Source organism: Oncorhynchus mykiss, chromosome 12, assembly GCF_057628025.1.
Source record: "Oncorhynchus mykiss isolate SJ-2025 chromosome 12, ASM5762802v1, whole genome shotgun sequence".
In the NCBI taxonomy this organism is placed as follows: domain Eukaryota; kingdom Metazoa; phylum Chordata; class Actinopteri; order Salmoniformes; family Salmonidae; genus Oncorhynchus; species Oncorhynchus mykiss.
The window spans coordinates 84876129-84996128 of NC_143033.1; the positions used below are offsets into that span (position 1 = coordinate 84876129).

The 120000-nt window shown below is 43.7% G+C and overlaps 4 protein-coding genes across 7 annotated transcripts in view; 1 reads left to right on the forward strand and 3 right to left on the reverse strand.

Moving 5' to 3' along the window:
* LOC110539178 (E3 ubiquitin-protein ligase TRIM16-like) overlaps nucleotides 1-518 on the reverse strand; it is an 18768-nt gene extending 18250 nt beyond the window's left edge. The window contains exon 1 of the mRNA XM_021626138.3: nucleotides 208-518. Within this exon, the coding sequence (XP_021481813.3) occupies nucleotides 208-268 (61 nt within the window). The 5' untranslated portion in view covers nucleotides 269-518. The remainder of the gene's footprint in view (nucleotides 1-207) is intronic.
* A 7531-nt stretch (nucleotides 519-8049) lies between these two features.
* Nucleotides 8050-16788, reverse strand: LOC110538610 (ER membrane protein complex subunit 10). Of its 2 annotated transcripts, XM_021625535.3 has the most exons (8): nucleotides 16369-16788; nucleotides 13339-13405; nucleotides 13105-13217; nucleotides 12897-13007; nucleotides 12609-12793; nucleotides 12372-12462; nucleotides 8978-9078; nucleotides 8050-8337 (listed from the first exon to the last, which is right to left on the reverse strand). In XM_021625535.3, the coding sequence occupies exons 1-7, from the start codon at nucleotides 16462-16464 to the stop codon at nucleotides 8989-8991; spliced, it is 753 nt and encodes a 250-aa protein (XP_021481210.1). In that variant the 5' UTR covers nucleotides 16465-16788; the 3' UTR covers nucleotides 8050-8337; nucleotides 8978-8988. The 2 variants fall into 2 exon arrangements, with proteins under 2 accessions (XP_021481210.1, XP_021481209.1); XM_021625534.3 differs by lacking the exon at nucleotides 8978-9078 and having other exon boundaries at nucleotides 16369-16787.
* Nucleotides 16520-75401, forward strand: mybpc2a (myosin binding protein Ca). Of its 3 annotated transcripts, none has more exons than XM_036938711.2 (28): nucleotides 16520-16664; nucleotides 23624-23814; nucleotides 49242-49316; nucleotides 49471-49619; nucleotides 49773-49890; nucleotides 50130-50178; nucleotides 59497-59553; nucleotides 59636-59808; nucleotides 60027-60159; nucleotides 60416-60540; nucleotides 61756-61861; nucleotides 62013-62173; nucleotides 62312-62477; nucleotides 62765-62871; nucleotides 63000-63029; nucleotides 63151-63290; nucleotides 63483-63642; nucleotides 63919-64023; nucleotides 64213-64401; nucleotides 64520-64654; nucleotides 64794-64961; nucleotides 65121-65209; nucleotides 65484-65679; nucleotides 67952-68091; nucleotides 68317-68476; nucleotides 71322-71458; nucleotides 74005-74191; nucleotides 74965-75401. In XM_036938711.2, the coding sequence occupies exons 2-28, from the start codon at nucleotides 23793-23795 to the stop codon at nucleotides 75003-75005; spliced, it is 3318 nt and encodes a 1105-aa protein (XP_036794606.1). In that variant the 5' UTR covers nucleotides 16520-16664; nucleotides 23624-23792; the 3' UTR covers nucleotides 75006-75401. The 3 variants fall into 3 exon arrangements, 2 of the variants coding, with proteins under 2 accessions (XP_036794606.1, XP_090047635.1); XM_090191509.1 differs by lacking the exons at nucleotides 16520-16664; nucleotides 23624-23814 and adding exons at nucleotides 47871-48022; nucleotides 48370-48384; XR_016484810.1 differs by lacking the exons at nucleotides 16520-16664; nucleotides 23624-23814; nucleotides 71322-71458 and adding exons at nucleotides 47867-48022; nucleotides 48370-48384.
* A 34772-nt stretch (nucleotides 75402-110173) lies between these two features.
* The window catches only part of LOC110538611 (leucine-rich repeat-containing protein 4B), a 36792-nt gene continuing 26965 nt past the window's right edge, over nucleotides 110174-120000 (reverse strand). The window contains exons 3-4 of the mRNA XM_021625536.3: nucleotides 116636-117141; nucleotides 110174-114987 (exon numbers count right to left, since the gene is read on the reverse strand). Coding sequence (XP_021481211.1) covers nucleotides 113032-114987; nucleotides 116636-116881 — 2202 coding nt within the window. The 5' untranslated portion in view covers nucleotides 116882-117141 and the 3' untranslated portion in view covers nucleotides 110174-113031. The remainder of the gene's footprint in view (nucleotides 114988-116635; nucleotides 117142-120000) is intronic.

Sequence of the window (120000 nt, forward strand, 5' to 3'; positions counted from 1 at the left end):
GAGAATGTGAATATTAATTATGAATGCTAATTTCTGATAATTTATTGGCGAATCCAATAAAATTGTATATTAATGTAATACTGATTGAATGATTATTACATTTGCTTTAAAAATCTGTTCAACTGAGGAGGAGAGGGTTTTGGTCCGCTTTCAATTACATAATGTATTAACACATGCAAGCTTACAGAGTAGATCATGAACCCTTACCTGCTTTCTTTGGCACAGGCATGATTTTGTTACTGCTTGGAGCGTAGTTTGGCAATGGCATGGTACCCTATGGTCTTCAGCAGAGATAGTGGCTGATCCTCTCTCCATGAACACTTTTATTTCCTCAAGGAGAATGGGGAGGGGGTGGCGGGTCAGAACAGGACAGGAGGTGCCCAGGTTGGGAGATGAGGGGTGTCTGGTGAAGTTTAGTTGGATGTAAGGGGTTACCGAAGGGTTGGTCCTGTCATCTGAAACTTCTGCAAACCTAGTGAACCTTTCTAGAGCGCAAAAAAACACAAGCAAACACACACTGTACAGTATGTCACAAACACTATACTACTTTTACATACAGTACCAGTCAAAATGTTGGACACACCTACTCATTAAAGGGTTATTCTTAATTTGTACTATTTTCTACATTGTATAATAATAGTGAAGACATCAAAACTATAAAATAACACATATTGAATAATGTAGTAACCAAAAAAATCCAAATATATTTGAGATTTTAGACTCTTCAAAGTAGCCACCCTTTGCCTTGATGACAGCTTTGCACACTCTTGGCATTCTGGGGCGGCAGGGTAGCCTAGTGGTTAGAGCGTTGGACTAATTACCGAAAGGTTGCAAGTTCATATCCCTGAGCTGACAAGGTCTGTCGTTTTGCCCCTGAACAGGCAGTTAACCCACTGTTAACTAGGCTGTCATTGAAAATAAGAATTTGTTCTTAAATGACTTGCCTAGTAAAATAAAATTCTCTCAACCAGCTTCACTTGGAATGCTTTTCCAACAGTCTTTAAGGATTTCCCACATATGCTGAGCACTTGTTGGCTGCTGTTCCTTCACTCTACAGTCCAACTCATCCCAAACCATCCCAATTGGATGGAGGTTGGGTGATTGTGGAGGCCAGGTCATCTGATCCTTCTTAGTCAAATTGGTCAAATAACCCCTACATATAGACTCCACCATGCCCCATAAACTACATATAGACTCCACCATGCCCCATAGCCTACATATAGACTCCACCATGCCCCATAGCCTACATATAGACTCCACCATGCCCCATAGCCTACATATAGACTCCACCGTGCCCCATAGCCTACATATAGACTCCACCATGCCCCATAGCCTACATATAGACTCTACCGTGCCCCATAGCCTACATATAGACTCCACCATGTCCCATAGCCTACATATAGACTCCACCATGCCCCATAGCCTACATATAGACTCCACCATGCCCCATAGCCTACATATAGACTCCACCATGCCCCATAGCCTACATATAGACTCCACCATGCCCCATAAACTACATATAGACTCCACCATGCCCCATAGCCTACATATAGACTCCACCATGCCCCATAGCCTACATATAGACTCCACCATGCCCCATAGCCTACATATAGACTCCACCATGCCCCATAGCCTACATATAGACTCCACCGTGCCCCATAGCCTACATACAGACTCCACCATGCCCCATAGACTCCACCATGCCCCATAGCCTACATATAGACTCCACCATGTCCCATAGCCTACATATAGACTCCACCGTGCCCCATAGCCTACATACAGACTCCACCATGCCCCATAGACTCCACCATGCCCCATAGCCTACATATAGACTCCACCATGCCCCATAGCCTACATATAGACTCCACCATGCCCCATAGCCTACATATAGACTCCACCATGCCCCATAGCCTACATATAGACTCCACCATGCCCCATAGCCTACATATAGACTCCACCATGCCCCATTGCCTACATATAGACTCCACCATGCCCCATAGCCTACATATAGACTCCACCCTGCCCCATAGCCTACATATAGACTCCACCGTGCCCCATAGCCTACATATAGACTCCACCATGCCCCATAGCCTACATATAGACTCCACCATGCCCCATAGACTCCACCATGCCCCATAGCCTACATATAGACTCCACCGTGCCCCATAGCCTACATACAGACTCCACCATGCCCCATAGCCTACATATAGACTCCCGCATGCCCCATACACCAGTGCTAAAATGTGTGTTTGAGTATGACACAGTGAAATGGCTGTCGGTTCCTTTGGAGGTGTGTTTTGGGTCATTGTCCTGTAGAAAAACAAATGATAGTCCCACTAAGCCCAAACCAGATGGGATGGCGTATCGCTGCAGAATGCTGTGGTAGCCATGCTGGTTAAGTGTGAATTCTAAATAAATCACAGACAGTGTCAACATTAAAGCACCCCCACACCATCACACCTCCTCCTCCATGCTTTACGGTGGGAACCACACGTGGATATCATCTGCTCACCTACTCTGCGTCTCACAAAGACACAGCGGTTGGAGCCACAAATCTCAAATTTGGACTCATCAGACCAAAGGACAGATTTCCACTGGTCTAATGTCCATTGCTCATGTTTCTTGGCCCAAGCAAGTCTCTTCTTATTATTGGTGTCCTTTAGTTGTGGTTTCTTTGCAGCAATTCGACCATGAAGGCCTGATTCACACAGTCTCCTCTGAACAGTTGATGTTGAGATGTGTCTGTTACTTGAACTCTATGAAGCATTTATTTGGGCTGCAATCTGTGGCTGGTAACTCTAATGAACTTATAAATTAACTGAGCTAACTAGAAACCTTTTAATATATAAGTTTAAACATTATTTAAAAACTATTTAAATATAGTATATAGAAATGTTGTGGGACTATAGTAGATGAAGAATCAATATTTTTTTAGATTGAGTATTTATTGGGTCATTATGCTAGTGTATTACGTATGTTTGTAATAGTGTGTTATATGTGAAAGTGTGTTTGTATTATAAATTGTATTTTAATGTTAAGGACTCTTGGAAGATTAGTCCAAATGGGGACTAAAAGAGATCCTAATAAAATCAAATCAAATCTGCAGCAGAGGTAACTCTGGATCTTCCTTTCCTGTGGCGGTTCTCATGAGAGCCAGTTTAATCATAGCGCTTGATGGTTTTTGCAATTGCACTTGGAAATTTTCCGGATTGACTGACCTTCATGTCTTAAAGTAATGATGGACTGTCATTTCTCTCTGCTTATTTGAGCTGTTATTGCCATAATATGGACTCTGTCTTTTACCAAATAGGGCTATCTTCTGTTTACCACCCCTACCTTGTCACAACACAACTGATTGGCTCAAATGCATTAAGGAAGAAAGAAATTCCACAAATGAACTTTTAACCCGGCACACCTGTGAATTGAAATGCATTCCAGGTGAATACCTCATGAAGCTGATTGAGAGAATGCCAAGAGTGTGCAAAGCTGTCATCAAGGCAAAGGGTGGCTACATTGAATAATTTCAAATCTCAAATATATTTAGATTTTTTTAACACTTTTTTGGTTACTACATGATTATGTGTTATTTCACGTGTATTATTTCATAGTTTTGATTTCTTCACTATTATTCTACAATGTAGAAAATAGTTTTAAAAAAACTAAAAAACAACCTTGAATGAGTAGGTGTTCTAAACGTTTTGACCGGTAGTGTATATGTGTGAAATTTGTTTTGATTTAGAATGGACCAATATCATGGACCTCTCTCTCGAAACTGTGGTTCATTTTCATGCCAGCCAGGTAGGCTAATCTCCTGCTGTAAAGATAAGCAATGTGCTTAATATTAGGAAAGTTGAGAAATAAATATAGTAGGCCTAGCCTATAGAAAGGTGATGGAATATTGTGAATGTATAGTATGGAGCTAAATGCAGAGCTATTGAATGACGTTTACATTGCCCTTGCAGATACTGTATGATTATTGGGCTGCGGGCTTGTGTTGAAGTGTTCTAGCTTGTAATGTCAAAAGCCATGCTGTCGGCATCCTCAGATACTGCCTGGGAAGGTACACCTTACCTGCCTCCTATCTCCAAATCATTTCAAACAGGAGGATTTCTGTATTTCTGTAACAAAATAACTTCCTGGCAGGACACAGTGTTTCAATGGGTCACTGTGTTCGGGGACATTCAGCTATTAGAAGAGGCATTTTAATGAAGTGAAAGTGCCTGCTTCGTGCTGGCCACCAGAATACCAGATATGTGGAGTGTGTGGTATGCTAATAAACATCAGCATTCAACACCCACAGCGTAGGGCTGTCAGTGTGTGGACTTAAAGAGTATTACACTACGATATTTTAGCACCTCCAGGATTGCTAAGCATCATTATTATATGTCTATATATTTTAAAGCTAAGCAACGGACTAATACCACCACGGTATATTCCATACAGGAACATGTCCACTCACTGACTTATCTGATAGCTAGTGTTTTATTCCATTTGTTACGAGTTATGATAATGTTATAGTGGTATGGTGAAATGACTAAAATAATGGCACACTACGCATACTGTACCATATAGATTTAGAAGCATAATTGTATGTGGGACTGTAATGCTTTATATGCCTTTGCGATCATGTCCCTTTTTTGACGCCCTGTTAGGAGCCTGTTACCAGCTGATTGAAAAGCCATGTGCTTTCCTCCTCTCACATTTCTCATGGTGGCTTTTTTTCTATGTGTGCTTTTGGGTCAGTACGAACTTCGCAACCTTTCCAGCAACTCTGCTTACACTGGCAACCCAGGACCCGCAAATGCAATGAAGCTCGTACGTGAACTTTACCAAGCTTGTTAATGCTGAATTTAAGCAATGGCTAATACACTTCTTGTAAAAATGATTACATAGTTTGTTACATGTACTAATGTAATGTATAAGAATTGTTGTTCATGACTTATATATGATAACGTGTTCTCATAAATACACGGAGGCGGTTTTCGCGGCATAGGTTAAGCCTAGTCCTGGACTAAAAAGCACTTTCAATGGAGATTCACTGTCTGGGAAACCGCACCATGGTGTACCATGTATAAATGAGTTACAAACAGTTTACTAAGTAGGCCCTCGAAGGAATAGGACTTGGTAACCTACATTGTGCTTAAAGAGCAGGGGTACAGACAATGTAAACATTAACCAGCATTAAAGATATTAAAGATGTTTGCACTAAATATGATTTTCCCATTAGCTGTGTCAGAGCAACATAAACCCCATAATACTCCTTAATCACAGGATATCCCAAGCTGGGGGTCCCTGCCCACGCACAGTGTCATAGTTGGTTTCTTAGTGACAGGGAACCCAGAGATTTATGTGGAACCACCGGCATGCAGCCAGCAGCCCAATTGGTCTGTAAGATTTCTCTTTCTCTCTTCACCCTTCACTCACTCTATCCTCTACCTTCTTTCTCACCCCTTAATTTCTTATCCTTCGATTTTTCTATTATACCCCCTTTCCTCTATCCCATATGGCCATCCTCACTTTTCCAAATGTATTTTGTTTTCTCTTGCTTAGCTATCTGTGGCCTGTGATGTATGCTCTGTCCTTGACACCATACATCACTCCATAATGCTATGCAGAGCCTTATATATTGGTATATAGTTATATATTGGTAGGCCGTCATTGTAAATAAGAATTTGTTCTTCTAGAATGTGTTTCATCTAGAAACTACAGTATGGACTTGTTTATGCATTTTCTTAAATCCCTTTTTAAAGCTAAGCAACAAACTCATAAGATTCCATTCTTGAAGATTCCAACTCTCATGTGCACCAGTGTCATCTTCCCCCAGCTTCCTGGTAGACAGGCATTCATCAGACCTGGTGCTGATAGGCTCCTCTGGATGCAAACTGGACTCATGGGTAGATGTAACATAGTAAATGTAAATCCTGACACTCCAATTAGTATGATATGTTACGTTTCCTATGGTACGTATTCATTTGTGGATGTCCAACATCCATTTCGTATGATATGTTATGAATTACAATTCATATATGTTACAAATTGCAATTCGTACAATATGTAAAGCATTTGCTAAACTTATGACATGTTATGAATTCCAATTTGTTATGCATTATGTTAGCTAGGTGGCTAACGCTAACCTAATGTTAGCTAGTCTAGAAATTAGGGTTAGGAGTTAGGGTAAATTGTTAAGGTTAAGTGAAGGGTTAGCTAACATGCTAAGCAGTTGCAAAGTTTCTAATTAGCTAAAATGCTAAAGTTGTCCTTGATGAGAATCGAACACGAAACCTTTGGGTTGCTAGACGTTCACGGTATACGCCCGACTTTCGTTTTTGCCTTAAGTAATCCTCTGTCTTATGTAACCATGCCGAACATAACATATCATACTAATTTGAGTGTCCTGAATTTACATTTACTATGTTACATCTGGTCTGTGAGACCAGCCTGCTCGATGAGAGCTATTTGTGGAGAAAGTAAAAGGTGACCAACTATCTAATGCTGATGGACAGGCTGAACAAAACATCCGTGGTTAGTTTGAGAGAGATTGGAGAGATGCAATGACATATAGGTCAGGTGTATCATTCAAAGGTACAGGTATAACATTCAAAATCATATTTATTCAGATATATTCACACATTGTTATATTTGTATTTCATACTTCCATGGACCTGATGGCTGCAACTAGAAAGAAGACAGACATATTTGTCTGATATAACTTTCCCCACATTGCTTGAGTGTTTTCTACTGTCATATGCCTTCCCACCTGACACAGTGGCATATTTTTTAACTAACAAATTACTTTGTCGCCCTCTCCCTTCTTCCATTCAAGCTCTCCTTTTTCCTTCAGCTGTCCTCGTCACCTCATCCCTTCCTTTCTCAAGTTAACAGAGCGAGGTGGGAGGAACATGGGGATAAGGTTGAGGTTAAAGGTTTCAGGGCAGAGCCTAACATAATTCTGTGTTTGTAGGACCAAAGTGGTAGCTGGTGATGTGGGGGGGCAGAGGACACTAAAGCTCAACACTGAGCCTCTGAGAATAAGGGACTACACCTCACAGCTGTGTACATAGACTAAAAACAGACAAATGAACGTTGAGTCTGACTGACGAGGGGTGGCCATGTTGACACAGGGGTTCCAGAACATTCTGTCTCTAAAGCTATACTGCTGGCATTCTACAATCCCCCTAGCCTGACTCATTCTTATAAATATGAGGGAGAGGAGAAGTGTAATTGGAAGACAGAGAGTGAGAAGGGTAGAGACCAATTGGGAGATGGGTAGAGACCGAGAGGGGGAAGAGTGGTAGAGACAGAAGGAGAAGGGTTGAGTCAGAGGGAGAAGGGTTGTAGAGAGACAGTGGGATAAGGGTGGTAAAGACACTGAGACAGAGTGAAACTGTGGCTTAGAATTCAGCAAAAATTAGATGGGAGTAAAGGCAGTACCAGAGAGCCAGGCAGAGAATTGAATAGAAGATGGACAGCAGAAGGATTTTCACAAGGAGGGACAGAGTAACAGATCAGAGAAGAAATCTGAGGAGAGGGGTTGGACTTAACCAGTGACTCAATAGTGTCCTGGCAACACTGTATTATTGGACTGTGAAGCATGACTGCTTTGATGTGGTTTTATGTTCCCGCCAGTCAAGCTGTGCAATAAAATAGAGATTAATTGCAGGACAGGGTATGTGATCTGAATGACAGTTCTCTGACACTGCAATAGCTAAACACATAATAAAACACACCTTATTACACTGTCTACAGCTATTACAGAAAGTACTTTTAAGAATTACCACAAACAAAATGCTGCAAAGATTGAACATGTCACCATGGACACGAAAGTGACAATTTCCCTTTGTCATCCTCCATTGAATTGCGTTAACGTTGAACGAACCTTCAATAAGGCATCGTTCTGGATGGGCAGAGAAAGAGGACATCTAGTGGAGTAGAGAAGACTGAAAACAACTCCCATTTCCCTCTTTACTCAGCGTCCCCCACCCACCCCACTCTTGAATATGTTCCCAGCGGCATCATACCATCAATACCATAGTCAGACAGACACAGTTATCAGGTAGTAATAAATATTTTATTTTTCCCCATCAGTTCAATATTAAAAATGAAGTTCATGACATACGTTCTCAAGGTTAGCTCATCTGTCCATATTAGTTTATGTGTAACAGTGTATTGAATGGTGTGCATTTCTCTACAGAATTATTGACAAGTAGAAGAAACTGCTCCACATAAATCATGTTGGCATGGCGATCATCGGCCTCCTCCATTAGCTGCTCCACCCCCGGACTGATCCTGAGCTCCTGACATCATCAGGAAGAGAACGAGGGGAACAATGTACATCCACTGGAGAGAGGGAGGCAGAAGTTCATGTTATTATCAAATAATACAAGATGTTAATCTAACTCAGGGTAAGACTACAAGCTGTGATTAGTGATGCTTCTCCTGCACAACAGTCCCACAGTTTCATCCCGTTCAATGTTCACCTCACTCAGCAAACGAGAGAAGGACAAAGAGTGTCTGAGAGAGTGAGGTGAACAGTGAAGTGAGACATCTCAGGGTCAATGCCAATGACAAGTGTGTAAAAGGAGGCACAAAATGACTGGTGACTTTGGCTACTTAAACTGTGATAATCTAATCCACTTTAGCAACGAAGGTGTGTATGTTGTCCAATCATTTTACCAGAGTGCTTCAGCTTATTACTAATCAATGGGACACACCTGGATTAATTAAAGGTCTGCAGTGACACAAAAAAACCTGATCATTAGCACTGGATCATTAGCATTGACCTTGAATGACAAGGACAGGAGAGGAGGGACAAACAGGAAAAATGATTAGTGAAAAATGTTAGCGTTAATCAAATCAGTGAACAGTATAACACATATATACATAAGCTTGCCAGAAGCAGAAGAGACACGGAGCGCGGCACAGACATAGGCTGACAGCCCAGAGTGAGTTGCTGAATGAGCCAAAGTGAGAACAGTACTTGAGTGGGAATCAGCTCTGCTGCTCTTCGGCTCCCCCTGCTGAGGGTTGTGCCGAACTGCTGGCCATGAGGAAGATTGCACCTCCCAGAATCAAATACCACTGGAACACAGCACAGCATAGCACTAAGTCAACAAACGGCACAGCACAGCACTGAGTCAACAAATGACACAGTCACAATCAGCAACACAAACTCAGACAACAGCACTGATTAAATCAAACACAGCAATGGAAGCACAGCACATAAAACAACACAGCACAGAGCCCTATACTGTGAATGCGGTTTGAGCAGTTAGTGAGGTAACTTTGCTCAACGGAGTTAAACTCGGGATACTACCCTGCTGCCATTCGGGTTAACTCAGGGCTAACTCCCATTTATCCTGAATGAAGTGTCTGAGCTGCGAGTCGAGGACCAACGCAATCAGACTCCCTCCCTCTCGCAAAGATTGCGTCACCATCCCCTTCATTTGAGGAAGACGACTTTGTGTGTTAAAATACGTAGAGTTAGCGGCAGGCGGGCAACCAATATCAACCGTCGTAGTACGGATAAAGCCTGAGCTGGAATGTGAAGCTAACTGAAGCTAGCTAGTTAGAAAACCCAGAGTAGCTTCAAATCATAGCATACCCCTCAGGACAGGACATATCCGGATTGGCTAGGGTTAGACAAAACAAAGACACCTAACAACATGCACATATACACTGAGTATACCGAACTTAGGAACACCTTCCTAATATTCAGTTGCACCCCCCTCTTTGCCCTCAGAACAGCCTCAATTCATCGGGACATGGACTCTACAAGTAGGGCTGTTACAGTGATCGCATTACTGCCACACCAGCGATCACGAGTCATGATTACAGTCAAATTCCACGTGACCGTTTAGTCACGGTAATTAGGCTTCTCCAAGCTCTGATTCTGCTGCTGATCATTAGCAGCCTACAAAACTTGCTAACTGCCTGGTACTCAGCTCTCTACTGTCCCTCTAATCACTTTGACATCAATGCAAATGTAATCGAAAATCAACAGGAAAATGAACCACGTGAAAATCGTCCTCTATTCGCTATTTAAGTGCATAGATGACATGTATTTTTTCCCCCTGCCCGTTCCGACACGTGGATAATGGTATATTCTAAATCAAATACTAAATAATGTGTGTGAAATTTAGTTATGTAAAGACAAGAATAAATCAAGAAGTCTGATGGGTGACAATATTAGCCTATCACTTGTGAATGATGTGTTATCACTTGTGAATGATGCCCAGCTTGTGCAGTAAGGAAAGAAACAGCGCATGCCTTTTTTTGCGACTTTTTCAAATCATAGTCGCACACCTCATGTAGCCTAGTTGTGATACAAACCATATCAAAAGTGGCCACATAACTTCTGAAAATGATGCATATTAAATCAGCTTTACAACGGGTTCAGAGCCTAACTGGCATACATACGCAGCATGTGAGTCAAGTTTGGGGGAAGACAATTTTCACCATAAAAATACACCTTATAAATATATAAATAAAAGCATTACATGCATAATTGCATTTGCGGTCACCTTTGAGAATGATATTTTCCCACTAATGGACAGCTGCACTTTTAGCCTACTGCCATGTGCGCATTGCTGCAATTATAATGTTAAGAAATGCCTAATAGTTTAGCAACATTTTAAACTAAATGTTCTGATCTGTTGTGTCAGCTTCATTGCTTAAAAAATGTTTTTTTGATGCTAGTGGTGGTATTCATTTGAGATCTATCCCATCCCACAACTGTCCCAGACTATTTTGGGAATATTTATTTCTCGCACAGAATAGGTCCATTTTTGTACTATGGGGGATTGACAGTCTAGTGCTTTTGCTATTCGTTAGGCCTTCTCATCTTGTTGACTGTCGTAAAGTAAATGTGGACACTTCTAATATCTTCAATATGCGCCTCGGAATTGGATAAGGACGTGCGCAGTGTCGTCCCCAAAGTGTCTGTCTTCACTTGTAGCCTGTGAGAAAGACATGATCACGTGACGGAGAGCCATTTGAGTGAGAGGTGCTTTGGATCATGCAGCCGGGAGAAGGGAATTATAATTATTATATTCAGCCCAAGGGCACAACGACCACTGGTGGCAATGGCATGGATTTTTTAAGGAGCAATACGTCCACACAAAGGGGATGCCACCAGGAAATTCGAGGCATTATCAAGTGCTTGTCAAATTGTGAATGAGAGACTGAAGTGTACAATCTACGCAAGAAACAAAGCAGAGCTCATGCCTTTCATGCAACCTTTTTCAAATCATCATTAGTCGCATCATGCAGCCTTAGAATGTATTAAAAATCCAAACATATAGCCCAACATTTGTATCACAACTAAAGTTACACAAATATCTCTAAATTAAGAAGTACCTGTTTCTTTGTTAATTGCTCAACATAGAATAGCATGTGCGCACTCCCTCAAATCAAAATATCCTTTCTATTTTATTCAACCAATTGTATTCTTCATATTATAAAATAATATCAAATAATGCCACGGAATTCTAGCAAATCTTGTCTGCTGAATGAACTAGTGCAGCCCACAGCCGTATGGCATAGCCAGATCAGGGCCTAACACTCAGAGTATGCTGCCCTGTTCTGAAATAGACCACATTTTCTTCATGTCATGTTTCTTTAGACCTGTCTAAAATAAATAATGGATTTATTGTGAAGGTGTAGGCTATATTACATGGATTTATTACATTTTAAAATGTAGATGTTCCAAAGATCTCCATCAGTTGCTTGTAGGCTGTGTGTGGAAGACAGGAGATGCTAAATTTGTTTATGTTAATTACCGGTAAATTACCGTGAGATCGGCAGTTATTTGCTTGACAATCACCGGCTTATGAAATGTCATTACCGCCACAGCCCTATCTACAAGGTGTTGAAAGCGTTGATGTCCTTTGGGTGGTGGACCATTCTTGATACACACGGGAAAGTGTTGAGAGCGGACAAATCCAGCAGCGTTGCATTTCTTGACACAAACCGGTGCGCCTGGCACCTACATACCATGTTCAAAGGCACTTAAATCTTTTGTCTTGCCCATATACCCCTGAACGGCACACATACACAATCCATGTCTCAATTGTCTCAAGGCTTAAAAATCCTTCTTTAACCTGTCTCCTCCCTTCATCTACACTGATTGAAGTGGATTTAACAAGTGACAATAAGGGATCAAAGCTTTCACCTGGATTCGCCTGGTCAGTCTGTCATGGAAAGAGCAGGTGTTCCTAATATTTCGTACACTTAGTGTGTGTGTGTGTGTGTGTATATATATATATATAAATAATGGAACAGAGCAGCTCAAGACTGAACAGCAGAGCAGAGTTTAAAAGACTTGAAAAACCCACAGTACAGGACACAAACCACAGATGTCTATGCACACTTACATATTTGGCAAAGAAGGATTTCTGCTCCTGTGGCTTGCCTCTCTTTTCATGTTCTATGTCCATGCGCTCAATAAACAGAGCCGTCTCCGGCCTGGGGGAGAGGATGATGAAGGATATTGTTAGACAGAGAAAGGTTGAATTTGACCCAAAAGAGTTAGAAAATCAAATCAAATTAAGATTTGATAGAGCCAGAACCATATTTCTGTGACCAGAACATCAATAAGGACTATGACTCACTGGGGTGCATTGGTAGGCACTATGATGGTCAGCGTAGTGTTAAAGGCCTCCAGATCAACTTCGTCCTCCACCTCTGTCCCCCGACACGCGCCTGGAATGGTCACTATGGAAACGCCGATGAGGTAGCCTGAGACATCAGTGTGGAGGGTGATGACATCGCTGAGGTGGGACTCAACTAAAGAGCACTGAGGGAGACAGAGAAGAAACAGATATGTTTACAAAAGAAAATGCCAATGAGGTGTGTTGTCTTTTTAATTTCAGCTTGCTATGAGAGTGAGACACACATACCGCTCTGACGAACGCCGTCAGGTAGCCATCCATCTGGCGCTCTGTCTGCCTGTCTGTCAAAGACACTCTGGGCACTCGGATTTTGTACAGACCATCCACAGCAGCCACTTCCTGTGTCAGGGGGACAGGAGGGATACAGATTCAGAACAAAATCCTGACTGCTGACAGTAAACTCCAAACCACATCTGCCTCTATCTTCCTCTCCCACCTTCAGAGTGTTCCTGTCCTCCTCTGATAGCTGGCTCTGGGAGAGGGACACACTGGTCTCCCTCCCACCCCTTAACTGCAGAGCTCCACGCATACGGAACCGAGACACATCATCTGAAAGAAAGAAATGGTATAACAACACACGATGATCACCAAAATCGTGACCTTGATGTCTCCTTCATTTGGTAAATGGAACCTTGAAGAATAACATATCAGTTAGACAATACATACTCACCAACTTCAAAGGAATGCTCAAGAGGGACAGAGAATCCACTGAAGTCTGTGTCCAGCCCATCACCAGTCTGTGGAGAAGGAAATATATGCAGTTTTACTAGAAAGAATAGATTCCGACTCTTGCTTACAGGTACACTGTGGTTGGACAAACTTCCTGTTTAGATTAAGACACTGCGGAGCTGGAGCGAGATATGGCTTGGAAAACGTACCTCAATCCACAGAATTGTGTTGTACTAGGAATTGTCCAATTATCCCAAATGTTAGACCGAGAATTTATTTTTTAATGGCAGTGTCTGTCAGCCAATCAGCTCCTTTGTTGTCCCCCCCGACTAAAAGAAAATATTGGTTGACCAAGAGTTGTCTGTTCTTTCGACCAATCGATTGACACATCCTATGTGTTTCAAATATATGCACAGAGCCTGTCTGATGCTTTAAGCGAACTGTTTGATGAAATAGTTAAGACACAAATGACTAGAGGGAGTCCGACCGCAATTGATTTGATTGTGCTGCCTGGCTCAGATTTGCTGCTCTGTGTTACAAAAAAAAGAGACAGCGAATGACTGTGTGACTAGCACCCGTTGTCTCTCTCTCCTTCCTGCTGCAGAGACCACCACAGAACATCAGTGTGTATAGTGTTGTCTCTCTCTCCTCCCTGCTGCAGAGACCACCACAGAACATCAGTGTGTATAGTGTTGTCTCTCTCTCCTCCCTGCTGCAGAGACCACCACAGAACATCAGTGTGTATAGGGTTGTCTCTCTCTCCTCCCTGCTGCAGAGACCACCACAGAACATCAGTGTGTATAGTGTTGTCTCTCTCTCCTTCCTGCTGCAGAGATCACCACAGAACATCAGTGTGTATAGGGTTGTCTCTCTCTCCTCCCTGCTGCAGAGACCACCACAGAACATCAGTGTGTATAGTGTTGTCTCTCTCTCCTTCCTGCTGCAGAGACCACCACAGAACATCCGTGTGTATAGCACTGTCTGTGTTGCTGAAGCTGCAACATAATTACAGCCATTTCTGACTGAAAAGTTCTGTTACCGAAATTCCTCATTTGTTTAGGAAAAACTATCCCTATTCCCTCAACCTGTGCTCTCTTTATGTGACATATGTATGCTTCGCAATCATGTGACAAATAGGGACTGACCTATAGCATATCATAATCACATCAATAAATTGGTTATAACAAACTCTGTACACCTTAACACATGTGACAGCAAAATGAATGCAGAGGACATGACAAATAAAACAGTAAACGTTCCCCTTTACTGGTTGCGCAGGAGGTAAAGGGGAAGCCAGATGGGTGGAATAAATTTTGCTAGTTGTGGAAAATACTGGAGATCAAGAAAAAGATGGTATGGAGCAAGCGCTGCATGCATATTAGTCCTGTGTGTGCCAAACAGGTGCCATTAGACTACAATAGAATTTTCCTGACCGTTTCGAACAATGTATTGTTTACGCTAATTATTAATTAAATCATTGCTTGTTATTTTAAAATGCTTGATTCCATTGCTGTGTGATGACATGAACGGATAAATGATTGAGTGATGCAGTAGCCTATATAAGTATTGAAATATAGGCCTGAGTAAGTTTTGGTATTAAGACTAAACAGGATGCACTCTTTGGCCTAATGCTTGATGGTGGTTATACGAGGTTGCTATACTATGCCTACTCATGATAATGACATGACTTATTATTATAAGGATGATCATAATAATAATAGTAATAATAACAATATGAAGGAGATCAAGGAAAAAGGGTTATTATTATCATAAATATATTTTTTCGGTCAATTTGGAACAGTGCAAACACTAAATTATAAATAATGCCAGAGAGGCTGGTCTAATTTTTTTTTTAAAGTGTAAAGCCTTTATTACAGCATAGCAAAGATTAAAAACAGCAGAATTTGTGAAATTGTTGGTGCTCACAGAATCAGTAGGATATCAACTAAACACTCAAATAGGCAACAGAAGCAGGATCTGTCTTATATTTAACAGTGAGGCTATTGATTATAGACTTAATTAATTTGGCGTTTCCGCTCATCATTTTTCTAAGACAATTAAGGCAAGGGCTGTTATCTCCTCTAACTAGCTGCTGCCTCAGCCGCATTGTTCTCAACACCAATATGATGGTTTACTTTGATTAGCAGTCCTTCATTCTTCTCGGTGTAACAGTTGGGATAATGGGACATTTTGAAGTGTAACGCATTTTCTCATCCCCCGTGGTGTATTAACCTAAGCAAGAATCGAAACTATCCGACCCCAATGCAGATGTAAACAAGCGTAGGATCGGAATATATTCTGGCTAGTAGTTTTACTTACTGCATTGGCAGTTCCCAGGGCAGATCTGCACTATGGCCTGCAGAACTAATTTGATTGGCTTTTGAAAGTTGGGGGTAGAACATTTTTCAATAGAAGTGCTGCAGCAAGAAGGAGCAAAAAGTGCAGTAGGCTAACGTTAGATAGGGCCCCATTGGATGCTGTAATATAGATATATACCCTGGGAACACTTTACAATGAGCAGTTCAGATGTAAGATGACATTTCCACAAATTGGTCCTGCCATTCAAACATTGTGGTTTTGATCCGAATTCTTCTTGGCTTGATTTACAGTGCGTATGTGTTGAACACATCCGTACAATATTACAAATGACTACCATGGCGTGACAGAAATTGAGCACCACCACCAAGGCTGTCAAAACCACCTACCTAGATAACGTTAGCTAGCTAACTAACTAACTACGGCTTGCTAAACAACACAATATCAATCTAGCTAGCGTTACTCTAACGCTAATTTTGCTGCCTACTTAGCCATAGACGTGATAGACGTTGGTGAAAAAATTATCTGCACAGTACGTAACGCTGTATTTGATGCATATTGAACAGCTGTTTTGCATTCATGTGTTGTCTTCATTAACTCATTTGGCTAGTTAGCTAAGGTCGGACGGTTAGCAAGAGCTAACAGCAAGCACACTAGTTGTCTAAGTTAATGGAATTAGATATTGGCAAAGAAAAAAAAAAGTGGTTTGACATACCTTTCTGCCAGTGTTGCAACACGCAAAATCAGCACACAATATAAGTATTGTGGGAATAATTGACAGTAACAAAAACGACCGTGGAACTGAAGCCATTTTGTCGGACCGTGCGTCAAAGTAAACATGTAACTACAATGTTACGCGATGACGTAGTACACTGGAGAACGAGCACCGACCTATAGTAAACTGCAGGTGGCTATAGAGTAGCGTTGATAGCAAACTTCATGCAGGACTGTTGAAATGTCTAAAACAGAAGATTGAAAAACGAAAGGAAGGCCAACTCTTTGGTGACTCAGGTGTGAAACGCCAACCCTCACAATTCAATAATGCTTAGGCCTAAATGTCAGAAATGATGTATTGTAGCGACACGCACAGACATGTTAGGCTATTAGCTGGTTGTGTTGAACTTACCAGTACCCAGTGTTCGCGGGGTCCAACATGCCAATCAACCTGCTATATGCCAATCAAGGGAATGCCTGTAATGTTCTGATGCCGGGCTTCCTGGTGGTTGGCGGAGTGGCGTGGAGGGGGGTTGGGCAGGGGGATGGAGCATTGGAAGTTAAGACAAGGTTTAGCCATTGTTCTATCTCTTACGCCTGGCCTTCACAAGAGAAGGTCACGGTTGTTTTATAGATTGTCCTTCATTTATTTGGCGTGGGCTACGGCCAAACAGTTACTTGTGTGAAGTTAGGTTAATAACTCGTAAACTCAGTCCTCTGTCTGGACAATTGTTCCTCTATGATGTAGTCAGGTCATTAAAAAACAAATACGTTACAGTTCCTCAATGTAGGATGCAAGCATTTTTGTAAACATGTGGTTAGCGTGTATTTGAATACATTTTTTATTTTGTTTAAAAAAGTCGAATAAGATAGTACTTTATTAATCTCCCAAAGGGGAAATTTGATAAAACAATAAAACACACAGACGCTAAAAGCAGAACATCAAAACGAATATAAAAAACGAAGTGTTCTTGTGACTTATTGAAGAACACGTGATTAGTCTTGTTCAAAACATGAATGTGTTGAGCTCCCATTCTTTGCGTTTTAATTTCACTGTCTTAATATATTACCCTTCTTTTACTAAATAATTTATAGGCCTAGGGTTATCCATGAGAGTAATTATGTATATTATGGACTTCAAATATATTATTTGCTGTGACATAGAGAGTGAGTGCGAGCATAATAGTAAATCGGCTACACAGATACTCACATTGTCACACATTCAATACAAGCAAAAGGCCCAGGAGTGTAGTCATGTACCATCCTGTTTCACTTGAAACCTGTATATTTTACCTACCTTCCCAGGATTCCTGTTTCTGTCTGAATGTGTGAGCGTTCCTTATGGGACATGGCAACTCCCCTGCAATGTGATTCTCTCAAATTCTTGCTTTGAATCCATTCCCTCTCGTTGGGGCTGCCCATTACTCTCTGTCACCACTCTCAGACAATGGTACTGCCTCTCTGTACACCCCTCCATACTATTCTTAGGACAATCAGCACCATGTACACAGCATGTCCCCTCATGCGAAACTGTAGAATGACCTTCAAAAAGAATAATCTGGATGCATCACGAAACTAGAGCGAAATAAGATTTTCATGTAATTTAATCCACAGAGTAAGGATTGTTGACATATATTTGACATTTTTATCTTAAAGCATAATTGAGAAATAATTAATTGAATTTGGAATATTTTTGACATTTTGGCCTTACCCAGGCCTCCTTTAAGACTCCATATTGTTTAATCTGTAGCTGCTACAAAGCAACAATTGGTGTCAACAATCCTTCCAAATACCCTTCTATGGATTACATTTTGTGGAAATCTCTGAAATCGCCTTCTTTTGTTGTAGTTTGTGAGGAATCACCCATTAATATCTTATGAGCCCCTACTGAGAAGTTAAGAACCTTGGAAGATCAGAGTGGGTGCACCAGTTGGTGTATGGTCCTTAACTTGTATCTCAAATTAGAATTTTAGTGTTAAAAGAATCAAGTGTCAACCTCTACTATGGATCATTCAGTCCACTCGGGTCAGATCTATAGTAGCAGTTCAGGTCCATTCCATGAAATCCAAATAAAAATCCATTTAAATTACAGGTTGTAATTCAACAAAATAGAAAAAAATGCTAAGAGGGATGAATACTTTTGCAAGGCACTGTACGTTGTTATTCTGGCACCACTCAGCCAGGTCTCTGACCTCCTCCCTTTAGGCTGTCTCGTCGTTGTCGGTGATCAGGCCTACCACTGTTGTGTCGTCTGCAAACTTAATGATGGTGTTTGAGTCGTGCCTGGCCACACAGTCGTGGGTGAACAGGGAGTACAGAAGGGGACTGAGCACACACCCTTGAGGGACTCCAGTGTTCAGGATCAGCGTGGCGGATGTGTTGCTACCTACCCTCACCACCTGGGGGCGGCCCGTCAGGAAGTCCAGGATCCAGTTGCAGAGGGAGGTGTTTAGTCCCAGAATCCTTAGCTTAGTGATGAGCTTTGAGGGCACTATGGTGTTGAACGCTGAGCTGTAGTCCAGGTGGGAAAGGGCAGTGTGGAGTGTGGATCTGTTTGGGCGGTATGCAAATTTGTGTGTGTCTAGGGTTTCTGAGATAATGGTGATAATATGAGCCAATGCCAGCCTTTCAAAGCACTTCATGGCTACGGATGTGAGTGCTACGGGTCTGTGGTCATTTAGGCAGGTTACCTTAGTGTTCTTGGGCACAGGTACTATGGTGGTCTGCTTGAAACATGTTGGTATTACAGACTCAGTTAGGGACATGTTGAAAATGTCAGTGAAGAGACATGCTAGTTGGTTAGCAAATGCCAGGAGCACACGTCCTGGTAATCCGTCTGGCCCCACGGCCTTGTGAATGCTGACCTGTTTAAAGGTCTTACTCACGTCGGCAACGGAGAGCGTGATCCCACAGTCGTCCGGAACAGCTGATGCTGTCATGCATGCCTCAGTGTTGCTTGCCTTGAAGCGAGCATAGAAGTGATTTAGCTCATCTGGTAGGCTCGTGTAACTTGGCAGCTCGCGGCTGTGCTTCCCTTTGTAGTCTGTATTAGTTTGCAGGCCCTGCCACATAAGACAAGCGTCGGAGCCAGTGTTGTACGATTCGATCTTAGTCCTGTATTGGCGCTTTGCCTGTTTGATGGTTTGTCGGAAGGCATAGCATGATTTCTTATCAGCTTTCCTGGTTAGAGTCCCGAACCTTGAAAGCGGCAGCTCTACCCTTTAGCTCAGTGCGAATGTTGCCTGTAATCAATGGCTTCTGGTTGGGGTATGTGCGTATAGTCACTGTGGAGATAACGTCCTTGATCCACTTATTGATAAAGGCAGTGACTGATGTGGTGTACTCCTCAATGCCATCAAAAGAATCCCGGAACATATTCCAGTCTGTGCTAGCAAAACAGTCCTGTAGTTTAGCATCTGCTTCATCTGGCCGCTTTTTTATTGACCAAGTCACTGGTGCTTCCTGCTTACATTTTTGCTTATACACAGGATTCAGGAGGATAGAATTGTGGTCAGATTTGCCAAATGGAGGGCAAGGGAGAGCTTTGTATGCATCTCTGTGTGTGGAGAACAGGTGATCTAGAATTGTTTCCCTCTGGTTGCGCATTTAACATGCTGATAGAAATTAGGTAAAACTGATTTAAGTTTCCCTGCATTAAAGTCCCCGGCCACTAGGAGCGCCGCCTCTGGGTGTGAGGTTTCCTGTTTGCTTATTTCCTTATACAGCTGACTGAGTGCGGTCTTAGTGCCAGCATCCGTCTGTGGTGGTAAATAAATAGCCACAAAAAATATAGATGAAAACTCTCTTGGCAAATAGTGTGGTCTACAGTTTATCATGAGATACTCTACTTCAGGCAAGCAAAATCTAGAGACTTCCTTAGATTTTGGGCACCAGCTGTTCTTTACAAATATGCACAGACCGCCCCCTCTCGTCTCGTGTGCTGTTCTTTCTAGCCGGTGCAGCGTATGTCCCGCAAACTGAATATCCATGTCATCATTCACCCACGTTTCAGTGAAACATAAGATGTTACAGTTTTTGATGTTCCCTTGATAGGATATTCGTGATCGTACCTCGTCTAATTTATTGTCCAATGATTGTGCGTTGGCAAGTAATACTGACAGTAAAGGCAGATTTCCCACTCGCCGTTGACGGATCCTTACGAGGCACCCTGCTCTGTATCCTCTGTTCCTGCATCTCTTTCTCTTGCCAATGACAGAGATTTTGGCCTTGTCGGGTGTCTGAAGTACATCCTGTGTGTCCTGCTTGTTGAAGAAAAAATCTTAGTCTAATCCGAGGTGAGTGATCGCTGTCCTGATATCCAGAAGCTCTTTTTTTGCCGTAAGATACGGTGGCAGAAACATTATGTTCAAAATAAGTTACAAAATATTCCAATGTTTTTTTTTATTTGTACTATTTTACTATTTCGTAGAATAATAGTGAAGACATGAAAACTATGAAATAATACATGTATCATGGAATCATGTAGTAACCCAAAAAGTGTTAAACAAATCAAAATATATTTTACATTTGAGATTCTTCAAAGTAGCCACTCATTTGCCTTGATGACAGCTTTGCATACTCTTAGCATTCTCTCAACCAGCCTCATGAGGTTGTCACCTGGAATGTATTTCAATTAACAGGTGTGCGACAGACCATCATTACTTTAAGACATGAAGGTCAGTCAATCCAGAATATATATTTTTTTTTATTATTTTTTTTTTACCTTTATTTAACCAGGTAGGCAAGTTGAGAACAAGTTCTCATTTACAATTGCGACCTGGCCAAGATAAAGCAAAGCAGTTCGACAGATACAACAACACAGAGTTAACATGGAGTAAAACAAACATACAGTCAATAATAAAGTATAAACAAGTCTATATACAATGTGAGCAAATGAGGTGAGAAGGGAGGTAAAGGCAAAAAAAGGCCTTGGTGGCAAGGTAAATACAATATAGCAAGTAAAACACTGGAATGGTAGTTTTGCAATGGAAGAATGTGCAAAGTAGAAATAAAAATAATGGGGTGCAAAGGAGCAAAATAAATAAATAAATTAAATACAGTTGGGAAAGAGGTAGTTGATAGGGCTAAATTATAGGTGGGCTATGTACAGGTGCAGTAATCTGTGAGCTGCTCTGACAGTTGGTGCTTAAAGCTAGTGAGGGAGATAAGTGTTTCCAGTTTCAGAGATTTTTGTAGTTCGTTCCAGTCATTGGCAGCAGAGAACTGGAAAGAGAGACGGCCAAAGAAATAATTGGTTTTGGGGGTGACCAGAGAGATATACCTGCTGGAGCGTGTGCTACAGGTGGGAGATGCTATGGTGACCAGCGAGCTGAGATAAGGGGGGACTTTACCTAGCAGGGTCTTGTAGATGACATGGAGCCAGTGGGTTTGGCGACGAGTATGAAGCGAGGGCCAGCCAACGAGAGCGTACAGGTCGCAATGGTGGGTAGTATATGGGGCTTTGGTGACAAAACGGATTGCACTGTGATAGACTGCATCCAATTTGTTGAGTAGGGTATTGGAGGCTATTTTGTAAATTACATCGCCAAAGTCGAGGATTGGTAGGATGGTCAGTTTTACAAGGGTATGTTTGGCAGCATGAGTGAAGGATGCTTTGTTGCGAAATAGGAAGCCAATTCTAGATTTAACTTTGGATTGGAGATGTTTGATATGGGTCTGGAAGGAGAGTTTACAGTCTAACCAGACACCTAAGTATTTGTAGTTGTCCACGTATTCTAAGTCAGAGCCGTCCAGAGTAGTGATGTTGGACAGGCGGGTAGGTGCAGGTAGTGATCGGTTGAAGAGCATGCATTTAGTTTTACTTGTATTTAAGAGCAATTGGAGGCCACGGAAGGAGAGTTGTATGGCATTGAAGCTTGCCTGGAGGGTTGTTAACACAGTGTCCAAAGAAGGGCCGGAAGTATACAGAATGGTGTCGTCTGCGTAGAGGTGGATCAGAGACTCACCAGCAGCAAGACCGACCTCATTGATGTATACAGAGAAGAGAGTCGGTCCAAGAATTGAACCCTGTGGCACCCCCATAGAGACTGCCAGAGGTCCGGACAACAGACCCTCAGATTTGACACACTGAACTCTATCAGAGAAGTAGTTGGTGAACCAGGCGAGGCAATCATTTGAGAAACCAAGGCTGTTGAGTCTGCCGATGAGGATGTGGTGATTGACAGAGTCGAAAGCCTTGGCCAGATCAATGAATACGGCTGCACAGTAATGTTTCTTATCGATGGCGGTTAAGATATCGTTTAGGACCTTGAGCGTGGCTGAGGTGCACCCATGACCAGCTCTGAAACCAGATTGCATAGCAGAGAAGGTATGGTGAGATTCAAAATGGTCGGTAATCTGTTTGTTGACTTGGCTTTCGAAGACCTTAGAAAGGCATGGTAGGATAGATATAGGTCTGTAGCAGTTTGGGTCAAGAGTGTCCCCCCCTTTGAAGAGGGGGATGACCGCAGCTGCTTTCCAATCTTTGGGAATCTCAGACGACACGAAAGAGAGGTTGAACAGGCTAGTAATAGGGGTGGCAACAATTTCGGCAGATAATTTTAGAAAGAAAGGGTCCAGATTGTCTAGCCCGGCTGATTTGTAGGGGTCCAGATTTTGCAGCTCTTTCAGAACATCAGCTGATGTTTAAATCACTTCAACATTTCAACATTTCAAGAACTTTGAAAGTTTCTTCAAGTGCAGTTGCAAAAACCATCAAGCGCTATGATGAAACTGGCTCTTATGAGGACCGCCACAGGTAAGGAAGAGCCAGAGTTACCTCTGCTGCAGAAAAGCATCCCTCTTGAAGCTGGTTGAGAAAATGCCAAGAGTGTGCAAAGCTGTCATCAACACAAAAGGTGGCTACTTTGAAGAATCTAAATTATATTTTGATTTGATGAAAACAAAATTGGTTACGACATGATTCCATATGTGTTATTTCATAGTTTTAATGTCTTCACTAAACAGGTGGGGCACCACTGATTTTGTTGGATAAACCTGGGTCAATGGAAACTTGCCTAAGGTGTCTTGTGTTAGACAGTCAAAAGTGATATAGAGAACAGTCAGACAATCAACCTGTCAATCAATGCTAATCGGTGTGTAAATCAATTAGGTAATGGGCTGGCTCCTGCCCTACCGTGTTAACCAATTAACAGTTTCCAGCCCGGTTGTCCTCTTCATTACTGCATCCAACCCCCATTCACCTCTATGTTGTCTTCCTTTCCTTCTCACCCTCTACCCCTTCCTTCTTTCCTCAGAGCTCCTGGATCCCCTCTAGGTGTCATCTGACAGTCTTTTCCTGGGGAGGGGGACTGAAGTGGAGAGGGAGGAGGGAATAAAAAGGGATGAAGGAGGAAAAGCAGACACTAACAGACAAGGAGTGAGGAAGACACAGTCGAAGGAAGAGATAGACACACTATCGCAGCTATGCCCGAAGCCAAGAAGCCAGGTAAGCAGGTCATACACATCATAAGCTTCAGTACTGTTGTACAGCTAGTGTCCTCTTTGGACTTCTGTGTATCTATATTGGTCAGTGTTCTTCCTGTCATCGACCGAGACAGACTCTCTACTACTCCCATAGGCTGGTTCCCTACGTATGATAGTATGTTGTTGATATTGGGATACGTTGTTGTTTTTCACTTTATACCCCCATAGCGTTCCAAGTAGTAATATATTAAGTTTATTGGCATATCTGTTGGGAAATGTTACGATAAGCATGACAAAGTGATGAAATCATCTGAATTCACATAGGTTGCATTCATTATGAAGGTAGAGTGAGGTAAAGAGAAAAGTGGATGGCAGGAAAGATTGTGAGAATCTGCATGTTTTTGTGATGGTGAAGAGTCCAGGCAGTGTCAAGGTAGAGGCCTATCTCGTCTCAATAGTTAGTTTGGAACTTTTATTATTATAGACATTATGATAAGGGTTAAGTTAGGTCTATGGTTCGAGTGATAGTTAGTTAAAATGTTGTTGATAGATATTTGATCTACTGAACATCTACAAACCATTGATTTGGCACTATTGAAAATAGCACATATCTGTTAAAATTAGCTTATAGATTATAAAAGGTTCATGTTATTATTTGCACAGATCTGTGCTCTTTTACACCACAAAGTCTTCCCATGTCTGTAATAGACCCACACTGTTGATATGGGGGAAAAGGGGTTCAAGTGTGAGGACTTATACATTGTTGGCCTATATTCAGACAGCATTAACACCAGCAATACGTAGGTCTTTTATGCATGGAATTAGTTGTTATGAAGACCTAGACATTGCAGCTCCGGCATCTGTTGACAAAACATTGCCATAAGTGTCAGTGAAATGTATTTCCCGTATGTAGTAATGTTTGTCTATCTGAGGGGATCTAAAATATGTCATGGTCTCTTTTCAACAGTGACCTTAAGGCACTGTAAATCACATGGCAACAGGACATTTGAGAGACTCAAAGAGGGAGGGAGGGAGAAGAATCATTCTTAGAAAGAAAGGTGCTATCTAGAACCTTAAAGGGTTATTGGGCTTTCCCCATAGGAGAACCCTTTGAAGAACCCTTTTGGGTTCCATGTATAACCCTTTCTACAGAGGGTTCTGCCTGGAACCAAAAAGGGTTCTCCTATGGGGACAGCTGAAAAACCCTTTTGAAACTCTTTTTTCTAAGAGTGTAGTGTGGAAGAACAGAGTAGAGCAGTAGCATAGTAAAGCATACCGATAAGATGAGGGGAGAAAGATGAACGAGATGAAGTGTCGGAGGAGGTTATGCCATGTCAGGTGTGACCTCTTCACATCACTTCTCTGCACCTCAGAGGCTCAATCTGACCCTGATTGCCTGTCTACTTCACTTACACCTCTACTGAACTCTTTCATTGGGCTAACTGATTAATGTGGTCTGTTTGGATCCTTACCATAGACTATTAACTATATACAGTAAATGTATTCAAAGGACATACAGTATCTTGTGCTGTATTTACTATATGTTTCATAATTGTTTTTACTGTACTCTGTCATCTTACCTTACACACCCTTCGTTTCACCACTGTTATTCCTGTTTATACTGCCTGCCTGGCTGGCTCAGAGTAATCCCACACCAATTTCTTTATGTCTCAGCCATGTGTTGCCAATCTAGCATCATGACATCATGTAGATCGTGTTCCTGTCACCACATTAATTCCATCCTTTAGACTGCACTCCCTTACTTTTCCACCAACCCCAATCCTTGCCCCCCCCCCCCCCTTTGAACTTCAACTCAGCCCCGGAGCCTTCCCCTCCCCCATGATGACTGTCTGGTACTCAAGAAGCCACTGGGACATGGAGAAAGCACGCTTCCCGATAAACAGCATTAAGAATAGTTCTGCAGCCTGTGTGCTTAGCCTGAGGAAGGGGATTGAGCATACCAGAGAGGGAATACCTAAGCTTGGTCAACCTAGTGTTGTGGAAAATATGAATATTTTATCAGAGATATTAATGATTAGCCATGAATGTCTTGTGTTTTGGACATACAGTATATGATTGTGAGACACATCTTGGTATCAATTACACTCAGGCAATATGAGGGGTGATAACAGGTGAAGAGTTGTTTGTTGACGCTGCTTCCCTTCATCAGGGGAGCGAAAATAACACAATTAATTATCCGCTGTAATGCAGTGAAAGATCAGCATCTTTACACCCCCCTCCCTGGAGGTCTGGAGCAGTAGACCGGTGCAGGGAAATGTCCCTAATAGAGTGTTATGATATCCCACCAACGTGTTTTGCGGTGGGGCCATTTGATTAGTGAAAGTTTAGGGTTTCATGACCCCTTCAAGTGGAGGCTCTTCAGAAGGGGAGAACCATCCTAATCAGTGAATAAAAATTAAAACAAATAGTGAAACATTTAAAAGTGATCGTTTTTAGATAAAACTCTACTAAAGATATTCACGTCACCAAATAACTGATGAAATCACTCTGTGAAGGTCTACAGTAGCCTTAACAGCACTCTGTAGGGTAGCACCATGGTGTAGCCAGAGGACAGCTATTTTCCATCCTCCTCTGGATACATTGACTTCAATACAAAACTTAGGAGGCTCATGGATCTCACCCCCTTCCATAGACTTATACAGTAATTATGACAACTTCCGGAGGACGTCCTCCCACCTATCAGAGTTCTTGCAGCATGAACTGACATGTTGTCCATGGATCAGAGAATTAATCTAAAACTGAAAGTATAAGCTACAGCTAGCTATAGCACTGCAGTGCATAACATGTGGTGAGTAATTGACTCAAAGAGAAAGACAATAGTTGAACAGTTTTGAACAAATTAATTTTGTTGAAACTAAGGAACTAAGGAAATTAAGGAACAGTGGAAACACGTTGTCTGGAATAATGAATCACACTTCACCATCTGGCAGTCGAATGGATGAATCTGGGTTTGGTGGATGCCAGGAGAACGCTACCTGCCCGTATGCATAGTGCCAACTATAAAGTTTGTTAGAGGAGAAATAATGGTCTGTTTTTCATTGTTCGGGCTAGGCCCCTTAGATCCAGTGAAGGGAAATCTTAATGCTACAGCATGCAATGACATTCTTTTCCTGTTTCAGCATGACCTAATCACCCAACATCAGTGCCCGACCTCATTAATGCTCTTGTGGCTGAATGGAAGCAAGTCCCCGCAACAATGTTCCAACATCTAGTGGAAAGCCTTCCCAGAAGAGTGGAGGCTGTTATAGCAGCAAAGGGGTGACCAACTCCATATTAATGCCGATGATTTTGGAATGAGATGTTCGACGAGCAGGTGTCCACATACTTTTGGTCAAGTCGCATATGTTGACGTTAGCTAATATGGTGACAACGATGCAGACTGTGTGTAGTACTTATGGTATGAAGGTTTGGCTTGGAAAGGTTTTTTCGCCTGGTCACAGACAGCTGTTGTGTTGTGCACTGAAGTCCTCAAGTGAAGGGAAAATGTGAAAGGAGGAGAGTGAGTAGATGTGATGATGCTGTTTGTATGGCTGCTATGAAAGTGAACTGTGTGATCAGGGGTGTATTCATTCCACCAATTCTGTTGCAAAATGTTTCTTAAACAGAAGCAAATGGAACTAAACGGGATGGACCTACCTGTATTTGTCCAATAAAAACTTGTTTTAGTTGCAAAACATAATGTTTTTAAACTGTTTGGACTAATGATTACACCCTAGATCAGTTAGGTGCAGGCAAGAGTGTGCAATGCTGTATTGAATGTGTCACTGTCTGTCACGTTGATTAGACCAATTTGTCTCTTGACCTGTGCACCTATGTTAAACTTTAATTTGTAGGCTAGGATGTAGCAACCTCATGATGGGTATAGGACAAATTCAAATATCACGCCGTAGTCTAAACCTATCGCTGTTACACGGAGCTTGGTGAAAGGAATATGAATGACAGTCATCCAATATACTGTAATAGAATTAAGGCCCTTAAAATGAACCGTCCTCCCTAATCTTAAATGGCACCGACTGCCACTGACCCGCTCTACCCACACCCCTCCCCACACCCCTTTCCACCCCTTCTGGACTGGGCCCTGCTGCTTGGACAGAGTGGCAGGGAAAGACTGGCTTCTCCTGAGCCTCCTCTTCTACACCCTGCCCTCATGAAACCGAGGCAGTGAGTATAGCATTACCTCATACCAGGGCCTTCACCATACCCCCCCATGTATGCAGCTCTGGCTTGATGGATTACAGACAGATGCAGAGTCAACAGAGAGCCAGAGGAGTTCACAATCAGAGTGTGAACCGTTAAGCCCCAATATGTCATTAACTAAGACTTTATAAACACTCCGTAAGCATTTTGTGGCGGATAGGAACACTGGCAGTAGTATTTGGTAATGTCCTCTAATGTAAAAGTGTTTTTCTGCGCTTTGAGCCAGACCTATTTTAAGCGCCCTCTGGTAAGGCATGGAGAGAGATGGTAATGAATGGAGATGAATGGAAAAGATAGAAGACAGTTTGGGATGATATTTATGGGGTCTCGTTTATTCCATTCTGCAGATTCTACTTCCCTAAAGAGGTGTCATTTTCCTCTGTGCCAAAGTGGTTTTTGTTGAAAGCTTTCTATTTACAGGACGTTCTAAAATACATATTTCCGACAATACCAAATAGTATTTGGTATTGTCCTCTCTCCGTTTACTTCTCTACCACTCCTATTACCATGTCTCATCCTCTCTCCTCCACTATAGACCTTCACCCCAGACGCGTGCCTGCAGATGGGGGAGGGGTAGCGGAGAAAGACATCACTTGAGGAATGCATACAGGCTATAATTCTTATCATCATTACTGTCTAATAAAATACGGTGTGATATACTACCCTCCCAGGTTCCTTCCCAGGTTCTCTCCCCTCCCTTCCTATGCTCCCTTACAGGCTTACCTCAGTACTGTAGTACCCTACTAAATGTCCTCCCACCTCTTCCTGTTGCCATGTTGGAAAACATGAAAGTGGTTCGTTAAACAGGTGAAGTTATAGTTGCCAACCCAGTGACTTCTATAGCCCACACATGCTGTGTTAAAAGACAGCTGCAGCAATTACACAGCACAACTACTGCACAGTGGAAACAAATACACCTGGCTGAGACCCACCACAACCTCCGCCAAGTTACAACCACAAATAAATACTACATTAGAGTGGTATTAATGCTATTCATAGCAAGACCTGATGCCAGCAATAAAGGCCTGCATATATGTTATGGTATTCATTCAACTTACTCTCCCTCCACCATGCCACCTTCCCTACCCCCCTACTACTACTCCTTAGAATATGCCCCCTCCTTCTGCCTTTGTCCAGAAAACACTATGACATATATACCTCTATAACTCATATCATCGGAACTGTCAAATAAAACCGCCAAATGATGGAGCGATATAGAGAGCAGAGGCTTAAGTGTACTCCCATGCTGCCAAAAGCATCACTCTCTTCATCCTCATCATAAAATGATGAAACTCCATCAGTCACACTCTGCCCCCAGCATAGATGCCCGCCAAATGCCAATAATACCATTGATACTCCACCACACGCACAGCAGTATAAATAGACCCTTTGAATATAAATCTCCTCTTGAGTCCTTATGTGAATATGCCCACTTGGTGCTATAGTTGAATATATTTATGAAAATGTGAAAATGCCTGCATTATACGCAGGTTGACGTTGATTTTCATTAATCTTGCCCCGTATTCAGAACTGAGCTTTTTCCAGTAGATGGGCCAGCTGCCAAAGTCAAAATCGTCTGTATCGTAAAAATGAATGAAAATAATGACCTTTTTGGTCATAATTTAAGGTTATAGGGTTAGGCATTCGGGTTAGCAGTGTGGTTAGGGTTAGGTTTTGATGGCTTTGTGACTGTGCCAGCTAGTGACCACACTTCAGAACTGCATCCAGGGTAAGATTCATGACAATACATTCCAACCTGCGTATTATACCATGGTGACTTTATAGATAAACAAGCACATGTCTAGATAAAGATGTTTATTTGTATCACATACTGTATGTACTGTAGGTTATGCACTTAGAAATATAATTACTAATTGAAGTACAATACTAGATACAACTACTAACACTGAACATTTGGACTTTAATAGCCCACACAGGAGGTTAGGTTTAGGTCCTCATATTGAAGTTTATAGAGACCACAACTGATGTATAGAACAATCTTAAAATGATCTACTTTGGTTTAGAAACAAGCATCATGAAACCTCTTAACACAATAAATTAATTTGATTTGGTGAAAATCACCTGTTTGGACCTAACTTGCTTACTTCTTTTTCCATGTGATTTCTTCCATGAAATGATGGAATAAACCCCTTTGGCTCAACTTAACTCACTCTCCCATACTAATATGCAGGATTTTTTTGGGTGTGCAGCATCACATGTGAGTAATGTTATGAGTAATGAGACATGTACAGTGCATTCGGGAAGTATTCAGACCCTTTGACTTTTTCCACATGTTGTTACGTTACAGCTTTATTCTAAAATTGATTAAATTCATTGTTTTCCTAATCAATCTACACACAATAGCCCATAATGACAAAGCAAAAACTGTTTTTTAGAAATGTTGGCAAATGTATTACAAATAAAAAATAGATACCTTATTTACATAAGTGTTCAGACCCTTTGCTATGAGACTCGAAATTGAGTTCAGGTGCATCCTGTTTCTATTGATCATCCTTGAGATGTTTCTTCAACTTGATTGGAGTCCACCTGTGGTCAATTCAATTGATTGGACATGATTTGGAAAAGCCTGTCTATATAAGGTCCCACAGTTGACCGTGCATGTCAGAGCAAAAACCAAGCCATGAGGTCGAAGGAATTGTCTGTAGAGCTCTGAGACAGGATTGTGTCGAGGCACAGATCTGGGGAAGGGTACCAGAACATTTCTGCAACATTGAAGGTCCACAAGAACACAGTGGCCTCTATCAGTCTTAAATTGAAGAAGTTTGAACCACCAGGACTCTTCCTAGAGCTGGCCGCCCGGCCAAACTGAGCAATCAAAGGAGAAGGACCTTTGTCAGGGAGGTGACTAAGAACCCGATGGTCACTCTGACAGAGCTCCAGAGTTTCTCTGTGGAGATGGGAGAACCTTCCAGAAGGACAACCATCTCTGCAGCACTCCACTAATCAGGCCTTTATGGTAGAGTTGCCAGATGTAAGCCACTCCTCAGTAAAAGGCACGACAGCCTGCTTGGAGATTGCCAAAAGGCACCTAAAGGACTGTCAAACCATGAGAAACAAGATTGTCTGGTCTGATGAAACCAAGATTGAACTCTTTGGCCTGAATGCCAAGCGTCATGTCTGGAGGAAACTTGGTAACATCACTACGGTGAAGCATGGTGGTGGCAGCATCATGTTGTGAGGATGTTTTTCAGCGGCGGGGACTGGGAGACTAGTCCGGATCGAGGGAAAGATGAACGGAGCAAAGTACAGAGAGATCCTCGATGAAAACCTGCTCCAGAGCGCTCAGGCCTCAAACTGGGGCGAAGGTTTACCTTCCAACAGGACAACGACCCTAAGCAGCCAAGACAACGCAGGAGTGGCTTCGGGACAAGTCTCTGAGTGTCCTTGAGTGGCCCAGCCAGAGCCTGGACTTGAACCTGATCGAACATCTCTGGAGAGACCTGAAAATAGCTGTGCAGCGATGCTCCCCATCGAACCTGACAGAGCTTGAGAGGATCTGCAGAGAAGAATGGGAGAAACTCTCCAAATACAGGTGTGCCAAGCTTGTAACGTCATACCCAAGAAGACTTGAGACTGTAATCGCTGCCAAAGGTACTTCAACAAAATACTGAGTAAAGGGTCTGAATTCTTATGTAAATGTAATATTTTTTATATACATTTGCAAACATTTCTAAAACCTGTTTTTGCTTTGCCTTTATGGGGTATTGTGTGTACATTGATTGGAGAAAATAACAATTGAAAACGTTTTAGAATAAGGCTGTAACCTAAACATTTTTGGAAGAAGGGAAGGGGTTTGAATACTTTCTGAATGCACTGTATGTCAGACGTATGTCACACGTCTATAGGTTGTAGATATCTCTGTGGTGTTGTGAGGGTCACCAAGCACCATTAACACAACATGTTGCCTTTAACTCACGGTTGTAGACGTGTTAAAGTGTCACGCCTGCTCCCTCTCCCCCTCCCTGGCGCTCGAAGGCACCAGGCTCCCCAGCATCACGCACACCTGCCTTCCCCTGTCATGCGCATCAGCAATTATTGGTCTCACCTGGACTCAATCACCTGTGTCATTACCTCCCTTATATCTGTCTGTCTCAAGCTCTGTTTAATTAATGGATTAATGTTCGTATGTCATTGTGTTAACCATGTGCTGACGCTGTTCCTGCCTTGTTCCATGTCTGTTCCTCATTAAATGTTCAACTCCCCATACCTGCTTCTCTACTCCAATGTCGGCCCCTACATTAAAGAGCCTATAGGCAGGTATTTCAGAAGCTCTCTAACATTGGCTTAGGAAAAGGAATCCTCACCAAGCATACTGTAGATGCATTACCGCAAGGCTAAAATATATAACTCTAATGGTAGTATAAAACAAACATGTTCTTTTCAAGATATCACAGATTCAACTCTTTAAGACAACTCTTGCTAATGTGAGCTGGGTCAGTGATGAAATTAGCGAACACTTCAAAGATTAAGCCTTTGAGGGTGATGTATAAAATGAGGCCACACATGGCAGTAGAATGTCTATGGCATACTACTACTGTATCTGAGGGAGGAGAAGCACACAGAGAGAAGGAAGAGGGGGAAATGTCAAGAGAGATTAAGAACATTCCACAGAGGTTACCCTTCAAAAGAGAGAGAGAGTGAGGGAGAAGTCGAGGGGGAGAGAGCTGAGAGAGTGTGTGTATATATATATATATACACAGTGCCTTGCGAAAGTATTCGGCCCCCTTGAACTTTGCGACCTTTTGCCACATTTCAGGCTTCAAACATAAAGATATAAAACTGTATTTTTTTGTGAAGAATCAACAACAAGTGGGACACAATCATGAAGTGGAACGACATTTATTGGATATTTCAAACTTTTTTAACAAATCAAAAACTGAAAAATTGGGCGTGCAAAATTATTCAGCCCCCTTAAGTTAATACTTTGTAGCGCCACCTTTTGCTGCGATTACAGCTGTAAGTCGCTTGGGGTATGTCTCTATCAGTTTTGCACATCGAGAGACTGATTTTTTTCCCCATTCCTCCTTGCAAAACAGCTCGAGCTCAGTGAGGTTGGATGGAGAGCATTTGTGAACAGCAGTTTTCAGTTCTTTCCACAGATTCTCGATTGGATTCAGGTCTGGACTTTGACTTGGCCATTCTAACACCTGGATATGTTTATTTTTGAACCATTCCATTGTAGATTTTGCTTTATGTTTTGGATCATTGTCTTGTTGGAAGACAAATCTCCGTCCTAGTCTCAGGTCTTTTGCAGACTCCATCAGGTTTTCTTCCAGAATGGTCCTATATTTGGCTCCATCCATCTTCCCATCAATTTTAACCATCTTCCCTGTCCCTGCTGAAGAAAAGCAGGCCCAAACCATGATGCTGCCACCACCATTTTGACAGTGGGGATGGTGTGTTCAGCTGTGTTGCTTTTACGCCAAACATAACATTTTGCATTGTTGCCAAAAAGTTCAATTTTGGTTTCATCTGACCAGAGCACCTTCTTCCACATGTTTGGTGTGTCTCCCAGGTGGCTTGTGGCAAACTTTAAACAACACTTTTTATGGATATCTTTAAGAAATGGCTTTCTTCTTGCCACTCTTCCATAAAGGCCAGATTTGTGCAATATACGACTGATTGTTGTCCTATGGACAGAGTCTCCCACCTCAGCTGTAGATCTCTGCAGTTCATCCAGAGTGATCATGGGCCTCTTGGCTGCATCTCTGATCAGTCTTCTCCTTGTATGAGCTGAAAGTTTAGAGGGACGGCCAGGTCTTGGTAGATTTGCAGTGGTCTGATACTCCTTCCATTTCAATATTATCGCTTGCACAGTGCTCCTTGGGATGTTTAAAGCTTGGGAAATCTTTTTGTATCCAAATCCGGCTTTAAACTTCTTCACAACAGTATCTCGGACCTGCCTGGTGTGTTCCTTGTTCTTCATGATGCTCTCTGCGCTTTTAACGGACCTCTGAGACTATCACAGTGCAGGTGCATTTATACGGAGACTTGATTACACACAGGTGGATTGTATTTATCATCATTAGTCATTTAGGTCAACATTGGCTCATTCAGAGATCCTCACTGAACTTCTGGAGAGAGTTTGCTGCACTGAAAGTAAAGGGGCTGAATAATTTTGCACGCCCAATTTTTCAGTTTTTGATTTGTTAAAAAAGTTTGAAATATCCAATAAATGTCGTTCCACTTCATGATTGTGTCCCACTTGTTGTTGATTCTTCACAAAAAAATACAGTTTTATATCTTTATGTTTGAAGCCTGAAATGTGGCAAAAGGTCGCAAAGTTCAAGGGGGCCGAATACTTTCATATATATATATATATATATATATATATATATATATATATATATATATATATATAAAATAAATACTCAGGCTACCTGGTACAAATGTTGAAAGATTCTGTATATTTTGAGAAAGAATATGATATCCTTAATCCATATAACCCTGTGAGTGAAGACGTGCACTTTCATTTACATTTATAGCATAGTTCAAAAGCCAAATGCCCCCCCCATGCATTTCCATTTCTTATTGAATGGTAAAGAACTTGCCATTTTGATTTGTCCCTGATTTAATATGTTAATCTCAAATGATGATGATAATATAATATGATGAAGCACCACTTTTCAGAGCAGTGAGGCTGAGGCATGAATACAGAGAGAAGACATATCCTCCGTCATATATGTATATATATATATATATATATATATATGTATGTATATGTGTGTGTGTGTGTGTGTGTGTGTGTATATATACTGAACAAAAATATTAACGCAACAGGCAACAATTTCAAAGATGTTACTGAGTTAAAGTTCATATAAGGAAATCAGTCAATTGGAATAAAATAATTAGGCCCTAATCTATGGATTTCACATGACTGGGAAAACAGATATGCATTTTGGTCACAGATACCTTAAAGAAAAGGTAGGGGCATGGATCAGAAAACCAGTCACTATCTGGTGTGACCACCATTTGCCTCATGCGGCGCAATACATCTCCTTCGCATACAGTTGATCAGGCTGTTGATTGTATCCTGTGGAATGTTGTCCCAATCCTCTTCAATGGCTGTGTGTAGTTGCTGGATATTGGCAGGAACTGGAACACGGCTGTCGTACACGTCGATCCAGAGCATCCCACACATGCTCAATGGGTGACATGTCTGGTGAGTATGCAGGCTATGGAAGAACTGGGACATTTTCAGATTCCAATAATTGTGTACAGATCCTTGCGACATGGGGCTGTGCATTATCATGCTGAAACATGAGTTGATGGAGGCGGATGAATGACAGTGGTGTAAAAATACTTTCAACTACTACCTAAGTCATTTTTTGGGGGGTATCTGTACCCTACTTTACTATTTATATTTTTGACTACTTTTACTTTTACTTCACTACATTCCTAAAGAAAATAACGTACTTTTTACTCCATACATTTTCCCTGACACCCAAAAGTACTCGTTACATTTTGAATGCTTAGCAGGACAGGAAAAGGTTCCAATTCACACAATTATCAAGAGAATATCCCTGGTCATCCCTACTGCCGATCTGATCTGGTGGACTCACTAAACACACATGCTTCGTTTGTAAATGATGTCTGAGTGTTGGAGTGTACCCCTGGCTATCCGTAAATAAAATAAAAACAAGAAAATGGCGCCATCTGGTTTGCTTAATATACAGAATTTGAAATGATTTGTACTTTTACTTATATTTGAACATTTACATTTACTTTTGACAGTTAAGTATATTTAAAACCAAATACTTTCAGACTTTTACTCAAGTAGTATTTTACTGGTTGACTTTCAATTTTACGTTTTCTATTAAGGTATCTTTACTTTTACTCAAGTATAACAATTGGGTACTTTTTCCATCACTTGAATGACACGACAATGGGCCTCAGGATCTCGTCATGATATCTATGTGCATTCAAATTGCCATCGATAAAACGCAATTGTATTCATTGTCCATAGCTTATGCCTGCCCATACCATAACCCCACCACCACCATGGGGCACTCTGTTCACATTGACATCAGCAAACTGCTCGCCCAGACCACGTCCGTGGTTTTGAGGCTGGTTGGACGTACTGTCAAATTCTCTAAAACGACGTTGGATGCAGCTTATGGTAGAGAAATTAACATTAAATTATCTGGCAACAGCTCTGGTGGACATTCCTGCAGTCAGCATGCCAATTGCACGCTCCCTCAAAATGAGATCTGTGGCATTGTGTTGTGTGACAAAACTGCACATTTTAGAGGGGCTTTTTATTGCCCCCAGCACAAGGTGCACCTGTGTAATGACCATGCCGTTTAATCAGCTTCTTGATATGTCATCTTGGCAAAGGAGAAATGCTCACTAACAGGGATGTAAACTGATTTGTGCACATAATTTGAGATATATAACCTTTTTGTGCGTATGGAAAATTTCTGGGATCTTTTATTCCAACTCATGAAACATGGGACCAATACTTTACATGTTGCATTTATATTTTTGTTCAGTATATATTTAGAGGAAGGCTTGACAGTGATGGGGCAGCTTGGGTAGAGAAATTTAGGAAATCAAACACTGGTTCATCAACTATCTCACAGGATATTTGTTAAATATACACCATGGTATCCATCTCTCCCATGACTAAATCTGATGGAGCTGACCCTCAAGCCCTCAACTGAACACTTCTCACCATATCTGACCCCTGATGGCCTTTCTCATTTACCTCTCCCTCTCGCTCCTTCTCACTTTCTCTCATTTCTCGGCTCTCTTTTCTCTCTTTCTCTCGCTCTCATCTTTTCTGTCTGTCTGTCATTCTGTCTGTCTCTCTCTCTCGCGCTCTATGACTTAACGCTGTACTTAGAACTTTTGGTATGAGTACGGCAGATAGACAGACAGACAGACAGACACTGAGCTGGCCTGTGATAGAGAGAGTGCTGACAGGTCGTAACCAGAGAGAAGCCTTGGCCAAACTGGGCTGAAGGCCTGAAAGAGAGAAGGGGTTGGGTGTTGGGCTAACCAAAGACAATCACTTGTCAAATTCCGGCCTGTTTTTATAGTATCCTAATGCATCTTATTTAGCAATGGAATCTAGGGATGGTCTCATCTATCAATTTCTGCTATCATACATTTTCATGGGAATCTGAACAGGGGATTTGACTGGTAACCACCGTCCTGGAACATACTGTAGTATAGGGACAGGATTTGTCATTTTGATTGCTGACTTCTACACTGTTGTCACAGAGGAGACCATGCAGTGATAGTCACTACATGTTCCATATTTGTCCCGTGCTTCACAACAGCCACTCATCCTGTGTCATTTAACAATGTCATGATGGGTGGTTAAACAAATGCTTTGTGCCAGCTTAGTACACAAGGCCTTGTCATCGGGGCTTACCGTCTCATGCCATGTGCTCAATGATGCATAACACTCATCCCAGTCAACAATAGTGGACTGAGCAGCAAATGGAGCATCAGAACTTCACTGACCCACTTACCCTCCATCTATGGACTGGACCTGCTAAAAAAGGCTCAGAACCTGGGCTAAAGAAGGCTTTTAATGCCCTGCGTGTCAAAGACCCCCTGAGACCTAAGACAGTGGGTGTTGCCAGGAATAAAACTATATGTGCTGAGAATGCTAACATATTGCTGCCTGAAAAACAAACCTTTTCAAAAATAGATGTGTCAGTTGATCAGTATGCCAACACTGAGAACACAGCCAGGGTCATTCAGCACAACCAGAGTGTCAAGGCCAAGGCTTAAATCTCAGAATCGCAGTTCGGTATACTCATGGGACAATAGTTCTGAAAAGTCAGTTGTGATTGATCAGATGGAGATAGTTCGGGAGACTCGGTTGATGTTCTACATTCTGTGGTTGAGTAGTTTAATGGATTTAGCTGACTACAATCCCCAAGGCACTGAGACTATTTATGTTATCACTTTAACAGGTGCTCTGAACAAGGACACTGTCTGTACAAATTATAGCTTTGGATGGCAGATCTATGTGTCCGGCGAGAGTTTGAGCCAGAGATCATTACCGTTACTGTGTGGTTCAGTTTTTTTTCCAGTAACTAAGACTTAATCTCTACAGTCATTGTAAATGACATCGCCAAAGTCAAGGATCGGTAGGATAGTCAGTTACTGAAAAATATCAAAGAACGCAGCCTCAAGACTAAGATGCTTTTGATAGGGTCTTAAACCCTATCAAAACCCTAATAGCCTCCAACACTCTACTCAGCAAATTGGATGCAGTCTATCACAGTGCCATCCGTTTTGTCACCGAAGCCCCATACACTACCCACCACTGCGACCTGTATGCTCTCGTTGGCTGGCCCTCGCTTCATATTTATCGCCAAACCCACTGGCTCCAGGTCATCTATAAGTCTTTACTAGGTAAAGCCCCGCCTTATCTCAGCTCACTGGTCACCATAGTAGCACCAACCCATAGCATGTGCTCCAGCAGGTATATTTCACTGGTCACCCCCAAAGCCAATTCCTCCTTTGGCCGCCTTTCCTTCCATTTCTCTGCTGCCAATGACTGGAACGAACTGCAAAAATCACTGAAGCTGGAGACTCATATCTCCCTCACTAACTTTAAGCACCAGCTGTCAGAGCAGCTCACAGATCACTGCACCTGTACATAGCCCATCCAACTACCTCATCCCCATACTGTTATTTATTTTATTTATTTTGCTCCTTTCTACCCCAGTGTCTCTACTTGCACACTCATCTTCTGCACATTTATCACTCCAGTGTTTATTGCTATATTGTAATTATTTCGCCACTATGGCCTATTTATTGCTTTGCATCCCTTATCCTACCTCATTTCCACACACTGTATATAGACTTTTTCTATTGTATTATTGACTGAATGTTTGTTTATTCCATGTGTAACTCTGTGTTGTTGTTTGTCGCACTGTTTTGATTTATCTTGGCCAGGTCGCAGTTGTAAATGAGAACTTGTTCTCAACTAGCCTACCTGGTGAAATAAAAAATAAAAATGATCTTCTCTTTAAAACTTCCCATCTCTATCAAGAATATACACACAGTAGCCACTGTTTCTATAGCATGTTGATGTTTATTGGGATGAGTCTTGTCCTGGAGGCATAATTGAGTGATATCCACTAGATGGGCCAGCTACAAAGTCAAAATTAGCTATATATTGTAAAAAATACATTTAAGGTTAGGGTTAGGCGTAAGGTTAGCAGTGTGGTTAAGGTTAGGGTTAATTCTTTTATGATTTTGTGGCTGTGCCAGCTAGTGACTACATGGCAGAGCTGCCTCCAGTACATGAGTCATCCCAATGAATGCCAACCTTTTTTTCTATATACAGTGTACTTACATTGACTCCAATGCCAATACTCTTTCTTTGCCAGAGGCAAAGCCTGAAGAAATTGGTAAGAACTGCACAAAGCAAGGTTGAGTGAATGTGCAACTCCTCTGTGGTTACATTAGAATATGTATTTGTTTATCGTATGAATTTATGTGTTATGTGTCTACGTACCGGTATAATATTGTATGTACAATGTACATGGGAATGCATTAATGTATCAACATTCTGAATTTACACTACAGTGCTGTGTGCATGCGTGGATTATGCATATCTAGACTTCTACATAATACATGTGCATTCAAATCATTTGTGAATGTTTGTATGTATGCATGTTTGCACAGTGTGAAGTCAAATATTGGTAATTCACAGTGGTGATTATTTTATATTATATCAACTATATTGTAAGTTTAATGGTCCATGATGTTTTCGAGACGGTATGGTGGGAATCTAACCTTTGCCCTCTTTACATACTACTGATGAAAACATATGTCACTGAGTTATTCATTATTGTATATGTTTGTCTTTAATTGTAGCAGCCAAGACAGATAAGGCTGCAGCAGCACCTGCTGGTGAGTCCACTCATAACAAATGAATGACAAATACGTATACATGAAATACTTCGATGAATGGTTAGGCCTATACTAAAATCAATGTCTGATTCAATTTCTCTCCTTTTTTATTTTATTTTATTTTATTTTTACAGATAAGGGTGGGTGAGAACAGGGCATGTGTGTGTGTGTGTGTGTGTGTGTGTGTTAACCTATGTCCCTTTGTGTGTGTTTGTTAGTCAGTAGGGCATAACCATCCCCTCATCATTCCAATGTAATGTCGGTTAACTGTTTTCCCTCACTCAGCGAAGCCAGCGGAGGATCATGGTAAGGCCTCTAAGACCAATCACAGAAGTAACTTTCTGTGGGGATGAGACAGTGGCCATGCATGATTCTCACCACGCACCATGACAGTGTTGATCAGACAGAACGCCAATACACTTAACTTAGGCTTCACATGTTTATATTCACGCCTATTACAATATCCTACTGGTTTATGCCTGACAAAGCAGACTATATTCATTTAAATGATATATTAGTCATTATTCTTCTGATTCTTATTCTGTTTTCTTTGTTACCTGAGATAACAGGTCACCAATCAGTTGGTAAGAGCTATGTTAAGGTTGAGGTGATGTTTGTTATATGGGTTATTTTGGCAAGCACTGGAGTGTGTGTTTCTGGGTGCGTGTATGTATCTGGGTGTGTGTGGTGTGGTCTGTGTGAGTGTGTTTATTATTTTTTATTTTGTGTGTGTGTACTCTGTAAAAACAACATCTGTTGGATCAACGTACATTTGTAAAACAACCAGCTGCAATAGGATTGTGAGTTTGCTCAACAAACTCACAAAAAACAATTGTACGTTGAATCAACATCTTTTTGTTACAGTGTATACATACATGCATACGTGGAGGATTGTTCAGGAAACGTTTCGGATGTGTATTTCCATGTACTCAGTGTGTGAGTTTGTGTGAGTGTCTGCTAATGCAGTATACCACCTTTATTACACACTTACTCCACACTGAAATCCTCTCGTTTTAGTGGCAGAGGCCCAGCCTGCTGAAGAGGGTTAGAGCTATTCTGTTGTGTCATCTGTGGATGTATTGCATGTGGATGTGTGCAGGTATAGGTTTTTGTCCGTGTTGTATGTTTGTATCTGTTTTTGTACGTCTGTGTGTGTGTATGTGCGTGTGACTGTCTGTACATAATGCTAGCTCCAATACAGACTTAAGTCCAGTACCTCCTACTGTGTATTAACAGAGGCCCAGCCTGCTATAGAGGGGAAACATTTTTGTGGCTGAATGAATTACTTAAATAAGTGTATGCAGCACGAGCACATGGGTTGTTGTGTGTGTACACGGTAAGTTTGCATATATTGTGAGAATGCTGTATGTGTACACCGTGCATCATGTCAGCTCTATTCAACAATGAAGTCCAGTCGTCCTCCCTGATAGCCCTGTTTATCTTTACTGACAGAAGGCGAACCTGCTGTAGAGGGTAAGAGCTGTTCTGGCTTAATATGGTCCTTCAATGTATAACACACACAGCATTAAGTTGAAGTCAGTGTGTTATCTACAGTTCATCAGAGAGATGGTGGAGGCATTTGCTTGTGGGTATACGAGTAATGTATGTGTGTGTGAGAGTGTACATGTAGGATTTTAATTTGAGCCAGATTGCTACAGCAGGAAAATAATCCTGCAGTAACTGGAAATGTGAATTATTATGTTGATTATAATTCATGGATATTTTTGTAGGGATACACTTTACGTTAAGGCAAATCAAGTCTGACGTTTTTAAAGTGGAAATTACAAACTTTGGAAGCCTTTTTAAACCTTGAGTGCACGACAAGTTTGCATTTCCTGCCGTGCAGGAAAATTTTGATCAACAAAAGAGTGGTCAAATTAAGAACCTACATCTGTATGCATACTGCATTGATGCTAGCTTTGGTACAGACTCAGATAATTTGGTACAGTCTAGTTCATATCACTGAAATTCTGTCATTGTATTGACAGTGGTCGAACCTGTTACTGAGGGTAAGAGCTTTTCTGGCTAAATGTGTTAGTTGCGTCTGTGTACACTATGTGTTTGTGGATGTGTATAGGTGAGTTCATATTACATTATGTAAGGCAGCTCTACTCAACATTTAAGTCCAGTTCCTTAAACCCTCTTATTTATAATGGGTAAGAGCTTTTCTGGCTGAATGTGATACTTACGTGAGTGTATGCAATGTATCAAGATAGCATTCTGTATGAACAGGTGTGTGTGTGTAAACCATGCCATATTTACTAAGTAATTACTCAAGTTCCTCTTCTAAAAGCCCTTCACTTTCTTGGCAGAAGACCGGTCTGCTATAGAGGGTAAGAGCATTTCTGGCCTAACATGTCACTTGTACGGAATGTGTGTGTGTGTGTGTGCGTGTGTGTGTGTATATACGTGTGTGTACGTGTGTGTGTGTGTGTGTGTGTGTGTGTGTGTGTGTGTGTGTGTGTGTGTGTGTGTGTGTGTGTGTGTGTGTGTGTGTGTGAATGCTTACAAGGTGCAATACTACTTATTCAGTTCATCCCCCAAAACCAGCCTGCTGCAGAGGGTAAGTGCTTCTCTAGCTGAATGTGTGCGCATACTGTTATGTGGAAGTGTACCTGTATGTGTGGATAAGGTGCATCATGCTAGCTTTACAAATGGACAAAACAGTTTTTCTAATTCTACTCATTCTCAATGAATGCCCTGCCTAATATCTTATCATTTTCATTAGCAGATGGTGTTACAGATAGCAAGAGCTTTTCTGGCCTATTGTGTCACTTGTAAAATGTGTTTGTGATGTGTGTGCTTGTGTGCAGGACCAGCTTTAGCCTGTTGGGGGCCCTGAGCGAGATTTGGTTGGCTAACAAAATCAATGGTGGTTAAGACCCCGACATAGTTTTTAGGGAGGGGGGGGCGTAAGTGACCGCTTTTGACGCTTATGCCTGGAGCCGGCCCTGTTTGTGTGTACAAGTTGCATCATGCTAACATTAAAACATATAATTTTAATTAACAGAGGCCCAGCCTGCTCCAAAGGATAAGCTTTTCTGTCTGGATGTGTTACTTGTACAGAGTGGGTGTGCAATGTGCACCATGCTAGCATTACTAGTCGTGCGTGCGTGTGTGTGCGTGTGTGTGTGTGTGTGTGTGTGTGTGTGTATGAGTGTCTGGCGATCATGCTAGCATTACTAAGTTATTTCACCCCCTGCCTAATATGTTATCATTTTCTATTATAGATGGCCTAACATGTCACTTGTACTGTGTGTGAGTGGTGTGTTTGTCTTTTTAAAATGCGTGCCTCATGCTTAACAACTCATGTTAGTTAAATGTATCCCCTAAATCCTCATGATCTTTTATTAACAGCTTGCTACTGAGGCTAAGATGTTTTCTGGTCTAACATGTCACTTGTGCATAATGTGTGTGGGAGAGTGTGTGCGTTCGTGCGTGTGTGTTTGTCTGTGTACGTACAAGGTGCATTAACACAGGCCCAGCCTGCAACATTAACACAGGCCCATCCTGTAACATTAACACAGGCCCATCCTGTAACAATAACACAGGCCCATCCTGTAACATTAACACAGGCCCATCCTGTAACATTAACACAGGCCCATCCTGTAACATTAACACAGGCCCAGCCTGCAACATTAACACAGGCCCATCCTGTAACATTAACACAGGCCCATCCTGTAACATTAACACAGGCCCAGCCTGAAACATTAACACAGGCCCAGCCTACAACATTAACACAGGCCCAGCCTGCAACATTAACACAGGTCCAGCCTGCAACATTAACACAGGCCCAGCCTGCAACATTAACACAGGCCCAGCCTGCAACATTAACACAGGCCCATCCTGTAGCATTAACACAGGCTCATCCTGTAACATTAACACAGGCCCATCCTGTAACATTAACACAGGCCCAGCCTGCAACATTAACACAGGCCCAGCCTGCAACATTAACACAGGCCCACCCTGTAACATTAACACAGGCCCAGCCTGCAACATTAACACAGGCCCACCCTGTAACATTAACACAGGCCCATTCTGTAACATTAACACAGGCCCATCCTGTAACATTAACAAAGGCCCAGCCTGCAACATTAACACAGGCCCAGCCTGCAACATTAACACAGGCCCAGCCATACAGAGGGTAAGAGCTTTTCAGTCAATGTGTTAAGCCTTAATTTACACCCTATGCTGTATGCAACTACAATAAGCTTGGCAAAATACCAATCCTCTATAGTTGCGAAGATAAAATATACAGACGTGTGCAGCCCCACAATTAGAAACTTGATAGAAGTACGCAGGAGGATCGCCATTTAACGTAGCTAATTGCATTGGGAAAGTATTCAGACCCCTTGACTTTTTCAACGTTTTGTTACGTAACAGTCTTGTGCTAAAATGTATTCAATAAAAATCTACACACAATACCCCATAATGACAAAGCAAAACAGGTTTTTAGAAATTGTTAGCAAATTTCTTAAAAATAAAAAACATATTCCTTATTTACATAAGTATTAAGACCCTTTGTATGAGACTCGGTATTGAGCTCAGGTGCATCCTGTTTCCATTGAAAAAAAATATTTAATCCATTTTACAACAACGCTTTCAGGTAAAAAAAAAATATGGAAAAAGTGAAGTGGTCTGAATAGGTTCCGAATGCACTGTATATTAGCTTTTGCTTGTTTGTTTGTATCTTGTATACATATTTGCAGAAGTGTCTTTTGGGTGGGTGGGTGTGGGTATTTCAGTGTGTGCTTCTGCATATACTGTATAGTACCAGTGAAAGTTTAGACACACCTACTCAAACCAGATATTTTCTACATTGTAGAATAATAGTGAAGACATCAAAACTATGAAATAACACATATGGAATCATGTAGTAACCAAAAAAGTGTTAAGCAAATCAAAATAGATTTTAGATTTTAGATTCTTCAAAGTAGCCACCATTTGCCTTGATGACAGCTTGCACACTCTTGGCATTTTCTCAATCAGCTTCATGAGGAATGATTTTCCAACAGTCTTGAAGGAGTTCCCACATATGGTGAGCACTATTTGTCCGCTTTTCCTTTCACTCTGCGGTCCAACTCATCCCAAACTATCTCAATTGGGTTGAGGTCAGGTGATTGTGGAGGCCAGGACATCTGATGCAGCACTCATCACTCTCCTTCTTGGTAAAATAGCCCTTACACAGCCTGGAGGTGTGTTTTAGGTCATTGTCCTGTTGAAAAACAAATTTTATTCCCACTAAGTGCAAACCAGATGGGATGGCATATCGCTGCAGAATTCTGTGGTAGCCATGCTGGTTAAGTGTGCCTTGAATTCTAAATAAATCACAGATGGTGTCACCATTAAAGCACTCCCACACCATCACACCACCTCCTCCATGCTTTATGGTGGGAACCACACATGCGGAGATCATCCGTTCACCTACTCTGCGTCTCACAAAGACATGGCGGTTGGAACCAAAAATTTGGACTCATCAGACCAAAGGACAGATTTCCGCCAGTCTAATGACCATTGCTCGTGTTTTTTGGCCCAAGCAAGTCTCTTCTTATTATTGTTGTCCTTTAGTAGTGGTTTCTTTGCAGCAATTTGACCATGAAGGCCTGATTCACGCAGTCTCCTCTGAACAGTTGATGTTGAGATGTGTCTGTTACTTGAATTCTGTGAAGCATTTATTTGGGCTGTAATCTGAGGTGCATTTAACTCTAATGAACCTGTCCTCTGCAGCAGAGCTAACTCTGGGTCTTCCTTTCCTGTGGAAGTCCTCATGAGAGCCAATTTTATCATAGCGCTTGATGGTTTTTGCGACTGTTCTTGACGTGTTCTGCATTGACTTACCTTCATGTCTTAAAGTAATGATGTACTGTCATTTCTCTTTGCTTATTTGAGCTGTTCTTGACATAATATGGAGTTGGTATTTTACCAAATATTCTGTATACCACCTCTACCTTGTCACAACACAACTGATCAAACACATTAGGAAGGAAATAAATTCCACAAATTAACTTTTAACAAGACACACCTGTTAATTTAAATGCATTCCAGGTAAAAATCTCATGAAGCTGGTTGAGAGAATGCCAAGAGTGTGCAAAGCTGTCATCAAGGCAAAGGGTGGATACTTTGAATAATCTGAAATATAATATATAACTTTTTTGGTTACTACATTATTCCATATATGCTATTTCATAGTTTTGATGTCTTTGCTATTATTCTGCAATTTAGAAAATAGTAAAAGTAAAGAAAAGCCCTTGAATGAGTAGGTGTCCAAACTTTTGACTGATACTGTATATATTAGCATTATCCTCATACTTAACCATAAAACCTTTTACTTTCTTTTATTAGAGGTGAGGCACCCTGAGACAAGGAAGGGTACTGTAACAAAAAGGATTGTAGTACAGTGACTGTATGAATGCACAAATGTATCAATGCATTCTGCGTTTGTGTGTATTTGTAGTAACCAGCATGTATGCCAGTGTCATCATGGGTAAGCCTATGTATGTTTGTATGTCTTGTTTTTATGATCTAGTATTTCATATATTCATATAGCCACAACTTTTTTCTCCAGTCACAGACTCCGTACACAGGGACAGTATATTTGGTTGTTGTTTAACCCTTCACTGTCCGCAGTACTAATGTCTATGTACCAATTGTTTCTTTTCATTCAGAGGGAAGTGAGTGCAGAGATGGTAAGGAAAGGAAACAATACACAACTCCTCCTCTGTGTTTGTGTGTTCGTATGCTTCCCTGCTTCCTGTCAATCACCTGGTTAACGTGCATGTCTGTCAGTCTCAGTCACGGCACGATGTGTCGGTGACCTGAGTGTCCGTCACGGTGGACTGACAAACGGAGACTACTGAATCCTGGGATTGCTCTGGCGATGGCCGTCAGTAATGGAAAAGATCCTGCAGGCCTATTTGATGGGTTTATGGATACTGTATCATTAATGTAGAGATCTTTAGGAATCATCTGTTGAGGAGTTAGACCCAGAGAATCAGTCTGACAGATAGTTGTTGTGATATCAGCGCCGACTGATACTAATTGCTAGAGATCAGCGGTGAGTTTCCCAAAAACATAAAGATCATATTGGCAAAATGGCATAAAATCATAATTTTTCTATTGCTTATGAATGAACTTAAGATGATCTTTAGTGCTTAATATGATATTCATGTTTTGGGGAAAACCCTGATCTGTTGAGATTAGGCATTACATGATACAGTATCATGGTTTCGCCAAAGCATCCAAGTGAAGGAATTGTATTAAACATCAAATGACGTTGACTTGAAATTGATGCAGAGTGAAAACGTAATCTAAATTACAAATGACCAAATGATATATACTGTATATATTTACTCTGGGTATATATCGTGACCTGTGTGTATGTGTGCACTTACTAAGGTAATGGTTTAATAGAAGGATAAGTTGATGATAAGTTTTGCTGTTTTGTTGCGTTAGTTCAAATATTGTTCCTGCACAATACCATATCCCTTATCATTAATCACTGTATTGCAAAAGATGTTGATATGAAATATCAAGGTATTATCTGTTCCTGAAGTGTTACAGTAATAATGAATTAAGTGATATTTACCTACAGTAATATTTCCCATAATACGCATTATCCCCCAAAATGATCTTACTGAAAAATTGTTATGGTTTTGATGGATGCCGGTTCTGCTGTTCCATTTGAGGTGTTTATCGCTGCACTCCCAACCTCTCACAGTTTCAAACCGCAGCGACTTTCCAATGTGAGAGTGAAATGGTGTAAAGAGCTGAAGGAAAAGTGTCCCTTGGGTGCTGGTCCAGGATCAGCTTGACCTATTCAAATTCTTACTGAAATGATTTAAATCACACTAGAGAACTGAGCCTGGATCTGTGCACAGGGGTCACTTGATTCCAATCAAATTAACTGAGCCCATAAAAGCAGAGAGAGGGGCATATGCGGTGTGACTCTGAGTTTATGGAGATGCATGACCTCACTTGATTCTTGACCCTTGTTCCATTCTCTCGACAACCTTTTCACCCAATCGATTGGTCAATCGATATGGCTTTTTACCTGCTTCTCTATGCTTATAAACTCTCTTTTTCCATAGAGCTCTTGTCAGATTCAGAAGGTGAGAGAACAAATAAATTGTGTTCCATTTGCACAGCTAATAATTCCCCTAAATTCTCAATAATAATAATAGTAATGATGAGTACAGTGTCACCAACTGGTTTGAATTTGACGAGTGAGGAAATAACTCATTAACCGTCTAGTTTTTACCTCCATTTTGAAAAGAAAGGAAATGTTCATCCAAGTTAGAGAGGGAAGAGAGAGACATTAAGTGTGTGTGAGAGAGCACCTGCAGGTCAGGTTTTCATAGCTGCTCAGTAAACGCTCATCCTTCAGATTACAGTAAAGATACTGCAGCTAATGTGTTCCCTCGCTGTGTTTCTCTCTCTCTCTTTCTCCCTGATACAGAATTGCCCGATGATGGTAAGACAAACAAATACTTAAGCTTGTATTTGTCTATCTGCTGACACAAAACAATGCAATCCTTTTTTTGAAAAGGAGGGAGCACGCAAAGGAACAGGAGCGAGCAGTCATGCTTTGATAATATCACAACATTAAAGAGCTATATTTACTTTTGTCACAGTGGGAGAAGACTAGTGGAAAGGGATGGATAAACACGTCTTCAGATGTGTTTTTAGTTCCTTGTTCATTCCCAGGTGGGCCTACCTTACTGCTGTTAGAGGCCCTCTTCTGGTGTTGACTAGACGCTTGGATACTGACCCTCAGTTAAATACAAGACATTAGAATAATGGAGACATTTCAGGGAGTGGAAACACATGCCGCAGCACTTTTCTCTGTCTTTGAGAAAAGCTGTTGCTAAATGTGGATATTTTTTATTTTACCTTTATTTAACTAGGCAAGTCAGTTAAGAACAAATTCTTATTTTCAATGAAGGCCTAGGATCAGTGGGTTAACTGCCTGTTCAGGAGCAGAACAACAGATTTGTATCTTGTCAGCTCGGGGGTTTGAACTTGCAACCTTCCGGTTACTAGTCCAACGCTCTAACCACTAGGCTACCCTGCCATCCCGGCAGTTGCAGGGTGAACAAAGTCGCAGGGTGAACAAAGACTAGCTTTACCTCTGACCTTTGATCTTGCTGCCTAGTAGACAAAATATTAATAAATTAATGGTATTTATAAACAAAGGTGCTTTGGTCTAATGTTTGGTTTTCTGCCTCTACTTGTCTGTTCACTGATGGTGTTGTGTCTATGATGTCTGATGAGCAGTCATCCATGACCTTATTCTAACCCCTGACCTCTATGACCTCTCCCTACTTTTAGAAACTGTCCCAGGGGGACAGTCCGAGCTGACCGGACTATTTGTAGAGAGGCCAGAGAGCACTACAGTAATCAAAGGTGAGACCCCTGCCCTCTTGCCCCTCTCTGAGACATACTGTAGCACTCTGAAGTTTGGATTGACACTCACATACGGATCATGCATAAGAACCCTAAAAACACCATTATCCAGAGGTCAGAATTTCTGATTGCTGATGTAAATTGTGGGTGGCAGGGAAGAACGTCACCTTTGTGGCTAAAGTGGACTCATCTGACCTGCTGAGGAAGCCCAACATGAAATGGCTGAAAGGGAAGTGGCTGGACCTGGGCAGCAAGGCTGGCAAGCACGTGCAGTTTAAAGAAACCTATGACAGGAACTCCAAGGTGTGTGTGTGTGTCACTGTTTTCACATTCTCTCAAATCTGCACAAGTGAAAGTCTACTGTACATCTGTGTTACTCTTTTGTGTGTGTGTACTGTGTGTGTGCGTGTATATATTGTAAGGGTGTATGTCTTCCTCTCTCCCTATCTCAACCAGGTCTACACATATGAGATGAGCATCATCAAAGTAGTGGAAGGAGACGCAGGTGGCTACCGTTGTGAGGCCACCTCCAAAGACAAGTGTGACAGCTGTACATTTGAAGTCACAGTGGAAGGTGGGTCCCTCCCAGGCCATCATTGTCAGCCATTTAGTCATGTATCTGTCACTTAACCTGTGGTCAGTGAGTTTGTCAGTAAGTCATTCAATATTTGATACAGAATGTTTAATGATAAAGCAGGTAGTGTATATGTGTTTCAGTGTCAGTACTCAGTCCAATATTCTTCCTGATTTTTCAACTGTCTGTCAGTTAGTCCAGTGTTCCTCTCACCGTTCCCTCCCTCTGTCATGTTTCAGCCGTACAAGAGGAGCAGCCCGCCAACATCCTGGATGCCTTCAAGCGATCGTGAGTGTGACTGTCAGGGTGGTTCCATTCAACATATCATCTGTCTTTCTCTCCCACCTCACATATGTTGGTTATTCTCTCTATCTTTGCCTCCGAGCATTTGTCCCACTCTGAGTATATCTGGCTCCCATATCTGTGTTTGTAGGTGTCTTTGGTATATCTGTGTCAGTCACGTTGTCTGTGTGCGTTTTAGCTTCACTGTATGTCTGTCATTGTACTATACATCTGCCTTTTCTATGTCTTTATCTGTGCATTCATGTCTATTTGTGTCTCTGTGACTTACTGGTGTGTCTCTGTGACTTACTGGTGTGTCTCTGTGACTTACTGGTGTGTCTCTGTGACTTACTGGTGTGTCTCTGTGACTTACTAATGTTTCTCTGTGACTTACTAATGTGTCTCTGTGACTTACTAATGTGTCTCTGTGACTTACTAATGTGTCTCTGTGACTTACTAATGTGTCTCTGTGACTTACTGGTGTGTCTCTGTGACTTACTAATGTGTCTCTGTGTCTTACTAATGAGTCTCTGTGACTTACTGGTGTGTCTCTGTGACTTACTGGTGTGTCTCTGTGACTTACTAATGTGTATCTGTGACTTACTAATGTGTCTCTGTGACTTACTGGTGTGTCTCTGTGACTTAATAATGTGTCTCTGTGACTTACTAATGTGTCTCTGTGACTTACTAATGTGTCTCTGTGACTTACTAATGTGTCTCTGTGACTTACTGGTGTGTCTCTGTGACTTACTGGTGTGTCTCTGTGACTTACTGGTGTGTCTCTGTGACTTAATAATGTGTCTCTGTGACTTACTAATGTGTCTCTGTGACTTACTAATGTGTCTCTGTGACTTACTAATGTGTCTCTGTGACTTACTGGTGTGTCTCTGTGACTTACTGGTGTGTCTCTGTGACTTACTGGTGTGTCTCTGTGACTTACTGATGTTTCTCTGTGACTTACTAATGTGTCTCTGTGACTTACTAATGTGTCTCTGTGACTTACTAATGTGTCTCTGTGACTTACTAATGTGTCTCTGTGACTTACTAATGTGTCTCTGTGACTTACTGGTGTGTCTCTGTGACTTACTAATGTGTCTCTGTGTCTTACTAATGAGTCTCTGTGACTTACTGGTGTGTCTCTGTGACTTACTGGTGTGTCTCTGTGACTTACTGGTGTGTCTCTGTGACTTACTGGTGTGTCTCTGTGACTTACTAATGTGTCTCTGTGACTTACTGGTGTGTCTCTGTGACTTACTGGTGTGTCTCTGTGACTTACTGGTGTGTCTCTGTGACTTACTAATGTGTCTCTGTGACTTACTGGTGTGTCTCTGTGACTTACTGGTGTGTCTCTGTGACTTACTAATGTGTCTCTGTGACTTACTGGTGTGTCTCTGTGACTTACTGGTGTGTCTCTGTGACTTACTAATGTGTATCTGTGACTTACTAATGTGTCTCTGTGACTTACTGGTGTGTCTCTGTGACTTAATAATGTGTCTCTGTGACTTACTAATGTGTCTCTGTGACTTACTAATGTGTCTCTGTGACTTACTAATGGGTCTCTGTGACTTACTGGTGTGTCTCTGTGACTTACTGGTGTGTCTCTGTGACTTAATAATGTGTCTCTGTGACTTACTAATGTGTCTCTGTGACTTAATAATGTGTCTCTGTGACTTACTAATGTGTCTCTGTGACTTACTAATGTGTCTCTGTGACTTACTAATGTGTCTCTGTGACTTACTGGTGTGTCTCTGTGACTTACTAATGTGTCTCTGTGTCTTACTAATGAGTCTCTGTGACTTACTGGTGTGTCTCTGTGACTTACTGGTGTGTCTCTGTGACTTACTGGTGTGTCTCTGTGACTTACTGGTGTGTCTCTGTGACTTACTAATGTGTCTCTGTGACTTACTAATGTGTCTCTGTGACTTACTAATGTGTCTCTGTGACTTACTAATGTGTCTCTGTGACTTACTGGTGTGTCTCTGTGACTTACTAATGTGTCTCTGTGTCTTACTAATGAGTCTCTGTGACTTACTGGTGTGTCTCTGTGACTTACTGGTGTGTCTCTGTGACTTACTAATGTGTATCTGTGACTTACTAATGTGTCTCTGTGACTTACTGGTGTGTCTCTGTGACTTAATAATGTGTCTCTGTGACTTACTAATGTGTCTCTGTGACTTACTTATGTGTCTCTGTGACTTACTAATGTGTCTCTGTGACTTACTAATGTGTCTCTGTGACTTACTGGTGTGTCTCTGTGACTTACTGGTGTGTCTCTGTGACTTACTGGTGTGTCTCTGTGACTTAATAATGTGTCTCTGTGACTTACTAATGTGTCTCTGTGACTTACTAATGTGTCTCTGTGACTTACTGGTGTGTCTCTGTGACTTACTGGTGTGTCTCTGTGACTTACTGGTGTGTCTCTGTGACTTACTGATGTTTCTCTGTGACTTACTAATGTGTCTCTGTGACTTACTAATGTGTCTCTGTGACTTACTAATGTGTCTCTGTGACTTACTAATGTGTCTCTGTGACTTACTAATGTGTCTCTGTGACTTACTGGTGTGTCTCTGTGACTTACTAATGTGTCTCTGTGTCTTACTAATGAGTCTCTGTGACTTACTGGTGTGTCTCTGTGACTTACTGGTGTGTCTCTGTGACTTACTGGTGTGTCTCTGTGACTTACTAATGTGTCTCTGTGACTTACTGGTGTGTCTCTGTGACTTACTGGTGTGTCTCTGTGACTTACTGGTGTGTCTCTGTGACTTACTAATGTGTCTCTGTGACTTACTGGTGTGTCTCTGTGACTTACTGGTGTGTCTCTGTGACTTACTAATGTGTATCTGTGACTTACTAATGTGTCTCTGTGACTTACTGGTGTGTCTCTGTGACTTAATAATGTGTCTCTGTGACTTACTAATGTGTCTCTGTGACTTACTAATGTGTCTCTGTGACTTACTAATGGGTCTCTGTGACTTACTGGTGTGTCTCTGTGACTTACTGGTGTGTCTCTGTGACTTAATAATGTGTCTCTGTGACTTACTAATGTGTCTCTGTGACTTAATAATGTGTCTCTGTGACTTACTAATGTGTCTCTGTGACTTACTAATGTGTCTCTGTGACTTACTAATGTGTCTCTGTGACTTACTGGTGTGTCTCTGTGACTTACTAATGTGTCTCTGTGTCTTACTAATGAGTCTCTGTGACTTACTGGTGTGTCTCTGTGACTTAATAATGTGTCTCTGTGACTTACTAATGTGTCTCTGTGACTTACTAATGTGTCTCTGTGACTTACTGGTGTGTCTCTGTGACTTACTGGTGTGTCTCTGTGACTTACTGGTGTGTCTCTGTGACTTACTGATGTTTCTCTGTGACTTACTAATGTGTCTCTGTGACTTACTAATGTGTCTCTGTGACTTACTAATGTGTCTCTGTGACTTACTAATGTGTCTCTGTGACTTACTAATGTGTCTCTGTGACTTACTGGTGTGTCTCTGTGACTTACTAATGTGTCTCTGTGTCTTACTAATGAGTCTCTGTGACTTACTGGTGTGTCTCTGTGACTTACTGGTGTGTCTCTGTGACTTACTGGTGTGTCTCTGTGACTTACTAATGTGTCTCTGTGACTTACTGGTGTGTCTCTGTGACTTACTGGTGTGTCTCTGTGACTTACTGGTGTGTCTCTGTGACTTACTAATGTGTCTCTGTGACTTACTGGTGTGTCTCTGTGACTTACTGGTGTGTCTCTGTGACTTACTAATGTGTATCTGTGACTTACTAATGTGTCTCTGTGACTTACTGGTGTGTCTCTGTGACTTAATAATGTGTCTCTGTGACTTACTAATGTGTCTCTGTGACTTACTAATGTGTCTCTGTGACTTACTAATGGGTCTCTGTGACTTACTGGTGTGTCTCTGTGACTTACTGGTGTGTCTCTGTGACTTAATAATGTGTCTCTGTGACTTACTAATGTGTCTCTGTGACTTAATAATGTGTCTCTGTGACTTACTAATGTGTCTCTGTGACTTACTAATGTGTCTCTGTGACTTACTAATGTGTCTCTGTGACTTACTGGTGTGTCTCTGTGACTTACTAATGTGTCTCTGTGTCTTACTAATGAGTCTCTGTGACTTACTGGTGTGTCTCTGTGACTTACTGGTGTGTCTCTGTGACTTACTGGTGTGTCTCTGTGACTTACTGGTGTGTCTCTGTGACTTACTAATGTGTCTCTGTGACTTACTGGTGTGTCTCTGTGACTTACTGGTGTGTCTCTGTTACTTACTAATGTGTCTCTGTGACTTACTGGTGTGTCTCTGTGACTTACTGGTGTGTCTCTGTGACTTACTGGTGTGTCTGTGACTTACTGGTGTGTCTCTGTGACTTACTAATGTGTCTCTGTGACTTACTGGTGTGTCTCTGTGACTTACTGGTGTGTCTCTGTGACTTACTAATGTGTCTCTGTGACTTACTGGTGTGTCTCTGTGACTTACTGGTGTGTCTCTGTGACTTACTAATGTGTATCTGTGACTTACTAATGTGTCTCTGTAACTTACTGGTGTGTCTCTGTGACTTAATAATGTGTCTCTGTGACTTACTAATGTGTCTCTGTGACTTACTAATGTGTCTCTGTGACTTACTAATGGGTCTCTGTGACTTACTGGTGTGTCTCTGTGACTTACTGGTGTGTCTCTGTGACTTAATAATGTGTCTCTGTGACTTACTAATGTGTCTCTGTGACTTAATAATGTGTCTCTGTGACTTACTAATGTGTCTCTGTGACTTACTAATGTGTCTCTGTGACTTACTAATGTGTCTCTGTGACTTACTGGTGTGTCTCTGTGACTTACTAATGTGTCTCTGTGTCTTACTAATGAGTCTCTGTGACTTACTGGTGTGTCTCTGTGACTTACTGGTGTGTCTCTGTGACTTACTGGTGTGTCTCTGTGACTTACTGGTGTGTCTCTGTGACTTACTAATGTGTCTCTGTGACTTACTGGTGTGTCTCTGTGACTTACTGGTGTGTCTCTGTTACTTACTAATGTGTCTCTGTGACTTACTAATGTGTCTCTGTGACTTACTGGTGTGTCTCTGTGACTTATTAATGTGTATCTGTGACTTACTAATGTGTCTCTGTGACTTACTGGTGTGTCTCTGTGACTTAATAATGTGTCTCTGTGACTTACTAATGTATCTCTGTGACTTACTAATGTGTCTCTGTGACTTACTAATGGGTCTCTGTGACTTACTGGTGTGTCTCTGTGACTTACTGGTGTGTCTCTGTGACTTAATAATGTGTCTCTGTGACTTACTAATGTGTCTCTTTGACTTACTGGTGTGTCTCTGTGACTTACTAATGTGTATCTGTGACTTACTAATGTGTCTCTGTGACTTACTGGTGTGTCTCTGTGACTTAATAATGTGTCTCTGTGACTTACTAATGTGTCTCTGTGACTTACTAATGTGTCTCTGTGACTTACTAATGGGTCTCTGTGACTTACTGGTGTGTCTCTGTGACTTACTGGTGTGTCTCTGTGACTTAATAATGTGTCTCTGTGACTTACTAATGTGTCTCTGTGACTTAATAATGTGTCTCTGTGACTTACTAATGTGTCTCTGTGACTTACTAATGTGTCTCTGTGACTTACTAATGTGTCTCTGTGACTTACTGGTGTGTCTCTGTGACTTACTAATGTGTCTCTGTGTCTTACTAATGAGTCTCTGTGACTTACTGGTGTGTCTCTGTGACTTACTGGTGTGTCTCTGTGACTTACTGGTGTGTCTCTGTGACTTAATAATGTGTCTCTGTGACTTAATAATGTGTCTCTGTGACTTACTAATGTGTCTCTGTGACTTACTAATGTGTCTCTGTGACTTACTAATGTGTCTCTGTGACTTACTGGTGTGTCTCTGTGACTTACTAATGTGTCTCTGTGTCTTACTAATGAGTCTCTGTGACTTACTGGTGTGTCTCTGTGACTTACTGGTGTGTCTCTGTGACTTACTGGTGTGTCTCTGTGACTTACTAATGTGTCTCTGTGACTTACTGGTGTGTCTCTGTGACTTACTGGTGTGTCTCTGTGACTTAATAATGTGTCTCTGTGACTTACTAATGTGTCTCTGTGACTTACTAATGTGTCTCTGTGACTTACTAATGTGTCTCTGTGACTTACTGGTGTGTCTCTGTGACTTACTAATGTGTCTCTGTGTCTTACTAATGAGTCTCTGTGACTTACTGGTGTGTCTCTGTGACTTACTGGTGTGTCTCTGTGACTTACTGGTGTGTCTCTGTGACTTACTAATGTGTCTCTGTGACTTACTGGTGTGTCTCTGTGACTTACTGGTGTGTCTCTGTTACTTACTAATGTGTCTCTGTGACTTACTAATGTGTCTCTGTGACTTACTGGTGTGTCTCTGTGACTTACTAATGTGTATCTGTGACTTACTAATGTGTCTCTGTGACTTACTGGTGTGTCTCTGTGACTTAATAATGTGTCTCTGTGACTTACTAATGTGTCTCTGTGACTTACTAATGTGTCTCTGTGACTTACTAATGGGTCTTTGTGACTTACTGGTGTGTCTCTGTGACTTACTGGTGTGTCTCTGTGACTTAATAATGTGTCTCTGTGACTTACTAATGTGTCTCTGTGACTTAATAATGTGTCTCTGTGACTTACTAATGTGTCTCTGTGACTTACTAATGTGTCTCTGTGACTTACTGGTGTGTCTCTGTGACTTACTGGTGTGTCTCTGTGACTTACTAATGTGTCTCTGTGACTTACTGGTGTGTCTCTGTGACTTACTGGTGTGTCTCTGTGACTTAATAATGTGTCTCTGTGACTTACTAATGTGTCTCTGTGACTTACTAATGTGTCTCTGTGACTTACTAATGTGTCTCTGTGACTTACTGTTGTGTCTCTGTGACTTACTAATGTGTCTCTGTGTCTTACTAATGAGTCTCTGTGACTTACTGGTGTGTCTCTGTGACTTACTGGTGTGTCTCTGTGACTTACTGGTGTGTCTCTGTGACTTACTGGTGTGTCTCTGTGACTTACTAATGTGTCTCTGTGACTTACTGGTGTGTCTCTGTGACTTACTGGTGTGTCTCTGTGACTTAATAATGTGTCTCTGTGACTTACTAATGTGTCTCTGTGACTTACTAATGTGTCTCTGTGACTTACTAATGTGTCTCTGTGACTTACTGGTGTGTCTCTGTGACTTACTAATGTGTCTCTGTGTCTTACTAATGAGTCTCTGTGACTTACTGGTGTGTCTCTGTGACTTACTGGTGTGTCTCTGTGACTTACTGGTGTGTCTCTGTGACTTACTAATGTGTCTCTGTGACTTACTGGTGTGTCTCTGTTACTTACTAATGTGTCTCTGTGACTTACTAATGTGTCTCTGTGACTTACTAATGTGTCTCTGTGACTTACTAATGTGTCTCTGACTTACTAATGTGTCTCTGTGACTTACTAATGTGTCTCTGTGACTTACTAATGTGTCTCTGTGACTTACTGGTGTGTCTCTGTGACTTAATAATGTGTCTCTGTGACTTACTAATGTGTCTCTGTGACTTACTAATGGGTCTCTGTGACTTACTGGTGTGTCTCTGTGTCTTACCTGAATGTTTGTTTGTGTGTTTTTATGTTTCAGTTGTACATTGTGTCCATATGTTTCTATTTCTATGTCTGTTCACTATGTATATCTCTGTATCTCTGTATTCGTGTGTCTTCTCTTCCCTGTCTCCAAAGACTTGTTTCAACATGTGTGCAGCAGCTCTGTCTCTCACTGTGAAGCTGTAGAAAATCCCTGTTTGTTGGCATAGTGCTGCCGCCAGTCAGTTCACTCTAGTTACTGTTTCAAATATGATTTCCTCTCCTGATCAGACAAAAAGACAAAAAAAGCAAGGGTAAGACAGGAAACACAACGTGCAAAGGACTATTTCAGATTGTGTTTTTGTTTATTTTGTGAATTTTGGTATGAAGAAAAGAGAATGAAAAGATATGAAAAAAATGGATGCTTTACAAGTGTGAATTAAAGTGTGAAAACTGAAGATGCCAAAAAACCTTCAACACCCCAAAGGTTGCTAGATGGGTTAGCGCCACAGTATGTGGTGGTCTTTGCATTCCAACTCCCACTGTCAGTAAGTATGGAGAATCCAGTCATTGCGATTCATCCGTGTGTACCCCCATCTTCCTCCTCAGCGATTCCATGTCTGGCCTTGCTGCCTCTCTGTTATAAGGCAGCCTTGTCCTAAGCTTCTTCCAGAACCTGAATCCATTGTGTGTGTTCTGAATCTATTATTTGGGATTCCCTTCCGTGTGCTTCCATATTCCCACCTTTGTAATTCTTCATCTGTCCACTGTGTGTGTTCAGATGTGAAATAGCCCGTGCTTCCCCTCATGTGTTCTTTGTCATGTGAGGCTATGTCTGGCCCATTGACAAGGCCTCAAGTGGAACTAGTGTATATTTCCCATGGATTACATACATTAGAGATGCAATCATGAGGTGTCATATGTGTGGATCTTTATGTGAGTGTAAGAAAAGCTCTGTGTGGGTGTGTATCAGCAGTACCTGTGCGTGTACATTTACACAGTATTTACCTTGCATATATGTGTCAATGTACAGCCTTGTACAAGTACAGTGTATCTGTGTTTGCGTTACATACAGTAACAAATAGAGGTCAATACTGAATGTTTGTGTGTGTGTGTGTGTGTGTGTGTGTGTGTGTGTGTGTGTACACTAGTATGCTGTTTTTATGTCCCATTGAATTTAGGCGGGCAAAGTGTCAGTATGCGCCTTATGCTATGCTCTATATGCTCACTCATTACCATCCTGTTTTGTGTTATCAGAGGCATAAAAGGCGCCAAAAAAGGGTAAGACATGGCTACAGACACTGTGCGATACTGTGCAACCACAGTGTACTGTCTGTATATTTGTGTGTACAGTATATGAGAATTCCAACCTGTTATAACTTTTATATCAATACTGTATCGTTGATGTCAGGGAAAGTGAATGTGGGTGTGGATGTTTGTGTGTGTGTGTGTGTGTGTTCGTCTTAGCAGGGTACAGTGTAGTACCATCTACTGTATGTCCAGTACCATTCGTTCACTTCCATATTTTTTGTAAACTAACAATGATTCACTACTATAGCATTGAAATAGCACAGCTATTCATTGTTGATTGATATTATGTGAAACCTTAATATACAACAAGTATATTTGTATGTACAGTATACTGTATGTTATGTTTGAAATGACCGACTCCTCTAACCTGACCTAACACTGTAGGAAACCTAATTCTCCCACTCGTAACCTTTCTTGTCCCCAGGGGAGATGCAGGAGAGGATGCAGGTGACCTGGACTTCAGTGCCCTCCTCAAAAAAAGGTAGGAGTGGAGTTAACTCCATTATGAGCAATCACACATACTCTCACACACACAATCAATCTCCTCTCCCCCTCTCTTTCAGGGAAAAAAAGGCGAGGGACGAGCCCAAAGAGGAAGTGGATGTGTGGGAGATCCTGAAGGATGCTAAGCCATGTGACTATGAGAAGATTGCCTTTGACTATGGCATCACAGACCTCAGGGGCTTGCTCAAGAGACTGAAGAAGATGAAGAAGGTGGAACCCAAGAAGAGTGACGGTGAGGGGAGAGAAAGGGGGGGATACTGGAGGAGGAAGTAGGCAAGCTGTGGGCATTTCTACTTGAGAGTGTTTGGGACAGGGAATGTTTTATTATAGTGAATGCCTGAGGGGCTCTGAAAGGGAGGTAGTCTGGAGTAGTGTTGCTTGGGTTATTCTGGTTGTTGTGTCTGGTGTGTAAAGGCTGGAGACATAACAGTGGTTCTTTCCCTCCCTCAGCCTTCCTGAAGAAGCTAGAGCAATGTTACTCTGTGGACAAGGGCAAGAGGACCCAGATGCATGTTGAGCTCCATGACCCCAACGTTCAGGTCAAATGGCTGAAGAACGGAGTGGAGATCAAACCCTCTGCCAAGTGAGACTGGTGTGTGTGTGTGTGTGTGTGTGTGCGTGTGTGCGTGTGTGCGTGTGTGCGCGTGTGTGTGTGTGTGTGTGTGTGTGTGCGTGTGTGCGCGTGCGTGTGCGCGTGTCAGTATATTTGACTATATGAGCGTGTGAGTCATTCATTTGTCAATGAGTTGAGTGAGCGACACTCGGTCACTAGTGTCTTTGTCTGTCCTCTCTGTTTTCTGCCAGTGTCTCTCTCTGCCCCTGTCTGTCTGTCATGCCAGGTATGTGTTTGAGTGCGTGGGCAACAAACGGACACTCACCATCAACAAGAGCAACCTGTCTGACGATGCAGCCTATGAGTGTGTGGTGGGAGAGGAGAAGAGCTTTACTGAAGTCTTTGTCAAAGGTAAACACTCAGCATCTTTACATAGGGTGTTTGAGGGGAGGGAGTTGTTCCCTGCTTAGTTCAGTGTCTGAGTGTGTAATGTCTGTCAACATTTACTGTGTATGCAGTACATGTCTCAATGTTTATATGTATTTGTGTATTAATGTCTATGAACAGTAAGTTTGCACAACGTTGTCGTCCTATATTTGTTGTCCAGTTTGTAGCGTGTCTTATGCGTGTTCTGTGTGTCTTGTTGATTTTGGGTAGAGGGGCAAAGATGCATTTGCTCCTCAATCATCACGTGCTTTGCTCTCTCTCTGTGCCCATTCATTTCATGCTGTTTTTGCATTTATCCGACCGTACAGCAACGGGTAAGTTTCCCCACACAGACGCCATTCCAGTGCAACAACCACAGTACGTTGTTGTGTGTATTTAGACGTCCCTATTGCTTCTGTCAGTGTTTATATCAATGCCGTACGTGTTGATGTATCTAACGTGAGAGAAGGTGTAAGTGTGTTTAGCGGATCGAAGCTAGCTTAGCATCGATCACACAGTTCAGTCACCTTCTGGAGACCTGAATTACTGCCCCCCTCCCAAAAAAACATCCAGGGCTTTTGCGGTATAGCACTTTTGGCGGAAACTTCTGATTACGTTGTTGTGTTGTTGTTGTGAGCATGGTACTGTAGGGGAGCCCTCGGCGGACGGGTTCATGTTACAGTGGTGCCGTGACTCAGACATCAACTCTGGTATCTATCTTCTGCTGAGGTTGCTGAGGAAAAGGAGGTCAGAGGGAGGTGGATGTAGAGGACGGCAGCTAATGGATGCTAGCTTAGCATCACGCATTCACACAGTGATGACGATGTCACCTTCCCAGAGACCTGAGGTACCGTCTCCCCCGTACCACAACAGCTCAGTTCTCTGTTTCTATAGCAGTATTAACGGAGACTATGGAGGACATTGTGTTGTTGTGAAACATGGTATCGAATCCTGGTGCGGACTGGTACATGTTAGGTGTTCGTGTCTTTGTGTTAGCACATTATACAGTGCTGTGCCATGAAATCTTCAGCTTCATCATTCTTCCACTTCTTCCTCCTTATTCTTCTGCTTACTTTGGTGTTGAGTGATCAAGTCTTTGTTGGTGAGTTTTCCTGTAAGTGTGATTGTGTATGTGTGTAACTTCCCCATGGTGTTTGTATGAGGTGTATGAGTTGTGTTGACGGCTGTGTCTATCCACAGAGCCCCCGGTCACCATCACCAAGCTGCTGGACGATGTGCATGTAGTGGTGGGAGAGAAGGTGGAGTTTGAGTGTGAGGTGTCAGAGGAAGGAGCCAACGTCAAATGGTGAGGGACTCATTCTAATACACTTTTTAATCAAATGACTAACTAACTAAATCAATCAATCTCTGTTACAGCTGTGGCATTTGTGTGTATATGTGACTCATCACCACTGTTAAACGCTATTTCTATGTCTGTGTGTCTCACCCGTGCTCAGGATGAAAGATGGAGTTGAGCTGACCAAGGATGGGAAGTACAGGATAAAGAAGGATGGGAAGAAACACACTCTGGTCATCAATGAAGCAACCATAGAGGACATCGGAATGTACTATGTTTACACTAATGGGGGAGAATCCAAAGGAGAACTGGAAGTGGAAGGTACCACTTCCAGATATCATACAGTACACTAAATAAGGAAATGTTTTATTAACTTCATTTTTGGAAGAGTCTGAAATGCTGTCTCTTTCTGTTTTCTCTTTCTCTCTCCTTCCCTTCATCTCTACCCCTGGTGCTCAGCCAAGGAGCTGGAGGTTCTGCAGAGTATAGCTGACCTGTCGGTGAAGGCGTGTGAACAGGCCATGTTCAAGTGTGAGGTGTCTGATGAGAAGGTGGTGGGCAAGTGGTTCAAGGACGGTGTGGAGGTCAAACCCGGCAACCGCATCAAGATGTCACACATCGGAAGGTATGGCATCACATTGCTGGGGGGGGGTCCTCATTGAGTTGCAGTAACTTCAGACAGGCCTGAACCTGTCAGTACAGTACATATTCTCACTAGCTAGACCCACCTATGGCAGGTGATTTTTGCCATAGCAACACTGGTCATGCAGGGAAGGAGCTTTCCCATGCGTCTTTTTACTTGATATTGCATAATGAAGCATGTTGCCAGGGTAACTGTGCTTTGCATAATTGTGGGTCACTGCAAGTGTCTGTTGTCTCTTTGGTAACGTTGGGTTGCCTTTGGTTCTCCAGGATCCACAAGCTGACGATTGATGACGTGAAGCCGCAGGACGAAGGAAACTACACCTTTGTCCCTGAAGGATACGCACTCTCCCTCTCCGCTAAACTCAACTTCATTGGTGAGTGAGAGAGTGAGTGAGAGAGAGCAAGAAAGAGAGATAGACTCCTCTAAGTTTTACTGAGTACAATGAAGCAGAGCCTGCATTTTAAACGATACTGATTCATGTGTTTTCCCTGTTAATCTCAGAAATCAAGATCGAATATGTTCCACGCCAAGGTAGGTGTGGCTATTGTCACCTGCCATCTGTTGGCATTACCTATTTATTACAGTGTATTTAATACTGTGATAATCACCCAGGACCCCCTGTCCCTTTCTGACATTCCTCCGCTCCTCACAGACCCTCCCAAAATCCACCTGGACACCAGTAGCACGGGCAGCAAGAACACCATTGTTGTGGTGGCTGGCAACAAGCTCCGCCTTGATGTGGAGATCACAGGAGAGCCTGTCCCCACTGTGTGCTGGATGAAAGGAGACACTGTGAGGATCTAGTCTTTCTGTTACATCCTCCTCACACACACATCAAACCCCTGCCCCAGCATGCCTCTCTAAGGAAGGCAGGGTGTCACTCACATTAATCAACCATTAGGCCATCCAGGTTACACCCAGTAGCTGAATCACCAGACTGTGTCAGTCCAGTTGTCTAAGTGCCCTCCCTGTTCCTGTCTCTAGGTGATATCGGAGGCGGAGGGCAGAGTGAGGGTGGAAACCAGGACCACTCTGAGCAGCTTTGTCATTGAGGGGGCGGAGAGGCCAGACGAAGGCCAGTACTCCATCATAGTGACCAACCCAGCCGGAGAGGACAGGGCTGAGCTCAATGTCAAGATTGTTGGTCAGTGGTACTCTCTGTTTCCTTCTCTCTCTCTCCTCTCTCTTTCCAGTCTTCTACTCTCTCTCTCTACACTCCTCTCCTCTTTCCCCCACATCTCCCTGCTCTCCCTTTTCTCTCTCTGTGTCTTGTTCTCCCCTCTTATGCAATATATATGTAAACAGATATGTAAAAACAATTCACTAAGAGAGATTCAATTATAGATGTGACATTAAGTTAGAACCCATTCTGAGCTGGTAAGAACACCTCTGTCCTGACTGTTCCCCCTGTCCACTCCAGATGTGCCTAACCCTCCAGAGAACGTCAGATGTATGGGAGTTGGCGAGGACACAGCCACCATTACATGGGATCCCCCCAAATTTGACGGGGGTGCGCCCATCAAAGGTGCACCTTTCCTATTTTTACATCTATCTGTTGAGCTATCAGACTCTCTTTCCTCTGGGTTAACAGGCATCTGTTAACCTCTCTCATTACATTGGTAAGATCTAATGATGTCTCTCTGTGAAGATGTCACACTGTGATGATGTCGCTTTGTGATGGTGTAATGTCGCTCTGTGATGACGTCACTCGCAGGCTACCTGATGGAGAGGAAGAAGCAGGGTTCCTCCAGGTGGACCAAGCTGAACTTTGAGGTGTTTGAGTCAACCACGTACGAGGCTAAGAAGATGATTGAGGGTGTTTTTTATGAGATGAGAGTGTTTGCTGTCAACGGGATCGGGATCTCCCAGCCCAGCGGCAACTCAAAGCCCTTCATGCCCATAGGTGGGTAGACACTTATTACTAGAGCAGTGGAGAGAAGCCTTTCAATTTCCTGATACTCTACTTATACAACTTACCTCGGTCTTCCTCTCCTCTTAACTATTCTCTCTCTCTCTCTCAGCCCCTACCAGTGAGCCCACTCGTCTGACGGTGGAGGATGTGACAGACAGCACATGTGCCCTGAAGTGGCGTCCTCCAGAGAGGGTTGGAGCAGGGGGCGTTGACGGGTACATAATCGAGTGGTGCAAAGAAGGAGGTGAAGGAGGATTTGGGGATTGTTCAATAACATTATTATTCCTTCTAATTCACTAATCGCTCCCATAGAATTCCTATAAAACATCTCATTTCCAAGTGGATGACAATGAATACTCTTCTGCTATTGGTCCATCCCTCAGAGGATAACTGGGTAGAAGCCAATAAGGAGCCAGTGGACAAGAACACGTACCGTGTGAAGGGGCTGCCAACAGGAGAGAAGCTCTTGTTCAGAGTGGTGGCTATGAACATCGCTGGACGCAGCCCCCCCTGCACCATGAAACAGTCTGTCATCATCAGAGAGATCATGGGTCAGACTCACACGCATGCATGGACGCACACACACACACACACACACACACACACACACACACACACACATCTCATTAGACCTCTGACACACACGGTATACACAGCCACTTCCATTACTTCTGTGTTGACATTCCTCTCTGTCTCCCTCCATGTCTCAGAGAACCCAAAGATCCGCCTGCCTCGCCAGCTAAGAACCAAGTTCATCAGGAAAGTGGGCGAGAAGATCAACCTGGTCATCCCCTTCCAGGTCTGAGAACACCTAACACCACACAGTAGTAATCTTCCCCAGGCTAGAGGCAGGGCTGACTTCATGTTATCTGGGTCTCAGTGTGTGAAAAGAAGAGCAATCATTGTCCTGTAATGCAAAAACAAACCAATCAGAAAATGGGATATTCTTGCCAGTCTACACCTTTCTCACTTTAGGGTGTTCCTCCTGCACTTCTCCTGTAGCAGCATCTCACTCTTTAATTCAGTAAATGTCATTTTCATTCACTGACCATATCACCCCTCTGTTTCCCCAGGGGAAGCCTCGCCCCGTGGTCAACTGGCTGAAAGATGGTGAGCCCCTGGAGAATAAGTCGGTGGGCATCCGCACCAGTGACTTTGACACCATCCTGTTCATCCGCTCGGCAGAAAGGGACCACTCTGGGACGTACACCCTGTCTGTCCAGATAGACAACATGCAGGACAAGGCTGACATTCACATCCAGATCGTAGGTCAGTCACTGGCACCAACATCATTAGGGACTCTGGTCAAAAGTAGTGCACTATATAGGCAATAGGGTTTCAATTTGGGATGGAGGCCATATGTACAGTGGCAAGAAAAAGTATGTGAACCCTTCTGATGTATCTGGATTTCTGCATCAGTTGGTCATACAATTAGATCTGATCTTCATCCAAGTCACAACAACAGACAAACACAGTCTGCTTTAACTAATAACACACAAAGTATTGTATTTTTATTGTCTATATTGAGTACATCATTTAAAAATGCGCAGTGTAGGTTGGAAAATGTATGTGAACCCATAGGCTAATGACTTCTCTAAAAGCTAATTGGAGTCAGGAGTCAGCTAACCTGAAATACAATCTTTGAGATGAGATTGGAGATGTTGGTAAGAGCTGGCCTGCCCTATAAAAAACATTCACAAAATTTGAGTTTGCTATTCACAAGAAGCATTGCCTGATGTGAACCATGCCTTGAACAAACGAGATCTCAGAAGACCCAAGATTAAGAATTGGTGACTTGTATAAAGCTGGAAAGGGTTACAAAAGTATCTCTAAAAGCCTTGATGTTCACAGTAAGACAAATTGTCTATAAATGGAGAAAGTTCATCACTGTTGCTACTCTCCCTAGGAATGGCCGTCCTGTAAAGATGACTGCAAGAGCACAGCGCAGAATGCTCAATGAGGTTAAGAAGAATCCTAGAGTGTCAGCTAAAGACTTACAGAAATCTCTGGAACATGCTAACATCTCTGTTGACGAGTCTACGATATGTAAAACACTGTTCATGGGAGGAAGAAGCAACTGCTGTCCAAAAAAAACATTGCTGCACGTCTGAAGTTCGCAAAAGAGCATCTGGATGTTCCACAGTGCTACTGGCAAAATATTCTGTGGACAGATGAAACTACAGTTGAGTTGTTTGGAAGGAACACACAACACTATGTGTGGAGAAAAAAGGCACAGCGCACTAACATCAAAACCTCATCCCAACTGTAAAGTATGGTGAAGGGAGCATCATGGTTTGGAGCTGCTTTGCTGCCTCAGGGCCTGGACAGCTTGCTATCATCGACGGAAAAATGAATTCCCAAGTTTATCAAGACATCCGCCAATTGAAGCTCAACAGAAGTTGGGGGATGCCACAGGACAACGACCCAAAACACAGAAGTAAATACGCCTTCCGGAGTGGCCCAGTCAGAGTCCTGACCTCAACCTAATTGAGATGCTGTGGCATGACCTCGAGAGCGGTTCACACCAGGCATCCCAAGAATATTGCTGAACTGAAACAGTTTTGTAAAGAGGAATGGTCCAAAATTCCTCCTGACCGTTGTGCAGGTCTGATCCGCAACTACAGAAAACGTTTGGTGGAGGTTATTGCTGCCAAAGGAGGGTCAACCAGTTATTAAATCCAAGGGTTCACATACTTTTCCCACCCCGCACTGTGAATGTTTACACGGTGTGAATGTTTACACAGTGTGTCAATAAAGACATGAAAACGTATAATTGTTTGTGTGTTATTAATTTAAGCAGACTGTTTGTGTGTTGTTGTGATTTAGATGAAGATCAGATCAAATTGTATGACCAGTTTAAGCAGAAGTCCAGGTAATTCCAAAGGGTTCACCTCCTTTTCCTTGCCACTGTAACTGTATGTCCCCACTCACCCTTCAGTCACTATACCTAGTATGTTGTACTACTTATTACAGTCAAATATGGAGCCACCATGATGCAATGACTTAAATCTAGGATGACACCCCAGAGTTTAATGTGATGATAATTCCTCATTTAATCCTCGGAGGGAATCATCAAAGAGGCTGATTCCAATCTTCCTCTCCTCTCTTCTTAATCCTTCCCTCCTGCCCTGACTGCCACCGTACTGCCGCTTGGCTCCCTCCCTCCCCTCTTTCCCTCCTTCCTGCTCCCTTTAGCACCCGTGTGAGGGTCAGGGTGCTGTATGGCTGGGTGGGTGGATTATGCAGTGGGGTTCCATTGGCATTATTGGTGTGTAGACTGGGATTAGGGTGGGATTAGGGGCCTTTGTCTCCTTTCCCCTGCTGGGAGGTGAGCTAATGAGAGGGCCCAGCCTCCTCAGATCACCCCCCACACACATTTAGTCACAGCAGCAGCAGCACGGCAGAGACCAGGATTAATGACAAACATACTGGAGTACTGACGTACATGAGACACACTCCACATGCTCCATTTTCGCTGTCTGTTAAAAGAGATCTCTTTCTCACTGACACACAATGTACTCTCCCCCCTCCCCCCTCACAGACAAGCCAGGTCCTCCTATAAATGTGATGGTGACAGATGTGTGGGGCTTCAATGCTGCTCTGGAGTGGAAGCCCCCCAAAGACACAGGCAACACTGATATCATCGGCTACACCATCCAGAAGGCTGACAAGAAGACCCAGGTCTCCAATTCCCTCCTCTGTCTTTCCTCATCTCTCTCAATAGCTCTCTCTTTCTTTACTGTGTATCCACCTCACCTCTCCTTCTCTGCCCTCTCTACCCTCGTCCTCTGTTCTCAAACATCTGCCTCTATATATCCACATATCATCCCCTTTTTTTTTCAACCTCTCTAGTTCTCTGTAAACATATTTCTCTCTCTCTCTCCCTCTCCTTTTCTCTCTGGTCAGGGTTGGTTCACAGTGTATGAGCACAACCGCCGGCCCAGCTGCACAGCGTCTGACCTGGTCATGGGGAACGAGTACTCCTTCCGTGTGTTCAGTGAGAACATCTGTGGCTTGAGCGATGAGGTGGCCTTCAGCAAGAACACTGCCATCATAGGCAAAACAGGTAACACACTACAATACTACACCATACTATACCCCCCTGCACACTCACGCAAACACGCACACACCATCGCTGTGCAAATGTAGCCTGTCATTACAGCCATAAACAGTGATGCACTTTCAAAAGGCAAGATCGAGAAATAAACTGAGTTTTACACCAGCATTTTTTAGATTAAAGTCATTCATAGCTATTAGCAGCCAATATCAACTAGGGATATCATGTCACTTCTCTGGAGTCCAGAGCAAGCCAGGTCATATGGTCTACCTGTATGTATCGGAGGATGGAAACCATGGTTAGGGTAAGCACTAGCCTACAGTATGTCAATCTACTATCCCCCATAGTACAAAAGTTGACCTATTGTATTGGTCAACTTGGTCTTCTGTGTGAGAAAGTAATATTCCAAACTTAGTCTGGGACAGTTGTAGGATGTGATAGATCCCAAATCAATACAACCACTAGCATCAACAAAAACCTTTAAAGGCATTGAGGCTGATGCAACAGATCAGAACGTTTCTCTTAAAATGTTGATAAACTATTAGGCTATTTCTTCATATTATAAGCGCAGCAATGCGCACACGACAGTGCGAATGTTCCAAATGCAATCAATTAGTGGGAAAACACCATTCTAAAAAGTAACCACAAATGAGATTATGCATGTAATGCTTTATTATAGAGATGCATTTTTATGGTGAAAATGATCTTCCCCAAATTTGAATAACGCGTCATTCTCAAGTGATAACGTATCAGTCACAAGTGATAACGCATCATTCACAAGTGATAACGCATCATTCACAAGTGATAACGCGTCATTCACAAGTGATAACGCATCATTCACAAGTGATAACGCGTCATTCACAAGTGATAACGCATCATTCACAAGTGATAACGCGTCATTCACAAGTGATAACGCATCATTCACAAGTGATAACGCGTCATTCACAAGTGATAACGCGTCATTCACAAGTGATAACGCGTCATTCACAAGTGATAACGCATCATTCACAAGTGATAACGCATCATTCACAAGTGATAACGCATCATTCACAAGTGATAACGCGTCATTCACAAGTGATAACGCATCATTCACAAGTGATAACGCGTCATTCACAAGTGATAACGCATCATTCACAAGTGATAACGCGTCATTCACAAGTGATAACGCGTCATTCACAAGTGATAACGCGTCATTCACAAGTGATAACGCATCATTCACAAGTGATAACGCATCATTCACAAGTGATAACGCATCATTCACAAGTGATAACGCATCATTCACAATATCATTCTCAAAGGTGACCGCAAATGCGATTATGCATGTAATGCTTTTATTTATATATTTATAAGGTGTATTTTTATGGTGAAAATTGTCTTCCCCCAAACTTGACTCACATGCTGCGTATGTATGCCAGTTAGGCTCTGAACCCGTTGTAAAGCTGATTTAATATGCATCATTTTCAGAAGTTATGTGGCCACTTTTGATATGGTTTGTATCACAACTAGGCTACATGAGGTGTGCGACTATGATTTGAAAAAGTCGCAAAAAAAGGCATGCGCTGTTTCTTTCCTTACTGCACACAAGCTGGGCATCATTCACAAGTGATAACACATCATTCACAAGTGATAGGCTAATATTGTCACCCATCAGACTATTCTTGATTTATTCTTGTCTTTACATAACTAAATTTCACACACATTATTTAGTATTTGATTTAGAATATACCATTATCCACGTGTCGGAACGGGCAGGGGGAAAAAATACATGTCATCTATGCACTTAAATAGCGAATAGAGGACGATTTTCACGTGGTTCATTTTCATGCCAGCCAGGTCAGCTAATCTCCTGTTGTAAAGAGAAGCAATATGCTTAATATTATAAAAGTTGATAGATAAATATAGTGGGCCTAGCCCATAGAAAGCTGACGGGATCCTCCTCCTTTTAATAGAGGCCGTGAAAACTCTGTTTTCTCACACATGGGCTTTTCTCATGGGCTCTCATGAAGTGTTTTGATTTGATTTTCGATTACATTTGCATTGATGCCAGAGTGATTAGAGGGACAATAGAGTGCTCAGTACCAGGCAGTTAGCAAGTTTGGTAGGCTGCTAATGACCATCAGCAGCATCAGAGCTTGGAGAAGTCTAGTTACTGTGACTAAACGGTCACATGGAATTTGTCTGCGGTCATGACTCGTGACCGCCGGCCATGACTCGTGACCGCCAGCGTGGCCGTAATACAGTCACCGTAACAGCCTAACCATGGTCTGTCTGTAGTCTATTTCTTCCTCACAAATCTTGTAATAAATTCACCAGAATATGTTACATCTTCACCCCATAAGTAAAAAAAGACTGTTACAGTGTTACAGCTATCTTTAGAAATATAGCCAGTACTAGCCACTCAAACCTTCTAAAATGTGAAAATAATCAATGAAATTGCCAGGTAGCCTATTGTTCTGGCAAAGATGTGTTCGTAGCAGATTGCTAAACTTTATGTAGCTGATTTAAAATGTGTGAAAAAATTATGTTTCAAACTTGCGACCCCCCCCCCCCCCCCCCTTCCACAAAACCTTCTTGCGAACCCCAGTTTGAGAACCACTACACTACACAATACTATACTAAACCAAATGTAGTATGTAGATATAATAGACAACATGTGGTCCTCTGTAGCTCAGTTGCCGCTTGTGATGCCAGGATAGTGGGTTTGATTCCCGGGACAGCCATACGTAAAATGTATGCACGCATGCCTGTCAGTCCCTTTGGATAGAAGCACCTGCTAAATGGCATTTATTAATATTATTATTATATAGCCTAATAAACACAGCTATCACAGTCCCCATCTATATCCCTCCCTCAGATCTGGAGTACAACAAACCAGCCTTCAAAGAGAAGGACATGAGCAGCTCCCCCAAGTTTACAGCTCCCCTAGTGGACAGGGTTGTTGTTGCAGGCTACAGTACTGCCATCAGCTGTGCTGTCCGGGCCTACCCTAAGGTGAGGGTGTGTGTGTGTGGGGGGGGGGGGGCAGTACTGTAATTAAGTGTTTGAGTGTGTGTTGAGAGAGCGAAAACAAGAAGCTGTTTGAAGGTGCGTTTGTGTGTCACAAGCTATGGTTCCATTAACTTGTCCGGTGACTTTTCAACATTTAGAAAGTTGGCATAGAAAATAGATGCGACAATTGCCTGCTAGGGTGCGTTTCCATGTAACGATCTTGTGTCGATAAAAACAGCTGGACGTAATGATGTCACACCTAAAATACAAATGTAGTGGTTGAAGTGTTTCCATTTAACGATCTTGTGTCGATAAAAACAGCTGGACGTAATGATGTCACACCTAAAATACAAATGTAGTGGTTGAAGTGTTTCCATTTAACGATCTTGTGTCGATAAAAACAGCTGGACGTAATGATGTCACACCTAAAATACAAATGTAGTGGTTGAAGTGTTTCCATTACCATTTAGTCAAATTTTACATGAATAAATTGGCACCAACCTGTATCCCCTCCCACCTATCTGTTTCATGTCTCAGGCCGGTTGTGATACACAGCCGGTTGTGATACAGCCTGGAATTGAACCAGGGTCTGTAGTGACGCCTCTAGCACTGCAATGCAGGCATTCCTGAAAATCAGGACAATCCATGTACTGCAAAGAAACTTTATTTTTGTACACTGAACAAAAATATAAACTCAACATGCAACAATTTAAGATTTTACTGAGTTACAGTTCATACAAGGAAATCAGTCAAGTTGAAATGAATTCAGGCCCTAATCTATGGATTTCACATGACTAGGAATACAGATATGCATCTGTTGGTCACATATACCTTTAAAAAAAAAATAGGGGCGTGGATCAGAAAACCAGTCACTATCTGGTGTGACCACCATTTGACTCATGCAGCGCAACACATCTCCTTCACATAGAGTTGATCCGGCTGTTGATTGTGGCTTGTGGAATGTTGTCCCAATCCTCTTCAATGGCTGTGTGAAGTTGCTGGTTATTGTCGGGAACTGGAACACACTGTTGTACACGTCGATCCAGAGCATCCCAAATATGCTCAATGTGTGACATGTCTGGTGAGTATGCAGGCAATGGAATAACTTCCAGGAATTGTGTACAGTTCCTTGCGACATGGGGCTGTGCATTATCATGCTGAAACCGGGAATAATCCGTGAAGAGCACACTTCTCCAGCGTGCCAGTGGCCATCAAAGGTGAGCATTTGCCCACTGATGTCGGTTACGATGCCGAACTGCAGTCAAGTCAAGACCCTGGTGAAGACGACGAGCACGCAGATGAGCTTCCCTGAGACGGTTTCTGACAGTTTGTGGAGAAATTTGATTGTGCAAACCCACAGTTTCATCAGCTGCCCGGGTGGCTGGTTTCAGACAATCCCACTGCAAGGACCTGATGCCGGAGATGAGAAGCAGGTACTGGGAGTCAAACATTTATTCAGGAACAGATATAGAACACGACAGGAACAGCATCAGCCCACGGGTAAACAAGGACATATGACAAACACAATACGGAATAATGCGGACACAGGGAATACAACCAAGGAACAGACAGATATACAGGAGGTAATCAACAAAGTGATTACAAAGAGTCCAATGAGCGCAGCATGTTGGTAACAGGTGTGTAGGATGACGGGTAGCCTGGCGCCCTCGAGGGCCAGGGAGGTGGAGCGGGAGCAGGCGTGACACCCACAGGTGAAGAAGCCAGATATGGAGGTCCTGGGCTAGTCTAAAACGACTTTGGTAGAGAAATGAACATTAAATTCTCTGGCAACAGCTCTGGTGGACACTCCTGCAGTCAGCATGCCAATTGCACACTCCCTCAAAACTTGAGACATCTGTGGCCATTGTGTTGTGACAAAACTTCACATTTTAGGGTGGCCTTTTATTGTCCCCAGCAAAAGGTACACCTGTGTAATGATCTTTCTGTTTAATCAGCTTCTTGATATACCACCTGTCAGGTGGATGGATTATCTTGGCAGAAATGCTCACTAACAGGGATGTAAACAAATCTGTGCACAAAATTGGAGCGGAATAACCTTTTTGTGCGTATGGAACGTATGGGATCTTTTATTTCAGATCATGAAATATGGGACCAACACTGTACATGTTGTGTTTATATTTTTGTTCAGTGTAGTTGGAAAAATGTATATTGTAAGCATAGAATTAAATGTGGAGTGGAGCTTTATAGTTACTCGGTGACATCACGTGCCCCGGGTACCTTAAATGATTAGGCAATCATAATTTATTCAGAAAAACATAATTTCCATCTTTTTTTCACAAGTAAAGAAAAATGACTAAAATCCACCCTTGTTGAATCGATAAACCTGTTATCGTTCTTCAGAAAATGTCTCCTATATCTGCCTTTCCATTACACATGTTACTTTGATATTGCTTTTGTCGAATAAACCGGGGTCATTGGAAAATTGCCTAGTGAGTTGGTGATGTATATTTCAAGGCCAAATGTTTCCCCAATTAAAATTAAAGTCCCTCCCTCCTCTCTTAACCCCCCCTCTCCCATCCTCTCCTCAGGCTAAGATAGTGTGGATGAAGAACAAGATGATCATTGGGGAGGATCCAAAATTCTTGATGCAGAACAACCAGGGGGTGTTGACCCTGAACATCAGGAAGCCTGGCCAGTTTGACGGGGGCAAGTACTCCTGTAAGGCCATCAACGACCTGGGGGAGGACGAGGTGGAGTGCAGGCTGGAAGTCCGAGGTACTGGCTCACACACACACACACACACACTGTCACGCATTCACACATAGACATGCACAAACACACACACACACACACTTCAACTCCTATCATACTCAGCATGAGACAGACTTTTATTGGCAGTCAATAGTTGTCTAACTAATCATCAGTTATCATCCGGTAAACCCATTATTACAAAGCTGGTCATGGATTCACAATCTATGACTTATGATTATCGCTTGTTGGGAACACTCTGATAGTGTGTAATTTTCCCTAACAAGATTAAATGTAGAGATTGTGAGTGTATGATTCAGGCAGTTGTACAGAATACAAATCATCATATTATACTGAACAAAAATATAAACACAACAATTTACAAAGTTACACTTCATAGAAGGAAATCAGTCAATTTATATAAATTCATAAGGCCCTAATCTATGGATTTCACATGATTGGGCAGGGGTACAGCCATGGGTGGGACTGGAAGGGCATAGGCCCACCCACTTGGGAGCTAGGTTTTTCCCCACAAAAGGGCCTGTTACAGAAATTCTCACTAACAGGGATGTAAACAAATGTGTGCACAACATTTAAGAGTAATAACAGAAATGCTCACTAACAGGGATGTAAACAAATTTGTGCACAACATTTAAGAGTAATAACAGAAATGGGACCAACACTTTGTTGCTTTTATATATATATATATATATATATATATATAGGAGGGAGATTAAAGTAGGATAAATTCCCCCTCTAGCCTCTCTTTCATGGTGAGTTTCTCTCTCTGCCCTCCCCAGTCTTAAAGGAGAAGAAAGAAGGAGACGAGGAGAAGAAATGAGCGACAGTGACCGATAGAAACACCAGAGGATACAGTTCTGCATGAATCATAATGGATTATGTATAACAGGATAGACGTGAATAAATATGATTAGAATAAAAAACTGGTGATGTTTTCTAAATATGCTCTCTCTATCTCCCTCTCTCTCTCTTTCTTCCTCTCTCTATCTCTCTCGTTCTCACATCCTCACCAGTGGCATGTCAAATACCATATCGGTAATAACTGAATGAATTATGATAATAACAGATCACTACATTGAGACAAGTTAATTGAGAGTAGTAATAGAGTACCTTAATAATGGCTGAATATTACAGCTCAGAGATGGATTATTCTTATCTGTGACATGAACCTGTCAGTGCAACACACATAAAACAGTCATTTACCAAAGCATTGTCAGTGTTGTGTGTGAGGTCCCGGGCGGGTTTATCACGGCTGGTGGAATTTATGATTGTAATTCTGCTAGTGAAAGCATTGGTGTGTGTGTGTGTGTGTGTGTGTGTGTGTGTGTGTGTGTGTGTGTGTGTGTGTGTGTGTGTGTGTGTGTGTGTGTGTGTGTGTGTGTGTGTGTGTGTGTGTGTGTGTGTGTGCACCTACCTTCCATCATATTGGTTGCATTAGGTATGTGGAGTGGAGGGTAGGTAATGGGTATGGGGAGTGGAGGGTAGGTAATGGGTATGGAGAGTGGAGGGTAGGTAATGGGTATGGGGAGTGGAGGGTAGGGTAGGTAATGGGTATGGGGAGTGGGAGTGGAGAGTAGGTAATGTGTATGGGGAGTGGAGGGTAGGTAATGGGTATGGGGAGTGGAGGGTAGGTAATGGGTATGGGGAGTGGAGGGTAGGTAATGGGTATGGGGAGTGGAGTGTAGGTAATGGGTATGGGGAGTGGAGGGTAGGGTAGGTAATGGGTATGGGGAGTGGAGAGTAGGTAATGGGTATGGGGAGTGGAGGGTAGGTAATGGGTATGGGGAGTGGAGGGTAGGTAATGGGTATGGGGAGTGGAGGGTAGGTAATGGGTATGGAGAGTGGAGGGTAGGTAATAGGTATGGGGAGTGGAGTGTAGGTAATAGGTATGGGGAGTGGAGGGTAGGTAATGGGTATGGGGAGTGGGAGTGGAGGGTAGGTAATAGGTATGGGGAGTGGAGTGGAGGGTAGGTAATAGGTATGGGGAGTGGAGGGTAGGTAATGGGTATGGGGAGTGGGAGTGGAGGGTAGGTAATAGGTATGGGGAGTGGAGGGTAGGTAATAGGTATGGGGAGTGGAGGGTAGGTAATGGGTGTGGGAGTGGAGGGTAGGTAATAGGTGTGGGGGGTAGGGTAGGTTATAGGTATGGGGAGTGGAGGGTAGGATAGGTATGGGGAGTGGAGGGTAGGGTGGGTATGGGGAGTAGAGGGTAGGTCATGAGTATGTGGAGTGGAGGGTAGGGTAAGTAATAGGTATGGGGAGTGGGAGTGGAGGGTAGGTATGGGGAGTGGAGTGGAGGGTAGGTATGGGGAGTGGAGCGGAGGGTAGGGTAGGGTAAGTAATAGGTATGGGAAGTGGGAGTGGAGGGTAGGTATGGAGAGTGGGAGTGGAGGGTAGGTAATAGGTGTGGGAGTGGCGGGTAGGGTAGGTTATGGGGAGGGGAGGTAATAGGTATGGGGAGTGGAGTGGAGTGGAGGTGTGGGTAGGTAATGTGTATGGGGAGTGGAGGTTAGGTAATAGATATGGGGAGTGGAGTGGAGGTGTGGGTAGGTAATGGGTATGGGGAGTGGAGGGAATGGGGAGTGGAGTGGAGGGTAGGTAATAGGTGTGGGGGTAGGTAATAGGTATGGGTAGTGTGAGTGAAGGGTAGGTAATAGGTATGGGGAGTGGAGGGTAGGATAGGTATGGGGAGTGGAGGGTAGGGTGGGTATGGGGAGTAGAGGGTAGGTCATGAGAATGGGGAGTGGAGTGGAGGGTAGGTATGTGGAGTGGAGGGTAGGGTAGGTAATAGGTATGGGGAGTGGGAGTGGAGGGTAGGTATGGGGAGTGGGAGTGGAGGGTAGGTAATAGGTGTGGGAGTGGCGGGTAGGGTAGGTTATGGTGGGGGGAGGTAATAGGTATGGGGAGTGGAGTGGAGTGGAGGTGTGGGTAGGTAATGTGTATGGGGAGTGGAGGTTAGGTAATAGATATGGGGAGTGGAGTGGAGGTGTGGGTAATAGGTGTGGGGGTAGGGTAGGTAATAGGTGTGGGAGTGGAGGGTAGGGTAGGTAATTGTATGTGGAGGGTAGGTATTGGATATGTGGAGGGTAGGTATTGGATATGTGGAGGGTAGGTATGGGGAGTGGAGTGGAGGGTAGGGTATGGGGAGTGGAGGGTAGGTAATAGGTATGGGGAGTGGAGGGTAGAGTAGGTAAATGGTATGGGGAGTGGAGGGTAAGTAATTGGTATGGGGAGTGGAGGGTTAGGGTTAGGTATGGAGAGTGGAGGGTAGGTAATAGGTATTGGGAGTGGAGGGTATGGTAGGATAGGTTTGGGGAGTGGGGGGTAGGTAATTGGTATGGGGAGTGGAGGGTAGGTAATTGATATGGGGAGTGGAGGGTAGGTAATTGGTATGGGGAGTGGAGGGTAGGTAATTGGTATGGGGAGTGGAGGGTTAGGGTTAGGTATGGAGAGTGGAGGGTAGGTAATAGGTATTGGGAGTGGAGGGTATGGTAGGATAGGTTTGGGGAGTGGGGGGTAGGTAATTGGTATGGGGAGTGGAGGGTAGGTAATTGATATGGGGAGTGGAGGGTAGGTAATTGGTATGGGGAGTGGAGGGTAGGTAATTGATATGGGGAGTGGGGGGTAGGTAATTGGTATGGGGAGTGGAGGGTAGGTAATTGATATGGGGAGTGGAGGGTAGAGTAGGTAATAGGTGTGGGGAGTGGAGGGTAAGTGATAGGTATGGAGAGTGGAGGGTAGGTAATAGGTATTGGGAGTGGAGGGTATGGTAGGATAGGTTTGGGGAGTGGGGGGTAGGTAATAGGTATGGGGAGTGGAGGGTAGGTCATATGTATTGGGATAGTAGGGTAGGTAATTGGTATGGTGAGTGGAGGGTAGAGTTGGTAATAGGTATTGTGAGTGGAGGATAGGTTAGGTAGGTAATAGGTATGGGGAGTGGGGGGTAGGATAGGTAATAGGTATGGGGAGTGGTGGGTAGGGTAGGTAATAGGTATGGGGAGTGGAGGGTAGGTATGTGAATTGGGGGGTAGGGTAGATAATAGGTATGGGGAGTGCGGTAGGTAATAGGTATGGGGAGTGGGGAGTGCGGTAGGTAATAGGTATGGGGAGTGCGGTAGGTAATAGGTGTGGGGAGTGGAGGGAAGAGGCTCTCAGACCAAAGCCTCTTAGCACTTAGCTGGATACACAGGCTGAGTGAAGTAGATCACTACTCAACCATTCGTGTCCAGCATCATATATCTTAAGAATTACTACTTACTTACAACCAAACTCATACTCACACATATACACACTCACTCATACACACACGAATTAGGGTCTCATTAGCATAACACACTTGAGACTAATTAAAGCACCCATCAACACTGCCCTAATTAGCTCTCCCACGTCATTACTGAGCAAACGAATTACCGCTAATTTAAACACCCGCAAAACAAACACAGCACCGTCTCCGTTGGGAAAGACCGCCGCGCGCGCCTTGCACACTAAATTAAAGCCTTGTACGGTGCGCTGCAGCCCCAACCAACCAGGCCCCTGGTGGAGCCCGCTATTCATCGGTCTGACAACGCAAGATTTACAAAAGATTAAAGTGGAGATAGCGCTGAGAGAATTTTATCAAGTGGGCTGAGTTGTGAGGACTAGGACTATCCAGAGTCATGTCTCTGGGCCTCTTTATGTTTAATATGCTTTCGCTGCGACTTCAGGGCTTAGTTGGCCATTGGACTGACTGACTGACTGTAGCCTGTAGGCCTATGTGTTACCTCTAGAGGGAGTGAGAGTATAGTGGCTCAACCACTGAGGGACCCTAACACTGACCAGCCCATACAGGATCCTTAGATTGACAGGTCATTAACTACTTTATCAACCATAGCATCAGGCCAAGCTTTCATAGACTCCTTATAGCAATGTATTTTTTCTAAAGAAGATACAGTACATTATTGACGGCCTACACTTTATATAGACCGCTGTACTTAGGTGTGGCCGACATAAGGGTCCATATTGAAAGTGAAAGAACTCAAATGTTTTGCCATTGGTTTCATGTTGGTCAAAAGTGAAAATAATGAAGTTTGCACACGTCATTAGTTGAACTTGTAAAGGCAGAGGGAAACCCTGTGGCTTTGTTAAGTAGGACGTGGTTGTTTTGTAGTAGCTTGGTTTACAGTAGAGCAAAAAACATTTAACTTTAGAACTAGCTCCACTGTATGCTCCATCGAAGTGTTTTTTAAATGTTTCTATTTATGAAATCAGCGTTTTAAGTGTTTCCGATTTAAAGCACAGAGCAGCTATGATAATGTGATCTGAAAAGTTTAGGGAAACAACTACTTGTGAACACTACAAACAAAGGAGATGTAACATGGAACCAATGCTCCATCTGAGCTTTCTCACCCTTTCACACTCTCTGATGTCACTCTCTGTTGCTAAGCAATCAAACTAATTGTACCTGCTGGGACAACATTTGCAACTTTCACATATTTTCAATATTTAAAAAATAAAATAATTTTAATACATGGGGAACCTACACCCCCATCCCCCCTCTCTCTTTCTCTCACACACACACATTGTGTTTTTTTGTGAGTTCGGGGGAAAAAGTGGCTTTGAAGAGAAATAATGCATTTTGTTTTGCTTCTCACAGTGACACACCTCAAGGCTTTTAAAGTTTGAGATTCCTGAATTAGTAATGAATAATTAATGATGAAACCAGGCCACTGCAGCCCAGGAGTAGACCAGAATCTCTATCATCATCCCAATATTAGCACAGCTCCTTCTCACACAGCTAGAGACAGAGAGACATCTACAGAGAGAGTGACAGACAGACTAACCAAGGGAGAGAGAGAGAGCGAGATGGGAGGGGGGTGAAACAGAGAGGTGTTCAGAAGAGACAGAGCTCCTGAAACAGTGAGATGGAGAGAACTATAATTATGCCACTAATTATACATGCAATCACAGAGTTGGAAGGGGAGAGAGAAAGAGAAAGCGAGAGAGAGGGAGAGGGGAGGGAGAGAAGAAGCAGGGGAGGGAGCGAGTCTCCACCGTGTAATTACAGTATAAGAACCAAATGAGACACAGAGGAGGAAACACAGGAACATCATACAGTACAGCTCATCCACTTATACATAGTCCACTCTCTCTTACCAATTACAGCATAGATACTCTAACACAATCCATGTTCAGTTGCTAAAATACACACACACGCGTGCACATACAGTACCAGTCAAAAGTTTGGACACACCTACATTGTAGAATAATAGTGAAGACATCAACACTATGAAATAACACACATGGAATCATTTATTAACCAAAAGTGTTAAAAAAATCTAAATATATTTTATATTTGAGATTCTTCAAGGTAGCCACCCTTTGCCTTGATGACAGCTATACACACTCTTGGCATTCTCTCAACTAGCTTCACCTGGAATGCTTTTCCAACTGTCTTCAAGGAGTTACCCCATATGCTGATCAATTGTTGCCGCCTTTTTCTTTGCTCTGCGGCCCAACTCATCCCAAACTATCTCAATTGGGTTGAGGTCGGGTGATTGTGGAGTCCAGGTCATCTGATGCAGCACTCCATCACTCTCCTTCTTGGTCAAGTAGCCTGGAGGTGTGTTTTGGGTCATTGTCCTGTTGAAAAACAAATGATAGTCCCACTGAGCGCAAACCAGATGGGATGGCATATCGCTGCAGAATGCTATGGTAGCCATGCTGGTTAAGTTTGCCTTGAATTCTAAATAAATCACAGTCACCAGCAAAGCACCATCACACCTCCTCTTCCATGCTTCATGGTAGGAACCACACATGCGAAGATCATCTGTTCACCTACTCTGCATCTCACAGACACGGCGGTTGGAGCCACAAATCTCAAATTTGGACTCATCAGATGAAAGGACAGATTTCCACCAGTCTAATGTCAATTGCTTGTGTTTCTTGGCCCAAGCAAGTCTCTTCTTCTTATTGGTGTCCTTTAGTAGTGGTTTCTTTGCAGCAATTCAACCATGAAGGCCTGATTCACACAGTCTCCTCTGAACAGTTGATGTTGAGATGTGTCTGTTACTTAAACTCTGTGAAGCATTTATTTGGGCTATAATTTCTGAGGATGGTGATTAACTTTAATGAACTTATCCTCTGCAGCAGAGGTAACTCTGGGTCTTCCTTTCCTGTGGTGGTCCTCATGAGAGCCAGTTTCATCACAGCGTTTGATGGTGCGACTGCATTTGAAGAAACTTTCAAAGTTCTCTAAATTTTCCGGACTGACTGACCTTCATGTCTTAAAGTAATGATGTGCTGTCATTTCTCTTTGCTTATTTAAGCTGTTCTTGCCATAATATGGACTTGGTCTTTTACCAAATAGGGCTAAATTCTGTATACCACCCTTACCTTGTCACAACACAACTGATTGGCTCAAACACATTAAGAAGGAAAGAAATTCCACAAATTAACTTTTAACAAGGCACACCTGTTAATTGAAATCCATTACAGGTGACTACCTCAGGAAGCTGGTTGAGAGAATGCCAAGAGTGTGCAAAGCTGTCATCAAGGCAACTTTGAAGAATCTCAAATATAAAATCTATTTTGATTTATTTAACACTTTTTTGGTTAATACATTATTCCATATGTGTTATTTCATAGTGTTGATGTCTTCACTATTATTCTACAATGTAGAAAATAGTACAAATAAAGAAAAACCCTTGAATGAGTAGGTGTGTCCAAACTTTTGACTGGTACAGTACATGTGCATTCACACGAGCACACAAGCATACATTCATAACCAATAGCTCAAAACAAGATGCAAGACTGAAAAAAAAAACAGCGAGGTTGTAGGTCTATCCATGTCCTGAGGACATCGGGAAATGCCGTCAAAGCCGGGCCACTAGCGGTAACAGTGAGCGCTATTACCATCAAGTAATCTTGGGTCAGAAGGTTGCGTGTTCGATCCCAGTCGTGGACACTGGCTTTTTTTTTTGACGTTTTAACCTTTCCAAAATCTTAACCCTTACCTTAACAATTCGGAATGAGTGCCTAAACTTAACTTCAAAATGAGATGTTTGGGGAAATGGAACATAGAGAAGCAGGAGCAACAAAAACACTTTGAATGTGATGTAGATGACCGTCTAATTCTGCAGTGAGACTAGGCTTTTTTTCTTTTTTTAACTAGGCAGGTCAGTTAAGAACAAATTCTTATTTTCAATGACGGCCTAGGAACAGTGGGTTGACTGCCTTGTTCTGGGGCAGAACGACAGATTCTCACCTTGTCATCTCAGGGGTTCGATCAGGCAACCTTTTGGTTACTAGGCCAAGGCTCTTACCACTAGGCTACCTGCCTCCCCGTTGTTGAAATAGAATTTAAAACACACTCATCCTCCAATACAGTCTCGTGTTTATTTTTGTTGTTGTTGTTACAGTATGCTCTACTGAATATCAGTGTGACTTATTCCATATCAGTGTGACTTATTCCATATCAGTGTGACTTATTCCCTGTGTCAATGTATTCATTGATTAAAGAGAGAGAGCAGAGGGAAGGATAGATCACAATAACTACATCAAGCTGGTGTGACTGGAAAGGACAACTTTGTGTTTATACTTGGACAAGTTGGAGAATGTAGCATTTTTCAAACAACTGACACAGCAATCTAGAGCCATAATCATTATGCCTAATTTTTCTGCATAGGTTATCTAAACATACCTCTTTACCTATTCAATTGTCATTTTAATTAATGATGCACATTGATACTTTACGAACTTTCATGCCTTAGGAGTTGCCACACTGGTACAGTGCCTTCAGAATGCATTCATACCCCCTGATATATTCCACATTGTGTTGTGTTACAGCCTGAATTCAAAATTGATTAAATATTTTTTTTTCTTCCACAATGTACACATCATAATGACAAAGTGAAAACATGTTTTTAGAAATGTTTGCAAATGCATTTTAGGTTATTGGTCACCTACAAACAAGCAAGATTTCTGTCTCTCACAGACCTGTAACTTCTTCTTTAAGAGGCTCCTCTGTCCTCCACTCGTTACCTGTATTAATGGCACCTGTTTGAACCTGTTATCAGTATAAAAGACACCTGTCCACAACCTTTTTTTTGCAAATAAATTCATTAAAAATCCTACAATGTGATTTTCAGGATTTTTTCCCCTCATTTTGTCTGTCATAGTTGAAGTGTACCTATGATGAAAACTACAGGCCTCTCTCATCTTTTTAAGTGGCGGAACTTGCACAATTGGTGGCTGACTAAATACTTTTTTGCCCCACTGTATAACATGATGCAGCCATCACTATGCTTGAAATGATGATAAAATGTGGACTTACGTTTAGTAATGAATTTAGCGTTAACCAGTGATAGCAGACATCCACATAAAGGATGTTTTGGCGGTGTCGGAACAACGTTGGAGCCGTCAAATCACTGACCTTGCAGGGGTCCAGAGGAACTGCATTACACCAGTGAGCCACACCCGCCCCACTAGCATTAGAAGTTCTGAATGAGAAAGTGTATGCTACATAGAAAGTTACCCTGAAATTGAAAAAAAGTATACAAAATAATGAGGATTTCTATCGTAATCAAGGTGTAAATTACATCTCACATTTCAGTGTTCAAACTTGTAAACAGTGCTGCATGGGATTTCTCTGTGCGGCCACTGGCAATGTCCACTTTAGGTTTAATTCCAGGAGCCGCTTGTGGATTTGACAGTTCTAACGCAGATCCACCTCTGACACCACCAAAACAACCACTGTGGATGTCGGCTAAAGCGGATCTGACTGAATAGAGCCCTTTCAACCTGAAAATGTTTAAAACAGGACAAATCTGAGGGGGCACATGCCTTTGTGCCCCCTATGGGCATGAAGCCACTGCGTGTGTGTGTCCCCGTCTGTCTGTGTGTATTTGTTGTGCATCTGTGTGTGTCTCTGTGAGCATGAGTTTCCTCATGATATCATCCCCCGTTCTTCTCTATCCCAAAACGGCTCCTCCTCATAAAGTCCCTGCCTGACTTCCAGATCCTTGAATGTAAAACTCAGTCTCTTCATGGCCATGGTTGTGCTTCAGCCTGTATCAATCATCTCTCTCATTACTGCGGCCCAACCCACTCACTCCCCTCCCCAGAGTCCAGGGAGCTGGTTGAACCACCTACTAATCTCTGCACTTTGGGAGATAGGGCTTGTTCTCATGGGCCCCACAGCACTAGAAAACCACTGTGTGCTCAATTCCATTTGCTTACTCTCTGCCCATCTTCAAAGACCCAGATAACTGAATATACCTTTTATTCATTTCAAGGCTTGGTAATTATTTTTTTCTCTCTCTCACCATATAAATCCTGAGCAGGTCTTTGGGGAATTGCCTTGTGAATAAAGTGCTTTCATCTGCAGTATGTTTATTACTGTCTTATGTTATATGTAGTATTACTGGGGTACTTTACTAATGATTCATATTCTCACTGCATTTCTATTCATGTTATTTGATGAACAGTAAAAACTGATGTGCTTTTTATTCTGTTTCTGATTGGTGTTTTTTCTTGGGGACACTTGCGTTTTAGGTGAGTGAACTCATCTGCTATCACAGACTGGCAGAAGGAAAACGCCCAGAGGCCTTTTCATTAAAACAATTACGCTAATTACACTTTACTGGCTGTGGGGGAATGGAAATGCTTTTATTTTAAGACAGAGCGGGAGAGAAAAGAACAAACGTTTGAAAATGAAAAGGTTGGGGGGAGCACAGGGATATTCCCCCTCTATTTCTCTCTCCCCCTTCTCTATTTCTCCCCACTTCTCTTCCTCTCAAATTATTACATGTTTTTTATCTGTACATTTTAGACTGAGTAAAGAGAGTGATGTCATTAGTAGTGTTATTAGGTTCCCCATGCGTGTATAATCAGGGTCTTACAATCAGATCCAGGAGATAAAATCACAGCCTGCTAAAGCGTCTTAGCAGCAGTAAGATATCCATTATATCCAACGAATCTGAAGTAGGCCAGATTAGATTTCACACTTTTGACAGCTGGTCTTTTTTTGGGGCTTTTGAAGTCAAGTCACAGAGAGCATTGTCTGTATCTGTGTTCTTCTTCTGTAGGAGACATCTTTTTACATTGCTAGTTTCACCGTCACAATCAAAGCCCTAATATGAAAGAAACTCCTCTTACATCAACCAAACTGAAAAAAAAAACTCTTTGATGGTTGCTAGACGCTAACTCTGCAGCGGTAGTCATGGGATCAAGCTATGCAGAGACTTACTCAGGATTGCATGGTTTTAGAAACTACAAAGTATTACTGTTGAAGAGCCTCCTCAAAGCAATTAGCCATATGTAACCATTATGAGCTGGCTGTATCCTGGCCCTGGCCATCCATTCCCAGTGCTACACTATCCCACCTCCCATCTATTAGGCCCAGTAAATGAGGTACTAAATATGTTTGACTGGGTGAACCCTGTGGTGAGAGCCATTTGGCCTAAAACGCCTGTATACTTTAAGTGCTATCTGGATATAGTAAGTGAGCATCACTTGGCTCTGACATAAACCATCTGGTCTCCAACACATATGGTTTACCATGGATTATGGGTATGATTTGGCTTTTTTCTCTCTCTCTCTCTCTCTCTCGCTCTTTCTCTCTGGTCATTGGTCCATGGTGTTGGTCCGTTGTGTGCTCTGTGGCAATCCCACCTGTAGCCAGGAGAGGGCTGCTCAGGCAGGCAGGTCTGGATGGATCCACGTTGCTCAGCTTCACATAGGAAGTGCAGCAGCAGCACTGTTCACTGTTCACGTGATAGAGAGAGACTGCATGCTATACGCCGGGGTGAGAGGCAGGAGCCCAGGGGGAGGAGTTAGACAGACAGACAGACAGGTCAGTATGTTCTTGCGTAACACTTGAGAAGAGTCAAGGTGCAGGGAGAAAGGAGGGGAGGATTGGGAACACAAACATAATCATGCTTAGCTCACATGGCAGGTAGACAGCAGAAGGCATATACTCGCACACTTATGCAAACCGGCTTACATGCTCACTCTAACACTCCTGGAGACATTTGCACATGCTCACCAACACACAACCGTCACTTGACGATTTCTTGCACACGCTTACACAAACACACACACACACACACACACACACACTAGTTGACTGGATGAAATAGCAACACAGTGCCGATATGGAGGGAGCGAGAGAGAGGGGGGAGGGAGAGAGGGAGGGAGGATGGGAGAAAAGGAGGTAGAGAGAGGGGGATGAATGCAGCAGTTTTGAAAGAGCGTTTGGCTCAATTCAAATAGTTGCCATGGTTTCAAGATGTTTCCATGGAAACACAAGCTGCCAATAAAATGAATTTCAACTCAATCTTTGCAGGGAGATGGCAGGAAGGTGAGAGATGGGTAGAGGAGAGGATGGCAACAAGGGGGAAAGAGAGAGGGGTACTTCAGACCCTCAGACAGACTGAGCCCCTATGAATACAACAGTCACTTCACCGGGTTGAGGGTGTGGGCGTAGGGGAAAGGGCGGAGGTGGGGTGGGAGTTTCAGATAACAAGGAAGAGAATAACAAAAACAAGGCACGCTATGGAAGCAAAGGGGGTTAGAGTGGACTATTTTAGGCCACAGGTTGTCATAGTAACAGTGGCCTCACAGCAGAGGTGTGTGTGAGATGTGAGGGTGTGTGTGTGTGTGTGATGTGAGGGTGTACAATCATGATGTTCCATGCTTTAACAGCTCCTCTAAGTACAGAACAAGGCCTTTAATGTCTACTCAGTCAGTCAGCACGTCTGCTTTCGTTCCCCATGCTCTTTGCATCTTCCTCCCTCACTCTCTCTCTCTCTTCTCTGTCTCACTATACCTCTCCCTGCTTCCACTTCTTTCTCTCTCTCACTGTCTCTCTACCTCTCCTTCTCTCTGTAGGACAGAGGTATTCCCACATTTCTCGGTCACCATGGTAACGCTGCAGCAAGCAAGAAGAGAGGCCGCAAGAGGAAGGGGGAGGGGAGACGAGGCTGGGGATGTGTGAACAATGCTAATGCTACTTCACTGATCATTGATTGTGTATTCCCCCCTTCTCTCTCTCTCTCTCTCTCTCTCATTCCTTCTTTCCACCTCTTTGTATCATCATTACTCTCTTCATCTCACTGTGTCCCCCTCCCTGTGGTTTTAAAAGCCAATCTTTAAATAGTGCTGTCATTGTTATCATTATTGGGTCATTTAGCAGACTTCTGTATCCAGGGCAACGTGGAGAAGTGATATTGGTTCCTTGGTTAATACAAATATAGACAGAATCCATCAACATCCCTAGGAGTCATTATCATTCTGATGGTGAAACTGTCCCATCCCACTATACATAACGCCATCTCATTACACCACCAGTCCAGGAGTAAACAGGCGTGTGTGTGTGTGTGTGACCTCAGGGGGCGTAAACAGTGATGCTAATGCGTTAATGCTAGCAGGGCAAGCATAGCATATCACACACCAGTAGCAGCAGAGGCCCCTGGGCCTGCGGGAGCAGACAGCCAGGCAGGCAGGTATACAGCCATCCATCCAGGCAGGTATACAGGCAGGCAGTCAAGTATACAGGCAACCAGCCAGGCAGGCAGGTATACAGGCAGGCAGCCAGTCAAGCAGGTAGTCAGGTATACAGGTAGGGAGCCAGGCAGGCATGTATGAAGGCAGGCTGGTATACAGACAGCCAGGTTTACAGGCAGGCAGGTATACAGGCATTCAGGTTTACAGGCAGCCAGCCAGGCATGTTTACAGGCACACTGCCAGGCAGGTTTACAGGCACACAGTCAGGAAGGCAGGTATACAGGAAGCCAGCTGCAGCAGAGCCTGTCTAAGAGGGCTGAGGCTGACTCAATACACCAGGTAGTGGAGTGAAGTAAATAAGAGCCAGTCTCTCAGGATGCTTCACACAGGTGTCCACTGCTGCAGGCTCCACTAGTGGCTTTACGTCCTGTAGTTAGATAGCCTACCTGCTGTTCTCTCACACTCAGGCACACACACATGCACACACGTGCGGACGTATGGACACACACACACAGTCTTCCAGGACCACATTGTCTGCTGCCTGTCATTACTCTGCAGTTAATCGATGGATTGAAGGTATTGATTAGAGGTTCACCTCTCCACCTCCACCTCACCATGGCTCCACAGCCCCAAGTCACTCACTGGTGCCACTCTTTCAACCAGTTGACACTGAACCTTTTGATCTGCTGTGTACAGAGAGATTGCCTACCCTCAGTACATACAGTACATAATGCAGCCCAGCCACACTGTATACTGTATCTGCATGTCAATCACCACAGTAAATTACACTGTGTGCAGCAATCCACTCACTGTCAATTCACCATTTGTGTGTTTGTTTGTGCTGTATCTACGTTGATCTAGCCAATAAGTCATCTCATCCATGTCAATCATCACTAATGTATAGGAAATCTGTGTGCGCCGGTACCCATAATTCTACAGGGCGTGCGACAAGCCGTTTGTCGATTGCCTGTCTAGTGTAGATATTAATGTGTTCATAGCCGGGTGTGTGTGTTCGGATGTTTACCAGTTGTTCTCTGTTCTAGTCTGGAATGCTGAATATGAGAGATAATTATCCTATCACACAGATAACAACAGTGTCAAATCCTCTGTCTGCAACACTCCTCCGTGGTCTCCTCAGTCAGAGCCCTGCCTGTCACACGGCTTCAGGATTTGGGGAGCCATGGAAACAGACGTGTGGATGAGTAGCTGTCAGTGTCACTGGGGTCTGTGCTGAAGCCGTGTGTTCTGTCATACTGTGATGAAAGTCAACAGTCCGTACAACTCTTCCTGCCACCTACTTTCAAGGACTCTTTACCCCACAGTCACAGTCACACACGCGTTGGCTGGTAGTGTTGTGTTATGTTGACTCTGGCTGTGTGGCGTGGAGTGCAAACTGTGAACATATGTCTGCCTTCACATAAAAGACGTCTCTTCATGCATAGCTGTGCGTGAAATATGGTCCCTTGATAAACTCCTATAGATATCGCATGTCATGTGTTCTCTTTTCTACATTTACTGGTATACGTTCTGTCACAATGATATTTATAATATATGAACCTGTCGGAGCTGCATGTGGGTAGAAAACATGCAGCTTGTTGAGATCTGAATATATGAATGTGTTTGTACACTCAGAAAAAAGGGTTCCAAAAGGGTTATTTGGCTGTCAACATAGGAGAACTAGTTTTTGTTCCACATAGAACCCTTTTTGTGAAAAGGGTTCTACATGGAACCCAAAAGTGTACTACCTGGAACAAACAAAAAAATTATTCAAAGGGTTCTCATATGGGGACAGCCAAAGAGCCCTTTTAAGTTCTAGATTGCACCTTTTTTTCTAGGAGTATATTAGCTTTTTTTCTAGGAGTGTGTGTGTGTGGGGGTGTGTGTGTTTATATACTGTCCTCTATGTCCAGTCATCAGATATTGTGCTTGTACATTGTATGTGTCATGTGCTTGGTGTGTCATCTTGTCACCTCTCTCTCCCTCTCTCTCTCACTCACGTTCTCTGTCTCCTCTCACTCTCTCCTGCTCCATGCTTTCTAATCAATAAGTCCTCTCTCGAAGTCGATTACCCTCTTCCCCCACAGGAAAACAAACGTCCTTCCACAGGACAGAGGAAAGTGAAAAGAGGGAGGAAAGCGAGAGAGAATAATTTAGCAAAAATACTGTAAACGTGATGAAATACCTAAACAGCTGTCCGTGCCACCCCGGAGGAAGGGAGGAGAGCAGGAGAGAGGTGAGAAAGAGGGGGACATTGAAAGGGTAGTTATGGGATGGATGATTACCTCCTGTCTCCAAGGTTACACTTTACAACTGTATCACCGCAGAGCGAGCAGGGAGGAGGGGGTGACATGGACAGTCCATCACAGGGGACTGAAATAAAGAAGGCAGAGGCACCTTCCTCTGATAGTGACCTTCAGGTTGAGGATTAACGCTGGTCCTGACCTCCAGACTAAAACACCATGGTACCTGCATCACATTCAACATGGCTAACCCTAACCATGACCAGAAGAGCAGAAACCAAACAGAAACCATGGGAAGGAGAGGGATGGTGAGAAATGGGTGATATACGACAGACCTCAATAAGAGGAAGAGAAAACACTTAGATTCCAGCCAACTGCAAGAATTGACCTTTTAAAAAGACACAAAAAAAGGAAACTTGTTTGCTTCTCTCTGTCTCCTCCTCCCTCTCAAATCACTATCCATCTCCTCTGTCCTTTCCTCCCGTCTCCTCCTCCCTCTCAAATCACTATCCATCTCCTCTGTCCTTTCCTCCTGTCTCCTCCTCCCTCTCAAATCACTATCCATCTCCTCTGTCCTTTCCTCCTGTCTCCTCCTCCCTCTCAAACCACTATCCATCTCCTCTGTCCTTTCCTCCTGTCTCCTCCTCCCTCTCAAACCACTATCCATCTCCTCTGTCCTTTCCTCCTGCCTCCTCCTCCCTCTCAAACCACTATCCATCTCCTCTGTGTCCTTTCCTCCTGTCCCCTCCTCCCTCTCAAATCACTATCCATCTCCTCTGTGTCCTTTCCTCCTGTCCCCTCCTCCCTCTCAAACCACTATCCATCTCCTCTGTCCTTTCCTCCTGTCTCCTCCTCCCTCTCAAACCACTATCCATCTCCTCTGTGTCCTTTCCTCCTGTCTCCTCCTCCCTCTCAAACCACTATCCATCTCCTCTGTGTCCTTTCCTCCTGTCCCCTCCTCCCTCTCAAACCACTATCCATCTCCTCTGTGTCCTTTCCTCCTGTCTCCTCCTCCCTCTCAAACCACTATCCATCTCCTCTGTGTCCTTTCCTCCTGTCTCCTCCTCCCTCTCAAATCACTATCCATCTCCTCTGTGTCCTTTCCTCCTGTCTCCTCCTCCCTCTCAAATCACTATCCATCTCCTCTGTCCTTTCCTCCTGTCTCCTCCTCCCTCTCAAATCACTATCCATCTACTCTGTGTCCTTTCCTCCTGTCCCCTCCTCCCTCTCAACTCACTATCCATCTCCTCTGTCCTTTCCTCCTGTCTCCTCCTCCCTCTCAAATCGCTATCCATCTCCTCTGTGTCCTTTCCTCCTCCCTCTCAAACCACTATCCATCTCCTCTGTGTCCTTTCCTCCTGTCCCCTCCTCCCTCTCAAATCACTATCCATCTCCTCTGTCCTTTCCTCCTGTCCCCTCCTCCCTCTCAAATCGCTATCCATCTCCTCTGTGTCCTTTCCTCCCGTCTCCTCCTCCCTCTCAAACCACTATCCATCTCCTCTGTGTCCTTTCCTCCTGTCCCCTCCTCCCTCTCAAATCACTATCCATCTCCTCTGTCCTTTCCTCCCTCTCAAACCACTATCCATCTCCTCTGTGTCCTTTCCTCCTCTCTCCTCCTCCCTCTCAAACCACTATCCATCTCCTCTGCGTCCTTTCCTCCTGTCTCCTCCTCCCTCTCAAATCACTATCCATCTCCTCTGTGTCCTTTCCTCCTGTCTCCTCCTCCCTCTCAAACCACTATGTAATATCCTCCTGTCTCCTCCTCCCTCTCAAATCACTATCCATCTCCTCTGTGTCCTTTCCTCCTCTCTCCTCCTCCCTCTCAAATCACTATCCATCTCCTCTGTGTCCTTTCCTCCTGTCCTCTCCTCCCTCTCAAATCACTATCCATCTCCTCTGTGTCCTTTCCTCCTGTCTCCTCCTCCCTCTCAAATCACTATCCATCTCCTCTGTGTCCTTTCCTCCTCTCTCCTCCTCCCTCTCAAATCACTATCCATCTCCTCTGTCCTTTCCTCCTGTCTCCTTCTCTCTCAAACCACTATCCATCTCCTCTGTCCTTTCCTCCTGTCTCCTCCTCCCTCTCAAATCACTATCCATCTCCTCTGTCCTTTCCTCCTGTCTCCTCCTCCCTCTCAAATCACTATCCATCTCCTCTGTGTCCTTTCCTCCTGTCTCCTCCTCCCTCTCAAATCACTATCCATCTCCTCTGTGTCCTTTCCTCCTGTCTCCTCCTCCCTCTCAAATCAGTATCCATCTCCTCTGTGTCCTTTACTCCTGTCCCCTCCTCCCTCTCAAATCACTATCCATCTCCTCTGTGTCCTTTCCTCCTGTCCCCTCCTCCCTCTCAAATCACTATCCATCTCCTCTGTCCTTTCCTCCTCTCTCCTCCTCCCTCTCAAATCACTATCCATCTCCTCTCTGTCCTTTCCTCCTGTCTCCTCCTCCCTCTCAAATCACTATCCATCTCCTCTGTGTCCTTTCCTCCTGTCTCCTCCCTCTCAAATCACTATCCATCTCCTCTGTGTCCTTTCCTCCTGTCCCCTCCTCCCTCTCAAATCACTATCCATCTCCTCTGTGTCCTTTCCTCCTGTCTCCTCCTCCCTCTCAAATCACTATCCATCTCCTCTGTGTCCTTTCCTCATGTCTCCTCCTCCCTCTCAAATCACTATCCATCTCCTCTGTGTCCTTTCCTCCTGTCCCCTCCTCCCTCTCAAATCACTATCCATCTCCTCTGTGTCCTTTCCTCCTGTCCCCTCCTCCCTCTCAACTCACTATCCATCTCCTCTGTCCTTTCCTCCTGTTTCCTCCTCCCTCTCAAATCGCTATCCATCTCCTCTGTCCTTTCCTCCTGTCTCCTCCACCCTCTCAAATCGCTATCCATCTCCTCTGTGTCCTTTCCTCCTGTCCCCTCCTCCCTCTCAAATCGCTATCCATCTCCTGTGTCCTTTCCTCCTGTCTCGTCCTCCCTCTCAAATCACTATCCATCTCCTCTGTGTCCTTTCCTCCTCCCTCTCAAACCACTATCCATCTCCTCTGTGTCCTTTCCTCCTGTCCCCTCCTCCCTCTCAAATCACTATCCATCTCCTCTGTCCTTTCCTCCTGTCCCCTCCTCCCTCTCAAATCACTATCCATCTCCTCTGTCCTTTCCTCCTGTCCCCTCCTCCCTCTCAAATCGCTATCCATCTCCTCTGTGTCCTTTCCTCCCGTCTCCTCCTCCCTCTCAAACCACTATCCATCTCCTCTGTGTCCTTTCCTCCTGTCCCCTCCTCCCTCTCAAATCACTATCCATCTCCTCTGTCCTTTCCTACCTCTCAAACCACTATCCATCTCCTCTGTGTCCTTTCCTCCTCTCTCCTCCTCCCTCTCAAACCACTATCCATCTCCTCTGTCCTTTCCTCCTGTCTCCTCCTCCCTCTCAAATCACTATCCATCTCCTCTGTGTCCTTTCCTCCTGTCTCCTCCTCCCTCTCAAATCACTATCCATCTCCTCTGTGTCCTTTCCTCCTGTCTCCTCCTCCCTCTCAAATCACTATCCATCTCCTCTGTGTCCTTTCCTCCTGTCCCCTCCTCCCTCTCAAATCACTATCCATCTCCTCTGTGTCCTTTCCTCCTGTCCCCTCCTCCCTCTCAACTCACTATCCATCTCCTCTGTCCTTTCCTCCTGTCTCCTCCTCCCTCTCAAATCGCTATCCATCTCCTCTGTCCTTTCCTCCTGTCTCCTCCACCCTCTCAAATCGCTATCCATCTCCTCTGTGTCCTTTCCTCCTGTCTCCTCCTCCCTCTCAAACCACTATCCATCTCCTCTGTGTCCTTTCCTCCTGTCCCCTCCTCCCTCTCAAATCGCTATCCATCTCATGTGTCCTTTCCTCCTGTCTCGTCCTCCCTCTCAAATCACTATCCATCTCCTCTGTGTCCTTTCCTCCTCCCTCTCAAACCACTATCCATCTCCTCTGTGTCCTTTCCTCCTGTCCCCTCCTCCCTCTCAAATCACTATCCATCTCCTCTGTCCTTTCCTCCTGTCCCCTCCTCCCTCTCAAATCGCTATCCATCTCCTCTGTGTCCTTTCCTCCTGTCTCCTCCTCCCTCTCAAACCACTATCCATCTCCTCTGTGTCCTTTCCTCCTGTCCCCTCCTCCCTCTCAAATCACTATCCATCTCCTCTGTCCTTTCCTCCCTCTCAAACCACTATCCATCTCCTCTGTGTCCTTTCCTCCTCTCTCCTCCTCCCTCTCAAACCACTATCCATCTCCTCTGTCCTTTCCTCCTGTCTCCTCCTCCCTCTCAAATCACTATCCATCTCCTCTGTGTCCTTTCCTCCTGTCTCCTCCTCCCTCTCAAACCACTATCCATCTCCTCTGTGTCCTTTCCTCCTGTCTCCTCCTCCCTCTCAAATCACTATCCATCTCCTCTGTGTCCTTTCCTCCTGTCTCCTCCTCCCTCTCAAATCGCTATCCATCTCCTCTGTGTCCTTTCCTCCTGTCTCCTCCTCCCTCTCAAATCACTATCCATCTCCTCTGTGTCCTTTCCTCCTCTCTCCTCCTCCCTCTCAAATCACTATCCATCTCCTCTGTGTCCTTTCCTCCTCTCTCCTCCTCCCTCTCAAATCACTATCCATCTCCTCTGTGTCCTTTCCTCCTCTCTCCTCCTCCCTCTCAAACCACTATCCATCTCCTCCGTGTCCTTTCCTCCTGTCTCCTCCTCCCTCTCAAACCACTATCCATCTCCTCTGTGTCCTGTCCTCCTGTCTCCTCCTCCCTCTCAAATCACTATCCATCTCCTCTGTGTCCTTTCCTCCTGTCTCCTCCTCCCTCTCAAATCACTATCCATCTCCTCTGTGTCCTTTCCTCCTCTCTCCTCCTCCCTTTCAAACCACTATCCATCTCCTCTGTCCTTTCCTCCTGTCTCCTCCTCCCTCTCAAATCACTATCCATCTCCTCTGTGTCCTTTCCTCCTGTCTCCTCCTCCCTCTCAAATCACTATCCATCTCCTCTGTGTCCTTTCTTCCTGTCTCCTCCTCCCTCTCAAATCACTATCCATCTCCTCTGTGTCCTTTCCTCCTGTCCCCTCCTCCCTCTCAAATCACTATCCATCTCCTCTGTGTCCTTTCCTCCTGTCCCCTCCTCCCTCTCAAATCGCTATCCATCTCCTGTGTCCTTTCCTCCTGTCTCGTCCTCCCTCTCAAATCACTATCCATCTCCTCTGTGTCCTTTCCTCCTCCCTCTCAAACCACTATCCATCTCCTCTGTGTCCTTTCCTCCTGTCCCCTCCTCCCTCTCAAATCACTATCCATCTCCTCTGTCCTTTCCTCCTGTCCCCTCCTCCCTCTCAAATCGCTATCCATCTCCTCTGTGTCCTTTCCTCCTGTCTCCTCCTCCCTCTCAAACCACTATCCATCTCCTCTGTGTCCTTTCCTCCTGTCCCCTCCTCCCTCTCAAATCACTATCCATCTCCTCTGTCCTTTCCTCCCTCTCAAACCACTATCCATCTCCTCTGTGTCCTTTCCTCCTCTCTCCTCCTCCCTCTCAAACCACTATCCATCTCCTCTGTCCTTTCCTCCTGTCTTCTCCTCCCTCTCAAATCACTATCCATCTCCTCTGTGTCCTTTCCTCCTGTCTCCTCCTCCCTCTCAAATCACTATCCATCTCCTCTGTGTCCTTTCCTCCTGTCTCCTCCTCCCTCTCAAACCACTATCCATCTCCTCTGTGTCCTTTCCTCCTGTCTCCTCCTCCCTCTCAAATCACTATCCATCTCCTCTGTGTCCTTTCCTCCTGTCTCCTCCTCCCTCTCAAATCACTATCCATCTCCTCTGTGTCCTTTCCTCTTCTCTCCTCCTCCCTCTCAAATCACTATCCATCTCCTCTGTGTCCTTTCCTCCTGTCCCCTCCTCCCTCTCAAATCACTATCCATCTCCTGTGTCCTTTCCTCCTGTCTCCTCCTCCCTCTCAAATCACTATCCATCTCCTCTGTGTCCTTTCCTCCTGTCTCCTCCTCCCTCTCAAATCACTATCCATCTCCTCTGTGTCCTTTCCTCCTCCCTCTCAAACCACTATCCATCTCCTCTGTGTCCTTTCCTCCTGTCCCCTCCTCCCTCTCAAATCACTATCCATCTCCTCTGTCCTTTCCTCCTGTCCCCTCCTCCCTCTCAAATCGCTATCCATCTCCTCTGTGTCCTTTCCTCCTGTCTCCTCCTCCCTCTCAAACCACTATCCATCTCCTCTGTGTCCTTTCCTCCTGTCCCCTCCTCCCTCTCAAATCACTATCCATCTCCTCTGTCCTTTCCTCCCTCTCAAACCACTATCCATCTCCTCTGTGTCCTTTCCTCCTCTCTCCTCCTCCCTCTCAAACCACTATCCATCTCCTCTGTCCTTTCCTCCTGTCTTCTCCTCCCTCTCAAATCACTATCCATCTCCTCTGTGTCCTTTCCTCCTGTCTCCTCCTCCCTCTCAAATCACTATCCATCTCCTCTGTGTCCTTTCCTCCTGTCTCCTCCTCCCTCTCAAACCACTATCCATCTCCTCTGTGTCCTTTCCTCCTGTCTCCTCCTCCCTCTCAAATCACTATCCATCTCCTCTGTGTCCTTTCCTCCTGTCTCCTCCTCCCTCTCAAATCACTATCCATCTCCTCTGTGTCCTTTCCTCCTCTCTCCTCCTCCCTCTCAAATCACTATCCATCTCCTCTGTGTCCTTTCCTCCTGTCCCCTCCTCCCTCTCAAATCACTATCCATCTCCTGTGTCCTTTCCTCCTGTCTCCTCCTCCCTCTCAAATCACTATCCATCTCCTCTGTGTCCTTTCCTCCTGTCTCCTCCTCCCTCTCAAATCACTATCCATCTCCTCTGTGTCCTTTCCTCCTGTCTCCTCCTCCCTCTCAAATCACTATCCATCTCCTCTGTGTCCTTTCCTCCTGTCTCCTCCTCCCTCTCAAATCGCTATCCATCTCCTCTGTGTCCTTTCCTCCTGTCTCCTCCTCCCTCTCAAATCACTATCCATCTCCTCTGTGTCCTTTCCTCCTCTCTCCTCCTCCCTCTCAAATCACTATCCATCTCCTCTGTGTCCTTTCCTCCTCTCTCCTCCTCCCTCTCAAATCACTATCCATCTCCTCTGTGTCCTTTCCTCCTCTCTCCTCCTCCCTCTCAAACCACTATCCATCTCCTCTGTGTCCTTTCCTCCTGTCTCCTCCTCCCTCTCAAACCACTATCCATCTCCTCTGTGTCCTTTCCTCCTGTCTCCTCCTCCCTCTCAAATCACTATCCATCTCCTCTGTGTCCTTTCCTCCGGTCTCCTCCTCCCTCTCAAATCACTATCCATCTCCTCTGTGTCCTTTCCTCCTCTCTCCTCCTCCCTCTCAAATCACTATCCATCTCCTCTGTGTCCTTTCCTCCTGTCCCCTCCTCCCTCTCAAATCACTATCCATCTCCTGTGTCCTTTCCTCCTGTCTCCTCCTCCCTCTCAAATCACTATCCATCTCCTCTGTGTCCTTTCCTCCTGTCTCCTCCTCCCTCTCAAATCACTATCCATCTCCTCTGTGTCATTTCCTCCTCTCTCCTCCTCCCTCTCAAATCACTATCCATCTCCTCTGTGTCCTTTCCTCCTCTCTCCTCCTCCCTCTCAAACCACTATCCATCTCCTCCGTGTCCTTTCCTCCTGTCTCCTCCTCCCTCTCAAACCACTATCCATCTCCTCTGTGTCCTGTCCTCCTGTCTCCTCCTCCCTCTCAAATCACTATCCATCTCCTCTGTGTCCTTTCCTCCTGTCTCCTCCTCCCTCTCAAATCACTATCCATCTCCTCTGTGTCCTTTCCTCCTCTCTCCTCCTCCCTCTCAAATCACTATCCATCTCCTCTGTGTCCTTTCCTCTTGTCTCCTCCTCCCTCTCAAATCACTATCCATCTCCTCTGTGTCCTTTCCTCCTCTCTCCTCCTCCCTCTCAAATCACTATCCATCTCCTCTGTGTCCTTTCCTCCTGTCTCCTCCTCCCTCTCAAATCACTATCCATCTCCTCTGTGTCCTTTCCTCCTGTCTCCTCCTCCCTCTCAAATCACTATCCATCTCCTCTGTGTCCTTTCCTCCTGTCTCCTCCTCCCTCTCAAATCACTATCCATCTCCTCTGTGTCCTTTCCTCCTGTCTCCTCATCCTTCCATCAGTTTCTATTTTCCTTTGCGGTCTGCTCGGTTAAAACTCCTTCAAACCCGACAGAAATGATTCTCACCGCAGAATGAATAAGGAGCTAATGGTTGGAATGAGTAAAACACATACTGCAATGTTCAGTTCTATTACATACGAAGAGCCTGGATTTCACACAGCCCGTTTTTCATCTTAAATAAGTAGTCGCTGCTGTACCCTTGAGTCATGCAGATCCCACCATCAGAGAAAATGATCATTGTTAGGATTGTTTTACATAATCTATTCAGTGTGACTGTGTACTGCACCATAAGATGTATGCTATGGGAGTGATGTATAGCATCAGCAATTTGAAGGGCATGTTCACACACAAGACTAATTATGAGAGACTAACTATGATTAAAATGCTTGTTGATGTTTTTTACTTACCTGGATTACTGCACATCTACAGATCCAGAGATAGATACAAGGAATACATGCAGACTCACAAGGGCATACTCACAAGGGCATACTGAAGATGCATGCACAAGAAGCAACCCGCAAACAAATGTAAAATGATATGTTTAAATGTTTAAATGCACACATATGGATATGCACAGCACATACGGTATGCAAAGCAGGCCACTGATTTTTAGCGAAATTTCTTCTCACACAAACACACACCCTTGGGTTAGCCAAGAATTGTAACCCTGAGTCCGTAGCATTCAGAAGCTGACCCTTTGGCTAACCTCCAGTCCAGCCAGCACGAGAGCAGTGTATACCGCAGGCTAAAAACTGTGACACACACAGACTCACTCACACACGACTCACACACACACACACACAGACTCACATATATACACAGACATATACACACACACACACACACAGACTCACATATATACACACACACAGACTCACATATACACACACACACACACACACACACACACACACACACACACACACACAGACAGATGTCAGGCGGGCGCAGGCGGTGGTCAGCCATTAGGGTCAAAATACACACCACGTAGCCAGCCAGTCCACAGCCATACTGTAGTGTCAAATCAGCTTTAACACACTGACATAACGCCTTGCCTTTTAAACACACACACACTATGGTACATACACATACGCACTATGGTACACACACACTGGTACACACACACTATGGTACACGCACACACTATGGTACACACTAAAAAACAGATGCACTTAAAAGGAAAACAAATATCTGACATATACATTGAAGAATTACATAGTTCAAACAAAACGCCCACACATATTTAAATCTTACATTTCTAATTTCTATACACTGATATTATACACACTCAATCAGATACAGATACAGCTGAAGTCGGAAGTTTACATACACCTTAGCCAAGTACATTTAAACTCAGTTTTTCACAATTCCTGACATTTAATCAGAGTAAAAATTCCCTGTCTTAGGTCAGTTAGGATCACCACTTTATTTTAAGAATGTGAAATGTCAGAATAATAATAATATTAATAGTATTTCAGCTTTTATTTCTTTCATCACATTCCCAGTGGGTCAAGTTTACATACATTAAATTAGTATTTGGTAGCATTGCCTTTAAATTGTTTAACTTGGGTCAAACGTTTTGGGTAGCCTTCCACAAGCTTCCCATAATAAGTTGGGTGAATTTTGGCCCATTCCTCCTGACAGAGCTGGTGTAACTGAGTCATGTTTGCATGTAGACCTCCTTGCTCGCACACGCTTTTTCAGATCTGCCCACAAATTTTCTATGGGACTGAGATCAGGGCTTTGTGATGGCCACTCCAATACCTTGACTTTGTTGTCCTTTGGAAGTATGCTTGGGGTCATTGTTCATTTGGAAGACCCATTTGCGACCAAGCTTTAACTTCCTGACTGATGTCTTGAGATGTTGCTTCAATATATCCACATAATTGTCCTACCTCAAGATGCCATCTATTTTGTGAAGTGCACCAGTCCCTCCTGCAGCAAAGCAACACCACAACATGATACTGCCACCCCCGTGCTTCAGGGTTAGGATGGTGTTCTTCGGCTTACAACTCCCCCTTTTTCCTCCAAACATAATGATGGTCATTATGGCCAAACAGTTCTATTTTTGTTTCATTAGACCAGAGGACATTTCTCCAAAAAGTGCTATCTTGGTCCCCATGTGCAGTTGCAAACCATAGTCTGTCTTTTTTATGGCGGTTTTGGAGCAGTGGCTTCTTCCTTGCTGAGCAGCCTTTCAGGTTATGTCGATATAGAACTCGTTTTACTGTGGCTATAGATACTTTTGTACCTGTACCACCATCTTCACAAGGTCCTTTTCTGTTGTTCTGGGATTGAGTTGCACTTTTCGCAGCAAAGTACGTTCATCTCCAGGAGACAGAACGCATCTCCTTCCTGAGCGGTATGACGGCTGTGTGGTCCCATGGTGTTTATACTTGCGTACTAAGGACGAACCAGACTTGCAGAGGTCTACATTTTCTTCTGAGGTCTTGGCTGATTTATTTTAGGTTTTCCCATGATGTCAAGCAAAGAGACACTGAGTTTGAAGGTAGGCCTTGAAATACATCCACAAGTACACCTCCAATTGACTCAAATAATGTCATTTAGCCTATCAGAAGCTTCTAAAGCCATGAGATCATTTTCTGGAATTTTCCAAGCTGTTTAAAGGCACAGTCAACTTAGTGTATGTAAACTTCTGACCCACTGGAATTGTGATACAGTGAATTATACGTTTAAAAATCTCTGTCAACAATTGTTGGACAAATGACTTGTGTCATGCACAAAGTAGATGTCATAACCGACTTGCCAAAACTATAGTTTGTTAACAAGAAATTTGTGGAGTGGTTGAAAAACGAGTTTTAATGATTCCAACCTAAGTGTATGTAAACTTCCGACTTCAATTGTACTCTCTCTGAGACATTCAAACTTCACTTGTCACTCAAAATAACGACCAGCATCTCAATGGGGATTATGTGAAAAAACAACGTAATTTTTATTCCATAAATGTCTGTGTGGCACATGAACAGAGGTTGAATGATCTGAAAAAGATTAGGCACGGAACCTTTAAGCAGAACAAATAACCCCTCCTCCACACACACGTGACATGTTTCCAGTGTTAATACACACACCCATGGTTAGAACAGGCTAGAACAGAGTCATAAGAAACAATCACGAGAACAACCATAGTCAATATTGCAGAAGAAAAGAAGAAGCGAACCAAAAGAGCAGATGGAGTCTGTTTAATTAAACAGAGGGAAGGAAATATCTCAAGTGTTGGCTTGTTGTAGTGTTAATTTTCCCTTTTTTCCTGAGAGCGGGTTAGGGTTTAAGTAATGCGCGTGTGTGTGTGTGTGTGTGTGTGTGTGTGTGTGTGTGTGTGTGTGTGAGTGACTCAGAGCGAGGCAGGGACTGATGCTTTATCTACATTTCTGAGGGACAGGGTGAGAAAAGGGAGACAAGGAGAAAGGGGGTAAGTCAGCCATGCTCCTTCACTTCCCATGGGTGAGGATTGGAGTCATCGGCCCCTCCAGCACTGGTTGACATATAAGCACCGCAGCGTTCCCCCTCATGTCCCTCTTTCTTCTTCACACACACACACACAGATACACACATTACATGCTCTTACACACGCTGCACACACATGCTCTTATACCCAAGCACACCGCACACACTCATAAACGCACAACTGTGCACAAGCACATATAGACAGGCACACACACTCGTACACACACAGATATACACAAATACAGTGTATATACACACATATACAGTGTAGCATACCCAGGCCAGTACCCAGACAGGATAAGGAGTGACAGGACATCTCAGTGTCCTCTGACTGTCAACCTCATCGCTCATTCCTCCTGCTTCTCTGTCTATCTGTCTCTCTGTCTCTCTGTCTCTCTGTCTCTCTGTCTCTCTGTCTCTCTGCAGCAAAGTTGTCTGAGAGGGAGTTGTCTGCCTGAGGGGAAAGGGTTGTTCTGTGGTGAGTGAGGTATACACTGTGGGCGACCATGTTTGATATATGAGGTAAAGCACAGGAGGCTGCTGAGGGGAGGACGACTCATAATAATGGCTGGAACGGAGTAAATGGAATGTCATCAAACACATGGAAACCACGTGTTTGATGTATTTGATACCAATTCCCTGATTCTGCTCCAGCCATTACCATGAGCCAGTCCTCCCCATTTAAGATGCCACCAACCTCCTGTGAGGTAAATGTATGGTAAACACGAGGTAAACGTGTTAAGTAACACCAGGGTTTGAGCGCATTAGAAGCCACACTCTGCCAGCTGGTGGCTGATGGTGTGGAGCGGGGTGAAAATAAAGTATCAAAGGGGGGGTGTGAGAGACGGAGGTTGAAGGAGACCCGCCTGAATAAATACATCAGCACCAATGAGGACAGCAGCACACCTCCAAAACTGACAGGGGGAGACAACAAGGTTTTAAAAAATGTAAAAGTTAAAAGACAAAATCAATATCTCCAGTTAAAGGGCCTTATAAATTCATGTTGAAAGACCCCAAACACCAAATGACCTCAGGTTGCATCACTGATGATGTGTCCATGAGCATCAATAGATGTATTCATTCAATATACGCATTGATTCTTGAAGAATCTAACTTCTAAATGCCTCATGGGCTTAGTTCAACTCCAAACTATTAGCTTGTTTTACTCCAATGTTTGTAAACAAAGTAAATGTAAACAAACACTGTATTAAAACATAGTTAGAGCTAGAGTGTTGATATCATGGATGGTCAGTACTTGCATCCATAGCTCTGTCTATGAACTTGAGAGTGGTTACATTGCCTATGAATTTGAGAGTGGTTACATTGCCTATGAATTTGAGAGTGGTTACATTGCCTATGAATTTGAGAGTGGTTACATTGCCTATGAATTTGAGAGTGGTTACATTGCCTATGAATTTGAGAGTGGTTACATTGCCTATGAATTTGAGAGTGGTTACATTGCCTATGAATTTGAGAGTGGTTACATTGCCTATGAACTTGAGAGTGGTTACATTGCCTATGAATTTGAGAGTGATTACATTGCCTATGAATTTGAGAGTGGTTACATTGCCTATGAATTTGAGAGTGGTTACATTGCCTATGAATTTGAGAGTGGTTACATTGCCTATGAACTTGAGAGTGGTTACATTGCCTATGAATTTGAGAGTGGTTACATTGCCTATGAACTTGAGAGTGGTTACATTGCCCAATCCCTCCGCCTTTTACCGAAACAATGGCGGGGAGGTGCTTTGTTAGAACTGAGGGTTGCCCCATTAAACCTGATTTCATATTGATGAATGTTTACTGCTACTCTGCTTCTCCCTTTCAAGTTGGTTCATTGTATTGATTCTGGAGGTAATATAATAGAACAATTCTGTGCCATTTAGCAAACGCTTTTAAGCGACTTAGTCAGGTCAGCCCTCAGAGCCCTGACTCCTCCTCCAGCTCTACTCTGCTGCCTGGCTGACTAGGGAGGTTCTGACCACCAGTGTTGGGGTCTGGATTGAACTTGACCCTGCATCACACTGGGTTGCTGGCGCCGCTCTATCCCCACACAAGGAAACGACTATCAACACATGATCCCCTGGCTGCGTATTCCTCTCACACCGTGGTTATTCTACACTGGCCCTCCATAGGGTGCAGTGGAGCAGACCGCCATTTGCACTTCAAAGCTTTCGAATGTGCGCTATGGCCGCCGCCCAGCTTCAAACAAACATCAGACACAGTAGAGTGTGAATATGATGGCGAGCCAAGGCGCCCATAAACTGTAAATCTGTATGCTGTGTTGCTGTGGAGGAGAGGAGAGCAGAGTAGCAGAGGGGGGTGAATGTGTGTTGCTGTTGGGAGACTTGACTGGGAGCTTGTCCTCTGAGAGGAGAGGAGCACAGCTGCTGGCTCAGCACATCCTTTAATAGTCGCCGATGGATCAGGACATTCTGATATGAATCCAACAACTCCACAACATCCCTGATAAACATGGAAGGTTCACGAGCAATGCAGGGGACGTCAGAGTGTTCTACAACATCTGTCATAAACGGTTCCAATTATCAAGTCTGGAACACTTTGGATTAGAGGAGTCAATTTCTCTCATCTAGAACTTCCAAAAACAAGGATCTTAATGTTCTAGAACCTATAGAATGAAGTGTTCCATAATGTTCCTTCTCAGAACAGGGTGTTCAAAGACATGAAGAACAGTGTCCCAGCTGAATACCACAGCTACGGTGGGCTCAGGAAGACCTAGCCTGATGACCAGATCCATTATGCTGGATCCCACAATTAGAGGCTTTTCAGCATGTCCCTTTAGAGTGTTGGAGTAACAGTGATGGCTGCTCCCTGTTAAAGGAGAATTTAGCTTTTTTGCAACCAAATCTCTATTTTTGATGTAAATGGCATGTTATAGAAGGGTCTAGTTTGCGGAAACGGATAAGCTCTCAAAATAGTGATGCAGGTCTTTAGATGTTATATACTGAGAGCTTTGCCATTCCTAAAAGAACGTATATGGGTGTTTTTGGAGAATTTGTTCATGTTTTTTCAGAGCCCCCTTACGGGGATGAGGAAGTAAATCACTGGTTGGGGTAAGTTTCTCAAAAACAAGTGAAATCTAAATTATTTTGTAATTTTTTTTTATTTTACCTTTATTTAACTAGGCAAGTCAGTTAAGAACAAATTCTTATTTTCAATGACGGCCTAGGAACAGTGGGTTAACTGCCTGTTCAGGGGCAGAACGACAGATTTGTACCTTGTCAGCTCGGGATTTGAACTTGCAACGTTTTGGTTACTAGCCCAAAGCTCTAACCACTAGGCTACCTGCCGCCCCATAATAGTAGATTTGGTTGGTAAAAATAAAACTTCCCCTCTTATGAACCTCTCCACCTGAGGTTGCCTGACCTCTAGCACAGGACAGTCATCGACAGAAGATGAAGTCATCCACGATGAGACACCGCTAATCTCCCCGGCATCACGGCACGCTAACACTCATGTCAGCCGCCCAAGTCAACCAAAACGGACATCTTGTGACAGAGGACATGGTTGCCAAGGAAACAATGAAATAAGCCATATGTTAATGTCTCTCTGTTCTCAAATTAAGGACACCTTCACAGAACACAAAGCCCCGGCCTCTGAACCGCAGCCCTGCTGGGCGCTGGCGAGAGGTTTGTGTTCAGCCCACCGCACAAAGACACACATCATTAAGAAAGCCCCTTTCAATCAATCATTCACAATCAATTAGTCAGTCAATGTCAGTCAGTCAGTCAATCCGCAAATGTGTGTGCGCTCATGCCTATATGTGCTTGTGCGTGTGTATGTGTGCACACGTACGTATGTGTGCTCCTACGTATGTGCATAGGCAACAGGGAGGCCTGTTTGATAAGTGGCTGCAGGCTCTTGTACAAATCACACGGATGGCACAGACTGACGTCCATGAGCATCTGATCTCAACCTCCACAAAACCTCACAGGGAGAATATGGACAGGAAATACTCTGAGCCAGCACCACACGCACAAGCAGAATAACTAAGAGAGCATCTAAACACCAGCCTCGTAGAAGTAGACGTGCTTGAAACCCATCTAAACACTAGCCTCGTAGATGTAGACGTGCTTGAAACCCATCTAAACACTAGCCTCGTAGATGTAGACGTGCTTGAAACCCATCTAAAGACCAGCCTCGTAGATGTAGACGTGCTTGAAACCCATCTAAACACTAGCCTCGTAGATGTAGACGTGCTTGAAACCCATCTAAACACTAGCCTCGTAGATGTAGACGTGCTTGAAACCCATCTAAACACTAGCCTCGTAGAAGTAGACGTGCTTGAAACCCATCTAAACACTAGCCTCGTAGATGTAGACGTGCTTGAAACCCATCTAAACACTAGCCTCGTAGATGTAGACGTGCTTGAAACCCATCTAAAGACCAGCCTCGTAGATGTAGACGTGCTTGAAACCCATCTAAACACTAGCCTCGTAGATGTAGACGTGCTTGAAACCCATCTAAACACTAGCCTCGTAGATGTAGACGTGCTTGAAACCCATCTAAACACTAGCCTCGTAGATGTAGACGTGCTTGAAACCCATCTAAAGACTAGCCTCGTAGATGTAGACGTGCTTGAAACCCATCTAAACACCAGCCTCGTAGATGTAGACGTGCTTGAAACCCATCTAAACACCAGCCTCGTAGATGTAGACGTGCTTGAAACCCATCTAAACACCAGCCTCGTAGATGTAGACGTGCTTGAAACCCATCTAAACACTAGCCTCGTAGATGTAGACGTGCTTGAAACCCATCTAAACACTAGCCTCGTAGATGTAGACGTGCTTGAAACCCATCTAAACACTAGCCTCGTAGATGTAGACGTGCTTGAAACCCATCTAAAGACCAGCCTCGTAGATGTAGACGTGCTTGAAACCCATCTAAACACTAGCCTCGTAGATGTAGACGTGCTTGAAACCCATCTAAACACTAGCCTCGTAGATGTAGACGTGCTTGAAACCCATCTAAACACCAGCCTCGTAGATGTAGACGTGCTTGAAACCCATCTAAACACCAGCCTCGTAGATGTAGACGTGCTTGAAACCCATCTAAAGACCAGCCTCGTAGATGTAGACGTGCTTAAAACCCATCTAAAGACCAGCCTCGTAGATGTAGACGTGCTTGAAACCCATCTAAACACCAGCCTCGTAGATGTAGACGTGCTTGAAACCCATCTAAAGACCAGCCTCGTAGATGTAGACGTGCTTGAAACCCATCTAAACACTAGCCTCGTAGATGTAGACGTGCTTAAAACCCATCTAAAGACTAGCCTCGTAGATGTAGACGTGCTTGAAACCCATCTAAACACTAGCCTCGTAGATGTAGACGTGCTTAAAACCCATCTAAACACCAGCCTCGTAGATGTAGACGTGCTTGAAACCCATCTAAACACTAGCCTCGTAGATGTAGACGTGCTTGAAACCCGTCTAAAGACCAGCCTCGTAGATGTAGACGTGCTTAAAACCCATCTAAAGACCAGCCTCGTAGATGTAGACGTGCTTGAAACCCATCTAAACACTAGCCTCGTAGATGTAGACGTGCTTGAAACCCATCTAAAGACCAGCCTCGTAGATGTAGACGTGCTTGAAACCCATCTAAACACTAGCCTCGTAGATGTAGACGTGCTTAAAACCCATCTAAACACCAGCCTCGTAGATGTAGACGTGCTTGAAACCCATCTAAACACTAGCCTCGTAGATGTAGACGTGCTTAAAACCCATCTAAAGACCGACTGCGTCATAGTAATAAAATTACCCACTGACTACTAGTCTGACAATGACGTAAAGTTAAACTAGGAGACTAGAGACTACAGACACACAGATCCCCCGTCTCAGTCGCCATCATCCTCATCATCATCATCATGATGTGTGACAATAGAAGCTGCAAGGTTTCTCTGGGTCTGTATTCATAGGCCATCTGATGGCCATTAAAAAATATGATAGCAATAATAATGCTTATAAATTACAGTGGTTTGACACTTCTGGCCTTGACAACTGGGAGGAGCATTTGCATTTGGCGCTGGAGTGTATGCATCATTGACACTATGAGTATCAATAATGTAGCAGCTCCACTGTCGTTTCACAACTATTTTTAAATGGTTGGGTGACAGAATTAAATTAAACTCTACGAGGGAAGATAACAACAACTTACTAATTCTATGGCTTACATCTGTTCACCACCCACATATGGGACCAGCTCCAATGGTGGACCTAAAGGTGTTGTCTCACCTAAACAAGGCTATGCTCATGTAACAGCAAGTGGTGTCACCGATTGAAACGCCACTAGCGCGCACCACCGCTAACTAGCTAGCCATTTCACATCGGCTACACTCACCTCAAGCTCAAATAAGGCCCCTGAAACATGACAATCGAAACACACAAAGATCCCCTCCCAACTCTTTAGCTCTTTGTGTCGCACTGCTTTGCTTTATCTTGGCCAGGTCGCAGTTGTAAATGAGAACTTGTTCTCAACTGGCCTACCTGGTTAAATAAAGGTGTTCTCAACTGGCCTACCTGGTTAAATAAAGGTGTTCTCAACTGGCCTACCTGGTTAAATAAAGGTGTTCTCAACTGGCCTACCTGGTTAAATAAAGGTGTTCTCAACTGGCCTACCTGGTTAAATAAAGGTGTTCTCAACTGGCCTACCTGGTTAAATAAAGGTGTTCTCAACTGGCCTACCTGGTTAAATAAAGGTGAAATAAAAAAGCTGCTCTGATCAGAACACAGCAGGTTCTACCAATTAAGATAATTAAGATCACATCCTAAATATATCAAAAGCCTGATTAATATTGTCTCATTAGACCAGGACCTGAGCTAGAACAGCCAAACATGTCAAGATAACCGAGGCCATCGGCCCCTGTCCAATTAGGAAACACTATAGCCTTGATTGGCTGGTTTAACAGTGAGGATAACTAGGGCGGTGTGACACACGACTTGACCACAAGCTCGTAACCTCAGATTGACTACGAGTTGAGAGAGGCAGCGGCCAGTGGAATGCTAAAGAGACTGGCCGTGATAGAGCAGACCTTTGATCTCTTGGGCTCATCCCAATAGGCAGAGGAGAGAGGGGGGAAAAACCCTGCTTAACTAGAAATCCCGTTTTTACTTAAAGTGTCAGTGAGAGGATCATAAACCAGCCTGGAGCAGAGGGAAACAGACAGAGAACTGCTTTAAACTGGGGATTTAAAATGGAGGTCTGACTGGCCCCCTCCCTCCCTCTCTCTCTCACTCTGCATCCTCCTTATACAACCCACACATTACATACACTCACCTAGCAGGCGCATGCACACACACACACTGATATAGCTGCATTCTAAATAATGGAAACAATATCAAGTTGCCATAGTAATCGAAAATACTACTGTAGGTACCGTAACTGAACGCGCACACACACATACATACTTGACTTATTCCCTGAATGGTTGAGCGAGCGGGTCTCTTCCTGCACAGTAAACACAGCGTTTCCATTAGTGTTAAGTGTGTGTTCAGTGCTGTGTGACTCAGTCACTGCAGTGATGTTACTGGGACTGTGGGGCACTGGCCTAACTTGTTCTGCCACTAAGCCTTTCTAGCTTGGCTCTTCTCTGTGACACTTCATAAGAGCTTCATAATGCTTTCTGAGGTGACAAGACAGGCAGGGAGTCACATCCAGAGTACTGGGGGAATAGTTGTTGTCAGAACCACTGAACACACACACGCACACACACACACACACACACACATATGTAAATAACTAGTGAGGGGATTAAAGATCCCTGGTGTTGGGAAAATAAATATGTTAATAACTGGTGCATGGGATTTGAGTGTTAATCACAAGTGCAAGGTGCATGAATACGTTCAACACTGGTGTAGGAATATGCAACTGACATGTAGAAGTGATATAGATGATGTAAATCACTGCATAAGTAAATCAAAAGTGTGTGTAGATGATATAGATACAGCATGTAAGTCACTGGAATAAACCAATGGAATATGTTCATTATTTCCATGAGCAACATGAATGTGTAAATCACTTGCGTAAGCGCCGTGAAAAAATATAAATATCTATTGTGAGGACCATGGATATGTTAATAGCCTTCTATACTGTCTGTTCCCTCCTATTTGCATCAGAAACCCAAATCAAGATGCTATGATGAGGACTGTCGCAGCTGCAACAGTTGCCAGGGAAACCTGGTGGCAGGAACCTGTAGGGACATTGTGTTAGGATATGGGCACAGTGTGAAAGGTGATTTGCTACTGTTGGAAGAACACTGGCCGGCTTGTAGAGGGATATGTTGTCTTAAAGGAACATGATTGACAGGGGGCATCAGGCACCATATGAGGTGCAAGCTGTGACGCTGTTTGGCGCATTATTCTGAGGGTAGGTAGTCATGGAAACAGGGTGTTGACTTAGCGAAATCACACTCGGAGCACTGATAGCTATGACATTCTGAAAATCACAGAGTGAGAGAGAGCAAGCTTGTAAATCAAAGCAGGATCTATCCTGTCCTCCTTGTGTAGGAAAAGACCCCTCGCCGGCCATTTCACATTCTGTGTGTCTCATTTCAAGCACAGCTGTATTAGCCAAAGGGATACACACAAACAGGGATATTTCAATTAAATGGAAAAAAACACAAAAAACTAATGCCACCAAGTTTCACAGAGTTCAACCGCCATTTTGTGTGCCAGGTATTTTAATTTTTCAATGTAACTTCTGCTGACAGAACATCTTTCAGAATTATAACCAGTGTAATTAGCAAATTATAATAACAATAACAATATTACAATTGAGATAACACTTGATTTTAAAAAAAGATAAAAAGGAAATAATCAAACTAGATAAAAAAACAAAATGAAAAAACACTTATAATAGCTTTTTTTAAAGAGATCTATACGTTTCTATATTTTTCATTTATTTGTCCTTTTCCTTAAAAAAAAAAAAATCACCCATCACCATATGATTCATCTAGGCTTTCTGTCTCTTTCATTGAATAGGTTTCTCTTACCTTTCAAACGCTTCAAAATGCTGTCCTCCTTTAGTTCCCTGCTGCCATGAATTCCATTCACACATGAGAACACTGAGTTCTGATATAATCCTCTGCAAACGAGCAGTCTTCGTCAAAGGTTCATGTCCTGTCTTTTACACAACAGAATAAAATGAGGGGTCCTGATCGGCTGAGACTGGTTTTGTTGTACAAAACAGAGGAGTTTCTGAGGAGGCATGGGCTGTGAGGATGCCATGTGGGAGCAGCCATTTTGAGGACCATGTATTTCCTGTTTCTGCAGGTTGGTGTTTGGTGGAACACAGACCATCCCCTGTTGTTGGGAGTCAATATGGTGGTTGAAAGGATCGTCATCGTTCCATGTGTAATCAAATCATTCCCCACTGAATCAATTATAAACATAACTTTCATAAGGATGTACTAGGCTGCTCTGCCACCTATACACTGACTATACAAAACATTAGGAACACCTGCTCTTTCCATGACATAGACTGACCATGTGAAGACTATGATCCCTTATTGATGTCACCTGTTAAATCCACTTCAATCAGTATAGATGAAGAGGAGACAACAGGTTAAAGACAGATTTTTAAGCCTCGAGACAATTGAGACATGGATTGTGTATGTGTGCCATTCAGAGGGTGAATTTGAACGGGGTATGGTAGTAGGTTCTAGGCGCACCGGTTTGAGTGTGTCAATAGCTGCAACACTGCCGGGTTTTTCAAGCTCAACAGTTTCCTGTGTGTATCAAGAATGGGTGGTGGACCAAAGGACATCCAGCCAACTTGACAACTGTGGGATGCATTGGAGTCAACATGGGCCAGCATCCCTGTGGAACGCTTTTAACACCTTGCAGTCCATTCCCCGACCAATTGAGGCTGTTCTGAGGGCAAGATGGGCTTCAACACAATATTAGGAAGGTGTTCCTAATGTTTTGTACACTCAGTGTATGATAATAATAACAATAATAAATCAATAGTAATAATAATAGTAATAATGATGATAATTATAATAATCATTTGTTCTCAATATCATGATATATTGCATACAGATATATTGAATGCATGAAGTTGAAACCGATCACATTGCAATTTTTGATATCACCACTTGAATCAGAGAAAATTTCAAACCTATATCTGCTTTTAAGAGCTATATACAGTATACGGTTGATAAGCATTTACTGAATTATTATAATTATCATCATTATCATCATTACAATATCCATATTGTTTGTATCAAAGGGTGAAGTTTTGTAATCATATTTCATATGTTCTCATTAAATGGAGAGTAAAGATCCCCCTTCTCCAATGACCCTGTTTATGTAAATGTGGCATGAGAGGGAATGCTTTGTGATGCTACAAAAAAATGAAGCCAAAATAAATTCAATCAAATACTGTGCCAGTTTCCAATTTTAGCTCTTGCTCATCCACAGCCTCCACTACAATATGTCCCTTTCCAGCACAGAATGTCGGCCATCTTGTTTCTAGCCAAACAAAGTTTTCATGGTGATGACCGCTATGACAGCAGTTCATATATTCTTCAGAAGCTGTGGCTATTTAGTCAGAAACTTGGTAAAGATTCTTCATAATTTATTTCTTCGAATGAAAATATATTTATATATAATATGTACTTTCACAGTTTATTTGTATCTTTCGTAGTCCTTTTTGCTATTACATTTTTTTTTACGACGATTCACTCCATATACCTTCCTCTCCTTTAAAGAGAGTAGCCAGTCAGGTGTGAAAGAGGGGAGACAGTGAGATGGAGCCCACTAAGTAAAACACAACTGTTGTTGATGTTGTTTCCTCTTCCTACACATTGCTTGTTGTCCGACACTAAACTGTGTTCTGCTCAATGGTTTACTTTCTGTCCTGTTCCACAGAGTGCGTCTGGGCAGCCCTGTACTGCTCTTACACAGTCCCAAACACTTATCCGCCTACTTCAACATAGTGACTCAGATCTTATCTCTATATATACACGGTGACTTGGATTGTATCTGGTAATATACGAGGTCATCTGTATTTAGTTATAACCGTGGTGATACTTATTGTGTCTGAGTATTGAACCTGGTCACCTGATTCAGTCTGGGAATGCTGCGGATGGATATATAGATTGCGAGGGCTTTTACTTTGGCACAGATATGCGCAAGTTTGGCACATAGTTGTCAATCTCATAATGCACTGTGTATGTGTTAGCTGATAGAATGTTCCTGTCCTTGTGTCGGGCTGTGTGTGTCTGTGTGTGTCTTGGAGTGTCTCAGAAGATGTTAATGCTTGGACGGGTGTTGAGCAGACACAGTAGAGGTGTGAGAACAATCTCTCCTCTCGCTCTCTCTCTATGCACTAACCATACAAAGCAATGTCTATGTAATATTTCATATTCTGCCTGCCTACACTTTCTATCGAAATATGGCCATGGGGCGAGTACAATCAGACTCCACTCTCTCCTTCCATCTCCCTGTTTTCTGTCTCTTCATCTCTCTCTTTTTCCATCTCTCTCTCTCTCCCTCTTTCTCTCAGATCTGAGTCTCTTGCACATTCTCCTTGGAGCCACTCTTGAAGAGCAGAGGCTCGATCTGAGGGTTCTGGCCTTTCCCCATGAGCCCCTTCAGAGAGCTGTGGATGCCCAGCTGGGGCAGGGGCACAGGGGAGGGCAGCAAGCCACCCGTGGGGGTGCCACCACTGGTGGAGGTGGGCCCCTGTGCGCAGGAGTTGGGGGTGCTCTGGTTCTGGGAACAGGGTGAGAGGGAGGGGTTGTTGTTGTTGTTGAGGCCCATGCCCAGGCCCATCATGTTGTTGTTGAAGTGATGGGCCTTGAAGTAGTGGTTGAGGTGCTCCTGTCTGGCCAGGTTGGGCAGGTTGACCATCTCCGGGTGATGCATCCTCAGGCTCTGCCCTCCTCCTACTCCTCCCCCTCCGCCTCCATCCCGAGAGACGGTGCCGCCCCCTGAGATGCCGCTCCCGCGTCCACCGGCACCGGCGCCAATCTCGTCCTCCACGTTGATGATCTCGATGGCGCGGGCGGGGCCGTGGTGCTTGTGCAGCTGGTGCTGCTTCCTCAGCTTGTAGAAGACCACCAGCATCACGGCTGCCATGAAGGTAATGGCCACAAAGCAGCCAATGATGATCTTGGTGGTCTTCATCACGTCATCTAGGCCAGAATAGCCCGTCTCGGCAGTGATGGGCACAGTAAAGGTGGGCCGGGTGGCCCGGGATGAGGACAAGGACCAGGCTGACAGGGAGGAGGCGGTGGTAGGGAGCCCCCCCCTCCACTGGTGGCCAGACGGGGTAATGACGTATGACTCGTTATGGCTGTTCATGACGCCCGCGTAGACTGTCGGGCCCTCGTTGGGCTCCACCGTCTCCACGGTGACAGTAGTGAAGTAGCTGACGCCAACGTCGGCGGCAGTGACATTAAGCACGGCGGTTGCCGTGGTGTTGCCAGCCGAGTTGGTCACCATGCAGGTGTACTGACCCGTGTCCCTCAGCGTGACGTTGGTAAAGTTGAGCGTACCATCGTGCAGCACGGAGATCCGGACCCGGTAGGAGCCGTGGGTCATCAGGGTGCCGTTGGGCGTGAGCCAGTTGACCGAGGTCATGGTGGTGCCCGTGCGACACTTCAGCTCTGCAGCCATGCCCTCGGTAACGTTGAGGTCGGTGGGCGGCTCCACGATGACGGGAGCGTAGCAGGTGAAGTGGCTCTGGTCCAGCTCCCCGATGTACCTGCCCTTCAGGCCGGGGGGAGCGTGGCAGCGGGCGCAACACGTAGTGTTACTGGGCACCGTCTCCTTCAGCCACCAGCTGAGCCACAGAACGTCACAGTTGCATACCCAGGGGTTGTGGTTGAGGTGCACCCGCTCCAGCTGGTGCAGTGGGGTGAAGAGGTCATGGGGCAGCGAGTGCAGGGAGTTATGGGAAAGGTTGAGCTCCTCCAGGTTCTTCAGGTCGTCGAAGGCGTTGCGCTCGATGACCTTCACTTGCGAGTGCATGAGCCACAGCTTACGGAGCGACACCAGGCCCTGGAAGGAGCCAGGCCGGATGATCTCCAGACGGTTCCCAGACAGCTCCAGCTCCTCCAGACGCACCAGGGCCGTCAGGTTGGGGATGTCCTTCAGACCACACATGCCCAGGTTCAGGTAGCGCAGGTTGACCAGGCCCACGAAGGCGGCGTCTGAGATGTAGTCCAGCTTCTTGAGCTCTCCCAGGTCCAGCCGGCGCAGCGAGGGCACGCGGTGGAAGGCGTAGCCCGGCAGCGTCTCGATGGGGTTGTTCCGTAACCACAGCTCCCGCAGCTTGCTGAGGTACTCGAAGGCCTGTGAGGGGACCAGGGTGAGGCGGTTGTCGAACAGCTCCAGCGTATTGAGGTTGGGCAGGCCATTGAATGCTCCCACCTCAATCTGACTGATTTTGTTCTTAGACAGCTGCAGGATCTCAAGGTGCCTCAAGTGCTTGAAGGTGTCTGACTTGATAACCTGGTGGGGAGAGAGGGAGAATGTTAATATCTCACAACATGAAGAGTGACTAGACTGTGTAAACAGGGTGCAGCTCCAGTGGCTGTGACAGCTGGGTAGAGTGTGAAAGCAATAGCACAGGTGTGAATGCAGGGACACTATCGGAACATTACCCTAATGTTTTACAAACATGAACATCAACTCAAATCTTACAGCGAGAGAAAACAAAAACAAAAATCACTGATATGAGCCAAATTAAAATTCACAACAATACAAAAAAATGATGAACACAGAAGCTGAAATGATTAATTGTGGTGTATCTGTTTTGGTAAATGAACAGACAACAGACATGGTTGTTTTTCTCAGAGAGAAGATGTTTGCTGGTGCACTTGGACTGGGTGGGCCCCTGGATCTGGGCTGTCCAAACGGAGCTCATTTGGCCAGGCATCAGACACACAGCTAGTGAGCAGGACTAAAATCCCTTTAAATCTATTTTAATTTTTTAATTTAACCTTTATTTAACTAGGCAAGTCATCTATGGCTGTGTGATATATGTGTGGGCAATGCTCTCAGTGAGGGAGGCAGTGAGAAGCTCCTGGAGCCAGGCCACTGCATCCTCCTTATGTGGAGCAGGAGGGGGGAGGGTGATAGGGAGGGTGGGGGTGTTTAAGAGGGGAGTGGGAGCTGTCAAAGCTTTACTGTCAGGGTACTTGGGGGAGAGAAGAGAAAAAATAAACCAGAGAATCTAGGATGCCTCCAGGTGTTACAATATTTTTAGATTTTTAATCATTTCAAGTGGGGCTTCGGGATACAACAAATCCAATCAGAATCCGTTGGCTGAGAGGGAAGTGTAATGAATAGTGTTATTATTTCTTTATTTCATATTTTAACAAGCTGCATCTCTTTAACTCATAAGACCAAACCATGAGGGTTGATGTTCCCTTTTCCTTCTGTAGCCATCATATACAGTTCAATCATCTGCCTTTCTGAGTGGGATAGAATGGCTGTTTGTCCACTTCCTCTCTCTGCAGTCACTTTACTGATTTGCCACAAACTTTGCAAAAACTAAATGAGCATTGGCCTAAAACACTTTGTATCCAAATTCACAAATGGACTTAGTGTATTCAGTAACCTCCTGTCTGTGAAGTTGTCTGGACATTTCTGGAGTGCAGCACATTTCTGAGCGCAAAGTTCCTAAATACATAAACTGAAAACAGCGGGAATATGTCTTCTACTACACGGCTGACATGCTGAGGACGTTCACATTGGGAAGCTGGGGTTAAATCGAGAGTCCCAGTGCAGCTGTAAAACCACAACAACTACCTTGGGGTTCTGACATACAATCTGCTAACACATGTGTTCGTTTCTTTGCTGTTTGCTGTGTTACTGTTTGATTTACATATTAACATGACCTCCATTTCAATTGCAAAACGGTTGGGGAACACTTGTAGAACATAGGCATTATTCCATGGTAATTATGAGTGAATGACAGGTAATTACATTGAAACAAGTATATAAAAACAGGCATTTACATAATGCTTACCAACATACAGTACACGCACACGCACACACTCATGCATGGGCATGCACGCACACAAACACACAGACACACACAGTCAAACAAAATAAATTAACATAGTGGATAATGCTCAGCACAGTCCATATTTACCTCTATTGAATTCTCCTGCAGGTTGAGGTATCGTGTGTTGACTGATATGCTCTCAGGCACCCCATCCAGACTCTGTCTTGTACAGATGACTCGACTGGCCTGATTGGAGCAGCTGCAATGGGTGGGGCAGGGGGAGGCGGCCTCTACAAATTCTGGCCCAGAGAGGAGGAGCCGCAGTAGCAGCTGGACCAATAGGAGGAGGAGGGGAGAGGGGCAGGGAAGGCAGGTCACCGTGGTGATGCGCATGGCAACTGGGACATGACCCTGCCCTTTCTCCGAAGATGTTGATCCCAAGATGATGGATTCCTCAACCAGGTTGACTTTGCTTAGTTTCTCCAGTGGCAATTTGTTCCTTTTAATGTTTCATTTTTAAAGGTGTTTTATCTTCTGTCTATCTCTGTTTTTTCCAGGGGGGTTTAACAGAAATATGTGCATAAACAGATGTTACTCCTTTTTTCTGTCGTCTAGGGATTTGAGTGGGGCCTTTGAGAAGAATCCACGAGTTACTGTGTGAGAGAGAGAGAGAGAGAGAGAGAGAGAGAGAGAGAGAGAGAGAGAGAGAGAGAGAGAGAGAGAGAGAGAGAGAGAGAGAGAGAGAGAGAGAGAGAGAGAGAGAGAGAGAGAGAGAGAGAGAGAGAGACAGAGAGAGAGAGAGACAGAGAGAGAGAGAGACAGAGAGACAGAGAGAGAGAGAGAGAGAGAGACAGAGAGAGAGAGAGACAGAGAGAGAGAGAGAGAGAGAGAGAGAGAGAGAGACAGAGAGAGAGAGAGAGAGACAGAGAGAGACAGAGAGAGAGAGAGACAGAGAGAGAGACAGAGAGAGAGAGAGAGACAGAGAGAGAGAGACAGAGAGAGAGAGACAGAGAGAGAGAGACAGAGAGAGAGAGACAGAGAGAGAGAGACAGAGAGAGAGACAGAGAGAGAGACAGAGAGAGAGAGAGAGAGAGAGAGAGAGAGAAAGACAGAGAGAGAGAGTGAGAGAGAGAGAGAGACAGAGAGAGAGAGAGAGACAGAGAGAGAGAGAGAGAACACATACATTAGAAATAGTACAGTATATTATGCTCCTCCAATTGTTTAGAAACATTTACACTGAGCAGAACTGATGGAAAAGTCTATAATATATTCTATATTCAGAAGTTATTCTGAAAGGACTGTGGATCCTGTGCATAACTTGAGAAGCCTTAAAAGGTGCGTGTCATTGCTCATTAGTGAAGGTCAAGTTTTACAGCAAATCACTGTAGTGAACAGCAGTGTCATCAAACAATAGACATCTTTACAATATTGCAACTCTGGATCATGCATTTCAGGTTACTGTCCGCCCTTGGAATGAAAAGTAATATTGTAATGCTAACACTCATGACTATGTTATTCATGAATTGGTTCTACAGTATATGCACTCACGCGTTCAAGACAACAGTTCTCAGGACGACAGTACAATACCAATAATATTGTTTAAAGAGATTCTCTGGTACTTTTGTATACTTTTTAGCCAGTAGTTCTGAAAGTAAAGCTCACGATCCAAAAGTGGTCCCCGAAAATTGCGTACTACGTCACATACTGTTTGAGTAGATATGTGCACCATGTCATTGCGATCTCTCTCTCTCTGTGTGTGTGCCTCTTGCTAGCTGTCACTCAAATGGCGAGGGGCTGAAGCTCATTGGTTAGAACTCGAATTGCTAGGGGGCTGGCCCAAAAGGGGGAAATTGTAGGGAAATGGCGCAGTACAGCCTTCAAACTAGGGATTTCGTCGCTAATTGAGGTAAGACAGTAATTCTGCTCATATATTATGCATATATGAACTGCACATTGACACATCAAGCCCAAAGCGGGAGATTTAAAAAATACTTAGTAGTCGCCAAAGTTCCAGAGCATGTCTTTAAATCCCAGTGTCCAAACACTGAGTTGTGACTTCAACCCAAATCCTCTCTCTATTAGCATTGCACGGGTATTGGATTGACAGTACTAATTCTATTTCCATACTGGCTCTATATTACATGCTCTAGGGGCCACAGAATGGTGGTGAAGGGTGCAGTCTTCCTTAACACTGATAGATGGTTAACTCTACCCAGGCTCCTGGAGCCAGCGAAGGAGAATTGCTCTCCCTCTGCAGGTCACTTAAACCTGAATAACCTTAAATAAGGGCATACAGTCCACTATTATTAATGATGATGGCTGTAATGATGGGACTCTGACACGCAAATACATTTCACACGCTTGGCATTCACACTTGGCTCAGGGAAAAAAACAAGAGGAGAGATTGAGAGAGAGAAAGGGAGAGAGAGGAATTATTAATCTGATAGATGACTGTACAGTTGAAGGGAGAGAGAGGGATTATTAATCTGATAGATGACTGTACAGCTGAAGGAAGAGAAGGGAATTATCAACACTACAGTAATAGATGAAAACTGAACAGTTGCAGAGAGGCAATGGGAGAGCGAAGGGGGGGGGAAGTGAAAGAGCGAAAGAGAGAGAAGAGAGAGAGGGAGAGAGAGAAAGAACAAGAGGTTGGGCAAAGTGGGAGAGAGAGATAGTGAAACAGAGAGAGAGATGAGAGAGGGGTAGAGAAAGAACAAGATATTGGGGAGAGAGGGAAAGAAGGCAAGAGAGAGCGAGAGAGAGAGAGAGAGAGAGAGAGAGAGAGAGAGAAAGAAAGAGATTGGGGATAGAGGGAGAGAAGGCAAGAGAGAGCGAGAGAGAGAGCACGAGAGAGAGAGAGAGAGCAAGAGATAGGGGATAGAGGGAGAAAGAGAGGGAGATAAAGATAGATGGATGGAGTAGAGGGAGTGAGAGGGATGCTAGAGGGGCAGAAGCAGAGGAGAGAGGGGGGGTAGAGAAAGAACAAGATATTGGGGATAGAGGGAGATAAAGATAGATGGATGGAGTAGAGGGAGTGAGAGGGATGCTAGAGGGGCAGAAGCAGAGGAGAGAGAGAAATAGTTGAGGGAATGAAAAAGATAATGGTCGTAGAGAGAGGAAAAGATGGAGTAAGAAAAAACTAAAGATTAAAAAGTAGGAGGGAAAAATAGAGAGAGAGAGAGGCATTAATATGAATAACCTCAGAGAGAGGGGGGGGGAGATTAGATCGATAGATCGATAGATCGATAGATCGATAGGGAGGGAGGGAGGGAGGGAGGGAGGGAGGGAGGGAGGGAGGGAGGGAGGGAGGGAGGGAGGGAGGGAGGGGAAAGACTCAATAGAGAGATGAATATAAAGTAGACAGAGATGGAGGGAGGGGAACAACAACACAGAGATGCATATAAAACAGAGAGAGTAATGGAGAGATGGAGGGGAAAGACAATACAGAAGAATTCATTTAAAAAGATGGATATGGGTGCACAGAAGAGATTTCTCTCACTGAACGGAGA

Bases quoted from the DNA above. Each gene is read 5' to 3' on its own strand.
- LOC110538610 (XM_021625534.3), bottom strand. From the start codon at position 16,464: ATGGCTTCAGTTCCACGGTCGTTTTTGTTACTGTCAATTATTCCCACA. The intron at 12,794-12,896 runs GTATGTGTGTCT...TGTCTCCCTCAG, and splicing joins TGACGGCGTTCGTCAGAGCG to TGCTCTTTAGTTGAGTCCCA. The intron at 8,338-12,371 runs GTAAGTGTGCAT...CCCTCTCTCCAG, and splicing joins AATCCTTCTTTGCCAAATAT to TGGATGTACATTGTTCCCCT.
- mybpc2a (XM_090191509.1), top strand. From the start codon at position 47,953: ATGGCTTTTTACCTGCTTCTCTATGCTTATAAACTCTCTTTTTCCATA. The intron at 49,620-49,772 runs GTGTGTGTGTGT...TATCTCAACCAG, and splicing joins CCTATGACAGGAACTCCAAG to GTCTACACATATGAGATGAG. The intron at 60,160-60,415 runs GTGAGACTGGTG...CTGTCATGCCAG, and splicing joins GAGATCAAACCCTCTGCCAA to GTATGTGTTTGAGTGCGTGG.